The sequence below is a fragment of the Neoarius graeffei genome, chromosome 17 (genome assembly GCF_027579695.1).
Source record: "Neoarius graeffei isolate fNeoGra1 chromosome 17, fNeoGra1.pri, whole genome shotgun sequence".
Lineage (NCBI taxonomy): Eukaryota > Metazoa > Chordata > Actinopteri > Siluriformes > Ariidae > Neoarius > Neoarius graeffei.
This window is the reverse complement of record NC_083585.1, coordinates 66,235,745-66,362,750: the sequence shown is the minus strand read 5'-3', so window position 1 is coordinate 66,362,750 and position 127,006 is coordinate 66,235,745. Positions and strand designations below refer to the sequence as shown.

General features: G+C 44.3%; 2 protein-coding genes across 3 annotated transcripts; one reads left to right on the top strand and one right to left on the bottom strand.

Moving 5' to 3' along the window:
* The first annotated feature begins 12,255 nt into the window (after positions 1–12,255).
* Positions 12,256–27,987, top strand: gtf2b (general transcription factor IIB). The gene is made up of 7 exons (XM_060897866.1): positions 12,256–12,297; positions 17,626–17,732; positions 21,539–21,672; positions 21,774–21,920; positions 22,436–22,565; positions 26,996–27,277; positions 27,500–27,987. Exons 1-7 carry the CDS (start codon positions 12,281–12,283, stop codon positions 27,631–27,633), a joined length of 951 nt encoding a protein of 316 aa, XP_060753849.1. The 5' UTR covers positions 12,256–12,280; the 3' UTR covers positions 27,634–27,987.
* A 1,765-nt stretch (positions 27,988–29,752) lies between these two features.
* pkn2a (protein kinase N2a) lies at positions 29,753–101,381 on the bottom strand. 2 transcript variants are annotated; one of them, XM_060897865.1, is made up of 23 exons: positions 101,083–101,381; positions 88,042–88,108; positions 87,368–87,659; positions 82,649–82,782; positions 76,120–76,249; positions 73,710–73,855; positions 70,404–70,623; positions 64,425–64,595; positions 59,994–60,103; positions 58,242–58,385; positions 58,049–58,124; positions 54,342–54,507; positions 52,030–52,150; positions 51,371–51,513; positions 51,175–51,268; positions 48,384–48,475; positions 48,123–48,299; positions 44,550–44,612; positions 44,369–44,445; positions 44,075–44,217; positions 36,201–36,308; positions 36,025–36,105; positions 29,753–34,184 (listed from the first exon to the last, which is right to left on the bottom strand). In XM_060897865.1, exons 3-23 carry the CDS (start codon positions 87,651–87,653, stop codon positions 33,981–33,983), a joined length of 2,886 nt encoding a protein of 961 aa, XP_060753848.1. In that variant the 5' UTR covers positions 87,654–87,659; positions 88,042–88,108; positions 101,083–101,381; the 3' UTR covers positions 29,753–33,980. The 2 variants fall into 2 exon arrangements, with proteins under 2 accessions (XP_060753848.1, XP_060753847.1); XM_060897864.1 differs by lacking the exon at positions 88,042–88,108.
* Positions 101,382–127,006: the final 25,625 nt, after the last annotated feature.

Genomic DNA, 127,006 nt, shown 5'->3' with positions numbered 1-127,006 from the left:
AACCAATGATATTATAACGTAATTACATCTACTTAGTATCGTTGAGAGGATAACACCCTCTAACCATGGGTTTGGTACTTTCTACTGTGTTTACATGTGAGTAAATACACATACAACATTCAAATGTATCTTTCTTAATTGAAGGAACCAAAGTATGGTATCCTCTCGTCACTGAAAGACGAGAAGGCAGCAGCAATAGGGGTCAAGTCCATGGTGTCCACATTATCTTTATGTACATGTAGCAGTGTACAGTTTCCCTTAGTTTTCTCATTGATCCCCCCCCCCCCCCCACACACACACACACAAAAACAAAACGTGAGAAAATTTGTCCTCAATGTCCTTGTTGACTTAGGCTACATCCACACGACAACGGCAACGAGATTTTTTTTTTAGCGGGTAAAAAAAATATCGCATCCACATGGGCAACGGATCAGTAAAATATCAGGTACACATGGCAACGCAACGCTTGCTGAAAACAATGCAATACACATGCCACACCTCTATGTGCGCTGTAAGAAGGTCCCATCGGAGACACCAGAACAATAGAAGAAGTAGGATGCATGCGCATAAACCCCTTCTTCTACCCGGCGTGAATGAGTGAGTGCTGCTTGTTCTAGTCATGTGGTTGTGACGTCATCGTAAACAAATCTGTTCTATTCATCCAGACGACTTCGCAACGGCGCCGTTGCCAGATTTTTCCACTCTGGAAACCGTTCTCAAAAAATATCGTTTTGGGGCACCCAAAACGCCGGTGCCGTGTGGACGCCAGGCCGAAACGCTAAAAAATTTTATTGGATTCACCTGAATCCATTGCCGTGTGGACAGGGCCTTAAAGAGCTAATAGATTTATATACCTGCTCAGCTACGTGGTATAAAGCAAGAGCACGAATAACTGTCTTTCCTTTAGTCTTCAGTGTGAGTAAACAGTCATTCATTTCTTGGTTTGCGAAATTTGACTTGGGATGTTAAAAAAATTTATACTGAAAACTTACCTCATTATCATTAAGCAACTTGGGTGCCTTTGTTGAGCCCAAGAAGTTTGCAATGGATATTTGTCTAAAACTCCTCTTCATAGTGATTTTCAGTGAGTGTTCAGGGCAGCAAGCAAATTCATGTAGATCAGAGCAGCATCAAGTTTTTGGGTGCCCAAAACTGCTTGTATGCCTTGTGAACGCTATCTATCCATCCTGACAGGACACGAGTTATCAGTCAGATACAAATGTCGCGACACTGTCATAGCCGGGTGGCATGGTGGTGTCGTGGTTAGCGCTGTCGCCTCGCAGCAAGAAGGTCCGGGTTCGAGCCCCGTGGCCGGCGAGGGCCTTTCTGTGTGGAGTTTGCATGTTCTCCCCGTGTCCGCGTGGGTTTCCTCCGGGTGCTCCGGTTTCCCCCACAGTCCAAAGACATGCAGGTTAGGTTAACTGGTGACTCTAAATTGACCGTATGTGTGAATGTGAGTGTGAATGCTTGTCTGTGTCTATGTGTCAGCCCTGTGATGACCTGGCGACTTGTCCAGGGTGTACCCCGCCTTTCGCCCGTAGTCAGCTGGGATAGGCTCCAGCTTGCCTGCGACCCTGTAGAACAGGATAAAGCGGCTAGAGATAATGAGATGAGATGAGATGAGATGAGACTGTCATAGCCTTTCTGTCACAGGGTCCCCACTTTGGTGCGAGTATCCAAGGAGACCAGACCTGTCTAGACAGTTGCCACAGCAACGGGTTAATTAGTCCACATAATATTCATACATCAGCTTGTCTACTAAAAGTGATGGGTTTTGCAGTTCTGTGTAAGCCAAATAAGGAAAATCCCGGAAAGCGGAGGCAATCGGAGATGTGAGGGCCAGGCTAATTTGCATTGGTTTTGGTGCGAATGGGTGCTACCAACCCCTCCTAGAACTGCCACCTTTTTGTGGTGGAGGGGTTTGTGTGCTTGAATGATCCTAGGAGCTATGTTGTTGGGGGCATTACGCCCCTGTTAGGGTCTTCCAAGGCAGACAGGTCCTAGGTGACAGGCCAGACCAAAAGCAGTTCACCAAACCCCTTATGGATATTAAAAGAACAAGGACCGTGATGTCGCCTGGTATGGCGCAGCCGGGGGCCCACCCTGGAGCCAGGCCTGTGGTTGGGGCTTGTATGCGAGCGCTTGGTGGCCGGGCCTTTGCCCACGGGGCCCGGCCGGGCTCAGCCCGAAGCAGTGATGTGGGCCCGACCTCCTGTGGGTTCACCACCCACAGAGGTAGCCGTAGGGGGCCAGTGCAGTGTGGATTGGGTGGCAGTCGAAGGCAGGGGCCTCGACGACCTGATCCCCGAACACAGCGGCTAGCTGTTGGGATGTGGAATGTCACTTCACTGGGGGGGAAAGAGCCTGAGCTTGTGCGGGAGGTTGAGAGGTACCGGCTAGAGATAGTCGGGCTCACCTCCATGCACAGCTTGGGCTCCGGAACCCAGCTCCTTGAGAGGGGTTGGACTCTCCACTTCTCTGGAGTTGCCCACGGTGAATGGCGGCAGGCTGGTGTGGGCTTGCTTATAGCTCCCCAGCTCAGCCGCCATGTGTTGGAGTTTACCCCAGTGAATGAGAGGGTCACCTCTCTGTGCCTTCAGATCAGGGAGAGGGCTCATGCTGTTGTTTGTGCCTATGGGCCGAATAGCAGTATAGAGTATCCGGCCTTCTTGGAGTCCCTGGGAGAGGTACTGAGAGGTGCTCAGACTGGGGACTCCACTGTTCTACTGGGGGACTTCAACGCTCACATGGGCAATGACGGTGACACCTGGAGGGGTGTGATTGGGAGGAACGGCCTCCCCGATCTGAACCCGAGTGGTGTTTTGTTATTGGACTTCTGTGCTAGTCATGGTTTGTCCATAATGAACACCATGTTCGAGCACAGGGGTGTCCATAAGTGCACGTGGCACCAGGACACCTTAGGTCGGAGATCAATGATCGACTTTGTTGTTGTTTCATCTGATCTCCGGCCCTATGTCTTGGACACTCGGGTGAAGAGAGGGGCTGAGCTGTCAACTGATCACCACCTGGTGGTGAGTTGGATCCGCTGGCGGAGGAGGAAGCTGGACAGACCTGGCAGGCCCAAACATATGGTGAGGGTCTGCTGGGAACGTCTGGCCGAGCAGTCTGTCGGGGAGGTCTTTAACTCCCACCTCCGGGAGAGCTTCTCCCAGGTTCTGAGGGAGGTGGGGGACATTGAATCTGAGTGGACCATGTTCTCTACCTCCATTGCAGACGCGGCTGTTCGGAGCTGTGGCCGCAAGGTCTCCAGTGCCTGTCGTAGCGGCAATCCCTGAACCCAGTGGTGGACACCGGAAGTAAGGGAGGCCATCAAGCTGAAGAAGGAGTCCTATCAGACCATGCTGGCCTCCGGGACTCCTGAGGCAGCTGATGGGTATCAACAGGCCAGGCGTGCCGCAGCTCGGGCAGTTGCGGAGGCAAAAACTCGGAACTGGGAGGAGTTCGGTGAGGCCATGGAGGAGGACTATTGGTTGGCCTCGAAGAAATTCTGGCAAACCATCCGGCGCCTCAGGAGGGGGAAGCAGTACTCTGCCAACACTGTTTACAGTGCGGGTGGGGAGCTGTTGACCTCGACTGGGGACATTGTCGGGCGGTGGAAGGAATACTTCGAGGATCTCCTCAATCCCACCATCACATCTTCCATTGAGGAAGCAAAGGCTGATGACTTAGAGGTGGACTCATCCATTACCCAAGCTGAAGTCACTGAGGTGGTTTGCAAGCTCCTCGGTGGCAAGGCACCAGGGGTGGATGAGATCTGCCCTGAGTATCTCAAGTCTCTGGATATTGTGGGGCTGTCTTGGCTGACACGCCTCTGCAACATCGCGTGGCGGTCGGGGACAGTGCCTCTGGAGTGGCAGACCGGGGTGGTGGTCCCTCTTTTTAAGAAAGGGGACCAGAGAGTGTGCTCCAATTATAGGGGAATCACACTTCTCAGACTCTCCAGGAAGGTTTACTCCAGGGTACTGGAGAGGAGAATTCGGCCAATAGTCGAACCTTGGATCCAGGAGGAACAATGCGGTTTTCGTCCTGGTCGTGGAACACTGGACCAGCTCTATACCCTTCATAGGGTGCTCGAGGGTTCATGGGAGTTTGCCCAACCAGTCCACATGTGCTTTGTGGATCTGGAGAAGGCATTCGACCGTGTCCCTCATGGTATTCTGTGGGGTGTGCTTCGGGAGTATGGGGTTCGGGGCTCTTTGCTAAGGGCTGTCCAGTCCCTGTACGAACGGAGCAGGAGTCTGGTTCGCATTGCCGGCAGTAAGTCAGACCTGTTCCCAGTGCATGTTGGACTCCGGCAGGGCTGCCCTTTGTCACCAGTTCTGTTCATAATTTCTATGGACAGAATTTCTAGGCGCAGCCAGGGGCCGGAAGGAATCCTGTTTGGGAACCACAGGATTTCATCTCTGCTTTTTGTGGATGATGTTGTCCTGTTGGCTTCTTCAAACCAGGACCTTCAGCATGCACTGGGGCGGTTTGCAGCCGAGTGTGAAGCGGCTGGGATGAGAATCAGCACCTTCAAGTCCGAGGCCATGGTTCTCGACCAGAAAGGGTAGCTTGCCCTCTCCAGGTTGGTGGAGAAGTCCTGCCTCAAGTGGAGGAGTTTAAGTATCTCGGGAACTTGTTCATGAGTGAGGGAAGGATAGAGCGTGAGATTGACAGGCGGATCGGTGCAGCCTCCGCAGTGATGAGGTCGCTTTACAGGTCTGTCATGGTGAAGAAGGAGCTGAGCCAAAAGGCGAAGCTCTCGATTTACCGGTCGATCTACGTTCTGACTCTCACCTATGGTCATGAGCTTTGGGTAATGACCGAAAGAACAAGATTGTGGATACAAGCGGCTGAAATGAGTTTCCTTCACAGGGTGGCTGGGCGCTCGCTTAGAGATAGGGTGAGAAGCACAGTCACTCAGGAGGAGCTCGGAGTAGAGCCGCTGCTCCTCCACATCGAGAGGAATCAGCTGAGGTGGCTCGGGCATCTCTTTCGGATGCCTCCTGGACGCCTCCCTGGGGAGGTGTTCCAGGCATGTCCCCCTGGGAGGAGGCCCCGGGGAAGACCCAGGACACGCTGGAGGGACTATGTCTCTCGGCTGGCCTGGGAATGCCTTGGTGTTCTTCTCGAGGAGCTGGCCGAAGTGTCTGGGGAAAAAGAAGTTTGGGCTTCCATGCTCAGACTGCTGCCTCTGCGACCCAGCCCCAGATAAGCGGATGAAGATGAGATGGGTGCTACCAACCTACAGTACAAAGGAATGCTGCCAGGGTGCCGGGATCAAGGGACGCAGCAGGATTTAATAAGGGAAAACAAAGGCGCGCAGCAGGCTATTTATTCACCCTACTCTCTCCTTTTCTTCCTTGTAAATAGTCAAAGGACTCCCATCGTAACTTGGGGGGGTGCAGCCCCCCCAACATAATTTTAGGGGGGTGGTTGCCCCCCCTCTGCCACCGCCACCACCACTGGGAGGTTTCAGTTTCGAAAACTGTAAGAGGTAAGAGTAGAATAATATAAAGTACAGACACTTGATATATTTTACTTCTGTGATTTTTAAATTGTTAATTTTTGGATTACGCTTCATTTTTGTGGCTACTGCCTCATAAAGTAAATTTATATGCTATATTTACTGTATGGACATGGGATCAGAAAACAATTTAACTTATAAGCAGTAGCCATATGGACCCATAGGGTACCTATTTTTTTTTCACGATATCTTCCTTCATAGTCATCATAAATGCTACCGGGTGAGGTTTGTTTTAACTGACAACACTTGTTTCGTATATTTTTATATAAATTATTTTTATGGCGGCATGGTGGTGTCGTGGTGATCACTGTCACCTCACAGCAAGAAGGTCCTGGGTTCGAGCCCAGTGGCCGGCGAGGGCCTTTCTGTGCGGAGTTTGCATGTTCTCCCTGTGTCTGCATGGGTTTCCTCCGGGTGCTCCGGTTTACCCCACAGTCCAAAGACATGCAGGTTAGGTTAACTGGTGACTCTAAATTGACCGTACGTGTGAATGTGAGTGTGAATGGTTGTCTGTGTCTATGTGTCAGCCCTGTGATGACCTGGCAACTTGTCCAGGGTGTACCCCGCCTTTCGCCCGTAGTCAGCTGGGATAGGCTCCAGCTTGCCTGCAACCCTGTAGAACAGGATAAAGCGGCTAGAGATAATGAGATGAGATTTTTATTGGTCACAACCACGTGCTCATTGTTTACACTCCGGCTTCCCGGAGGGGTTGGATTTCAGTAAACCGAGGGATTTCCCCCACAGTCCAAAGACATGCAGGTTAGGTTAACTGGTGACTCTAAATTGACTGTAGGTGTGAATGGTGTAGTGGTTAGCACTGTCGTCTCACAGCAAGAAGGTCCAGGTTCGAGCCCCGTGGCTGGCGAGGGCCTTTCTGTGCGGAGTTTGCATGTTGTCCCCATGTCCGTGTGGGGGTGCTCCGGTTTCCCTCACAGTCCAAAGACATGCAGGTTAGGTTAACTGGTGTCTCTAAATTGACCATAGGTGTGAGTGTGAATGGTTGTTTGTCTCTATGTGTTAGCTCTGTGATGACCTTGTCTAGGGTGAACCCCGCCTCTCAGCCATAGTCAGCTGGGATAGGATCTAGCTTGCCTGCGACCCTGTAGAACAGGATAAGCAGCTACAGATGATGGATGGAAATTTTTTTGTTTCGTGGTGCGGGTTTCATCAAATCCTGCGCTCTGATTGGCTGGTGAGCGGGTTTGTATCCTACGGTACGGACCCCAGTTACAGACCTCTGGTGACTCGCTCGTTCACAACAACAACAAACATAGTAGCAACATTTATTTTCGCATTTCTCAGGAGAATAGCATTAATTTTACGGCATGGATAGCGATAACAACAGTCTTCATAGCGAAAGCAAGTTTTACTACCCTGAGGAAGAAGAAATAAAAGAAAACATTTCAGGAGAAAGCTAAAAACCTGTAACTGTTGCTAACGCCGATCAAAAACATGGCTGAATCCTGAATGACTCAATTTTGTATAAATAGAGGACTACATAGGCGGCAAAAAGTAGTTTTTTCCTGCCATGGAAGTGCACTTGTATACCGAGGAGGAAGCCATTTAGTGGGGCGGTTTAGCTCGAATATTCAAAAGGATTGTGCATTTTGTGATACAAGCATCAAATTTGGCACAAATGTACATTCATATATGGCGAACATTTTCAGATATTGAGCCACTCGGAATTCTCCCTTCATGTCCGCCATATTGGAATTCAAAATGGCCGCCATTTGAAATCTACATTTTCGATTATCTTTGGGTCTAATGCTGCTATTGACTCGATTCTGGTGTCTAAATGTATGTTTTGGGGGGCAAGGAATCCAATGGTAACAATCTGCATTGCATATTTTGTACCAATGAGCCACCATATTGGATTTCAAAATGGCCGTTGTTTGGTATCCATTTTTCAAAATGACATAATTTATTACAGTACTCCACTTAATTCATGAGAGATGAATATTCATCATCATGTATTTTTGACAAGACAACATTTTACTCAAAGTCTGTGAAGTAAAAATTGTTTTGACAAGTTTGAGTTATTGATTAGATTCTGTGTTGTTCTAGGTTTGATATGGAACCCGAAGGAGTTCCAACAGTTAAGCAATAGGCTAATTATCCTAAAGTAGGTGAAGGTGACGGGCAACACGGTGGTGTAGTGGTTAGCACTGTCGCCTCACAGCAAGAAGGTCCTGGGTTCGAGCCCAGCGGCCGACGAGGGCCTTTCTGTGTGGAGTTTGCATGTTCTCCTCATGTCTACATGGGTTTCCTCCAGGTGCTCCAGTTTCCCCCACAGTCCAAAGGTATGCAGGTTAGGCTAACTGGTGACTCTAAATTGACCGTAGGTGTGAATGTGAGTGTGAATGGTTGTCTGTGTCTATGTGTCAGCCCTGTGATGACCTGGCAACTTGTCCAGGGTGTACCCCGCCTTTCGCCCGTAGTCAGCTGGGATAGGCTCCAGCTTGCCTGTGACCCTGTTGGAGAGGATAAGTGGCTACAGATAATGGATGGATGGATGGATGGATGGAAGGGTGAAGGTGACTGCATTGTCAAGCAGGAGAAGGTGTGTGTTCCTGAAAGTTTAACTGGAACAACTAGATAATGCTGATGAACAAGAATGAGGATCTATTCCGTCCTCTGCCTCTTGGTTACTTATTCAGTCACTGACTTTTGGTGGATGACTTCCTCATGATTGTACCAAATTCTTTCCTTTTTTAAAATGATGGATTTAATATTGCTCTGTGGGTGCTCCAAGTTTGGGATATTTTTTTAATAACCAAACCCTAATTGACACTTTTTCAGAACCTTGTCCTGCATGTGTTTTCATAGGTTATTGGTTTTCATGATGCTGTTTGCTTAAGTATGCTCTCTAATAAACACTGGAGCTTTCTACAATCAAATCACTGTCTTTAGAATGGAAATCACCTCATAGTTTCTGGAAACTTTCAGCTGATTTAACCATAACTAATTTAGGGGTTTTACACCAATGGAGGGTGAATAGTTGACAAATTAATTTTTTTATTTGTAAATAATTTTGCAAACTATACTGATCAATCCATTTCTCAATAATATGGGCTATTTTTTGTAGAGACATGACATACAGCTCTGGAAAAAAAAAGAAATAAGAGACCACTTAAATCTTTTCTTAAATCAGCATCTCTGTGTACGGCAGCCATTTCATTCCAGTGTCTGTGCTGGGATTCCAACACATCTCATTTTACTTAATGAGGTATTGATTAGGTCATCACCTGCACCAAATATTATTTAATGAGGAAAAGTATAAAATCCACTGATGTGGTCATCACTATCCTCTTGCAATAGGACCAGTCTGGATGGCAAACACAGTGCTAGTATTACCTTAAATTTAATTGGAATATAAAAATATCTATTCTTCATGTAACAGTCCACAGAATGGAAACAACAGGGAAGTGAAGTTTAGGTCAGATAAGCGCAAATGTAGATTTCAAATGGCGGCCATTTTGAATTCCAATATGGCGGACATGAAGAGAGAATTCCGAGTGGCTCAATATCTGAAAATGTTCGCCATATGTCAATGTACATTTGTGCCAAATTTGGTGCTTGTATCACAAAATGCACAATAGGTTAGCTATGCTGCCCCACTAATTTGCATTACAGCCGTGAATGAGGATTCAAAATGGCGGCTCGGTTCGGGTTTCCCTTTTGCGCGCCCTCGCTTTCTGTTAGAATTTGGTAAAGAAAAAAATAAATATATTATTTACCAGCTTAAAGTCGGTCCGTATGGTGAAATACCATGACCTCGGCATTGAATACTGACCTCGACCCAGAGGGCCTCGCTCAGTACTTTCAAGACCTTACCTTGGTTACGGTATTTCACCATACGGACCTCCCAGCTGATAAATAACATATATATATATCAGGGCTCGAAATTCATTTCTTTTTTCACCAGCCAACCGGACTAGTTACCTTCCAAAGTAACTAGCCAAACAGAAAATCAACTCGCCAAAATTTGTTCATGTATGAATTTTACTTCTGTCAAAAATAATGCAAAAGAGAGTAGTTACCATTGTTCATGACTAACTTGCATTTATTTCAAGACCCGAGTATTTTGATCCTGTTGTTAAATACATAAATGAGAACAACACAGAGCACCATAATATAATATCAACAAATAATAATATATTGGAAAACTTGGTGTATGAGTATTGAAAGCAAATATACTTATTATCATGACTATAGCACCCAAAATATGTCCAACATGCTTTCTGTATTTAACCATTTATGAGAGAGAAAGCATTAGGAGCTTCATATTGACTAGGAATCAACTTGAAAAAAATTAATTATTCCATAAAAATAATATAGCAGCCAAGGCCTACCCTGCTCCCACGTTTGTTTATAAGTCCTTTGTCATTTCTCCTCTTCAGACCGAGGTCGCTTTGTCCCCGTCTCTGGCGGTTTCTGTACACCTTTCAGAAAATTCCACATCGCAACGTAGCTTTGGCAGATGTAGATGTAAACAACAACAAAAACACGTGTTTAAATGGGCGATAATGTGGCCACATCTATTGAATTTGATAACGTGATGTGGCAGCGGGGGTGTGGCCAAGCATCGGTCTGTGAATGGAGGGCAGAGTCAGGGAAGGTAAGTGGTGGAATCATTGCACATGATGGGGATTAACCTGTGTTTGTGTCTTCCCCAGTGACCGCGCCCTTTAAAAGGAGAGGAGAGCAGAGAAAGGGAGCTCTCTCTCCCCAACCAGAACACGTGTGTGCACGCGCGCGGCTGGGAAGTGATAAAAGACTGAAAAGCTAGCAATAAATAGTTCATTGAGAACTCAGTTCTGGCCTGCCATGCTTCTGTGCTCCACCCACCTGGTCCAATACTACACGTGATTACTGCGATATTCAACGAGATGCGTTATATGCATGCGCAGTGTTGAAAAAAACGACAGCCTGACTCGTACATGATATGATTCGGAATTCTTCGGTAGTTTCTGTCCTGCCGATAAACACATCGATTAACACAAACACGGCACACGCTTAATATGTGGCGGCTTTAGTTGACGGTGTGTCTGAATCTTCGCTTCATATATATTTTTTATTTTCAACTAGCCAGCCTGGCTGCCTAGTGACGGGAATTACCCACCAAATGAAAAATGAAGTTGCCTCGGGTGACCAGACCACCGTGAATTTCGAGCCCTGAATATCTCATCTCATTATCTGTAGCCACTTTATCCTGTTCTACAGGGTCGCAGGCAAGCTGGAGCGTATCCCAGCTGACTACGGGCAAAAGGCGGGGTACACACTGGACAAGTCGCCAGGTCATCACAGGGCTGACACATAGACACAGACAACCATTCACACTCACATTCACACCTACGCTCAATTTAGAGTCACCAGTTAACCTAACCTGCATGTCTTTGGACTGTGGGGGAAACCCGAGCACCCGGAGGAAACCCACGTGGACAACATGCAAACTCCGCACAGAAAGGCCCTCGCCGGCCACGGGGCTCGAACCCGGACCTTCTTGCTGTGAGGCGACAGTGATAACCACTACACCACCATGCTGCCCTTGCCCTGAATATCTCATCTCATCTCATTATCTGTAGCCGCTTTATCCTTCTACAGGGTCGCAGGCAAGCTGGAGCCTATCCCAGCTGACTACGGGCGAAAGGCGGGGTACACCCTGGACAAGTCGCCAGGTCATCACAGGGCCGACACATAGACACAGACAACCATTCACACTCACATTCACACCTACGCTCAATTTAGAGTCACCAGTTAACCTAACCTGCATGTCTTTGGACTGTGGGGGAAACCGGAGCACCCGGAGGAAACCCACGCGGACACGGGGAGAACATGCAAACTCCACACAGAAAGGCCCTCGCCGGCCCCGGGGCTCGAACCCAGGACCTTCTTGCTGTGAGGCGACAGCACTGCCCTGAATATATATATTTATATATGAGTGATTCCACGCTTATGGGTACTGAAATGGGGACATGAACTTATTTTTAAAAATTCACCTAAAACCATTTATTTTTTTTTTTACCATCAGGTCACAAAACATGTAATCTTTAATGAATGATATGTTAAAAGATAACTTTAATTTTCTGAGATGTAATAAAAACATATTTATATGCCAAAGTCAGAACGTAACAGTAGAATTACTTTTTGAAACATAGGAAGGTGATGTTTTAGCAAATATAATTAATAAACATGTGTAGTAGAATAAACATACACATTCTTTCAATAAGATTAACATGGTATAGAGCTAGATTGTAATTAATTTGTAACAGACGCGAGATGGACAATCGTAACAGAAGTAATGGAACAGACATCATTTTGGAACTCATAGGCTTGACTTTGGCATATAAATATGTTTTTATTACATCTCAGAAAATTAAAGTTATCTTTTAACATATCATTCATTAAAGATTACATGTTTTGTGACCTGATGGTAAAAAAAGAAATGGTTTTAGGTGAATAAGTTCATGTCCCCATAAGCGTGGAATCACTCATATATAAAATTACATATTTCATATGTTTTATATGTCTGTTTAATTTTGTAACTTCTAATTCTGATGCTCATGAATGTTTAATGCCTGTTCGACCCCCAGTCGAAGAGTTTCATCATCTGAAAAGAAATGGGGGCGGAATCGAACGCCGAACACCGCCCCCTTCTGACGTTCTGAACTCGATCACGTGACCTAGAAAAGCTATAAATAGCCGTGCAGCTGGAGCTGTCAGGAGTTGAGCGCTGGTGAGAGCGACAGCATGGCGTCTACGAGCCGGTGAGGCCATGTTTAAAGACTATTTTAATACCAAGGCTCGTACTAATAGCTTGTTTTTTCGGTCACGTGATGTTACTCAGAGCACACAGAGGTTTACTCCGGCTTCGTGGTGATTATGGAACTCCGTGTGGCTTGTATTGAAAATAAAGGGTGTTTTGTATGGAGGATGTCGTGGCGAACAACAGGACCGGCGCTGTGTCTCAAACGGCGTCCCTCGGCGCTGTGCTGGTGCACTATGTAGGGCGTGTCCGAATGACGTGTCCGGTTTATCTAGTGTGCTCGCGGGTGACAGCTGAGCTGTTTGGGACTGAGCCGTAGCCTCGGATTGCACTACATTTAAAATGGCAGTTTCTTCTTAAAAAAATGTTTTAAAAATACAAAATGGTATCGAACGGATTCAGAGGAAACTCTTGAGAGGAAGCTAAAATAAAAGCGAATAAAAGGCTAAAACCTGTCTACCTAGCCAGCTAACAAACTTTAGAAATATTCTGCAAATTTTATTCTATTTATTATTACTACCTTTGTCTTTCAGATAAAATAATCTTAACTGTTCAAACACCAGCCACTAAAGCAAACTGTCTGAAAACTCCATGCTAATTCTGATGCTGTTTGATTCCGAGCTAAGCGGCTAGCTAAACAAACATGCACGTGTAAGTTATGTGTAACTTATTTATGTTTATTTATTCAATCAAGGAAATGATCCGACTCTTTAATCAGAGCTGTTAATCAGAGCTGAAATCCGGTATTGGGGGTTTTGCTAGCTTGCTAACGTGGCTAATCAGAAATGGCTAAACCGGCTAATTTCCCCAATACAAACTTCAATATATAAATAAAACCCTTTAAAAAAAAAAGATTAATTCGTTTTTAAATGACACGCTGAGATGGTTATAAACGGTGTGTCGCTGACTTTGTGCTGTTCCCTCCCGTTATTTTTGGTGTTCTGTGATTACATTCTTCATGCGCAACTCCTGTGGCTGAGTCCCAAAATGTCCGCTTGCGCCCTGAGTAGTGCACTACAGTGAAGTAACATCGCGTGTTTAAGTGCACTGTGTGATTCAAAATCAGGCTTGTTGGAACACAGCCACTCGGGTCACTGCTGTCAATAGACAAGTGCAGTAGAGTGGAACTGTAGATCAGATTATTTTTTAAATAAACAAACATTTGTAAAATGCATCTAATTATAGCAATAAATTTTTTGCATAAGTGAAATTTGACTTACAAACTGCAAATGCAAAAAAAGTGATGGATGAATAAAAGTAAATAACCTGTGTTGTGCTTGGCACCAAAAATCCACACTGAGACAGAAAAGTAAAGAAATGGAGAGAATGAAAGAGGAATGTGCCTTGTGAAGCATGAATAAATATAAAATGTGCAAATAAAGGAAAATAAGCACCGGTTTTGTAATTTAAAAATAGGTATTCCTGTTACCCCCCCCACCTGTTACACTAGTTTGAGTTACTGAATAGAAAATGTGAAAACTTGTATTTAATAAGTGAAGCTGTAATAAAAATGCAGTACATTTTTGAAAAATTGTGCTGATTTGTATTAATCAAAACTCATTAACATTCCATGTCCCAACAGCTAGCCGCTGTGTTTGGGGATCAGGTCGTCGAGGCCCCTGCCTTCGACTGCCGCCCGATCCACATGTGGAGGAGTTTAAGTATCTCGAGATCTTGTTCACGAGTGAGGGAAGGATAGAGCGAGAGATCGACAGGAGGATCGGTGCAGCCTCTGCAGTGATGCGGTCGCTTTACCGGTCCGTCGTGAAGAAGGAGCTGAGCCAAAAGGCGAAGCTCTCGATTTACCGGTCGATCTACATTCCGACTCTCACCTATGGTCGTGAGCTTTGGGTAATGACCGGAAGAACAAGATCGCGGATACAAGCGGCCAAAATGAGTTTCCTTCGCAGGGTGGCTGGGCGCTCCTTTAGAGAGAGGGTGAGAAGCACATGCCCCTTTTCCACCAAAGCAGTTCCAGGGCTGGTTCAGGGCCAGTGCTTAGTTTGGAACCGGATTTTCTGTTTCCACTGACAAAACTGGCTCTGGGGCCAGAAAAACCGGTTCCAGGCTAGCACCAACTCTCTGCTGGGCCAGAGGAAAGAACCGCTTATGTCAGCGGGGGGGCGGAGTTGTTAAAACCAACAACAATAAGACCGCGGAAGATCGCCATTTTTAAGCGACGAGAAGCAGCAGCTGTACAAACGCGGTCATCCATTATTATTGCTGCTGCTTCTTCTGTGTTTTTGCTTCGATATTCGCGCCAAGGTTTATGCAAACGTAGCGACGTAACTGACGTATACAACGACATAATGACGTGGCTTCCCTTAGCACCGCGAGCTATGGAAAAGCAAACTGGTTCTCAGCTGGCTCGCAAGTTGAACGAGTTGTGAACCAGCACCAGCCCCGAACTAGCCCTGGAACTGATTTGGAAGAAAAGGGGTAACAGTCACTCGGGAGGAGCTCGGAGTAGAGCCGCTGCTCCTCCACATCGAGAGGAATCAGCTGAGGTGGCTCGGGCATCTCTTTCGGATGCCTCCTGGATGCCTCCCTGGGGAGGTGTTCCAGGCATGTCCCCCTGGGAGGAGGCCCTTGGGAAGACCCAGGACACGCTGGAGGGACTATGTCTCTCGGCTGGCCTGGGAACGCCTCGGTGTTCTTCCCGAAGAGCTGACCGAGGTGTCTGGGGAGAGGGAAGTTTGGGCTTCCATGCTCACTGCTGCCTCTGCGACCCGGTCCCGGATAAGCAGACAAAGACGAGATGAAAACTCATTAAACAGATGTGATTTGCTGAATACGTACAGTTTCAGTTTGATTTAATTTTATTTCCAAGAGCATCTCTGGTGATTATCACATGAGATATGAGAGCATAGAAAGCTTTTAAATGCTTACACAAAGATTGATTTTTTTATTCCATAAAATAATGCACAAAATACATGTATACATTAAGATAGTGCAACACATTTCCGTTGTGGTCTGGCAAGAAACAAATGGCAAAAATAGCAGCGAATACAGATTATGTAAACAATGTACTATAATTGTACTATAATATTTGGAGCTGCACACGCGCAAAACTGTGGAGATGACCGTGGACTTTAGGAGAAGCCCCCACCCCACCCCCCGCTGCCCATCACCAACAACATTGTGACTGCTGTTGAAACCTTCAGGTTTCTGGGTTCCACAATCTCTCGGGGCTTGACGTGGGAGACCAACACAGTCACCGTCGTCAGAAAGGCCCAGCAGAGGTTGTACTTTCTGCACCAGCTCAGGAAGCTCAACCTGCCTCAGGAGCTGCTGACACAATTCTACTCTGCCATCATTCAGTCTGGTCTCTGCTCTTCTGTCACTGGTTTGGATCGGTCCTGTTTGGTGACAAGAACAGACTGCAATGGACAATAAGGTCTGCAGAGAAAATATTGGTGTCTGCCTGCCCTCCATCCAAGACCTGTACCTGTCCAGAGTCAGGAAACGGGCAGGTAACATCTCTGCAGACCCATCACACCCTGGTCACAAACTGTTTAAACTTCTCCCCTTTGGGAGACGCTACGAAACACTGTACACAAAAACAACCAGACACGAGAACAGTTTTCCCTCAGGCTGTCTGTGATGAACAGAGCTAAACCCGGGCTCAAATATCAGTAACATCAACTGTGCAATGTTTGCACACTTGTAGTCATTCTGTGCACACTGTATATTTATAATTCATCTTTGCACTATGCTGTCTATACATATATTTACCCTTCATGTACATAGCTTTGCTTTTTGTCTACGCTTTTTATCTGTTTGTACTCGGAGCTAAGTGAAACCGGAGTCAAATTCCTCGTGTGTTCACATACCTGGCAAATAAAGTTTATTATTAATAAAATGAAATAATAAACCAATAGCATTAATATTGAATAAAAGGGGCAGCACGGTGGTGTAGTGGTTAGCGCTGTCGCCTCACAGCAAGAAGGTCCGGGTTCGAGCCTCGTGGCTGGCGAGGGCCTTTCTGTGCGGAGTTTGCATGTTCTCCCCGTGTCCGCGTGGGTTTCCTCCGGGTGCTCCGGTTTCCCCCACAGTCCAAAGACATGCAGGTTAGGTTAACTGGTGACTCTAAGGCCAAGTTTACATTAGATTGTATCTGTCTCGTTTTCTTCACGGATGCACTGTCCGTTTACATTAAAACGCCGGGAAACGGGAATCCGCCAGGGTCCACGTATTCAATCCAGATCGTATCTGGTCCGGTGCTGTGTAAACATTGAGGATACGCGGATACGCTGTGCTGAGCTCTAGCTGGCATCGTCATTGGACAACGTCACTGTGACGTCCACCTTCCTGATTCGCTGGCGTTGGTCATGTGACGCGACTGCTGAAAAACGGCGCGGACTTCCGCCTTGTATCACCTTTCATTAAAGAGTATAAAAGTATGAAAATACTGCAAATACTGATGCAAATACTGCCCATTGTGTAGTTATGATGGTCTTTAGGCTTGCCATCCTTCCACTTGCAAGTGGTAAGTGACTTGCGCACAGCGGCTCAGTCCCGAATCACTGCTCGTGCGCTTCACTCGCGCGCTCTGTGAGCTGCGCAGGGCCGGAGTGCGCACCCTCCAGAGGGCACTCGCTGTTCAGGGCGGAGTGATTTGGAGCGCAGCCGCTGAGGAGGAAGCGATGAGCCGCACTGACACATTTCTCAACTTGCGTGCCGAATTAGTCATGTGATTAGCGTATCCGTGTATTGGCGTTGCTGTGTGCACGCTAATCGTTTTTAAAAACGTTAATCTGATGATCCGCTGATACGGTCTAATGTAAACCCCACCTAAATTGAGCGTAGGTGTGAATGGTTGTCTGTGTGTCAGCCCTGTGATGACCTGGCGACTTGTCCAGGGTGTACCCCGCCTTTCGCCCATAGTCAGCTGGGATAGGCTCCAGCTCGCCTGCGACCCTGTAGAAGGATAAAGCGGCTAGAGATAATGAGATGAGAAGCACAAAATAGACCGACAAAATAAATACTAGATAAACTCAACCCTGTTTTTGAAAGCATCTTCAGACTCGACAGACTGAATGGAACTGGGTATACGTGTGAAATGTGAAACTTGTATTCAAATAAACTGTGCTCAAGGCAGTTGCACCATCTGTTACGATTCCACCAAACGGGTTAAATATCCTGTGAACAAGGTGTAAAAGGAATCCAAATCCTGCAAGTCAGATGTAAATAGAAATACGATATGGCTGTCCAGGGTCATGTGACCTCTACCTGACTGTATTATGACCTGAAGTGTCCTTGTGTTAAAGATCATGGTGTGTCGTATAAATAAATGACCAGCAGTGCTGTGTGTCTTCCTCTGTCACAGTGGAGATGCTTTTCCTAAGGTGCAGTGCCCTAATCACCCTGATGCCCTGTTGGTGGAGGACTACAGAGCTGGGGACATGATCTGCCCCGAGTGCGGCCTCGTTGTCGGTATGTACTTGGATGTCTGGAAAATGTCTCAAACCAAACAGTGTCTCATTTCCTAATCGTCTGCCTGCACCCTGACAGTGTGCTGTGATGAATTAACAGCTGCTGGCTCGTAAGGCTGATTTGTACTTCATGTTAAAGGTTCAGTTGTCCATTTTATTCCTTCCTTACTTGGACAGAGAACCTGGAAGATCTGTAGAACGGTCAAAAGCGGCTGAGGGGGGGGAAAAAAAGAAACCTGTTTGGAGAACTGATCTCTGGTCCTGAATGCTTGTGCGCTTCCTCAATCATTTTATAGACCGTGTTTCCAGGGTTTGGTGTTTGAATAGATCAGAGTCCAAAAATGCTAGATAGCTGCTCTAAAGGAAAGGTTTTAGTGCTTATAAAATGTAATGTGTCTAATAGGAGTTTAAAACGAAGAGGGGCGGGGCTTGGTAGTGGGGCAGGATTATGGTTGTCAGTGACTGGTCACGAACGTAAATCAGGTGTGACGCTGTGAATCGCACGAACCTGCTTTCTGAACTTTGTAACAGCAGCTGTGAGCTGGAGAACTGTCGAGTTCATGAGTCACTGTGTGCAAGTTGATAGATTTGTCATTTGACCTTTTGTAAAAAATGAGTTGCTAAAAGGGTCTAAAAATCGCCAGATCTAGCAACAAAATCTCTAGAAAAGTTCCTGGTGCTGGAAACAATTCATGATTTATTGGCTGCAGGCTTAACCTGAGATCCTGGGGGTTGAGTTTTGTGAACATTGGTGGGAACAGATCAAATGTCAAACCCTTAATCCATATTAATCCCTGAGTAAACGTCTCGCCCGATTCTAGATGCTTATCGAGTACTAACGCTAACGGTGTTCCTATTATAGTTAGTGTTTGAATTGTTAAAACCTTCTCAATCTACTTTGAGTTCCAGACTTCTGGATTTTCAAGACCCGTAAATACTTGAGTGTATGGTCAAGGTTTTTGATTTGATGCTCGGATGATGACCGCAATCACAAAGACTGTGTAAAGTTTTAGAGAAACAGTCTGTGTTGAACGCAGCTGTGCATTAAAATCACTAAGGCAGCTGGGCCATAGAAGGTTCACGCTGCACGCTACACGCGTGTAAAGAAAAGTGGACAAACGTAGCATGACTTGCTCTGGGCCATAGAACGGCATTCACGTTGCACGCTGCACACTTCACGCGTGAAGCGAGAAATGAACATGCACACTTTTTTCTAGGCGTGAAGATGGAAATTCCAGTTAATGCATGCACGACCCCAAGGTCACCGCCGCGCCAGCCAATCAGAACGGGTCTAGGGAGATAAAATGGACGACTACCGAGAAAAGTTGAAGTTTAATGGCCCAGGGTCCGGTTCTTCACGTGAGCGTGCAGCGTGAACCTTCTATGGCCCAGCTGCCTAAAGGTCCGACCTGGAAACCTGATGAACGGATGTTTTGGTGCTGTCTAGTGGACGCTGCTTTTAATCCTTTGGATTTACATGAGACACAAGCGAGTGTGTAAAGCGTGCTGTTTGCAAAGCGAGATTAAAAGCTTCCCAGCTCAGGAATGTCTTCAGGATGGAGGAGTTTATGCTTTCTGGTCTGTCTGTAAAAGGATGTGCTGGAGGGGGTTGAGTGAGGGAGTGACTATCACAGCTGTCACGGAAGTGAGAATAGAAACTAACTTCTCTCGCATGTTCCACAACATTAACTTTAAACCGTTAAAATGTGGTGGTTTTTTTTTAAATAAATTAAACTGTGTAATCATTGGCATTTCATTGTGGTGTTGGTGGAATAACATTTCAGACTGTAGCAGTGTTTTCCCCAGGAAAAAATGAAAGCCCTAAATTCTAGCATGATAAACCAGACAATTGAGCGCCAACAGCACGAAACGAAATTAGGGGGGTCCAGGGGCATTCCCCCACCCCGGAAAAATTTTTTGAAAATAGATGCTCTCAGGTGCGTTTTCAGGGTCTCTGAGAGGTTTTAGATCCATGATAAGAGAGATTTTAAGTGCTTCAATGATTTCTGACCTAAATAGTATTAATGTAAACACATTTGAAATTTCACCTTAAAGTTCAACATGCAAGTTAAACTGTTTTGTTATCGATTACTGAGGTCTACGATAGTTTTGAAAATCTACAGAGATACCTTGCGCTTAATTATCTATGATCAAGTCGTGTTCTAACAAAAATGTGCATGAAAATATGAACAGTGGTTTGCTCCATCTTATGCAATCCAATGAAGAGAATCGATCATCATGACCTCCTGTTGATCACAAAGGGATCTGAACCTAAGACCTGCCACCTGAAAATAAGTTGCTGTATAACTGTAATGATTTAGAATGTTTCTGATGCAATTACCGTAATGCATGTGTAACTAAGATGCACTGAAAAGAAAAGTCAGGCAACTGCATATTATAAAGTTTAAATTTTGGCACTTTATTAAATGGACTAGATTAAGATAAAAACATATATTTAAAGGAAAAGAAAACTTAATTCATACATTTAAGTTTTTTTTAAAGGTTTTTTTGGGCTTTTTTCACCTTTATTGGACAGGACAGTGTAGAGACAGGAAATGAGCGGGAGAGAGAGACGGGGAGAGATCGGGAAATTACCTCGGGTCAGAATCGAACCCGGGTCCCCGGATTTATGGTATGGCGCCTTAGCCACCTGAGCCACAACGCCCCCATACATTTAAGTTTGGAGAAAGATTATGTATTTATAAACACATTCATGAAGAGAATTTAAGTGTCAAATGTAGCATAATTGTGAATAATAACGATAAGCGTATTTGGCAGTGTGATGTCACTGAGTCTTTAACAAAAGAATAATCCAGAGCTGCCTTTTGTTAAATGGATCCCAGTGACATCACACTGCCAAGAATGCTTATTATTTGAAATTATGCTGTATTTGACACATTTGGACAACTTCACTTGGTGAGAGTGTTTATAAGCACATAATCTTTCTGCAAAGCCAAACTAATGAATTAAGTTTTCTACTCCTTTAAAGCAGATTAATTCTCCTTGGCTTTTGGCCCAATGTTGGGCAGCGCTCTCATAGTCCATCTCGCTGTCAGCCATGCTGATGTGGATCAAATTATCCAGCGAGTCTCCTTGCTTATTAAAGTCAGTCGGCTTTGTCCGTGTGGTGTGGGACCACATCGGCAGCCAATGAGATCGCTTATAATGAATTGGAAACTTCCAGGATGTCTGTTTTCTTTCAATATTTTTATTGGACGGTTTGAACAGGTGATCTTGACGTAGCCAACGGATTAGTTTGTTTACATCATACCACACAGACATATTACTTTGACAGAATCAACACAAACATTGGGGGCAAAAAGAGCGCTTGTTTAACACAAATATCAATCAGTATGTAAATGGATCTGTTATTTGCTCTCCTATGTATCGAGTTACTTGTCGGTAGGAAATTTTAACGTATCGGTATAAATCTAAGCGTATCGGATTTTAACTAAAGCGACTAAGCGTATCGGCAGGCAGAGCAAGCGTATCAGGCCCGATACGCTAAAACGCTTTGGGGAAAACCATGCTGTAGTGATGGGAAAATAATGCGACATCTACATTGCCCAAGCTTGCTTTATACACCATTTGTTACGATGCTGTCAAGACAACCAGTGAGGTGTTAAAACCAATAAAAGGATTCAGTGTGTTGGAAATGTGTAGATTTGCATGACGAGCGTAAAGGTTTCCCCACAGCAGTCAGTCGTGTTGAAGATCCTTCACACTTGGGTTTACAGCTGTGAACAAGGTGGATGTATGGGCGTTACCCCAGCATTGAATACTGAATGCGTTTCCTGTCCTCATCAGGTGATCGCGTGATTGATGTCGGCTCAGAGTGGAGGACGTTCACAAATGAAAAAGCTAACAAAGACCCGTCACGTGTCGGCGACGCCCAGAACCCGCTCCTGAACGGAGGAGACCTCACGACAATGATCGGAAAGGTATGAAGGGGTCTATTAACTGTAGTTGTTGCATCATTTAAATACTCATGGTGTAAAAATGCTGTCATATGAACATCTCCCCCTCCTCCCCCCCTTTCTAGGGTACAGGTGCTGCGAGTTTTGATGAATTTGGCAACTCGAAGTACCAGAACCGCAGGACGATGAGCAGCTCGGACAGAGCCATGCTCAACGCCTTTAAAGAGATCAGCACCATGGCAGACAGGATAAACCTGCCCCGGAACATCGTCGTAAGTGTGTTAATTTGCTCAGGGTGTGGCACTTGTGTTTGGAAAGTATTTAAATAACCGAGAAATATTGGGTGTGGAAGGCCATACAGGATACAAGATTGAGAGACTTGTTGGTTTAGAAATATTATATATATATATATATATATATATATATATATATATATATATATATATATATAAGGCTTAAATTAGTCTTTGATATAGTAATGTAGTAATACTTGTTATAGATCACTTCTCATGCACATGGTCGGTGGAAGTGCTGTACAGTTAAGCTGGGAAATTAAATTATAAAGAATTTTAAATTTTGAAAATGTCAAATTTATGAAAATGTAAATATTTCAAGGTTAGTTTATTTATATGTAACTTTTTTTATTTTAATGGTTAAAGAAATATTAGTTATTAAATATATTAATAAATATTTTTATGTTAATGTTTACAAAATTAAATTTTATTTAGTAAAGAACTGAAAATGGAATCTGTCTGTAAACCCCCCCCCCCCCGTGTCCTCTCCCCAGGATCGTACAAATAACCTGTTTAAGCAGGTTTACGAACAGAAGAGTCTGAAGGGCAGGAGTAATGATGCGATTGCTTCAGCATGCCTCTACATTGCGTGCAGACAGGAAGGAGTTCCCCGGACGTTTAAAGGTAAGAAACGATCCCATCTCTGTGGGATACTTTTTTTTTTAAAACCCTTTGGGGCCGAGAGCTTGTCTGGCAAAATTCTGCAGGTTTAGAATGAGTAAGTCATGTATTTAGATAAATCTTCAAGTTTTTTATGGAATCAATTTTGTGCCAAAATGTTCATACAATACTTTTGAAATATCAAACAAAAACGATAAATCAAAATTAAAAAAAAAATTAAGTCAATTTTTTTTTTTTAGACTGGCAAACAAATTATTCATGTAATCGTGTAAAATATCAGTCTGTTACTCTTCAGAAACCTTTTATTTTTGTTCCGCGTCTTTCTCAGTTTTGTTTGCCGTAACTTATTTTGGTTGCGATTCCAGCTTTCTCGTTTGCGCTCCCTGACTTTTTGCTTGCAGTTTTGGCACAAACTTCCCGTGTGGGCGGGCTGTCCAGGAATGCATTCCCATTGGCTAACTTGTGTTTGACTGACAGCTACGCTCAGCCATTCCCTTCTCGGATTCTGGCGGACTGTTTGACGAGTGACCGATCCATTGACGGTAAACAAGGATCGAGTGGACTTCAGTGGCGACTATGATACTGAATTAATTCAACAAAGTGTAAGTGCGGGACAGATGTGTTGCGGTAGTGCACAAGTTCACTCGATCCTTGTTTACCGTCAATGGATCGGTCACTCGTCAAACAGTCCGCCAGAATCCGAGTAGGGAATGGCTGAGCGTAGCTGTCAGTCAAACACAAGTTAGCCAATGGGAATGCATTCCTGGACAGCCCGCCCACACGGGAAGTTTGTGCCAAAACTGCAAGCAAAAAGTCAGGGAGCACAAACGAGAAGCTGGAATCGCAACCAAAATAAATTGCGTCAAACAAAACTGAGAAAGATGCGGAACAAAAATAAAAGGTTTCTGAAGAGTAATAGACTGATATTTTGCACGACTACATGAATAATTTCTTTGCCAGTCTAAAAAAAATTTGACAATATATATATTTTTAAATTTTGATTTATCGTTTTTTTGATATTTCAAAAGTATTGTATGAACATTTTGGCACAAAATTGATTCCATAGTTTTTTTTATCATACAAGCATAATGAACAAATTTTTTGATGGCCAGTTAATTGTCAAATTAATGGAGCAGATTTAAGTTTTTGTGCTTGATCCATTCCGAAGACTGAACAGAATCACCAAGTGATCAAAACGGTTCGACACAACGGGTAAGGTCATATTTTGTCACACATTCCAACACGGATCTAAAACTGCTTTTTACATCTTCATTTGTGTTTTTAAAAGTACAGTCACATGGACTACAGAGATTATTGTAGCTGAACTTGTGCTGAAGACAAAAGTTATGACTTTGAAAATGCTGCTTAGATTTTTTTTTTTTAAATCAACGACAAAATCAGCATAATATCATTAGAGTGCCAGAAAATACCCTCAGAACCCAGAGTTAAACAATTTATCGGACAAGTGATGAAGAAAAACATAATCCACGGTGTTGTATTTACGGTTATATTTGACTAGTCACTTGAATCTGTCGAATCCAAACTTGAAAAATGAGCAGCTTGTAAATCACATTGTGACCCGGATGTCTACAGTTTGGTGTTCCAAGAGGGCGGGGCACCAATGAGTATCACGGACAACTTTTCATGCATCACTATAGACATATGATCATGCAAAATTGGCCACACTGAGCAACTATTTTTAAGTCAGCAAATCTGAAACTTCTTAAGGGGTGTTCACACGGCACGTATTTGCATCGATGCTGCACCGATGTATTTTGTTGCGATATATCTTACACCGGTGTAAATTTTGTGGAGCGTTCACGCGTCACAAACCTGCTTACTAGAGAGAAGCGTGTTAGCACCGGTGCAGCCCCACTTGCGTTCACACGGCAGTTTTTGCGACCGTGCTATACGATAGTAATAATGCGGAAATGAAATATGCGCATATGTGAAAATGTACTTCCTTTTCCTGGTTGTCATGGCATCACCAAGCGCCGGGAAAACAACGTGGATGAAGACACCAGTGTTGCCAGATACTGCTGACGTTTTCCAGGCCAAAATATGTTCAAATCTGCCAAAATGCACTTAAACCGCCCAATCTGGCAACACTGGAAGACACGCAGTTCTGTTGTTGATATTCGCCATTTTGGAAGCGCAAAATACCAGGATGCAAATTATGGAATGCCTGTATGTAATCAACTCTCCTCACGCGTAGCGAGTCTACCCCTGTAGTGTTCAGACGTCCCATTTTATATCGGTGCTAGTCTGGCTAACGCAACTTCAAAGCTCTGCGAGCATTGGGTCTGGCATAGACATTAAGCCCAACCGTTTCCCAAACTGCGTGGTTGACCTGCCTCCCTGAAATGCCTGTTTGCTACTGGTCAAAGCCAGAAAAGGCTGTGACGAAGCTTAAACCAATCACATCACTCTTTCCTCTGACGTATGTGACGCGACGGAAACTGCTTGAGTAACAGGAAGAAGATAAATACCTCCAGGGCTGCTCTTTGCTCCGTTTTCAATGAGAACTTCCCGTTGAATGCTTTCAATACAGCATCTACCGCTGTGTCAAAGGCTTGCCGCTGCTCCATGTTCGTAATGTTTCTAGTGAATGAAGCGCTTCTGGCGTAGATTCTGTAAACAATCTATGGCTTCCGGTCGCAGTTCTACTACGTCACTGCCTTGAACACGCCTCTACCCAGGGCCGTTGGAGATGCTCAAAGTTGATTGGCTCCCGATTTTTCGGGAGCTTGGAAGAGCTGGAGATAGCTTGCCTTGCCAGACTAAGCTCGCAACAGGCCCTCGTGTTGCATCACACTTAGGATGGGCGGGCCCAGGCTATATCGGTGCTGCCCCGCAAACTAGCATTTACTCCGGAGTAAATTTCTTAAACCACCTCCCGAGCAGGGTTAGATTTGCACCGGTTTAAGCAGCTTTCAGGGGTGACACCGGTATAACTTTGTACCGTGTGAACGCTCTACCGGGGCAGCCCCGGTGCTACACCGGAGTAAAAGTTGCCATGTGAACACCCCTATAGTTAATCCATTTCATACAGCACTTTGTAATGTCACGTTTGCGTTTGGCACACCGCGAATGGTCACTCGTCCACATGTATTTGTGCTCTGAGTGAGCAGCGTACACCGCAGGGACATTTTAGATCTGTTTGCCAGTGTGCGTTTCATTCAATAAACTCTCAGCACTTAGATCTGTCTATCGCTCATTAACATGACAGTTGAACATTAGTTAATATTATTAATCGTAATTCTGATGGCATTAATTGATATTCGTCTGGGATATTGTTAGATTCGCTGTAGTCTCTCACTTCAACATTCGTGACTAGATTCTCTGTACAGTGGTGCTTGAAAGTTTGTGAACCCTTTAGAATTTTCTATATTTCTGCATAAATATGACCTAAAACATCAGATTTTCACACAAGTCCTAAAAGTAGATAAAGAGAACCCAGTTAAACAAATGAGACAAAAATATTATACTTGGCCATTTATTTATTGAGGAAAATGATCCAATATTACATATCTGAGTGGCAAAAGTATGTGAACCTCTAGGATAGCAGTTAATTTGAAGGTGAAATTCAAGTCAGGTGTTTTCAATCAATGGGATGACAATCAGGTGTGAGTGGGCACCCTGTTTTATTTAAAGAACAGGGATCTATCAAAGTCTGATCTTCACAACACGTTTGTGGAAGTGTATCATGGCACGAACAAAGGAGATTTCTGCGGACCTCAGGAAAAGTATTGTTGATGCTCATCAGGCTGGAAAAGGTTACAAAACCATCTCTAAAGAGTTTGGACTCCACAATCCACAGTCACAGATTGTGTACAAATGGAGGAAATTCCAGACCATTGTTACCCTCTCCAGGAGTGGTCGACCAACAAAGATCACTCCAAGAGCAAGGCGTGTAATAGTCAGCGAGGTCACAAAGGACCCCAGGGTAAATTCTAAGCAACTGAAGGCCTCTCTCACATTGGCTAATGTTCATGTTCATGAGTCCACCATCAGGAGAACACTGAACAACAATGGTGTGCATGGCAGGGTTGCAAGGAGAAAGCCACTGCTCTCCAAAAAGAACATTGCTGCTCGTCTGCAGTTTGCTAAAGATCACGTAGACAAGCATGAAGGCGATTGGAAAAATGTTTTGTGGATGGATGAGACCAAAATAGAACTTTTTGGTTTAAATGAGAAGTGTTGTGTTTGGAGAAAGAAACACTGCATTCCAGCCTAAGAACCTTATCCCATCTGTGAAACATGGTAGTAGTTTCATGGTTTGGGCCTGTTTTGCTGCATCTGAGAGATTGGTCCTCTCTCACGTTTTGGTCATCATGGTGGTTTTGATGGCAGGCCAGATGACCTACTACGGCCTTGATGTTCTGGTTTATAGCAGTGTTAATGTTTGATGCAATTCCTCCTTGTCCCTCCAGAGATCTGTGCTGTGTCTCGGATTTCCAAAAAGGAAATCGGGCGCTGCTTTAAGCTCATCCTGAAGGCTCTGGAGACGAGCGTGGATCTAATCACCACCGGAGACTTCATGTCCCGTTTCTGTTCCAACCTGGGCCTGCCGAAACACGTGCAGATGGCGGCCACCTTCATCGCCAGGAAGGCCGTGGAGCTTGACCTGGTCCCAGGCCGCAGCCCGATCAGCGTGGCTGCTGCTGCTATCTACATGGCCTCTCAAGCCTCAGCCGAAAAGAAAACTCAGAAAGGTGAGTCGATTTTTACATGTTCTCCTGGTATGGTTTAACATTTATGGAAGGAGTCTCCAGTGTTGGAGGTAAAGCTGCAAGTTGAAGTTTTCTGTTAAGAGGGGATGATGAACAGTAACTCTGCTTCATCATACCCCTCAGTCACATGACCTTTGCCTTGTGTTGTGTGAAAGCTGTTAACAGTACATGAATAAAGATGTCTTTATTTTCCCCCCTGTGCAGAGATTGGTGATATCGCCGGAGTAGCTGATGTCACCATCCGCCAGTCATACCGTCTCATCTACCCCCGAGCTGCCGATCTCTTTCCTCCAGACTTCAAATTTGACACACCTGTGGATAAACTGCCTCAGCTGTGAATGTTTTTTTTTTTTTTTCTTTTCTTTTCTCTGCTGTGGGTTTATATTTGATTGAGAAGGTTTTGCTCTTACCCATGTGGAGATTTTTTGAGATTTAACCCACAGTGCATCCAGGAGACACATTCCATGGTTTAACTCGACCCGAGCTCAGACCATACTGAACCACCACCTTTCATTTGCGTGTAAATATGACTGTACATAAAACCATGTGAGAATGGAATTGGTGGATGCATCGAAGCCGATTTCATACTGTAAACATTTTTCTTTTGTAGGAAACAAGTCAGTTATTTTGTTTAGTGTCTTTGCATTGTATTTAGTAATTTAAAACAATAATAAATGCTTTTCAGAAAAGCATGTCAAGTGTCTGAGTGTTTGGATACATGTCCCAGCCCCTGTGCATCATTTGTACCCCTTGTTTAGGTTTTTGGAAACATCTGTCCACACAAACACAATTTTCAAAAACTTCATGCACAGGAACAATAATGTCCCCACTTATTTTATTATAAATAAAATCTGCTCACAGGAAAGCAATTTGAAAATCTGCCAACGCACTAGGTGGTGGTCTGCTGCCAATAATGCCATCTGTCCATTAGCTGTAGCTGCTTATCCTGTACAGGGTCACAGGTGAGCTGGAGCCTATCCCAGCTTACTATGGGTGAGAGGTGGGGTACACCTTGGACAAGTTGCCAGATCATCACAGGGCTGATACACATTCACTCACACCTACGGTCAATTTAGAGCCACCAATTATCCTAACCTGCATGTCTTTGGACTGTGGGGGGGGAGAACTGGATCACCTGGAGGAAACCCACACAGACATGGGGAGAACATGCAAACTCCATACAGAAAGGCCACTGGGCTTGAACCCAGAACCTTCTTGCTGTGAGGCGACAGCACTAACCACTACACCACTGTGCTGCCTGTGTGCCAATAATGGCTACACCAAATACTAAAAAAAAAAAGAAACCCCACCTGTATATTGGTGGTTGAGGTGTTTATCTAGCAAATTATCTTTACAACATAACTCTACAATCTCCTGGAGAACCTTTAGGGCTGGGATATGACACTGTTACCCCTTTTCCACCAAATCAGTTCCGGTGCTGGTTCACAACTCGTTCAACTTGCGAGCCAGCTGAGGACCAGTTTGCTTTTCCATAGCTCACGGTGCTAAGGGAAGCCATGTCATTGTATACATCAGTTACGTTGCTACGTTTGCATAAACCTTGGCGTGAATATCGAAGCAAAAACAACACAAGAAGCAGCAATAATAATGGATGACTTCGCGTTTGTACAGCTGTGGCTTCTCGTTGCTTAAAAATGGCGATCTTTTGCGGTCTTGTTGTTGGTCTTAACAACGCCGCCCCCCGCTGACGTAAGCGGTTCTTTCCTCTGGCCCAGCAGAGAGTTGGTGCTGGCCTGGAACCGGTTTTTCTGGCCCAGAGCCAGTTCTTTGTCAGTGAAAACAGAAAACCGGGTTCCAAACTAAGCACTGGCCCCGAACCAGCCCTGGAACTGCTTTGGTGGAAAAGGGGCACCAGTGACTCGTATACTAGTGGCAGGGGTGCTACGCAAGCAGTGTACTGACTACTTCCATGCATACTTCATGTAAATGTGGAGGATTCGAACAGGTGGCAGTGTGAAATCCTTTGACTTTACTCCCATTTCATCGTGCATGTCTCCATGTACACTTTCAAAGACCTGGTGATTTAAGGCCAGTTATTAACGGGTGTGTTTTTCATGATGGAGAAATGTGGGTTGTTGCATTGTAAAGAGAATTTCTAACCTGCTCTTCCTTGAAGCGTTCAGCAATGTTGACTTTAGATGAGTAAACAATGCTGAGGTCACATACCAAAACATGAACGCACTGCCACCACAATTTTTGCTGGTACTGCAACTCGAGGACGCGTCAAAAGAGAGCTGGCAACATGCGTCAGCCGTGTGTGCATGGAGGTGTTCTGAGCATCAAGTATATTCCGGCCCAAACACAGCTGATGTTCAGGTTGTCTTAATTTGTACTCGAGAGTTCAAAACGCTTCGTTACCCAAAACAATAACTAACGGGGGAAAAATTAGAGTATACACGTCCACCATTTGGGATTAGTGAGCAGTCTCATGAGCAATTTCATGGAAGTACAATTTTATTAGGTTAACTCTTCTTGGAGCTATGTTTATTGACGATCTGTTGCTCTGTACAATGTTTTGCCCCTCCCCCTCCATCTACCCCATACATGATCACTCACTGACTTGTACATTCACAGTATAATCATCCAAAATCCTATGTTTTCTATATTTGCTTAGAACATGACATTAGCCAACAGCTGCTCAAACATACAATATCCTCTGCTAATCTTTACATTCTACCAGCTGGAATAAACTCTCCGCTTCATGCTGCGGTGAATTAACCCACAGCGGCGAGTTCTGTCCGTGACTTCAGAGCAAAATCGCTGGATCTGTCATCTACGTCCTGATTTCGCTAAGTGACTGGTGTCAACAAGAGCAAGGTTATGCTAACGTAAACCAAACACTTTGCGCTTATTTGGCTAGGTTGAGCCTATTTAGCATGAAAATCTTTCGATGTCTCGGCTGCTTCCTTGGTAGGACGGGTCTTTCAGAGGCTAGGCAGGTGTCCATCACTGAAAAGGTCCTGCGTTGTACATCTGTGTGCATAGGATTGTGGGTGATTTTAAGAACCATGAGGAGGAACACATGCGTCCTTGAAAATTCTCTGAGCAAAGGACTTGGCAAAATTTGAAGGATCCTGGATATCAGAAAAGTTGTTTGGTGGGATTCAGTGACGTGGGATCCTTGAAATGCAGCCCTTAAAAAGCCAAACAAATCCCAAAAAATAAACTCCTTTATATTGACATAATATCCATACAAGACATGTTCGAGTGTTCACTTGTCCGTATTTGTATCTGTATACTCTGTACAGATTGTTCTTTCAAAAATAAAACTTTCCTGGGCACTGACATTTATCTCTCCGTGGTTCAAACATTGCGCTCAGAGTACAAATTACGCAAGAGAATCCGAGATTGCGATGTCACTTACATGCGACATGATTTACCAAGGCTGAGATCTAATGGATCCATCACTTCTATATAGTTGTAAACGACCCTGAAGATGCCGAGTGTCAAGCATTCGGGTGTAAAAATAAGCCTGAAAGTCATAAAGGGAAATCGTTTTTTTGCCATCCTCAATCCTATAAAGAATATTCCTTTGACGGAGCAAGCAGCAAAATGGCTGCATTTCATCAACACACGTCACTGTGGACAAATTCCATTTCGACAAGTACAAGGTAGTTTGTGAAGACCACTTCACAGCAGGTCAGCACAGCAAAATACGCTGATTACTTAAGAAAACTGTACAATATACAAAGATACTGGTTCCTGGGGCCGTCTCAATCTTGTGTTACTCAGGCAAACGGTGTACCAGCATGTCAGCTACGTCACAAGTGGATATCTGGTTTAAGCGCAAATGGCTGCACCCAGGGAAGCCTATTCTTAGCAATATTACAACTTTTAAAATTGATAAATTATTATAAAGTTTTATTTTCAATGAAAACATACAGGGGGTTACATCAGGGCACTTGCCGTAATCGGCAAACACGTTTATTTTTTGGGTTTTGTTTGGCTTTAAGAATCCTTCCTTGACATTGAGAAACACCTGCTGTTTTTTTTTTCTTGCTGGTTGCAGCACTGGATCAACGTTAAAGCAGTTAACGTGTAACTCTAGCTATCTAAATTTACTACCCAGCATACTGCTGTATTAGCTTGGGTGCATTATAAGGTGCTTTTGGACCAAACGGTTCTAAGGACTCATTGAGAGGATCTACTCATTGGGCATCTCCCCAGAGAACTACATACCTTCAAGGGCTTTTTTGTATTTTCAGCAAGACCGCTGAAGTTACGTAACCCAGTTTGCTAGCGTGACATTAGCAGGAAATGGTAGCGAAGACTGTTATATTTTGTGTAGACGCATCAAAATCATGCTGTATTTCCTCCATCATGTATACGCGCAATAAAGACTGGATCCACTGTTGGGTTATTTGTCCATGTTTTCCTGCCCATTTTTTAACGCAAATGTTAAGAGCTGTTCTTCACACAGTGAACGTTTTACAGGGATTTTCAAAAATGGTGGTTGCCGGTGCTGCATTGGTTCATGTTCAATCAAAATACACTTGTGTCCAGACCAATCACTGTGGACTTGCGACCCACAGATCACCCTAACGACCCTCTAGGCTGCTAACACCATTCACACCCGGCCTCCAGGGACCCCAACAACCTACAGGATGACTGAGAGGGTCAACAACCCACGTGACCTCAACAACTCTCATTAGGGTTGCTTTTGGTCCACTAGAGGATAAATACCTATTACTCCCCACTAGTCAGACAGAACTGAAGAAGCCTTTGGGCTGAGAGGTGAAACATCTTCAAGGATTTCAAGTAAGGCCACTTGCCTTCTTTAGCACCTACGGTTTACGATGACCTGGATGACTGAGGCCAAGTTTACATTAGACCGTATCTGTCTCATTTTCTTCGCGGATGCACTGTCCGTTTACATTAAAACGCCTGGAAACGCCGGGAAACGGGAATCCGCCAGGGTCCACGTATTCAATCCAGATCGTGTCTGGTCCGGTGCTGTGTAAACATTGAGGATACGCGGATACGCTGTGCTGAGCTCCAGCTGGCGTCGTCATTGGACAACGTCACTGTGACATCCACCTTCCTGATTCGCTGGCGTTGGTCATGTGACGCGACTGCTGAAAAACGGCGTGGACTTCCGCCTTGTATCACCTTTCATTAAAGAGTATAAAAGTATGAAAATACTGCAAATACTGATGCAAATACTGCCCATTGTGTAGTTATGATTGTCTTTAGGCTTACCATCCTTCCACTTGCAAGTGGTAAGTGACTTGCGCACAGCGGCTCAGTCCCGAATCACTGCTCGTGCGCTTCACTCGCGCGCGCTTTGTGAGCTGCGCAGGGCCAGAGTGCGCACCCTCCAGAGGGCACTCGCTGTTCAGGGCGGAGTGATTTGGAGCGCAGCCGCTGAGGAGGAAGCGATGAGCCGCACTGACACATTTCAACTTACGTGCCGAATTAGTCATGTGATTAGCGTATCCGTGTATTGGCGTTGCTGTGTGCACGCGAATCGTGTATTGGCGTTGCTGTGTGCATGCTAATCGTTTTTAAAAACGTTAATCTGATGATCCGCTGATATGGTCTAATGTAAACCCCACCTGAGATCCTTCACAGAAACACACATGGTTCCTCTTGTGCTGGGAGAGAACCTTTGCTGAAGTAGGAGCTAAAACATTCCCTCAGAATGGCATTCTAAGAGCTACGATTGTCCTCAGTTCCTGAAATGTGGCACACAAAGAAAAAAGGAACTTCCTCCAACAGTTCTAAGAACTATGAAAAAATTCCTCTGGTCCGAAAGCACCTACTGATGCTCCAAGTTTACCAGGTTACATCAGTCAGATGCCAACCTGCTGCAGTGGGACATCTGGATACTTTCAGAAATTATTTGTATATATAAAACACACTAGTAAATATCTATTACATATTATTATGATACACAACTATTTTGTATGTAATTAAAACAAAACATTTCCAGCAAGCTAGTTAACACTGGGCTAACTATTAAAACATAAAACCAAATCTACTGGCAAAGTGTTAGCAAGATAGCTAGCCTAGCGATCTATTGAAGTAATGTTGGGTAAATTATTTTGACCACAAGTCAAAAGTTAAATGCACGGTAGCTAACATTAGCTTTGATTTCACTAAGTAATTATGAACCCAAGCCAGATTTACGAATGTTACGTAAACTATTGTGATTATCGTAAAATCAGCTTAGCGAATTTGGATGAAATTTCACGTAACATACCTAGTTGACCCCTGAACATGTCAATGTGTCGTGTCTTTTAGCGAAATCAGGATGTGCATAGTCTACGTAGCATGTTATCATGTAGTCAGACGGTCGTGTCCGTTAAGAACAAAGAGGCGGAGCCTGTAGTGGTAAATACACTCCTGTAAAACAGTGGCACATTTATCACGGTTTTCAATATTGTTACCACGGAAACGTTAAAATCTCAGTGTCCTTCCCTTCACGAAGAGGCAGTGTAGGTAGGCGGGGCTTGTACTCAGGAGATTAAACCTGGAGCGTCGCACTTGTCCTTCGTAAAGCGAGTGAGTTTCTATCAAACCTGGTCCACGCTGCTCTTCGCTGATGGTTCTAGTTTGAGTAAAAGCGTCCTGCGTGCGAGAGTGGAACAGGAAGTGGAAGCAGAGTGGTGTTCACAGTGGTTAATGAGGTCCAGGTGAGCTAGCATGTGCGCGTGTGCGGTTGCTAACACCAGTCAGCGATATAGTCGAAGTCAGCGAACATCTCCTGCTCGTCCCGGCTCAGTGGGCGTGGTTCTCGGGGAGGGGTGAGCACCGGCGCCTCCGATGTGAACTCGTCGTCAAAATTGCTCACGTCGCTCGCTCCGTGGATCATCGGCACAAACGGTGGCTTCACTTTCTTCGCCAGCAGTCCGTTCCAGTCGATGTTCTGGAGGAGTGAACAGGAAAGTAACGAGTGTCAGTGTTTATATCACACAGAGACGTTTCTCTGCTCAGCTCAAGTTCTTCAGCAGTTCTACTGAAGGCTCCTCATGGTTTAAACAGCGTTCTTCTGTAAACCAGGAGGAACGACTGCATGTCTTCAGAGAACATCTGACTTTCATTCCCGCAACTTCATTAACCAGCAGTTAGTAAAGTTTTTTAAAGTTAAAATTGTAGAATTCTGTACAAATTAGCAATCATTAAAGCATCTGTGAGGAAAACCGTAATCATCGAGAAAACTGAAACTGAACTCCATCTTCATTTGAACACCAGGAAAAAAAAAAAAATCCATAAAACTCCAACCTTGGACATTTACAATTTTCAGGTGACAAAAGTCTCTTGCCTTCTCTTTTCATCTGTGTTTCTGTTGCCCCTTCCTTTTTCATCTCATCCCTTTCCTTCCCTTTATTTCCCTCCTTTCACTTTCTTTTCATTCCTCCTCTTTCCCTCCCTCTTTCCTTTCATTTTTCCTTCCTTTACTTTTCCTTTTTCTTCCCTCATCCCTCCTCTTTCCTTTCTTTCCCTCATTCCTTCACTTTTTCATTTCTTTCTCATTCTTCTTTCTCCTTTCTGTCCCTTTTTTCCTTCCTTCCTCTTTTCTCCTCATTCCTTCACTTTCTTTTCATTTCTTCCTCACTCATTCTTCTTTCCTCTTCTCCTTCTCTCCCTTTTTTCCTTTCTTATTCTTTTCTCTACTTTCCTTTCTTTCCCTCTTTCCTTTACTTTTCCTTTCCTCATCCCTCCTCTTTCATTTCTTTCCCTCCCTTTCCCTTTGTCTCATTCCCCCTCCTTCCCTTCTTTCTCTCATCCCTCCCTTCTTTCTTTCTCTTTCTTTTATCCTTCTTCCCTTTCTTTTTCATTCATCCACTTTCTTTCTCTCCTTCCTTCTCTTCCCTTTCTTCCTCTCTCTTCCCTTTCTTCCTCTCTCTTTCCTTCCCTTCCTTTCTCTCCTTCTTTCACTTTCTCTTTCTTTCTCTATTTTCCTTCCTTCGTTTTCCTCTCTCTTCCATACTTTCCTTTCTTTCCCTCCTCCCTTCCCTTTCTTTCCCTTTGTCATTCCCCCTCCTCTTCTTCCCTCCTTCCTTCAGTCATTCCTTCTTTTATTTCTTTCTGTCCTTATCTTTATTTCCTTTCTGTCATTCCTTCTCTTCCCTTTCTTCCTCTTTCCTTTCCTTCCTTCACTTTCTCACTCATCTCATTCTTCTTATTTCCTCTCCTTGGTCTTTCTTTCTTTCTTTTGCTTTTTCTTGCTCTCTCTCCCCCTCTCTCTTTCTCATATCTATACTTTCCTTACTTTTCCTTTCTTTCTCTCTCATTCCCCCTCCTTCTCTTCTTTCTTTCATCCTGTTCCTTCTTTCTTTTTCATTCACTCATTTATTTCTTACTCTTCTTCCTTCACTTGCTCTCTTATTCCTCTTCACTTTCTTTCCTTCCCTCCATCTCTTCCCTAAATTGCCCCGATGTGTGACGGAGTGTGTGGGGTGTAGTGTGTGTCGTGTCTCATTCTGGTTCTCTTCCCCAGCACCAGGGTAAAGCAGCGGTAGTCGATGTAGAAGAGGATCCCGTTGTTGTACTCGTCACCTGTCCTTCACCTGAAACCCGACAACGTCACAGGTGCGAATCACGCGCTGTTTAACTCCAGGGAAATTTCCCTCCATTTGGTTTTGCGTGTCGAATCTAATTTGCACAGAAAGTCTAAATTCAAATGTCGCTCGTCTTTGGAACCTGATGCGCGCGTACACAGAAAACACACGAGTGTGAACGTAGGGTTCATGGTATTCACTCACTCGGAAGAACAGATGCTTCTTGACTTCCTCAGCGTCGCGCTCTCCTCCTCCCAGACGTCGCTCAGGATTCCTCCTCAACAGCTGCATGATATATTAACATTACAGCTAATCATGCTAATGTGCAGAGCATAAATTAAGTTGCTGTGATGAGCAGGGGTCATGTTCACAGCACTCACCCTCCTCATGATGGAGATGGCCTCAGTGGACAGGAACCTCGGGTAACGCACCTCATCGTTCACGATGCTGTCAAACACCTCCTCTTCATCATCACCAGGAAACGGAGACTGCAGAGAATCACACTCTTACAGGCGACCAATTGACCAATCAGAGAATGAATTTTATTATGCAATTCTTTTCACGCCATGAAAATTACTTCTTAAAATGGCCGCCATACAATGTTACAAATGAATTTTGGAAAAACACGAATTTACATATCTACATTTCCTAATACAATTTGAGGAACTCGCCTTTGAGTTACTTGGCTAACGTTAACAGTTTAGCAAGCTAGCACTGGTATGGTGCTAGCTAAACCGTAGCTAAAGCAGATTGCTCACAAATGATCTATTTTATGATCATGATTTCTACCACAGTGTTGTTGAATTCTGGATTCTGATTGGTCACAAGGAGATGGTGTTGATTAATCTTCTATAACAGTAGTGCAGCTATGACAAATATCACATCACAGGTTTAAATGAATAATAATGCACTTGTTTTAATAGGTTATCGTTTCTATAGCAACAAATCAGGACTTGTACGGCAGATCCTCTGTTGATTATAAACTGGAATAACTAAAGCTGTAACTTTGTTTTCGACATCTTTAGGATGATGGAGTTTACGCTTATTTGCAGTTTCTTGGCAACATGGTGCGAATGTTTATAGGTTCTGTAACACAAGTGAGATCAGGAAATAATTTGCATACTTGTCAACTCTCCTGATTCATGCGGTAGTCTACCAATTTTGACAGGTGAATCCCGCCTACTGATTTTAGCTCTAAAAATACCGCATTACAAAATAATCAGCAAACACTGCTGGATTCACTCTGCTGATCTCGCTTCAGCTGTTTTCAGCACACAGGACACAAGTATACAGCGTCATATTAAAGCTGTACTGCCTTTCAGATTTTTCAAGTGTAGGTCATAAAAATTATTTTCCCCGACACCCAATTATTTTTGTTTAGTGGACCGAAAGCTGCTGAATTCGAATCACAGACTTCCAATTTTATTTTTTTTAAATAGAACAATTAATGAATTTAGGGCCATGTGGCCCTAAATTCTCCACTATTTTTTCCTGCTTCACCATGACCCAATACAAGATACTACATCATGCATCACATCACGTGGTGGGCTTTCCCCGTTCACGCAAGGCATTGTGGGATATAAATTTGAAACAGGAGAGAAAAATGGAGGACACGAGTGTGTGAATGAAACGTGAAAGACCGACTACAGTAACGGAAAGAAAGCGAGAAGAAAAGACGTTATGTTCTATACGAAGGAAAGGAAACGCAGGACCAAACTAATAAATATGGGCGCTCATCGAGCACCTCGGTGTGATCAGCTGTTTGTTTAGTGACAGAATGATGGAACAGTCAGTGCACGCTCAAAGGGAAACCTGTAGATGGCAGTAATGCAACACTGTGGATGCCAGCTGCCGTAAAACCCAAAAGAAGAAGAAGAAGGTAAACCTGCGCATGCACACATGGACTTCCTCTGTCTGCTTGACTGCACCAAGCGAGCGATTTCATGCACATTATTTGCTTTAATCCCCTCAAATTAAATAACTTCCCAGCCACAGAATGGCCTGATATTTTGTGAGATATTACAGAAATAAACAGATATCACAATCACCACATTTCAGACGGAACTAAATTTCACTGAGTTTATGAAATCGAAAGGCCGACTAGCTTGAAGTGAAGCCGAGAGCGAATGGAACAGCGCAATAATGATAATGATGATGTTGAATCTAAATTGTATCACTCTATCCTATCGAGCCATTCCACTGGTTCTCGTGATGGTTCTAGCCAGTCAGCAATGCGCTCACATGTTTCAACAAGTCACACCAGTATGTGTAAAAACCAGACACACTCTGGTGATCGTGAACAATGAAAACTCTGAAGAAAAAAAAAAGATTCACAGTGACAAGTTCAAGGGGACTTGGTTGTTGGATCATCAGCATCAAAGCATCGAGGCGAGGCGAGAAACAGCGTTTTGTGAAGTACGGTATGTCAGTCCGATTCCTCATTACATTAAATTAATGGCATTTAGCAGATGCTCTTATCCAGAGTGACATACACCAAACCTAGAGCAGTTGGAGGTTAGGTGCCTTGCTCAAGGGCACTTCAGCTATTCCTGCTGGTCCAGGGAATTGAACCGGCTACCTTTTGGTCCCAAAGTTGCTTTCTAGCCATTAAGTCATGGCTTCTTGTTCAATTTTCTTCAAATATGGCACTCAGAATGCAGGAGAATGCACAGTTTTAGATCAACGGTGAAGCAAGATCAGAAGAGCAAAGAGCGAAGTGACGATGCCGCGGAACCCCGCTAGAAGGGTGCAACTGCATCGCACAACACAATCTGCTCTACCGTTTTACATTCTCAAGGGATTGGCAAACTTGTTCCACAGATGTTCCATAAACATAAATGTGACGAAAGCTGGATGAAAAGTAAGACTTATTTTTTATTTATTAAATGGACAGTGTATTTGTTGGCAACTTACTGACGTATAAGAGGAATAAAACACTTGGGGATGTGCTGGTATGGGATATACAGAGTGGTAACAGTGACTCGGCTTCTATACACCATCAAGTCAAGTCAAATCAACTTTATTGTCAAATATGCTACACATGCTCGACATACAGCACAAATGAAATTTCAGTCCTCTCTGACCCACGGTGCAAACAGGCAATGCAATAAATAAAAATAGAATAACTGAAATAAACAATATAAACAGTGTAAACACTCTAGATAAGAAAATAGACATAGACTAAACACTCACAGGTGTATATATATATATATATATATATATATATATATATATATATATATATACACCCACCCACATATATGTGTGTGTGTATACACACACACACACACACATACATATAAATTGGAGCAAAAGGACATAAAATAAACAGTTAAGGGCACTTGAGGTATAGCAGGTAAACATGAAATAAGCAGTATAAACAATAAACTAATAGCTGTTAAGGTGAGGTAGTGCGGAATAGTGCAAATGAGCGAGGTAAAGTGAAATGTGCAGTCCCTGAGTTCAGTGTGCGAATGAATGTTGAGAGTATGTGTGTGTGTGTGTTGGGGGGGTACTGTGAGGGTGACATGATGTCAGATGCTGAAGGGGGGGCAGGGGGGTGTGCGGGCAGAATCTGTGGCAGGGGGCAGAGGGGGGAGGAGGGGCAGAACAGGGAGGGAGTTGAGCCTCCTGACCGCCTGGTGAAAGAAACTGTCCTTGAGCCTGCTGGTTTTGGCCAGGAGACTCCGCAGTCTCCTCGCTGACGGCAGCAGGCTGAAGAGGCTGTGAGATGGGTGGGTGGGGTCACCTGCAATCCTGATGGCTTTGCGGGTGAGGCGGGAGTTATAGATATCCATAAGAGAAGGGAGAGAGACACCAATGATCCTCTCAGCTGCTCTCACGATGCGCTGCAGAGTCTTGCAGCAGGACACGGTGCAGGCACCGTGCCACACGGTGATGCAGCTGGTCAGGATGTTCTCGATGGTGCCTCTGTAGAAAGTGTGCATGATGGGGGCCGGGGCTCTTGCTCTCCTCAGTTTGTGGAGGAAGTACAGACACTGTTGGGCTTTTTTGGCCAGTGATGCGGTGTTGTTGCTCCAGGACAGGTCTTCAGAGATGTGCACACCCAGAAACTTGGTGCTGCTCACCCTCTCCACTGCAGCACCGTCGATAGTTAGTGGAGCATGCTGGGTGTGTGCTCTCCTGAAGTTCACAACAATCTCCTTCATCTTCTCCACGTTCAGGCGGAGATTGTTGTCCTTGCACCACATGGCCAAGCGGCTCACCTCACTCCTGTAGATTGTCTCATCGCCATTGTTGATGAGACCCACCACAGTCGTGTCATCCACAAACTTAATGAAGAGGTTGGAGCTGGATGTTGGTGTGCAGTCGTGGGTCAGCAGAGTGAAGAGGAGGGGGCTCAGCACACATCCTTGGGGGAGCCCCCGTGTTCAATGTGATGGTGCTGGAGGAGTTGCTGCCGATCCGTACAGCCTGTGGTCTCCCTGTCAGGAAGTCCAGCAGCCAGTTGCACAGGGAGGTGTTGAGTCCCAGCTGGTCCAGTTTATGAATGAGCTGCTGAGGAATGATTGTGTTGAATGCTGAGCTAAAGTCTATGAACAGCATTCTGACGTACGAGTCTTTTGTCTCCAGGTGGGTGAGGGCTAAGTGGAGGGCAGTGGAGATGGCGTCATCGGTCGAACGGTTGGACTGATATGCAAACTGGAAAGGGTCCAGGGCAGAGGGGAGGGCAGACTTGATATGCCGCATGACGCTCGAAGCACTTCATGAGGATGGGAGTGAGTGCGACCGGGCGGTAGTCATTGAAGCAGGAGGGAGACAGCTTCTTCACGACTGGGATGATGGTGGTGGCTTTGAGGCACATTTGGACAACAGCCTGGCTCAACGAGATGTTGAAGATGTCTGTAAAGGCATCTGCAAGCTCCTCGGCACAGTCTCTCAGGACACGACCAGGAATGTTATCAGGACCCGGGGCTTTCCGTGCATTTGTTGTCCTGAGAGCTCTCCTCATGCTGTCTGGGGACAGCGTCAACACCTGGTCGCTGGGAGGTGGTGGGGTCTTCTGTGCCGTGGTGCTGTTGTCTGCCTCAAAGCGAGCGAAGAAGTCATTCAACTGATTCAGCAGAGACGTGGAGTAATCACAAGTCTGCATCGAGGGCTTGTAGTCTGTGATGGTCTGAATCCCCCGCCACAGGTTCCTGGTGTCTCTGCTGTCGTTGAAGTAGTCAGCAATGTTCCTGGAATACTGTCTCTTGGCCACCCTGATGCCTCGTGACAGGTTGGCCCTAGCTGTCCTCAGGCCCATCTGGTCCTTAGCTCTGAAGGCGGCGTTCTGAGCCCTCAGGAGCCTGTGCACTTCCCCTGTCAGCCATGGCTTCCGATTTGCCCGAATGGAGATGGTTCTGGTGACTGTAATGTCATCCATGCACTTCCTCATGTAGGCAGTGACGGTCTCCGTGTACTCCTGGAGATCTGTAGTATTGTTGTAGGTGGCCGCCTGTCTGAACATGCTCCAGTCAGTGGTGGAAAAACAGTCCTGGAGTGTCTCTGAGGACCCCTCTGGCCACACACGTATCTGCTTTGTAGCTGGTTTGGTGACTTTAACCGGCAGCCTGTATGCTGGCATTAGCATAACAATGGAGTGATCTGAGGCCCCAAGGTGGGGGAGGGGGAGGGCTTTGTAGGCGCCTCTATGCATGGTGTAAACACTGTCCAGAGTATTGTTTCCACGTGTGGGAAAGTTGATATGTCCATAGAGTTTTGGAAACATGCTCTTGGGGTTTGCATGGTTGAAATCCCCAACCAGGATGAGGAAAGCATCTGGGTGGGCTGTCTGCTGCTCACTGATGTGCTGATAGAGTTCATTCAGTGCTTCACTCCTGTTGTTATATGCAATTGGCAATATGGCTGTAAATTGCCTCAGCAGGTAGAATGACCGGCACTTAATAATTATAAACTCCACCAGTGGTGAACAGTGTTTGCAGACCACGACAGCATCGCAGCACCAGGCATCACTGATGTAAACACATAGTCCTTCGCCACGAGTCTTCCCCCCTCGACTAGCGCTCTGTCTGACCGGTAGTATGTTAGCCGGGCTGGCTGAATGGCACAGTCCGGGACGCTGTTGTTAAGCCATGTTTCCACAAACACAAGGACACAACACTCACTCACAGACTTAGAAGATGAGCAGAGTAGGCGGACATAATCCAGCTTGTTGTCCAATGAACGTACATTGGCCAGAGTGATGGTAGGGATAGCCGGCCGGTGAGGGCTAGCTGCTAGCCTAGCCCGGATACCTCCACGCTTGCCCCTCTTCTGCTTCCGCATGTTCCGCCTGTGGCGCCTCCACTGTGGGCTGGATGCAGGAGTGGGGGTCGGTGGTTGAGCAGGCCTCTGGAGCAAAACGTAATCGCATAGCGCTTCCGCGTCCGCTGGATTTATATCCATGAATATAGTTCTGCGGATGTCGAGCAGAAACTCACGGGAGTATGTGCACCTTAAGACTGATGGACGCGACAAAGACGAACAGATACACACTGTTTTAAAACACAAAAAACACGAAAACACCGTTCTGTCGGGACGGAGAGGAGCCACTGCGTGTGTACGTGCCGCCATCTTTAACCATCCTGTCATTGATCATTTTACTGTAACAGCAATACATGGAGTGTACAGTGGTGCTTGAAAGTCTGTGAACCCTTTAGAATTTTCTATATTTCTGCATAAATATGACCTAAAACATCATCAGATTTTCACACAAGTCCTAAAAGTAGATAAAGAGAACCCAGTTAAACAAATGAGACAAAAATATTATACTTGGTCATTTATTTATTGAGGAAAATGATCCAATATTACATATCTGTGAGTGGCAAAAGTATGTGAACCTTTGCTTTCAGTATCTGGTGTGACCCCCTTGTGCAGCAATAACTGCAACTAAACGTTTGCGGTAACTGTTGATCAGTCCTGCACACCGGCTTGGAGGAATTTTAGCCCGTTCCTCCGTACAGAACAGCTTCAACTCTGGGATGTTGGTGGGTTTGCTCACATGAACTGCTCGCTTCAGGTCCTTCCACAACATTTCCATTGGATTAAGGTCAGGACTTTGACTTGGCCATTCCAAAACATTAACTTCATTCTTCTTTAACCATTCTTTGGTAGAACGACTTGTGTGCTTAGGGTCGTTGTCTTGCTGCATGACCCACCTTCTCTTGAGATTCAGTTCATGGACAGATGTCCTGATATTTTCCTTTAGAATTCGCTGGTATAATTCAGAATTCATTGTTCCATCAATGATGGCAAGCCGTCCTGGCCCAGATGCAGCAAAACAGGCCCAAACCATGATACTACCACCACCATGTTTCACAGATGGGATAAGGTTCTTATGCTGGAATGCAGTGGTTTCCTTTCTCCAAACATAACACTTCTCATTTAAACCAAAAAGTTCTATTTTGGTCTCATCCGTCCACAAAACATTTTTCCAATAGCCTTCTGGCTTGTCCACGTGATCTTTAGCAAACTGCAGATGAGCAGCAATGTTCTTTTTGGAGAGCAGTGGCTTTCTCCTTGCAACCCTGCCATGCACACCTTTGTTGTTCAGTGTTCTCCTGATGGTGGACTCATGAACATTAACATTAGCCAATGTGAGAGAGGCCCTCAGTTGCTTAGAAGTTACCCTGGGGTCCTTTGTGACCTTGCCGACTATTACATGCCTTGCTCTTGGAGTGATCTTTGTTGGTTGACCACTCCTGGGGAGGGTAACAATGGTCTTGAATTTCCTCCATTTGTACACAATCTGTCTGACTGTGGATTGGTGGAGTCCAAACCCTTTAGAGATGGTTTTGTCACCTTTTCCAGCCTGAACATCAACAACGCTTTTTCTGAGGTCCTCAGAAATCTCCTTTGCCATGATACACTTCCACAAACATGTGTTGTGAAGATCAGACTTTGATAGATCCCTGTTCTTTAAATAAAACAGGGTGCCCACTCACACCTGATTGTCATCCCATTGATTGAAAACACCTGACTCTAATTTCACCTTCAAATGAACTGCTAATCCTAGAGGTTCACATACTTTTGCCACTCACAGATATGTAATATTGGATCATTTTCCTCAATAAATAAATGACCAAGTATAATATTTTTGTCTCATTTGTTTAACTGGGTTCTCTTTATCTACTTTTAGGACTTGTGTGAAAATCTGATGATGTTTTAGGTCATATTTATGCAGATATATAGAAAATTCTAAAGGGTTCACAAACTTTCAAGCACCACTGTATTTGTGTGTGAAAAACCTGACCTCGCCAACCAGCATTTCGAAGATGAGCACTCCAAGCCCCCACCAGTCCACAGCACGGGTGTATGACGTCTCTGTTAGCACCTCGGGGGCCAGGAACTCTGGTGTACCACAGAAAGTACTCGTCCGATCCTGGAAGCCCATTCCTGACATGCGCGCGCACACACACACACACACACACACACACACACACACACACACACACACACACACACACACACAGCGTTGCTTGTGACTAGCTTGCCAAGTTTAAACTGAAACAATCTGCGCTGAGTGAAAAGGCACGGTCTCGCTCACCTTCTTTACAGAGCCCGAAGTCTGCGATTTTCACGTAACCCTCCGTGTCCAGCAGTAAATTATCCAGCTTCAGATCTCTGCAGGTTATATTTCACTGCAGTCATTTCCACGCTCACATCCTCCACAGGAAATGCACATTAAAAAGAGAAATGTGTGGATGTGGACGTGAATGTTTTTATACCTGTACACAATCCTGTGCTCGTGTAAGAACTGTAACCCCAAGACGACACACGCTGCATAAAACCTGCCACAGGAAAACAGTAACAAGTGAATTGAAGATGCTTCTTTGATGAGTTAACTTCAAGTGATCTCTAGTTAACATCTCTTGGCTTCATTAAGTCATGTGCATGAGTAAATGTCAGCAAGCGATCTAAAAAATAAAAAGCGTAATAATATGATGTGCTAGATCAAGTGCTATTCCATTCTTGGCTGAATAATGAGTGTGGAAACCATTTTGTTTGATTAAACCAGTGATTAACGCGATGTTGTAGTTGAGTCCGAGTCCAGTCTCGAGTCCCCAGTGTTCAAGTCCGACTCATTAAAAAAGAATTTGAGTCGAGTCTGAGAACAAGACTCCAACCATTTGCAGGCACCATTTGACGGTGTCTATTGCTGCCTTTATGTGAAAGTGTCTCTGTTACTGTGTTGGACTAACGTTACTGCTCAACTACGCCATCTTAGGCCCTGTCCACACGGCAACGGATTCAGGTGAATCCGATACAATTGTTTATCGTTTCGGCCTGGCGTCCACACGGCACCGGCGTTTTGGGTGCCCCAAAACGCAATCTTTTTGAGAACGGGTTCCAGAGTGGAAAGATCTGGCAACGTTGCCGTTGCGAAGTCGTCTGGATGAGTAGAACGGATTTGTTTACGATGACGTCACAACCACATGACTGTGAGTGCTTCACGCCGGGTAGAAGTGTAACGAACTCGATGCGAGTTGTCAACAAATCCTATAACTTGGTTCATGAAACGCGCTTACAAAATATTTTCACTGTGAATATTTATTGTGTAATGGTGCAAAGTGAGAGAGAGAGAGAGAGAGAGAGAGAGAGAGAGAGAGAATAGCCTTTAGGGCAGAGTCAATCCCGCCAGCAAAAATAGGGAAAAAAGGAGCGATCTCACCTCTTCAGATGTTGGTTTAAGTCCTACAATACATTCCTCAAAAAGGGCGTAGAAGAACAAATTAATCCATCAACGTGTAGCATTCAATTTATTCCGGACCATTAAAGACGCCGCCTTCCGCGTAGAATCATACGTCATCCTCGCCGCCATATTGGATGGGTCAAAGCGGAGAATAAAGATGCCTCATTCATGTGCTGCGTTTAACTGTACCAACAGGTTTACCGTCCAAACGAGATCACATGGGATTACCTTTCACAGGTGAGACTGGAAAAATACTTTTCATTGTATTTGGTCATTATAATGTAATTTTACGAATAGATTTTTCTGACTTTGTGGCTAATATGAAGTCTCGCGCATAATAGTTTATGTGCATGCGTCCTACTTCTATTGTTCTGGTGTCTCCGAAGGGACCGTCTTACAGCGCCCCTAGAGGTGTGGCATGTGTATTGCATCGTTTTCAGCGAGCGTTGCGTTGCCATATGGACCTGATATTTTACTGATCGTTGCCCATCTGGATGCGATATTTTTTTAAATAACATCTCGTTGCCATTGTCGTGTGGATGTAGCCTCAGTTAACAGGCTACTTGTTCATCACTCAGCAAGCTCCGCCCACTATCAACAGAGCAAATAACATGAGAGAGGGTTAACACTAGCTATGTAGTTCATCACTCAGAAAGCCCACTATCAACAGAGCAATGAACACAGCGTGTCACTTCCTTCTCTGGGTGGAGTCTTACCAAATGGCAATTGAAGTTCGAGGTTGTCCCCGTCGTCTCCTTGATAGTTCTTTTTTCCTCCGTGCTCTCACGGAAGGCGGTCGCATCTCTGCTCTCCTCTCCTTTTTTTTCCTGCTTGTGCTCTTTGTTTGTCTCGTCTGCTTTTTTTTTTTTTAAGAGACTCTCTCCACATTGAATTTCTAAACTAAAAAAGCATGGATTTGATAAACTGGTCTCCTAATGAAATTGACACAGTTTCTGGGTTCGGGGGAACCCACCTGTCCTGCCAGAACGTCTCTGGAGGACATTGAAGATATCTGCCTATTCGGAACCATGATTACAGGACTTTTGCTGATTGGATTAGGCATTGCCCTGGTATATTGAGGAAATCAGACAACGGTGACAGCTGTTCAAAGCCCCACAAAGCTGCCCGATATGACTGGAGTGGTGGGCAAAGCTGTTGGCACTTGGACCGTGGACATTCAGAACTTTAACCAAAAAATGGTTGTTATCTTGGAGCAGCTTTCAGCTTTGCAAGGAATACGTATTTCGGAGACCAAATGGAATTGAATTGAACAGAATGGACGAAATGGACAGATATGGACGAGTGGTGTGGACGTGTAAAGACTGCGTCTGTTTGAAAGACTAAACAATCTCTATCTTATCGACATTTGGCTCCCTGAACAGCACTGGCCTTGATCAAGGCCGTTGCTGGGGTAATATTTCCCCCAGAAGGTCACTGCTGGGAGACACTCTCGCCCTTCCCCAATTTTCCGCGGTCGCCGTTTTTCACCCCCAGTGTGACAAGCGGGTGTGTGACCAGCGCCGCTTGCATGGCTGCAGGAGCGGACGGCTGCTTGCTTGCGCTGGGTTACCTCTACCTCCTCCCCTCCCCTCCTACCCCACCCCCCCACCCCTGATTGCCCCCTCCTTCCCCCCTTTCCCCCCCTCAAGTCCCATGTTTCAAAGTGTACTTGTGTTATTGTGTGCTTTTGCGGAGGTTTTTAAATGCTCCCACACTGTACTCCTGATAGGAGCATAGTTGGGGGGGGAGTTCTTTTTTCCTCATCTTTCCTTTTTTTCTTTTCTTTTTATCCCTGTCTTCCTGTCCTGTTCCCCCTCTGTAAGGACAGGTTGATGGTCAATTTCACTGGTAACAGTGACAATAAAGGGTTCATTCATTCATTCAGTTCTTCTACATATGGAACACACAGCAGTGCATTTTTCCCACTGCACGAGAAGTCTGCATAAACAAAGCGGACAATCCTAGGGGCGTCTCTCCAGGCATTTTACCGCCATTAACGTTAGTTTGTTCCTGAACATGACATATGAACAGGTGAACGTGTATACTCTTGCACGGAATTAGCATAAAAATTAATGTAGATATAAATATCTTATGGCAAATTATTATGGCATGTTACAAAAAATAAAGAAAAAATCCGAGTCCTCGTCTCCAATTTACGAGTCCAAATGCAGTTAATGCACGAGTCCGAGTCATCAGTGCTCAAGTCCAAGTCAAGTCACGAGTCCTTAAAATCAGGGCACGAGTCGGACTACAAGCCTGGATTAATATGATAATTACAACTAGGATTATTCATACAGTAATATATTTGTGATATAGTCTGAGACATTTTAGTCTTTTCATTTTTTTCATGTTTAAATAGTCTTATTATTTTACATTGTTTTAACAGCAAAAGAAAAAAACAGTATTTCCTTCAAGTGCCTGATTTTTTCAGGTTTAAAGGTGAGTGTTTGTTTGTGTTTAAAGATGGTCGTCTAGACGTTATTGTCTCAGACGCTTGTATTTCAGGAAATCTGGCAAATTTGGAGGTGTGACCTACACGCAGGAGGTTTTAATAATCTGAATGCAGAGAACAGAAAACTGACTTCAGCAGCTGTGTATTCCGACTCACATGGCACGCGATTCTGAGAAGACGTCAGCGTGGATGTGCATCATGAGGTCTCCTCCTGCTGCGTACTCCATCACAAAACACACATGCTCTTTGGTCTGGAAGCAGGCGAACAGGTTGACGAGGAACGGGTGCCGAACGCTGTTCACAGTCTCAAAGATCCTCTTCTCACACATCAGGCTGCATGGAAAACACACTGCACTTCAGCATGGCCACCAATCACAAACGCTCATCGGACAAAAAAAATTCACGTTTATCTCGCACCTGTCGACTTCATCACGAGCAACGATGTCTCCTTTCTTTAGAGCCTTGATGGCGAACATTTCTCCTGTGATGCTGTACTCAGCTAATAAAACCTGTGGAACGAGACACAGCCGAGCAAGGAAGCCATCGTGAATTACTCAAACACGGTCTGAGGAGTGTGTAGAGCTGAAAACGTCCTCGCAAAACTCCTTCATTCATCAGGCAGAAATACAGCAACAGGAAAAAGGAAACAAACCTTTCACAAGTGTGTGTAGAAATCATAAAAATAGCCAGAGGATGCAGAACATGGAGCCGGAGCTCAGGAACGAACAAGAAAGAAAGAAAGAAAGAAAGAAAGAAAGAAAGAAAGAAAGAGAGAGAGAAAGAAAGAGAGAGAGAGAAAGAGAGAAAGAAAGAGAGAGAGAGAAAGAGAGAAAGAAAGAGAGAAAGAAAGAAAGAAAGAAAGAGAGAAAGAAAGAAAGAAAGAAAGAGAGAGAGAGAGAGAGAAAGAAAGAAAGAAAGAAAGAAAGAAAGAGAAAGAAAGAAAGAGAGATAGAGAAAGAAAGAGAGAGAGAGAGAAAGAAAGAGAGAGAGAGAAAGAAAGAAAGAAAGAAAGAAAGAAAGAAAGAGAGAAAGAAAGAAAGAAAGAAAGAGAGAGAGAAAGAAAGAAAGAAAGAAAGAAAGAAAGAAAGAGAGAGAAAGAAAGAAAGAAAGAAAGAAAGAAAGAAAGAAAGAAAGAAAGAAAGAAAGAAAGGACAGGAAATAAAGGAATGTGAAGCAAAGAAGAACAAAAAAGAAAAAACAGATACAGAAAGAAGGGGAAGAGAAAGAAAGAACATGCAGCAAAAGAAGGAACATGTGGAACAAAGAAAGAAAAAACAGAAAAAGGATCAACAACAGAAATAAAGAGACAGAAAAGGAGGAAGGAATGAACAAGTGGACGAAAGAATGAAAGGAAGAAAAACAGCTCATATTTAAAAAGAAAAAGCTGAAACCCAAAACACAAAGAATGTTGGATTCACTTCCTGCAGTGAGTCGACTCTGAGTCAAATCACTTGTTTTGCAAACATAGAGACAGTAAACACCGAGGGGGTGAGACATCGATAGGGGGGACATTAAGGGTGGGGGAGAACATTGAGGGGGAGAACACTGAGTGTGGGGGACAACAAGGGAGGGCAATTAAGGGTGGGGGGCATCGAGGGGGAGAACATTAAGGTTAGAGGGACATTAAGGGTGGGGGAGAACAAGGGAAGGACATTAAGGCCAAGTTTACATTAGACCGTATCTGTCTCGTTTTCTTCGCGGATGCACTGTCCGTTTACATTAAAACGCCTGGAAACGCCGGGAAACGGGAATCCGCCAGCGTCCACGTATTCAATCCAGATCGTGTCTGGTCCGGTGCTGTGTAAACATTGAGATACGCGGATACGCTGTGCTGAGCTCTAGCTGGCGTCTCATTGGACAACGTCACTGTGACATCCACCTTCCTGATTCGCTGGCGTTGGTCATGTGACGCGACTGCTGAAAAACGGCGCGGACTTCCGCCTTGTATCACCTTTCATTAAAGAGTATAAAAGTATGAAAATACTGCAAATACTGATGCAAATACTGCCCATTGTGTAGTTATGATTGTCTTTAGGCTTGCCATCCTTCCACTTGCAAGTGGTAAGTGATATGCGCTGGGATCACACACACAGCGGCTCAGCCCCGAATCACTGCTCGTGCGCTTCACTCGCGCGCTGTGTGAGCTGCGCAGGGCCGGAGTGCGCACCCTCCAGAGGGCACTCACTGTTCAGGGCGGAGTGATTTGGAGCGCAGGATGCCTGCGGAGCCGAGCGTATCCGTGTATTGGCGTTGCTGTGTGCACGCGAATCGTGTATTGGCGTTGCTGTGTGCATGCTAATCGTTTTAAAAACGTTAATCTGATGATCCGCTGATATGGTCTAATGTAAACCCCACCTAAGGGTGAAGGGGGACATTGAGGGGGAGAACAGTGAGTGTGGGAGGAGAACACTGAGGGGGTGAACGTCGAGAGTGGGAGGGGAACACTGAGGGGGAGAACATCGAGTGTGGAAGAGAACACTGAGGGGGAGAACATCAAGTGTGGAGGAGGACACTGAGGGGGAGAACATCAAGTGTGGAGGAGGACACTGAGGGGGAAACATCGAGTGTGGGGGAGAACACTGAGGGGGAGAACGCTGAGTGTGGGAGGAGAACACTGAGGGGGAGAACATCGAGTGTGGGAGGAGAACACTGAGGGGGAGAACATCGAGTGTGGGAGGAGAACACTGAGGGGGAGAACATCGAGTGTGGAAGAGAACACTGAGGGGGAGAACATCGAGTGTGGAAGAGAACACTGAGGGGGAGAACATCGAGTGTGGAAGAGAACACTGAGGGGGAGAACATCGAGTGTGGAAGAGAACACTGAGGGGGAGAACATCGAGTGTGGGAGGAGAACACTGAGGGGGAGAACATCGAGTGTGGGAGGAGAACACTGAGGGGGAGAACATCGAGTGTGGAGGAGGACACTGAGGGGGAGAACGTTGAGTGTGGGAGGAGAACACTGAGGGGGAGAACATCGAGTGTGGGGGAGAACACTGAGGGGGAAACATCGAGAGTGGGAGGGGAACACTGAGGGGGAGAACATCAAGTGTGGAGGAGGACACTGAGGGGGAGAACATCGAGTGTGGGGGAGAACACTGAGGGGGAAAACATCGAGTGTGGGAGGAGAACACTGAGGGGGAGAACATCGAGGGTGTGACCACACTGGGTTTCTATTCAAGCACACTAAACACTGAATTTCCAGAGGTACCTTTCCAAAATGGCCGCGTCCCAACACTGCGATACATTTAAAGTTTCTGAGACTGAAGTGGAACTGCTCCTCTTCATCCTCCTCTTCCTCATCCCTAAAAATCAACACATCAAGTGCGTGAATAATTTAATCCCATAAAAACACAGAGTGATGAACAGTGACAGTACGCACACAGTCATTGTTCGCGAGCCCTCACCTGATCTCCCTGCGCTTCCGGACAGCAATCAGCTCCAGTTGCGGTGTTTCAATCTGTATCTCGTCCTCCGCGGCGTGTTTGAGCTCCGATGTTCCCACTACACTGTTCCTGTTGTTCAGGAAGTCGAATGATCTCAGAGCGTCCTGTGGAGAGGGGTGTTTAAGATTTACACACGTGAGACGTGAGCTGGATGTAGAGAAGTGTTTATCTCCAAGCCTGCAGCTCCAGCTTCCTGTTCCTTTCGCACACATGATGGGTTCAATGCAGGCAGATTACCTTCACTGCTACAGAGCTCGAAAGTCTGCACTCTGATTGGTCAAAAGGTGTTGATTCATTTTCTATAACAGCAGGTCTGACAGTAGTGCAGTTTAAAATCACAGGTTTATATTAATGTTAACGTGAATATTAATGCGCTTGTTCTATGATGATCCAAATTGATGAAATAAAAAATGATTCAGTCGTGATGTAGCTGTGAGTTTATATCAGGATGTTATATGAATTGTCTCTCTCTTCTATGCTTTAATAAACACCTTTCTGATTGAGCTTTTCCACTCAGCATGTTCCTCTCCGCTCTTGTGTATGGCATGGGTTCGGTTATTTTATGACCTACTGATGTATTTTCCTCTCCTTCCTCCATGTTCCTGATGTTCTGACGTTACCTGCACTTGTTCTTTGTGGAGCTTCTCGTCCTGTAGTGGGTCTCTGGTTCGGCCCAACGAGTAACGCTTCGAGCCAGACGTGGCGTCTTTATTGAAATCCAGCTTAGTCACCGCTGAGTCACTGCGGAGATTTAATTTAATCACACTCATTAATCTCGCAGTAACGATGTCAACAACGATGTTCTCTGTAAAGGCTGTGGTTTTCCGTGTGTGTGTTATAGTGTAGTTTTCTGTTTTCTTGTGTCATCTTGTGTAAATAAAACTGGAAATAACAAGAGTGCTTGGAGAGCACAATATCCCCCGCTGGCAACTACGCCATAACTCTGTTAAAATGCGACTGAATTGAACGAAGTTGCAATATGTGTATTACCGAAATATAACAAAGAATCCTGCCAAGTTTCATGAAATTCCTCCAATAGTTGTGAGAGGAGTTGATTTCAGAAGGTGAGTACCCTTTCTGGGACGGACGGACATCGCCACGACATAATCCCCTTTCGGGCCTTTCGGCCAGCGGGGGATAAAAACAGAATGCAATAATTTGCAAATCATGGAAACCCTATCTTTCACTGAAAATGGTACAAAGACAACATATCAAATGTTGAAACTGAGAAATTTTAACGTTTTTTGAAAAATATATGCTCATTTTGAATGTGATGTCAGCAACACGTTTCACAAAAGTTGGGACGGGGTAACAAAAGACTGAAAAAATTGTGTAATGCTAAAAAAAAAAAAAAAAACCAAAAACTAATTTGGTTAATTGGCAACAGGTCAGTAAGATGATTGGGTATAAAAAGAGCATCCCAGAGAGGCGGAGTATCTCAGAAATAAAAATGGGGAGGGGTTCACTGCTCTGTGAAAGACTGCATGGGCAAACCGTGCAACAATTTAAGAATAACGAAACATTCTCAATGTAAAACTGCAAAGAATTTGGGAATCACATCATCTATGGTGCATAAAATCATTAAAAGACTCAGAGAATCTGGAGAAATCTCTGTATGCAAGAGACAAGGCTGAAAACTGATAGTGGATGCCTGTGATCTTCAGGCTCTCAGGAGACACTGCATTAAAAGCAGACACGTGTCTGTAGTGGAAATCACTGTATGGGCTCAGGAACACTTCAGAAAACCATCGTCTGTGAAAACACTTCATTACTGCATCCACAAACGCAAGTTAAAACCAGATATAAACAATATCCAGAAACCCCGCCACCTTCTCTGGGCCCGAGCTCTTTTACGATGGACTGAGGCAAAGTGGAAAATTGTCCCGAGGTCTGACAAATCAAAAATAGAAATTATTTTTAGAAATCATGGACACTGCGTCCTCCAGGTTAAAGAGGAGAGGGACCATCCGGCTTGTTATCAGTGCACAGCTCAAAAGCGGCGTCTGTGATGGTATGAGGGGGCGTTAGTGCACATGACATGGGGAGCTTGTACATCTGGGAAGGCATCATTAATGCTGAATGATATAAACACATTTCAGAGCAATATGCTGCCATCCAGACTAAATCTTTTTCAGAAAAGGCCTTCCTTCTTTCAGCAAGACAATGACAAACCGCATTCTGCACATATTACAACTGCATGGCTCCGTAGTAAAAGAGTCTGGGTGCTCAACTGGCCTGCCTGTAGTCCAGACCTGTCTCCCATTTAAAACATTTGGTGCATTATGAAGCACAAAATATAACAAAGGGACCCTGAACTGTTGAGCAACTGAAATTGTATATCAGGCAGGAATGGGACAACATTTCTCTTTCAAAACTACAGCAGTTGGTCTCCTCAGTTCCCAAATGTTTACAGAGTGTTGCTAAAAGTAGAGGTGATGCAACACAGTGGTAAACACACTCCTATCTCAACTTTTCCTGAAACATGTTTCTGAAATCAAATTCAAAATGAGCATATAGTTTTCAAAAAACAATAAAATTTCTCAGGTTTCAACATTTGATATGTTGTCTTTGTACTATTTTCAATTAAATATAGGGTTTCCAAGATTTGCAAATTTTCGCATTTTGGTTTATTTGCAGTTTACACAGTGTCCCAACCTTTTTGAATTGGGGTTGTAACACACACACACACACACACACACACAGACACAAGTGTAATAATACATACACAAACGCACTAACACACACACACACACGTTTTGTTTGTTTTACCCTTATTTTACCAGAAAGTCCCACTGAGATTTAAAAAAAAAAAAAAAAAGTCACTTTTCCTCTTCACAGTTAAGGGAAAAACATTCTGCTTGTATGAGACTTAAATTGTGTGTTTAGGTTCATATGACATTTTTGTAAACAGTGTGTGTGTGTGTGTGTGTACCTGATCGGAGTGTGTGTGTGTGGATGAACCCTGCGCCCCGGTTCTGTCCCCTGCTCCGCTCCGCTCTGTGGGCTCAATGAGTTGCTGATGGAGGGAATCGCTCTGCGCAGTCGCCCCCACGTCGCCATGTTCATGTTCACCTGTGGCGCCCTGACGAATGTCTTCCCTACACACACACACACACACACACACACACAGTTTTTAAAACGAATATATCCTACTGTGAGGTGGATTTGAGGTTAATATGGAGTTAAATTAGTGCCAAAAAGTATCAAATGTAACAGAACTGGAACTAAAGCACATTGTGAGAGTTTGTGTCTCCAAAATAAAGATCCTCTGCTTTGTTGCACTGATAGTAATAATAATTTATCACTGTCACTTTTAGTAAATTCTGCCAGTATCCCAAAGATCATGTCTGATTGGTTCTTGTTGCTCAGTTCTGCTCTTTGGATTGGATTTTGTCTCCTTGGATAAAACTCTGACCCTGTCACGCTGCCTCGTCACTGTTATCTACCCATTTACAGACCCCGAGGGTAACAGTGGTCCTGACTAACTGGGGCTTTCGGAAAAGTCTGGAAAATAAAGTTGATTCACTACTTTATTATTATTATTATAGCAGTACGATGTTTGATATGCATCTGTAATAAAACAAGATGGTGTGTTCTATGGTTAGCTCTGCTTATCTACCTGTCATTTCCTTTACTAGCTAGTGGCTAGCTGAGAGAGAGCGAGAGAGAAGAAAATACAGTTAGGTCCATATATATTTGGACACTGACACAAATTTTGTTTTTTTTACCTGTTTACTGAAACATATTCAAGTTATAGTTATATAATGGACATGGACATAAAGTCCAGACTTTCAGCTTTCATTTGAGGGTATCCACATTAAAATTGGATGAAGGGTTTAGGAGTTTCAGCTCCTTAACATGTGCCACCCTGTTTTTAAAGGGACCAAAAGTAATTGGACAATTGACTCAAAGGCTATTTTATGGGCAGGTGTGGGCAATTCCTTCGTTATGCCATTCTCAATTAAGCAGATAAAAGGCCTGGAGTTGATTTGAGGTGTGGTGCTTGCATTTGGTAGCCTAGTAAACTAGACCCACCCGCCTAGCGGCCAAAAATATTTTTGCCTACGAGTGGGTCTAGCCTTGGACCATATCAACAACACACCCCGGGCATCAAATCGTGCCCACCAATCACAACGCAAGGTTTTTGTTTGGATTCTTTGGGCGGGCTTTTGCAGGAGTGACGACAAGGCTGCGCGACGCTGGAGAAAGCACAACAGGAAAGATGGCTACGGCTAGTGAACAGCGCTCGTTTGACTCCGCTTTGGAATCAGTTTTAGAAGAATTAGACTTGGAGTTTTCGTTGAAACATGAGCAGGAAGAGGCTCTCCACTCATTCCTTTTCAAGAAGGACGTTTTCGCTGTTTTGCCAACCGGCTATGGCAAAAGTCTGATCTACCAGCTGGCTCCGCTCGTAGCCAAAAGGATGGGGCTTGTTTGTTTACCCTCCCCCACTGCTTTCTGTCGCTCTGACTACGTCACAGTCACTGTTGCGCTGATTGGTCAGAGCGTTGACCTATACGCACAGAGACAGTTTGAAAGACAACGGGTTGTTCCTACCCACACCCTTCGGAAATGTCTACGACCGAGACCAGACTAAATATTCACATTTAGTCTGGCTTGCCAGGCTATGCATTTGGAAGATTTTGCTGTGAAGAAAACATGCGGTCAAAGGAGCTCTCCATGCAGGTGAAACAAGCCATCCTTAAGCTGCGAAAACAGAAAAAAAAATCATCCGAGAAATTGCTACAATATTAGGAGTGGCAAAATCTACAATTTGGTACATCCTGAGAAAGAAAGAAAGCACTGGTGAACTCATCAATGCAAAAAGACCTGGACGCCCACAGAAGACAACAGTGGTGGATGATCGCAGAATAATTTCCACGGTGAAGAGAAACCCCTTCACAACAGCCAACCAAGTGAACAACACTCTCCAGGAGGTAGGCGTATCAATATCCAAATCTACCATAAAGAGAAGACTGCATGAAAGTAAATACAGAGGGTTCACTGCATGGTGCAAGCCACTCATAAGCCTCAAGAATAAAAAGGCTAGATTGGACTTTGCTAAAAAGCATCTAAAAAAGCCAGCACAGTTCTGGAAGAACATTCTTTGGACAGATGAAACCAAGATCAACCTCTACCAGAATGATGGAAAGAAAAAAGTATGGCGAAGGCGTGGTACAGATCATGATCCAATGCATACCACATCATGTGTAAAACACGGCAGAGGCAGTGTGATGGCTTGGGCATGCATGGCTGCCAGTGGCACTGGGTCACTAGTGTTTATTGATGATGTGACACAGGACAGAAGCAGCCGGATGAATTCTGAGGTATTCAGAGACATACTGTGTGCTCAAATCCAGCCAAATGCAGCCAAACTGATTGGTCTGCATTTCATAATACAGATGGACAATGACCCAAAACATAAAGCCAAAGCAACCCAGGAGTTTATGAAAGCAAAGAAGTGGAATATTCTTGAATGGCCAAGTCAGTCACCTGATCTCAACCCAATTGAGCAGCATTTCACTTGTTAAAGACTAAACTTCAGACAGAAAGACCCACAAACAAACAGCAACTGAAAACCGCTGCAGTAAAGGCCTGGCAGAGCATTAAAAAGGAGGAAACACAGCGTCTGGTGATGTCCATGAGTTCAAGACTTCAGGCAGTCATTGCCAACAAAGGGTTTTCAACCAAGTATTAGAAATGAACATTTTATTTACAATTATTTAATTAGTCCAATTACTTTTGAGCCCCTGAAATGAAGGGATTGTGTTTAAAAAATGCTTTAGTTCCTCACATTTTTATGCAATCATTTTGTTCAACCCACTGAATTAAAGCTGAAAGTCTGAACTTCAACTGCATCTGAATTGTTTTGTTCACAATTCATTGTGGTAATGTACAGAACCAAAATTAGAAAAATGTTGTCTCTGTCCAAATATTTATGGACCTAACTGTATATTAATATGCTAACATAAGCCAGATAACTAGCTAACTATTACTTTTGCAGTCATAGTAATGAAGAAGCACAAGATTTGATTTATTCAATGCAGTAAATTACCCTTTTGAGTTAGCTAACTGGGCCCAGGGTCTTAAATTTGGTGCTACGGCCTGGCTATGCTATCGTAAAACTGGGACGTTTATCTTGGCAGCAAATATTGCTAACATAATAAAAGTAAGCCAGTTAGCTGATATCGACTTCCTGTCCCTCTCCTCCTGATAAAACAAGCTTTATCCACTTTGACGCTGGCTCTGCTGTGGTCTGAAATACTTTGAGAACCTCTCCAGAACCCAAAGAGGGGTCGTGTGAGATAAACACTTTATTAGCAACATCTGTCCACCTGCTCATTCATGCAATTATCCAATCAGCCAATCAGAAGCAGAGCAACACCTCAAATCGCTGAGTGGGCTGAGCTGACAGGAAGGCGACGGTATCTCAAATAACCACTCTTTACAACCGTGCTGAGCAGAAAAGCATTTCCGAACACACACAAGAGGAAGAGCTACAGAGCAGAAGGCTACAGGAGGTTCTACTGGGTTTAACCGAGAACAGGAATTTGATGCAAGCTCACTGTAAACGAAGCCAACGTTCTGACCTACGTACGACCCGACGCACAATTTAAACTGACAGAAAAATATCTTTACCTTGCTGCTTTGAGAAAATCTTCTTTTGTCTCCGCAGTTTGGTTCTCCTCTCGATCACGGGATTAAAAAAAGTTACCTGTAAAAAAAAAACCCCAAAGCGATTTCAGAAAACACGGCTGTTTCATTCTGGATTCTGATTGGTCAGCAGGTGAGGATTCATTTTCTGTAACAGTAGGTGGTTTTGTCTCAGCACCTCAGCAAACAGTGTCCCCTGCGGCTCCAAGTACAGACACATCCCGTGACGCTGGTTATCCAGGAAGTCCTCCAGCCTGAGGAACTTCACAGCGCAGAGAGAACGCCAGTCCCTCCAGTACACTGAGATCTCCAGCTCACGAGACTAAAAAAAAAGGGACAAAGTCACAGAAATGAAGCCAGTCGCAGCACAAAATATTAAAGCCTCATCACTTCCTGAGTTTGGTGTCTCACGCACATTTGATTTCCATATTTAATTATTTTAGACTTTTTCTGCTATTTTGAGTCTTAAAGGAACAGTCCACCGTATTTCCATAATGAAATATGCTCTTATCTGAATTGAGACGAGCTGCTCCGTACCTATCCGAGCTTTGCGCGACGTCCCAGTCAGTCAGACGCAGTCAGACGCACTGTCACTCCTGTTAGCAATGTAGCTAGGCTCAGTATGGCCAATGGTATTTTTTGGGGCTGTAGTTAGATGCGACCAAACTCTTCCGCGTTTTTCCTGTTTACATAGATTTATATGACCAGTGATATGAAACAAGTTCAGTTACACAAATTGAAACGTAGCGATTTTCTATGCTATGGAAAGTCCGCACTATAATGACAGGCATACTAACACCTTCTGCGCACTTCGACAGCGCACTGATATCTGAGCTCCATATCAATGCGCTGCCGAAGCGCGCAGAAGGTGTTAGTACGCCTGTCATTATAGTGCGGACTTTCCATAGCATAGAAAATCGCTACGTTTCAATTTGTGTAACTGAACTTGTTTCATATCACTGGTCATATAAACCTATGTAAACAGGAAAAACGTGGAAGAGTTTGGTCGCATCTAACTACAGCCCCAAAAAATACCGTTGGCCATGCTGAGCCTAGCTACATTGCTAACAGGAGTGACAGCGCGTCTGACTGACTGGGACGTCGCGCAAAGCTCGGACAGGTACGGAGCATCTCTGTTCCTTTAAACAGTGTGCAGCGTGCACAATACTAAACTGGAGACCATAAGCTTCCATTAATTGTTAGCGACATACCAGTCAAAAGTTTGGACACACCTTCTAATTCAGTGTTTAGTCTTTATTTTTTAATTAAGTTAAAAGTTACTTCATGTCTTAAAGTAATGATGAATGTCGTTTCTCTTTACTTAGTTGTTCGGTTCTTGATATAATATGTGTGGATTACGACAGTTGTGGATGGAGTAGGGATATTTACTTTTATTCTATCCACATTCACTGGATATGAGCAATCACGTGCTCTGATCGGCTACTCTACTACTAGGATATCAGCTCATATACCGTGAGTAGAGAAAAACAAAATGGCAGAGCGTGTTGCTGAACCAACCGAGGACGAAATAAAAACTCTACTCGAAAACAAAACCCCTAATCATTTTTGTGGTTTTGTTTTCGAGTAGAGTTTTTATTTCGTCCTCGGTTGGTTCAGCAACACGCTCTGCCATTTTGTTTTTCTCTACTCACGGTATATGAGCTGATATCCTAGTAGTAGAGTAGCCGATCAGAACGTGTGACTGCTGATATCCAGTGAATGTGGATAGAATAAACTTAAATATTAATCTTTAAATCACAAAGTACTGATGTGCATTTATAACTCCAGGGTTTGCGGCTGTAAAACTGTTTACTGTTCAAAATCCAGTACTTTAATGATTAATGACTACAAAGTATACAGCTGTGTGAAAATTTTAATTTGAAGTGAAATATTCAGAAGTGTGTACAGATATGTTGTTGTTGTTGTTTACCCGATCGAGCTCGAGTGTAAACTTCTGATCCCACGACTGATTACTGACGGGTTTCCAGCTCGTCTGTCCCACTACGGTGTTATCAAGCTTCAATACAGCACTGATCTCATCTGTTCAACACACACACACACACATGCACGCTTTTACAGACAGGAAAAACAAACTACACTCACTGTCTCACAGTTACAATGACTATGTAGACTTTATTTCATAATTCCCTTTTTAGTAAACACTAATAAACTGCGGGCGGCACGGTGGTGTAGTGGTTAGCGCTGTCGCCTCACAGCAAGAAGGTCTGGGTTCGAGCCCCATGGTCGGCGAGGGCCTTTCTGTGCGGAGTTTGCATGTTCTCTCCGTGTCTGCGTGGGTTTCCTCCGGGTGCTCCGGTTTCCCCCACAGTCCAAAGACATGCAGGTTAGGTTAACTGGTGACTCTAAATTGAGCGTAGGTGTGAATGTGAGTGTGAATGGTTGTCTGTGTCTATGTGTCAGCCCTGTGATGACCTGGCGACTTGTCCAGGGTGAACCCCGCCTTTCGCCCGTAGTCAGCTGGGATAGGATCCAGCTTGCCTGCGACCCTGTAGAACAGGATAAAGCGGCTAGAGATGATGAGATGAGATGAGACTAATAAACTGCATTTCAACTATATTATGGTAGATATTTTTGTTATAAAACTTGTATAAACACTCCAGAATACATATAAACATTTTATTATTAGTTATATTAATAAATGAAGCGGTGTATGATCAGTGAGTGACTGTGTAACTAATCAGTCATGTGATATGTCGTGAATAAAACTCTCCGTGTGTTGTGCTGTTACAGGAAAACAATCAATCAATGGTGTGATGTGATAAAGCAGAGTTCCTGTTATCACCATAATGACCTTCCACTAACCCCATGCCCTGAAGTGTTTTTTTCCTCTTATACCACAGCAATTTTCCAATGATTACAACTTTTATTGCTTAAACAATGACAGGTCACTTTTTATCTGTTTATAGTTACATTTAATATTATGGAACGCCTGTGAAACAGGTTAGTTTCTGTTCTCCTGACGTTATAGCAGCTATAAATAGTCGTTCCCTCCCCAGCCTTTCTTTATTCTCTCTCTGGAAGTTAATAAAAAAAACAAAAAAACTTGCAGCTGATGCTGGAGACTCCTTCCATAAATATTACATAAACACCTCCATTCTTAAAACATCATTTTTAACCTGTTTATTATTAACGTAGCGTCCGCTGTACACGTCCCTGTGAATGATCTGTGGCTATAGAAATGATAACGTATCAATCAGAACGCATCAGTGTGTTAATATAAACCTGCACTTCTGTCAGAGCTGCTGTTATAGAGCATTAATCAACACCTTCTGACCAATCAGGATCTCAAATGCAACAGTGCTGTGGGACAACACATCAACCATTACAGTGTGTTAATAATAATTAAAAAATAATAATAACATTGAAAGGAGTAATCACTAAGATTGGGAAAAAGGGGGACTTCTCTTATGGCCCTTTTCCACTACCCTTTTTCAGCTCACTTCAGCCTGACACGGCTCGCGTTTCGACTACCAAAAACCAGCACGACTCAGCTCGTTTCAGCCCTGCTTAGCCCCTAAAACTCGCACCGTTTTGGAGTGGGGCTGAAGCGAGCCAAACCGAGCCGAGTGAGGCTGGGGGCGTGAGCAGACACTCCCCTGTGCACTGATTGGTGAGGAGGAGTGTCCTCACATGCCCACACACGCCCCGCGAGCGCGCTGGGATCTGTAAACACCGCAAACCCGGAAGAAGAATAATTACGAATTACGAGAATTATGAAGCCTTATGTGCCTCGCCTCATCTATACGCTCTTGCCAGTATCTGTCCGCGTTGTCGGTGACAACAAGCCACAGCACCAAGACCAACAACACTAACGACTCCATGTCCTCCATGTTTATTGTTTACTCTCTGGGTCGTGAGACTACCGCTTAAAAGCTCACTGATGTCACTGTTTGCGCTGCTTAACGACATCACCTGACGTCCACCCACTTTCGCTAACTCCACCCAATGTGTCCACCCACTTCCAGCCAGCACGGTTCAGCGCGGTTGTAGTCGAAATGCAACTCCAACAGCCCCGCTCAGCTCGACTCAGCCCAACTCAGCACGGCACGGCTCAGCCCGACTCAGCCGCGTTTGTAGTGGAAAAGCGGCATTACTGTGAGAACAACCGAGAAATCATCATCGCCTCTAAACTCTTTCAAATCATCATCATCATCATCATCATCATCATCATCTCAAGGCTATCTGAGGGCACTGAACGCATACTGCGTGAAAATCAATGTGGCTTTAGGAAAAAAAAAAAAATTCGCTCTTGCATGGACCAGCTCTTCTCGCCAAGAGTCGTCATCTGTGCCCTGGAATTCAATTATAAACTGTGAAAAGAAATGACGTATGGACTGTCCTGGAACACTACGGGATTCCTGACAAATACATCAACATCTTCAAAGCGTTTTATATCAATACAGTCAGCGCCATACATGTCGGAGATGAGCTAACAGACCGGTTTGAGGTAAAGGTCAGGACGAGACAAGGTGACATTCAAGCCCCACCAACCTCCAACATTATTCTGAACTGGGTAATGCAACAGGCCATTCAGGAGAAATCTGTTTCGAGAGGCTTTCTTCTCCAAAACCGTAGGAGTTCACGTTATCCGGCCGTTTACATTACCGACACCGACTATGCAGACGACACAGCCACTCTAGACCGCTCTGCTGCCAGATTTCAGGAAACCACCACTCATGAATTTTGGTGATATGCAAATCAGCGTAAACAAGACCAAGACCATGCTTATTGGAAAGTCCCATAACCAGCGCCCTTATCACTACTCCAAGATGCTGGACATAGAACTTGATGGAGAACACTTAGAGGCTGTCCACACGGCAACGGATTCAGGTGAATCTGATAAAATTGTTTATCGTCTCGGCCTGGTGTCCACACGGCACCGGCGTTTTGGGTGCCCCAAAACGAGAACGGGTTCCAGAGTGGAAAAATCTGGCAACGGCGCCGTTGCGAAGTCGTCTGGATGAGTAGAACGGATTTGTTTACGATGACGTCACAACCACATGACTAGAACAAGCAGCACTCTCGCTGTTTTGTATGAACCACTGCATTGCATTCACTTTTGTATACAGCTTTTCTTTTAAATAAACAAGTAACTGAACCATTTCTTGAATTTCTTTTTTTATTGGATAAGACTGCTTTTCAAAATGTTCACACCGGGTAGAAGAAGGGGTTTATGCACATGTGTCCTACTTCTTCTATTGTTCTGGTGTCTCTGATGGGACCGTCTTACAGCGCACGTAGAGGTGTGGCATGTTTATTGCATCGTTTTCAGCAAGCGTTGTGTTGCCATATGTACCTGATATTTTACTGAGCCGTTGCCCATGTGGACGTGATATTTTTTAAAATAAAATCTCATTGCCGTTGTTGTGTGGATGTAGCCTTAGAACAAGTCAGTTGTTTCCACTACCTACGTAGGATCCACTATTTCCAGTAACGGCTCCACTGATAAAGAACTTAATGTCAGGACCGGTCTAGCATTGAGTGCTTTCAACACACTCAATAATGTTTGGAAGAACAGTGGGATATCACTTGATACCAAGATCAAAATCTATGAGTGTGGAGTTACTAGAGCACTTCTCTATGGCTGCGTCACCTGGGCGCTTAAACAACAGCAGTTACAGTGACTGGATGCCTTCCATCAAAGCCATCTGTGCAGAATCCTAAAGGTACGGTTCTATGATTACATTCTGAACCTTGAGATAAGAAGAAGAACTGGTTGCTGTAGCCTGGGAATCAGTATAAGCTACTGCCATCTCCTTTCCTTTGGGCATGTGGCATGAATGTCAGATGGCAGGCTCCCTAAATTCCTGCTAGATTGGGTTCCCGCCCATGGCTCTAGAGATGTTGGACGCCCAAGACTAAACATCCTGAAGAAGCCGGGTCACGATCTTGAGCTGTATCTACACTCAAAAAAAAACCCCATTGGATTTACTTAACCGAGTTATGGCAACGGGTCCCACGAAACTGTGTTAATTTAGATGCATTGAATACAGTTATGTTGAGTTTTTCAACACATAACTGTATTCAATACATCTAAATTAACACAGTTTCGTTGGACCGGTTGCCATAACTCGGTTAAGTAAATCCAATGTTTTATTTTTTTGAGTGTAGGAGAGGATTACGACATTGCGATGTGGAAGCTTTGTGCTTAATGGCACTGAATACTACGTTCTGCCAAACAATGATTAAGAGATTGTGAGCAGGCAGATCTGTCACAAGATGGATGAAGACCTGACCAAAATACAAGGTAAGGTAATAATAATAATAATCTAGAACATTCCAGTGAGATACACAGACAGATCAGGAGTTTTGTGTGGTGAGGAACATGCGGTCACTGAACTGGAGAGCTCGTCGGTTTTGGAGAGGCTGCGGCTGCGACTGTGGCGGCTCATGAAGGACGACCGTGTGTCACTGGGGCTCCAGCTGGGCAGAGACGCCGTCACGGCCTTCGATCGACCTGGAACATTCTCCAACAAATCCTGACATCCCATCAGCCGCACATCTAACGTTCCTGCAGGGGAAAGTAATCACGATAGGTCAGTTTCATCATCATCATCATCATCATATCCATTGTTGATTAATTCTCTATAACAGCAGCTCTGACAGTAGTGCAGCTGCAAATCACAGGTTTATTCATAAGAAGAAGAAACTGTGGGTGGTAAAAGAGAGCAACTGGACTTGCTTGAAGATTCTTGAAGACGTTTCACCTCTCATCCGAAAGGCTTCTTCAGTTCTGTCTGACTAGTAGGGAGTATCAGGTATTTATCCTCTCATGGATGAAAAGCTCATCTAAGGTGTCGTTGAGTCATCCTGTTGGTGTGGGTCACTGGGGGCTGGATGTGAATGGCCTCGAGAGTCGTTAGGGTGATCAATGGATTGCCTGTTAACGGGTAATCCATTGATCACCCTAACGACTCTCGAGGCCATTAACGGGCAATCCATTGATCACCCTGACTCTCAAGGCCGTTAACGGGCAATCCATTGATCACCCTAACGACTCTCGAGGCCGTTCACATCCAGCCCCCAGTGACCCACACCAACAGGATGACTCAACGACACCTTAGATGAGCTTTTCATCCATGACAGGATAAATACCTGATACTCCCTACTAGTCAGACAGAACTGAAGAAGCCTTTCGGATGAGAGGTGAAACGTCTTCAAGAATCTTCAAGCAAGTCCAGTTGCTCTCTTTTACCACCCACAGTTACTATGACCTGGATGACTGAGACTCTTCACAGACAAGAAGAAGAAACCTTTATTTTTGTCACATGTACACTCAAGCACAGTGAAATTTCTCCTCTGAATTTAACCCATCTGAATAAGTGAGCAATGAGCACACACACATACCCAGAGCAGTGGGCAGCTATGCTACAGCACCCGGGGATTAGGTGCCTTGCTCAAGGGCACTTCAGCCATGACACAGACGGAGGGGTATTTTTTCTGCTGGTCCCAGGAAGCAAACCAGCAACTCTTTGGGCCCAAAACTGCTTCTCTAACCTTCAGGCCATGACTACAGTGGGGGCGGCCATTCTCATACGCTATTGGTTCTATAGTAACAGTTCATTCACAGGGACAGCATTGTACAACAGGCGCTCCACATACACTGATTAAAAAATGTAATCACTGATCTGGGGATGTTTCCTTTTTTTGTAGCAATTATAGAAGGAGTCTCCAGCGTCAGTCCACTGTAACAGTCAAAGGGACAGAAAACAGGGACTACCTTGTTTCACTGGACATTCCACAACATGAAATGTAACTATAAACAGATAAAAAGTGTGATGTCATTTTGTAATAAATAATTTGCAACTGTTGGCAAATTGCTGTGGTATAAATGGATATAAAAAGCCCTGGGAACATGGTGTTGTAGGAAAATGATTGACTTTTGAAGTCTTCAGTAACTCCGTCACTCATATAGCTGTTCCGCGGCAACAATAAAAGTGTTAAGATGAGAAAATCATAATCACACGAAAGGTGATATGGAATGTATCGTTCTAACGGTGAGGTAATATCGTAAAAAGTAGTTCCTGTTGATCAGCTATCATGCTACTGTAGCTAACAAGTACAAAAGGATTATCACCACCGGTTTAGCATTATCCAAACTGCAAAAGACTGTCACACATTCATCTAAAAAAACCTAAACCGAAACAAAAAACCCCAAACATCATCTCATCTCATTATCTCTAGCTGCTTTATCCTGTCCTACAGGGTCGCAGGCAAGCTGGAGCCTATCCCAGCTGACTACGGGTGAAAGGCGGGGTACACCCTGGACAAGTCGCCAGGTCATCACAGGGCTGACACATAGACACAGACAACCATTCACACTCACATTCACACCTACGGTCAATTTAGAGTCACCAGTTAACCTAACCTGCATGTCTTTGGACTGTGGGGGAAACCGGAGCACCCGGAGGAAACCCACGCGGACACGGGAAGAACATGCAAACTCCGCACAGAAAGGCCCTCGCCGGCCACGGGGCTCGAACCCGGACCTTCTTGCTGTGAGGCGACAGCGCTAACCACTACACTGCCATGCCACCCCCCACACTGCCATGCCACCCCACCCCCCCAATCACCATTTGTACATAAATACATGTTTTGTTAAAAAGCACAATATGATTCACTTCGGTGACAAATCTAGACCACGCCCCCTACTTGAGTCAGACTAGATAGATAGATAAACTTTATTTTAACAGGGGGCCCATTCAGCACAGCTGGTATCCATGGGGGCCCTGCAAAAACTGTACTAATTTACAATTTCAAAAATACATTACAATAATCTTTAAAAATCTCATTAATATGATTAATCTAAAAGTTTAATTACAACTTCCATTATAGTCTTAAGAGGGAAAAAATACAATGAAAAGTTTAAGAAAAAAAGTGAAACTAACAAAAATATCCTACAAGGTGTGTCAGAAAAGTAACAGGACTTAGCATGCTGTGTGAGCTATGAGTGGGGCAGGGGTTAGCGGGTTGCGTCACCGTGTGAAGTAATATCCGGAGAGTATATAACTGCGATCTCAGCTCTCTGCAGCCATTGTATATTTTTTCATGTGTTTTTGTTAACAGCTCCTCAATTTTAGGCCGTCAAGTGATGGGCACAGAGCAACGAACCAACCTGGAGTTTCTGGTCTGGCCGGGGAGAACTCCGTCAGAAGCACTTGGACTACTGCAGCAAGCGTACGGAAATGAGACGATGTCGCACTCACAGGTTTTTGAGTGGCACAAGAGGTTCAAAGAGGGACGTGAGGACGTGGAAGACGACCCCAGGAGCAGAAGGCCTTCAACGAGTAGGACTGAGACCAACGTTGAGCGCATGAGGCAGGTGGTGCGTGGCGATCGTCGGCTGACTGTTCAACTGACCGCAAGTGAGCTGGGCATGAACCGTGATAGAGAAGAGGCGAGAGTTGTGGCAGGACAACTCGTGGCTGCTTCCCCACGACAATGTGCCGGCTCACAACGCCTTGAGCATCTGGCAGTTCCTTGCTGAGAAGAACATCGCCGTGCTGGAGCAACCTCCCTACTCACCGGACCTGGCTCTGTGTGATTTTTTTTTCCTTTTCCCCAAACTCAAGGGGGTCATCAAGGGGACCCGTTTTCTGGACATGGAAGCCATCAAGAGGGCCGTGACGACAGAGCTGCAGAGAATCCCGGGAGAATCCTTCCAGGAGTGCATGGAGGCGTGGCGGAAAAGGATGGGAAAGTGCGTTAGAAATCGAGGGGGATTATTTCGAAGGGGAAAACTTGTAGTTTGTATTTGACATAAATTTTTTGTGACCCCAGTCCTGTTTCTTTTCTGACACACCTCGTAATAATTAATCTCATCTCATTATCTCTAGTCGCTTTATCCTGTTCTACAGGGTCGCAGGCAAGCTGGATCCTATCCCAGCTGACTACGGGCGAAAGGCGGGGTACACCCTGGACAAGTCGCCAGGTCATCACAGGGCTGACACATAGACACAGACAACCATTCACACTCACATTCACACCTACGCTCAATTTAGAGTCACCAGTTAACCTAACCTGCATGTCTTTGGACTGTGGGGGAAACCGGAGCACCCGGAGGAAACCCACGCGGACACGGGGAGAACATGCAAACTCCACACAGAAAGGCCCTCGCCGGCCACGGGGCTCGAACCCGGACCTTCTTGCTGTGAGGCGACAGCGCTAACCACTACACCACCATGCCGCCCCCTTGTAATAATTATATAATATAAATAAAAACTATGAAAAATATGACCTAATTAGCTTTTAAATTGATTTAGAGATGTAGTTGATTTAATATTTGCTGGCAGTGAATTAAAAAGTATTGAAGCTGAATGTCTAAAAGTTCGTTTACCGAGCGTAAGCTCAGGTTTTGGTAAACGCAGGTCAGATTTATGTTGAGTGTTATAACTCTGAGTGCTTGAGTTCTTAGTGAAATAATCGCTCAAATATTTAGGAACTAAATTATGAATGCATTTAAATACCAGCAAACACTTATGAATTTTTCTGTTTGTCTCTAAATCAGTCCAGTTTAAAACTTCTACAGCGTCTTTAGAGGTTCAGCGGTTTACTCTCTGTGACTTTGTCTTTTTACATTGCATTACTTTCGCCTTGTAGCTCCAGAGCAAAACAAAAGAAGCAAACTTCACACACCGAACATGTCTCAGGTGAGAGATTAGCTCTGGGTTAAAGAGGACGTACAGTGGTGCTTGAAAGTTTGTGAACCCTTTAGAATTTTCTATATTTCTGCATAAATATGACCTAAAACATCATCAGATTTTCACACAAGTCCTAAAAGTAGATAAAGAGAACCCAGTTAAACAAATGAGACAAACATATTATACTTGGTCATTTATTTATTGAGGAAAATGATCCAATATTGCATATCTGTGAGTGGCAAAAGTATGTGAACCTTTGCTTTCAGTATCTGGTGTGACCCCCTTGTGCAGCAATAACTGCAACTAAACGTTTGCGGTAACTGTTGATCAGTCCTGCACACTGGCTTGGAGGAATTTTAGCCCGTTCCTCCGTACAGAACAGCTTCAACTCTGGGATGTTGGTGGGTTTCCTCACATGAACTGCTTGGTTCAGGTCCTTCCACAACATTTCCATTGGATTAAGGTCAGGACTTTGACTTGGCCATTCCAAACCATTAACTTTATTCTTCTTTACCCATTCTTTGGTAGAATGACTTGTGTGCTTAGGATCGTTATCTTGCTGCACGACCCACCTTCTCTTGAGATTCAGTTCATGGACAGATGTCCTGACATTTTCCTTTAGAATTCGCTGGTATAATTCAGAATTCATTGTTCCATCAACAATGGCAAGCCGTCCTGGCCCAGATAAAGCAAAACGGGCCCAAACCATGATACTACCACCACCATGTTTCACAGATGGGATAAGGTTCTTATGCTGGAATGCAGTGTTTTCCTTTCTCCAAACATAATGCTTCTCATTTACACCAAAAAGTTCTATTTTGGTCTCATCCGTCCACAAAACATTTTTCCAATAGCCTTCTGGCTTGTCCACATGATCTTTAGCAAACTGCAGACGAGCAGCAACGTTCTTTTTGGAGAGCAGTGGCTTTCTCCTTGCAACCCTGCCATGCACACCATTGTTGTTCAGTGTTCTCCTGATGGTAGACTCATGATCATTAACATTAGCCAATGTGAGAGAGGCCTTCAGTTGCTTAGAAGTTACCCTGGGGTCCTTTGTGACCTCACCGACTATTACACGCCTTGCTCTTGGAGTGATCTTTGTTGGTCGACCACTCCTGGGGAGGGTAACAATGGTCTTGAATTTCCTCCATTTGTACACAGTCTGTCTGACTGTGGATTGGTGGAGTCCAAACTCTTTAGAGATGGTTTTGTAACCTTTTCCAGCCTGATGAGCATCAACAACGCTTTTTCTGAGCTCCTCAGAAATCTCCTTTGTTCGTGCCATGATATACGTCCACCAACATGTGCTGTAAAGATCAGACCTTGATAGATCCCTGTTCTTTAAATAAAACAGGGTGCCCACTCACACCTGATTGTCATCCCATTGATTGAAAACACCTGACTCTAATTTCACCTTCAAATTAACTGCTAATCCTAGAGGTTCACATACTTTTGCCACTCACAGATATGTAATATTGGATCATTTTCCTCAATAAATAAATGGCCAAGTATAATATTTTTGTCCCATTTGTTTAACTGGGTTCTTTTTATCTACTTTTAGGACTTGTGTGAAACTCTGATGATGTTTTAGGTCATATTTATGCAGAAATATAGAAAATTCTAAAGGGTTCACAAACTTTCAAGCACCACTGTATGCGCGTGTGTGTGTGCGTGCTCACCAGTGAGAGCGGCAGGTTTGGCCAGCGTGCCGTACGGTGACGGTGTGTGTGTGGAGACGAGGCTGTGTCTTGGGCTCAGAGCGGCCGAGCTCATGAACACCAGCTCCTCCATGATCACGCTGCTCTTGGGATGCTGAGGGGGGAGCTCGCTCAGACGCTGCTCCAACGACAACTTCAACAGGTCCAACTTCTGACTGGACTCATTAAAGCGGGCCTGAGCCTGTGTGACAAACAATTTCATACATCGATCAATAAAGTAAGAGGAAAAAAAAGTGAAAAAAAACCCCCAAGGAAATAAATAAATAGTGTAACAATAGTTCAGGTAGCAAAAACAGTGTAATAAATATGTAAACAAGAAAATAAATAAATAAATAAAACAACATTTCAAGGATTAAACAAGCAGCTTAATTAAATGTAATTAATAAATTTCATTAATTAATCATTTATTAATTAAAATTCAATTAAATTATTAAATTGACTTTAATTAAAAAATAAATACATTTTTAAATAATGAATGAATAAATGAATTAAACAGCTGAATTAAATGTGAGTAATTCTATAAATAAAATAAATAAATAAACAATGTAATAAATAAATAAGCAAGCAAAAAAATTAACAAAAAATATGTTTATGCTCATGCAGCCCGAACGTTCCAGGCATTAAAACAAGAATGAATATAATGCAAATTTTATAAAAACCATAACACATTGTGACCCGTCATTTCTCGTAAACTCCGTCTGCTACAACACTGACTTTTTTTTTGTTTTTTTTAACAAGACTGAGGCACTTTACTCCAGAGTCCTGGAAGGGACATAAAGAAAACTCTGGGAACTCGGAAACAGGACCGTGATGGAGGCTAAATGCACATAAACAGTGTTCATGCACCTCCTATGTTTGTGCAATAGCATGTACGCACCACTTCGTAGAGAGTTGACACAACTTTAAAATTTACTAGTATTAGAATTTCCTTCTGTTTTAACAGCACAAGCTGTAATATATTTTAAATCGTGCTCTATTATCAACATTTAGGGAATCTAGACTGTGTGACCAATCATATCGACTCTTGCACATGATGTCACACTATGTAGTTGTCACTACACTTACACCCACTGAGTGGCAGAATGCCTCAAATACTGAGTGGCAGTGTTAGCATTAAGCATCTGACAACATTGTGCGATGATACATTGTGATACAAATTTATGACGATCTGAATCGATGAAATAAAAATGAATTGTGATCATTACAGGCTGTGTCATCCCTTAGTTTTTCCTAGATGTAATTGCATTGTTTAGACAGCAGATGGCGCAATAACGGATCGTATCGGGCATGCACGTGACTTCACCGTAGGTGGAAGTAACACAGCTTTAATGCTGCAAAATCACAAAAAACAGATCTAAAATGTGAGAGCTGCTGCGTGACTGTGTACAAATAGATTTAATAAGAAATCAGAGTTCTCTTTACCTTTTCAGACTGCTGAAGATAAAGAAAAGAGAAGCAGATGGAGGGAGTACAAATGTTCATAAAAGTTGATGTTGGTTAAGAAAATGAAACAAAAGGGTTTTTTTATTTAAGAAAAGGAATATTTAAGTTGATGAATAGGAAAATAAAATGTTGCTTTTTTTGGTAATAAAAATTTCTTTTTTTTTTTTTTCAAATCTCATCTCATCTCATTATCTCTAGCCACTTTATCCTGTTCTACAGGGTCGCAGGCGAGCTGGAGCCTATCCCAGCTGACTACGGGCGAAAGGCGGGGTACACCCTGGACAAGTCGCCAGGTCATCACAGGGCTGACACATAGACACAGACAACCATTCACACCTACGCTCAATTTAGAGTCACCAATTAACCTAACCTGCATGTCTTTGGACTGTGGGGGAAACCGGAGCACCCGGAGGAAACCCATGCGGACACGGGGAGAACATGCAAACTCCACACAGAAAGGCCCTCACCAGCCACGGGGCTCAAACCCGGACCTTCTTGCTGTGAGGCGACAGCGCTAACCACTACACCACCGTGCCGCCCTTTATTCAAAACTATCGTGAGGAAATCAAATTGTGAATTAGGTCAATCACTGCATGCCTAGTTAGCGTTTAGCTCGATTTCCAGTGAAACCACACACAAAAGAACACATCAAAAAATGGATTTAATGTCCGTATATTTGAGGCCAATCTCAAAATTCTTTGAAATTCTCTTTTTTCCTCCCTGTCCCTTCTGGGGCTCTGTACTTTACAGAAGTCAGATAAATTATAAAAAGCTTAAAATTTGCAGAGACAACACGTGCATCTGTTATGTACTATAAAAACTCAATGTTAAATCTACATTAAAATCAGAGTCTTGCATGGGGAAAATTTCTTGTATTCAGAATTGAGTTGCTGCGTATGCGTTTATAGCAGCAATGTTGTTTGGTTAAAGGTAGACTGCCTTTCAGATTTTTCAAGTGTAGGTAATAAAAATTATTTTCCCCAACACCCAATTATTTTTGTTTAGTGACTGAAGGCTACTGAATTCGAATCACAGACTTCCAATTTTATTAGTTTTTTTTAAATAGAACAATTAATGAATTTATCTCCACGTGGTCCTAAATTCTCCGCTATTTTTTCCTTCTTCACCATGACCCAATTCCAAGATACTACGTCATGCATCACGTGGTGGGCTTTCCCCGTTCACGCAAGGCATTGTGGGATACAAATTTGAAACAGGAGAGAAAAATGGAGGACGTGAGTGTGTGAATGAAACGTGAAAGCGCGACTACAGTAACGGAAAGAAAGCGAAAAGAAAAGACGTTATGTTCTATACGAAGGAAAGGAAACGCAGGACCAAACTAATAAATATGGGCGCTCAGCGAGCACCTCGGTGTGATCAGCTGTTCGTTTAGCGACAGAATGATGGAACTGTCAGTGCACGCTCAAAGGGAAACCTGTAGATGGCAGTAATGCAACACTGTGGATGCCAGCTGCTGTAAAACCCAAAAGAAGAAGAAGAAGAAGAAGAAGGTAAACCTGCGCATGCGCACACGGACTTCCTCTGTCTGCTTGACTGCGCCAAGCGAGCGATTTCATGCACACTATTTGCTTTAATCTCCTCAAATTAAATAACTTCCCAGCCACAGAACGGCCTGATATTTTGTGAGATATTACAGAATGTTAATACTGAGTGGAGAAAAAACAAAAGATGGCAAAAATGTGACCTCACAATTTGGATCACTCATAAATCTGACATTATAATACCATCAAACTGAAGGTTTGGATACAAATATGCACTGATTGCCTCTGTGTTTGTGTGTGCGCGCGCATGCGATATCCGTGCCTCTGAATGAGTCTTCTTCTCAGCCAGTTTGCCCGAGCCGAGCAGTTTCATGACGTTCTTCGCTCCTTCAGCGACAGCGTGCTCGATGCGAGCATGATGACACAGTTCCTCCACCCGCAGGTCCAGAGGACTGATAATGGGCTTTTCTGGAAAACACACACACACACACACACACACACACACACTATTACTCCTGATCAAGCAAAATAATTCAACGCTTCATTACATTTCACACTTGGCAGATTTTTTTTTTTTATGTGAGCTGTTGGACTTGTTTCTAAGACAAACTTCTTACTAAGTAAGAAACTGTATTACTAAATCCACTGCATGATTCCTAACTCAAGGTCACATAACTGCTACCGTGAGTCTTTGACCTGATGTGGACACAGTGCTCAGTATAATCTGGACTTCTTTACTTTTAATTAAACGACATTTTTAATGAAAATCTCAGCAAGGGAATTTCACCACACTGCTGTTACCATCTGCAGCAAAATGTCAGCATTAGATACCTTAAATATTTGGTTTCTTTTTTACTTCTATATTGTTTTTTTTCCACCACAGAGATGAACTTACGCCTGCTTTTAATTAAGCACACATTCTCTTCAGACGATCAAAAATTAACCAAAATGTGGGCACAATTTTATGCATTTGAAAATGCACAAGATTTACACTTAGTAAATCTTATGAGCGTGTTATGACGTCACGTGAAACTGCACATGTATTACAATACACTGCACAAGAAAAAACATTAACGTCCTTTATCATATGGTACAAGCTACTGCCGGTAAAATTGTGCGCTCTGATTGGTTCCTTGATGGGCAGAATTTCCCTGTAATCCCCGTGGGCAATTACGGACTTTCTTTCCAAGCCACAGGCTTTCAATGTCGCAAAAAACAAACAAAAAACAACAAGAAAGGTTAATTGGAAATAAAAAATAAATTGCATCAATAAGGCTGTAGCTCATACTGGCCACTGTTGTGTGCGAGTTTGAAATCCGATCACTCCTGCAGGAGGAGTAGCGATTTTTGTGAAATTGCATGTGACCCCTGTGTAGCCGCAGCCATGGCAAGTGGCGCCACCTAGTGAACAATTCTTGTTGTAATATGTCTTTAGTGTCTTCTGGGTGAGTTTCAGTGAAAACGTCCTACCAGTTTACAAACAGTAGTGTTTGGTGTGACGAGTCACCTGCAATTGTCAAACGCCCAGAAAAATGTTAAATATGACGGGTCGCGCCACCATCTTGATAACTTCTATACGTACCAACCCGGGGAACATTCCATATGAGCTTGATCAAAATCTGATTACTCCTGTAGGAGGAGTAGCGATTTTCCTGAAATTGCACGTGACCCCTGTGCAGCCTCATCCGTGGCAGGTGGCGCCACCTGGTGAACAAAGCTTGTTGGAATACGTCTTTAGAGAGTCTTCTGGGTGAGTTTCGGTGAAAACGTCCCAGCAGTTTACGAAGGGAAGCATTTAATGTGACGAGTCCCCCAAAAATTTTAGGCACCCATAAAATCGTAAATATGACAGATGGCGCCACCATCTCGACAACTTTTATACATTGTATGTGAGTTTGATCGAAATCCGATCAATCCTGTCAGAGGAGTAGTGATTTTTGTAAATTGTGGACGATGGACGGACGATGCGTGATCACGTAAATTCATCCGGCCTGACCTACAGCCGGATGAGCTAAAAACGGCCGAAACACAAAAGACACCAAGTTATTTAAGACATGAGCAATGAAGAGCATTCAGAAAGTGAATTTTATTACCCCAAAGTTGCTGCTGTCATGTTTTACTCGAGTGGAGAAATAAATTCAGTTCTGAAATCGCTAGCCGTTTATTCTGCATGCGTGACTCAACTACATTACAAATATGACGTGACTGAAAGCAGCATCACACTTTGTTATAATGGCCGTCTATTTTAACCTTAGAAATAAAAAAAGCCATATAATAAACTCCTTATTAACCTCACTTGCTTGGTCTTTACGGGAAAATATCATACTGAGATCTTGACAGTATGGACCTCGGTCTGATATTTTCCCGTAAAGACCTCACGCTCAGTTAATAAGTAGTTATTAAATGTCCTCTTCCAGGCTAAACTGCATCGCTGATCAGGGTTCCAGTCTGGATATACAGTACCTGCTCATTTCAGGCCAAACATGAAAACACAGTTATCTCAAATAACTCCATCTGGCTAAATGAATCCATTTTGGTTTTATAAAGTGACTCTGAAATTGTTAACGAGGCAGTGGAGTGTATAAAGTTCAACTCGCCAGCTAAACACTTAGCTTAGCATTTTAGTTTTCTGGAACACTCTGAAGGAAACACAGTACTGTTATAAAATCGTAAACTGTGATGAACACGGCTGCAGTAATCAGATCTCGTGATGTTAAACGCAGTGATGCTACCAATGAGGTGATGAGTGTCGAAGCTGAGCTCGTGACTCTGGCTGGCTTTCAGAATCTGCATCCTGATGAACTCGATCTTCATCTTACTGTCCTGAAGCATCTGCTGTGCGGCAGCCAGGAGCTTCCGATCCTACACACACACACACACACACACACAATACAGAAGCAACAAGCAAAAATATGGACTATAAAGAACATTCTGGGGTCACAGTTTTCAGTACATCATTATACCTGCTTACAATTTCATATTTACAGTGCTGATGGGGAAACCACGGCCTAAAAGTTAGACAAACAGCTTTGGGATCAAAAGGCTGCTGGTTCAATTCCCTCAATAGCAGAATACCTTACCCACTGAGTGGCAGCATTAGCATTAAGCATATAAAGATATATCGTAAAGTGTCCTTGGGTTGGTGAAAGGTGCTATACAAATTAAACTTGTTGTTGTTGATATATTGCGCAATTCTAAGTCGTGGTCCAAATTTATGATGAATTTAATCAAAGAAATAAAAAAAGAATTGTGATTATTATCAGACTGCATAATCTCTTAGTTATTCCTTGCTGCAATTTCATTGTTTAGACAGCAGAGGGCGCTATACAATGTACACTATTGGGAATGCACATGACTTCACCGCAGGTGGAAGTAACACAGCTCTAATGCTGCAAAAACACACAAAAACAGACCTAAACTGTGAAAGAGCTGCTGCGTGATTGTGTACAAATAGATTTAACAAGAAATCAGAGCTCTCCATTTATAGACTGCTGAAAGAGAAAGAAAAGTACAAAAGTACAAGAGGAAGTACAAATGTTCATAAAAGTTTATTAAGAAAAGAAATATTCCTTATTAACTAAAAGGAATACTTTAGTTAACAGGCTATTATATTTTACTCCAGCCTTTACAAATGTAAATGTAAATAATAATTATTGTACTACTCAGCTCCTGGTCCAACCACTGATCGTCTCCCGCTTGAACTACTGCAACTCTCTCCTTGCTGGCTTTCCAGCTTCTGCCATCAGACCCCTGCAGCTCATCCAGAACACCACAGCCCACCTGGTCTACAACCTCCATCATTCCTCCCATGTCACCCCTTTGCTTGCCGACCTATCACAGCTCGCATCAAATTTAAGACATTGATGCTAGCTTACCAGGCTGTAAAGGGGTTAGGGCCAGCATACCTCCAGAGTCTGATCTGCCCCTACACGCCAGTCAGTTCCCTACACCCTGTTACTACTGGTTGCCTGGCCCCTCCTCCTCTCCACTCCTGCCCAGCCTTCTCAAGACTGCTGTCTATCCTGGCTCCCCGTTGGTGGAATGACCTTCCCATTGAGGTCAGAATTGCCGACTCCCTGACCACCTTCAAGTGTAGACTGAAGACCCAACTCTTCAGGCTGCACCTCTCCCCTTCTTCCCTGCCCCCTGTGTAACTACGTTTCTGTCTAGACCCACCCAGGCTGTGTACGGTCTAGCCTGGGGTTAGCCATTTTGAGTTCTCTATTTAGTTGTACTTTATATGGTTGATTTGTTTCCTTGGCTGTTTGAGGATTGATACTTCAACAGAATATTACACTAAGTGTTATTCTGTCACTTGTTCAGTTGGCACTAGAACTTTCTTGTCTAGAAGTTCAGCACTTCGTGTACCTGACTTTTGCACTAGTTGTACATTGCTCGGGATAAGAGCGTCTGCTAAATGCCATGTAATGTAATGTAATATTGTTTGTTAAGAAAATGAAATAAAAGGTTTTTTTTAATTTAACAAAAAATATTTAAGTTGGCGGCACGGTGGTGTAGTGGTTAGCGCTGTCGCCTCACAGCAAGAAGGTCCGGGTTCGAGCCCCGTGGCCGGCGAGGGCCTTTCTGTGTGGAGTTTGCATGTTCTCCCCGTGTCCGCGTGGGTTTCCTCCGGGTGCTCCGGTTTCCCCCACAGTCCAAAGACATGCAGGTTAGGTTAACCGGTGACTCTAAATTGACCGTAGGTGTGAATGTGAGTGTGAATGGTTGTCTGTGTCTATGTGTCAGCCCTGTGATGACCTGGCGACTTGTCCAGGGTGTACCCTGCCTTTCGCCTGTAGTCAGCTGGGATAGGCTCCAGCTCGCCTGCGACCTTGTAGAACAGGATAAAGCAGCTACAGGAGATGAGATGAGAATATTTAAGTTGATAAAGAATAGGAAAATAAATGTTGCATTTTTTGGTAATAAAATGATCTGGACAAGCAGGAAAATGCGTGGGTGGGTGGGAGTTGATGAATGGCACTTTCACCTCCCTCTGTATCAGGGCTGAAGTGCCCTTGAGCAAAGGAACTAACCCTCTGGGTATATCTGTGTGTGTGAGTTCACTGCTTCAGATGGGTTAAATGCAGAGAAAGAATTTCACTGTACTCTAATGTACATGTGACAAATAAAGGGAAAATATTAAAAATGCCAAGAGAAGATCAGGATAAGCAACTAACATGACCTTTCAATAATTGACCACTTGATTAACTGGGGGAAGCCATGGTCTAATGGTTAGAGAAGCAGATTTGGGACCGAAAGGTCGTCGGTTTGATTCCCTGGACTGGCAGAATGGCTGAAGTGCACTTGAGTAAGGCACTGCCTGCCAGGCTGCTCTGGGTACACTGGATGCTGCTCTGGATAGGAATGTCTGCTAAATGCCTGTAATGAAATGTAACCATTAGTGTATGGCTATGAATAAAACAATTCTGGAATCAACATATACGTCTTGATTCTTCCTTAAACATCATCATTCTCATCATCAATTTTTTTCTCCCTTTCAGATCAAGAGGTATGTAAAATAATGAATCGATGATATCTTGTGAAAATCCTCTCGTTTCTGACTGAATGTCTCTCACCCTGGGCTGATGAGCCGAGCTGCCTTCAGCTAAATTATTTACATACAGTGGACATAAAAAGTCAACACGCCCAGGTTTTAGAAACATTTTAGGGGAAAAACAAGTTGCATAAGTTTGCACACCCCTTAACTAAGCACCTTTGGAAGAAGAAGAGGAAGAAGAAGCCTTTATTTTTGTCACATGCATACTCAAACACAGTGAAATTCCTTCTCTGCATTTAATCCATCTGAAGCAGTGAACACATATACGTGAGCAATGAGCACACACACATACCCAGAGCAGTAGGCAGCTATGCTACAGCACCCAAGGAGCAGTTGGGGGTTAGGTGCCTTGCTCAAGGGCACTTCAGCCAGGATATTTTGCTTGAAATACAGCACTTGGTGTTTTTGGGTAAGAGTCTACCAACTTGCAACATCTTAATCTGGCAATTTCTGGGCCACTTTGAGCATAACACTGCTACTATTATACACACTGAGGTCAACGGATTATTGGCCTCACTGATAATTCGAGATTTTTCCAATTATCGGAATCAGCGCTTGCCAATAAAAGTGTTTCTTTTTTTAATGTATGTGCACATCTTATGCGAAAAATGCCACACTTCTGTAACCTGTCTCTATGTCCTGCCCACAGCGTTATTGGATTGGTGTTGAGTAAATCCAATCGTGCGTTTCAGTGTTTGTGAGAAACGCGGGAATGAAGCAATACCTGCAATCACTTCCACAGTGAGAGGAAAGATAAAATATAGTGACGTTGAACAACACAATGCACCATGTTAAATAAACTTCATTAGTATGCCTTTTCAACCAACAGGGAATGGGTTCTTGACCCGGTTCCATTCAGGATTCTTTGAACCTTGGTGCCAGCTAGCAAGCAAGCCCACGTTTTGATCAGTTTTGAGCAGAACTGTTGTAATCAAGGATGTGTCATGAACAGAGGGTGTGGCACGATTCACAAAAGGAGTAAAGAGTAGGAGCAAGATGGCGGAGCACACTGATTACCTCCGACCTTTTGCTTTGTTTTTGCAGATGTTTGGTTTTGGTCCATTTTTTTCCCTGAGGATGTATCCTTTTCGGTTGCTGCACTCCTCTTCCTCTCCAAACTAATAACACCCCCATTGATGTCATCACGGTTCACTCTGGAAAAACCAGCTATATTTTGGTTCCAGCTGTGAACCAAATTTTCAGGTTCTGAACCAATTTATTTTTGGTCGAAATGCTCCAAACGGCTCAAAATTTGGTTCGCAAACTAGAAAGGAACCCGTTCATTGTTGGTTGAAAAGAGGCATCATTCACTCACTCACACACACACACACACACACACACACACTTCAAGATAATGAACAAACATCAAATATTGTTATCGGTGTTCTTGATTACTAATAATACACTCTAGTTTCTGTTTCTTCTGAAGCCCCATTTCCTAATCAGAATTGAGTCGTTTTTTTTTAAATCACAGGTCTATCAACAGAGGATCTTCATCATACTACATGACACAGAGGACGCACTAAAGGCCAATTTATGCTGACAACGCAGTCCTCGCAGATGGCGTCGCAGATGGCGTCTGCGAAGCCCCCCCCCTTCGCAGACGCTCTGCGCGCACCTCCCAAAAATTGTGACCACCGCAGACAGCGTCGCAGACAAGAGGGCTCTGATTGGTCCACTCTACATCCGCTGTACACGCACTTCCGCTTCCCTACTTTCCCGGTTTGTTTTGTTTTCACGACCGGCATTTTTAAAAACACGAGCGAAGATTGAGCAGCACGAAGAGCGGTTGATCGAGGAAGTGAGGAAGTACGTACATCTATACGACTCCAGTTCTAGTCATTATAAGGACATCTAGGTAAACACTCTATCTATCATAGATAAACACTCCACTAACCACACCCACCAACTACTCCTAGCGATTTTGCGACTTCGTGCCCCCTTGCGTTGTGGCGGTGAATAACATCGCGCACGCCTATTACTCCCCGCTCAACGATAAATTACAACTGTCTGCGAAAAGCTATCTGCGAAAGCCTTGTCGCAAGAGCATGCAGAGGCCTTTACACTCCGACTGTTATTCAGCTCTTGTAGTGTGATGAGTGATGATCTTAAAACAGCGCTGGAATCACAGCGTAAAACTGGCTTCAACCTCTAACTGGTAACCCTGGTGTCTGTTTATCTTGTGGTTGAGTGTGTGTGTGTGTGCGTGCGCATGTGTGTGTTTATATATATATATATATATACACACCAGCATGAAGTTCACAAATCCATCAAGTTTATCATTAAGACAACACATTGTTCAGAGCGACCCAAACTGCAAAAACACCCACACACCAACGGCCCGAGGAGGAGTCAACTACATTCCACCCAGATTCCTCAGGCTGTGTGTGTGTGTGTGTGTGTGTGTGTGTGTGTGTGGAGAATGGCTTCTGTTTATCAGTAACCTCCTGCCTGACATCATCCTCTATTTGAGGCAGTGTTATTATGCCGAGTGATGTAATGATCCAAAGTTTTCTATCTTCGCAGGTCAGAGTGAGTCTGTTTATCCTGCTATCTGGGAGGGAAGATTCCCATCGGAATTCCCGTCTCCATGACATCAAAGCACTACTGACCCATCACGGCTGTGTGTGTGTGTGTGTTTGTGTGTGTGTGCGTGCGTTAGTTATATGGAACAGAACACTTAATTCCAGAGAACGGTGACGGGAATTCCAGCCCCTGGAGCAATCGGATCGACTCAGCAATGAGACTCGGATCTTTGGGCTCCAAAGCAAAAGTTCTTTACTTTTTGATGAATTAAACGGCATCACATCCAGTCTAGTACTTGTTCTAATCTTTATTTCAATAAACGTAAAAATTAGGGTGCTGAGTTCAGATGGAGGGAAACACAAGCCATTCTAAATTCCAGAATTATTAAATTCTTGAATTTTACCGAAGTTTCACACCATTAAAGCTAACAAGAAAAAAAAAACAGTTTTAAAATGCGTGCAATTCTTTAATAAATAAACAGTAAAAGAGGCATAAAGCGCTTCAGGATATGATTTTTTATAAACATCATCTAATAAACAACAGCAACAGGAACTGAGAAGTAGCAGGCCTCGTTCTTTATTTCCATCTTTTCCTCTGTCCATCTCTCTTTCTTTCCTTTCCATCTATCTTTCTGTCCCGGTTCCCATCTTTCATCCTTTCTTTATTCCTTTTTAAATTTTATTTGGTCTTTCCATCTCTCTGTCTCACTCTCATTATTTCTATCTTTCTTTCTGTCTCACTCTTTCTTTCTGTCTTTCTTTCCGTCTTTCTCACTCTCATTCTTTCCATTTTTTGTCTCTTTCTTTCCATCTCACTCTCTTTCTTTTTATCACTTTCATTCTTTCCATCTTTCTTTCTGTCTCACTTTTTATTTCTCTCTCTCACTTTTCCATCTTTCTTTCTTGCTCTCATTCTTTTTTCTCTTTGTCTCTCTCTCTCTTTCTTTCTCACTGTCTTTTTCTCTCATTTTCTTTTTCTTTCATTCTTTCACTCATTCTTCCCATCTCACTTTTTTTCTCACTCTCGTTCTGTCACACTCTCATTCTTTCCATCTTTTTTCACAATTTCAAACTTTTAATTTTCTTTCCTTCCTTCTATCTGTCCAGAGTGAAAATAAATCCTGTAGTTTTTGGAGTTTTTTGTTTGCGGTGTAATAATTGTGTTGTTTTTGTCGGTACCTTGGACGAGCCGTTGGAGTACATCTGGATCATGTTCTCTGCTCCCTGTTTCACTTTGAGTTCGATGTGGATTTGTTTCTTCAGCGCTGCCAGGCGGCTCTCGCTGTTCGGCGTGTCCGGTGTCAGAGGGCATTCTGGGAAAATCAACGGCAAGAAATCAGAAGAAGAAGATCGCCCGAGTGAAGAGATCCTACCCGAGAGGTGCATCACAGTTTGTGAACTTTATTTTGCACCACAATGCTGCTGAATTCTGGATTCTGTTCCACGACATTAAAAGTAAATATAAACAGAAGAAAGTAGAAAGTCTTGGTCTTTAAATAAATTAAAGTTATAACTGCTGGCAATATGCTGAGGTACAAGAGGAATAAAACTCAAACAAGAAACACAAGAACTGAGATGGACACCATCTCACATCACCGCTGGTGCGTGCTGGGAAGGTCACGGTTGTGTTGGGTGTTTCCATGGTGATGAATTTGGGGTCAGTTTGATTCAGAAATTGGTCTCAATCGTCACTTTGATAAGTGTTTTATATACTCGATTACAGATATGTTTAATAGAACGAATACAAAACACACACACACACACACACACACACACACACACATTAGGAGTGAGTTTGAAGGTAACGTGAGCTGGAGGAGCTCTGTGTTTTGCTCCACTGCCTCTGGGCAAAACAGGTTGATGAACTTGACAAACTGTAAGACAAAAGCATAAACTATCGCAACGGCAAAGCCACAGCACTGACGGGTGACTTTACCAAGTCATGTTCAGACTGGAATTGCATGCAAATGCAGTGAACACACACACACACACACACACACACACACACACACACACACACACACACACAGGAAACCTGTTCAACTTCTTCAATAGAACCTTAAAGACTCGTCTCTCACAAAAGCAATTAAAGCAACAACAACAATCACAAATCGCAATCTTCCTTTTCCAGCCGGTTTTCCAGACAAAAAGCATCACTCACACCAACGAGCTCCACTCAACCCACGAGGCATGTGCTGATCACAACAATTACCCTTACAATGCTCATACTGTAGCTACATGCCGTGTTATTGATAGCATCCTGAAGTTGATAATTTTCCTAGAACAGCATATCCACAGAGGTTTTACTCCTCAAAAACAGAGACAAACAGACTGACAGTGAATCCAGGCTTCATCAATGCTTCAAAGCGAAATATAAAAATCTTCACGAGCATTTCCTGCTAACATCACGCTAGCAGGCGTTCGTTACTTCAACGATCCGACTGGCAATGTGAGTGCAATCAGCAAAAGAGCCCTTGAAGGGATGCACCTCACGGGGTAGTTCTTCTCAACGTGTCCTTAGGACTGTTTAGACCAAAAGCACGTAAAGGTTCATGGCCAAATCAGTGATGAGCACGTTTCAGAAATACAGACCCATTTCATTTTTTTTTAATTTTCAAAAAAGCAAAACAAAAATCACTTTAAAAGCCATTTACACTCACTAGCCATTTTATGAGGAATACCCATCCACCCATCTGCTGTTTGTTGCAGTTCTCTAATCAGCCGATCCGTTGATGCATAAAATCACGCAGATACAAATCAAGAGCTTCAGGCCCTGTCCACACGGCAACGGATTCAGGTGACTCCGATACAATTGCTTATCGTTTCGGCCTGGCGTCCACACGGCACCGGCGTTTTGGGTGCCCAAAACGCAATCTTTTGAGAACGGGTTCCAGAGTGGAAAGATCTGGCAACGTTGCCATTGCAAAGTCGTCTGGATGAGTAGAACGGATTTGTTTACGATGACGTCACAACCACATGACTGTGAGTGCTTCACGCCGGGTAGAAGTGTAACGAACTCGATGCGAGTTGTCAACAAATCCTATAACTTGGTTCATAAAACACGCTTACAAAATATTTTCACTGTGAATATTTATTGTGTAATGGTGCAAAGTGAGAGAGAGAGAGAGAGAGAGACTCTGCCCTTAGAGCAGAGTCAATCCCGCCAGCAAAAATAGGGAAAAAAGGAGCGATCTCACCTCTTCAGATGTTGGTTTAAGTCCTACAATACATTCCTCAAAAAGGGTGTAGAAGAGCAAATTAATCCATCAAAGTGTAGCATTCAATTTATTCCGGACCATTAAAGACGACGCCTTCCGCGTAGAATCATACGTCATCCTCGCCGCCATATTGGATAGGTCAAAGCGGAGAATAAAGATTAGCTGCGTTTAACTGTACCAACAGGTTTACCGTCCAAACAAGATCACATGGGATTACCTTTCACAGGCGAGACTGGAAAAATACTTTTCATTGTATTTGGTCATTATAATGTAATTTTACGAACAGATTTTCCTGACTTTGTGGCTAATATGAAGTCTTGCGCATAATAGTTTATGCGCATGCGTCCTTACTTCTTCTATTGTTCTGGTGTCTCCGAAGGGACCGTCTTACAGTGCCCCTAGAGGTGTGGCATGTGTATTGCATCGTTTTCAGCAAGCGTTGCGTTGCCATATGGACCTGATATTTTACTGATCGTTGCCCATTTGGACGCGATATATTTTTAAATAACATCTCGTTGCCGTTGTCGTGTGGATGTAGCCTCAGTTAACGTTCACAATGTTCAAACATCAGAACAGGAAAACTTGTGATCTCAAAGCGTGACTTTCTTTCGCTGTGGTATGGGTGTTGGTTTGAGCCAGATGGACTGGTCTGAGTATTTCAGAAGCTGCTGATCTCCTGGGGTTTTCACACACAACAGTCTCTAGAGTTTACACAGAATGGTGAAGAAAACAAAAAACACTGAGTGAGCAATGACAGTTCTGTGGGTGGAAACAAACGCCTTGTTGATAAGGGAGGTCAGAGATCAGAAAATGACCAGATTGGTTTGAGTTTTTTAGCCAGGAAGGATATAGTAACTCATATAATCACTCTTTACAACCGTGGTGAGCAGAAAAGCGTCTCAGCAACAGAAAAGCAACAGCAGAAGAACACACTGGGTTCCACTCCTGCAGCCAAGAACAGCGATCTTAGAATCAACAACAAGTTCCTATTAAAGTGGCCGGTGAGTGTAAATATGCTATTCCTGACAAGGAAAAACATGCAAAAAAATTTTTATTGCACAATAATCATATTTTTATTTCAGTTATTGACATAAAAATATGATGAGACTGTCAATGACAGCGCAGCTCACTCTGGTCCCGTCTAGTCCAGAAGGAACGATCTAAAGTGGGCCACCTTGCGCAATAAATGTTGAAGCTATATATAGAAGCGATATCCACCCCAGGAATACCGACCTATTTCCCAGAAAGAATCCAAAACGACGAGGAATTGACCGAGAGGAATCGATTTTTGTTGAAATGCTCATTAAGGCTTAATTAATTCATAGCTTCATTAATAATTGTAATGAAGCAAATCTGCGTAGAAGTTATATGCACCCTAGGTTCCCCTACCTTCATGCCAGAAAGAATCAAAATCAGTGAAGAATTGAGGCTACGTTTACATTACGTCGAATCAGCGGATCATCAGATTAACGCTCTTAAAACGATTCGTGTTTACACTAAAACCGTTAGCCATGCACACAGCAACGCCAATACACGGATACGCTCGGCTCCGCAGGCATCCTGCGCTCCAAATCACTCCGCCCTGAACAGCGAGTGCCCTCTGGAGGGTGCGCACTCCGGCCCTGCGCAGCTCACACAGCGCGCGAGTGAAGCGCACGAGCAGTGATTCGGGACTGAGCCGCTGTGTGTGTGATCCCAGCGCAGATCACTTACCACTTGCAAGTGGAAGGATGGCAAGCCTAAAGACAATCATAACTACACAATGGGCAGTATTTGCATCAGTATTTGCAGTATTTTCATACTTTTATACTCTTTAATGAAAGGTGATACAAGGCGGAAGTCCGCGCCGTTTTTCAGCAGTCGCGTCACATGACCAACGCCAGCGAATCAGGAAGGTGGATGTCACAGTGACGTTGTCCAATGAGACGCCAGCTAGAGCTCAGCACAGCGTATCCGCGTATTCTCAATGTTTACACAGCACCGGAGCTGACACGATCTGGATTGAATACGTGGACCCTGGCGGATTCCCGTTTCCAGGCGTTTCCAGGCAGCTTAATGTAAACGGACAGTGCATCCGCGAAGAAAACGAGACAGATACGGGCTAGTGTAAACATAGCCTGAGGGAGAAGAAGTGATTTGTGTGGAAACTGCTCGTTAGGGATTGATTAATTACTCCATATCTTCATTATTAATTGCAATTATGCAAATTTGGGTAGAAGCTATCTATGTACACCCCAGACAGACCTACCTTCCTGCCAAAAAGAATAAAAATCAGTGAAGAATTCAGAGAGAAGAAGCAATTTTCGTGAAATGTGGACAATGCTGGACAAACAACACATGATGGCATAACCTCATCACCTGCTGGCCGGATGAGCTAATAACCAAAAAGTACACGGACTTGAAATGTTCTTGATTTTTGCTGATAACATAAAAGATAGAACACTCTCAAAAAAAGGCGGTTTCTGCGGAAGAAAATAAACCTTCTGCACTGAGAAGAATCGTTACGTTATGAACGCTCCTTTCAGCTTTACTTGTGTGAAACCTCCTCCATGCTTCTCAGAATCTGTGTCTCGGATTAAAAAGCTACTAAACATCCTTGACCTCGATGAAAAGCTTTATTATTAGTTTCATTATCTACATGTTGAGTGAGATCAGAACCCCCAGTGTACTGAGACGTTACCTAACAGGAGCTCTTCTGGATCTTTGACCACGATGTGAGCATTGAGCTCCTGGAGTTCCTGGTGCAGCTCCTCCACCTTCTTGTTGCTCTTCTTCAGCATCGTGTCCACATACGCCAGCCTCTTCTTATCCGTAGTGACGCGCCGCAGGTTCTCCGCCCCCTCCTTGATCTTCAGCTCTTTTCGGATCTCGCGTTTGATCTGCTCGCGGATCTCATCCAGCTTCTGCTGCACCATGGTGTCTGACAGGTCCAGGTGATGACCCAGGCCCAGCCGATCTGACGCCATGTGACCCTGGAGATGAGAAAAGTTTGATGTGAAGGCAGAGTTTCAGAAGCTCATTCTGGAACAATTTCAACATTATAGTTACACACGTGAACAATTAGTCGTAGACATATAAGGAATAAACCTTGAAAAGCACAACTTCCTTAAAAAAAAGAAAAAAAGTGTTTTAGTCTTTGAAACCACAGCAATTTATAAACGAGACATCAGAAAACGTGAGGTTTTACCTCTGACTGTTACAAAGCACTGATGCTGGAAATGTCTCTTTACTTTATGAAAGTTTCACCATATCAATAATTACACACATTTTTAATCCATTTATGTGTAAAGCCCCCATGAGTGAGCTGTTACTATAGAAACGGTAATGTATTTGAACGAGTGCATTAATATAAACCTGCTTTGAGCAGCTACACTGCTGTCAGAGCTGCTCATTATCCAAAATCCAGCTCCTCTGAAGCCTCCTTTAACAAACAGAGAAAACCCTCATTATCTCCAGTAGGATGAGTCACAGACTTATAAGCTTATACTCACTTCCTAAACACACACACACACACACACACACAGAGGAAATGTCTGGATGAGGTGAAAGTTTCATAACACAGTGTTGGGAAATCTGATTATATAATATTGATACTGATATTGTGATAAATTAAAGGAGACCGTCACTGACGGCGTAGTCACTCCGGTCCTGTCTAGTCCAGAAGGAACGATCTAAAGTGGGCCACCTAGCGCAATAAATGTTGCAAGCTATACCGGTATACACTACATACAAGCTATATATAGAAGAGATATCCACCCTAGGAATACCAACCTATTTACCAGAAAGAATCCAAAATGGCGAGGAACTGACCGAGAAGAAGCGATTTTTGTTGAACTGCTCATTAAGGCTTAAAGCTGTACTGCCTTTCAGATTTTTCAAGTGTAGGTCATAAAAAGAATTTTCCCCGACACCCAATTATTTTCGTTTAGTGGATTGAAAGCTACTGAAATCGAATCACAGACTTCCAATTTTATTAGGTTTTTTAAAAACAGAACAATTAATGAATTTAAGGCCACATGTCCCTAAATTCTCTGCTATTTTTTCCTGCTTCACCATGACCCAATACAAGATACTACGTCATGCATCACGTGGTGGGCTATCCCCGTTCACGCAAGGCATTGTGGGATACAAATTTGAAACAGGAGAGAAAAATGGAGGACGTGAGTGTGCAAATGAAACGTGAAAGACCGACTACAGTAACGGAAAGAAAGTGAGAAGAAAAGGCGTTATGTTATATACGAAGGAAAGGAAACACAGGACCAAACTAATAAATATGGGCGCTCAGCGAGCACCTCGGTGTGATCAGCTGTTCGTTTAGTGACAGAATGATGGAACTGTCAGTGCACGCTCAAAGGGAAACCTGTAGATGGCAGTAATGCAACACTGTGGATGCCAGCTGCCGTAAAACCCAAAAGAAGAAGAAGAAGGTAAACCTGCGCATGCGCACACGGACTTCCTCTGTCTGCTTGACTGCACCAAGCGAGCGATTTCATGCACATTATTTGCTTTAATCCCCTCAAATTAAATAACTTCCCAGCCACAGAATGGCCTGATATTTTGTGAGATATTACAGAAATAAACAGATATCACAATCACCACATTTCAGACGGAACTAAATTTCACCGATTTTATGAAATCAAAAGGCCGTCTAGCTTTAAAAATGAATGTTGTAAAATCATTCAGCTAGAGAAAAAGAACAGTTCAAAGAAATAATCAAAAAACACAAAACTGCTATAACATTCATGTCCCTGTATGTAAACTTCTGACCTAAACTAAATAAGCGTCTTTATTTGTTCAGAAGTTTACAAGCTAGCATGTATGGTTAATATCAGAACAGTGTGAAAGATGGACCATGGTAAACGGTCAAAAGTTATGTTTTGTTATCTGAACATTTTACTTTTTTTTTGTATCAATTTGTAATTGAAATGGAGAATCAATAAGAACCGGAAATCAATAATTAGAATCGGAATCGATAAAATTCAAATGATACGCAACTCTACTCAACGCCCTTCGTCAAAGCCGCTCTCTCTTTCACTTTATACTGACAACCTGATCACTACTGACAGCGGACGAGGTTTGATGGAAAAGCCGATCTCAAAAATATCTTTCTAAAAATAATTTGATCTTTTTTGTTTCGGATGGGTGGATATACAACAATGTTTATGTAACCATGCATATTTAACGTTCACCACCAACTCATGTGTCTGTAAACAATCAGTTAATACCGTGAACACTGTGAACACTTGACTTAACAGTCCAAAATGCGAAAGTATTGGCACATGTAAAGATATTCTGTAACTTATAATAAACTGAAACATTTCTATAAATCAGACTATAAACATTAGTAAACAGTAAACCCTTTGCTTTTTCACAAAGATGTCTCAGAGTTTACTGTCATGCAGTTTTATAAGGAAATCAGCTGGTAAGCTTTTCCTGGATCTCAGAGAACCTGACGCAGCTTCTACACACTTTAGTTCTCACTTCTGTTTCTGCAGTAATGCCTAAACTGTCTGCATTAAGGTTTCATCTGAAAAATGCTCGATTCCTGAATATCTTTATTTTCTTTAACCAAAATGTCTCTCTAGAATATTTCTTTCTTCTGTGTTTTTTTTTGGAGAGAGAGAGAGAGAGAGAGAGAGGGAGAGAGAGAAAAGGAGTGTATTCCTGCCTCACATCGCATGTTCCCAGGACAGACTCTGGATCCACCATGACCTTGATCAGGACAAAACATTTACTGATAAAAGATAATTTATGTTGTTTGGAAACTTAATTTTTCTTTCTACTGACACAGTAACCCAGAAGAAAAAAATGCATATACATATATATATATATATATATATATATATATATATATATATATATATATGAGGGTGCCAAGACTTTTGCAAAAGTACATTTATATGCATGACACTACAAGTGCTAACCCCGCCCCTCACCCTGACATTACCTAATCAGGGATGGGTTTCCCAACAGCCTCTTAACGCTAAAGGCCAATTTATGCTGACAACCCAGTCCTCGCAAACGGTGTCGCAGATAGTGTCTGCGTAGCCCCCCCACCTTCGCAGACGCTCTGCGCGCACCTCCCAAAAATTGTGACCACCGCAGAAGCCTCGCAGACAGCGTCGCAGACAAGAGGGCTCTGATTGGTCCACTCTACATCCGCTGTACACGCACTTCCGCTTCCCTACTTTCCCGGTTTGTTTTGTTTTCACGACTGGCATTTTTAAAAACACGAGCGAAGATGGAGCAGCACGAAGAGCGGTTGATTGAGGAAGTGAGGAAGTACGTACATCTATACGACTCCAGTTCTAGTCATTATAAAAAAAAAAGTTCTAGTCATTATAAGTAACCGGAGGATAAACACTCCACTAACCACACCCACCAACTACTCCTAGCGACTTCGCGCCCCCTTGCGTTGTGGCGGTGAATAACATCGCTCACGCCTATTACTCCCCGCTCAACGATAAATTACAACTGTCTGCGAAAAGCTATCTGCGAAAGCCTTGTCGCAAGAGCATGCAGAGGCCTTAAGAGCATCTTAACTAGGAGAGAGAGAGAGAGTGTTCATTGTGCTGCTCGCTCTACCATTTAACGATGACCTTTATGTTACGATGCTTTTAGGAAACTCGGCACAGAAGAGTTGATCCGAACAGGAGAGCAAGTCAGGATCAAAGGAAATTAACTTTAATGTTATATTCAACAATTATTCCACGAAATCAAGGCGCATAGCACGAGTTGTCTATAAGCCGTGTACGACAAGACTGAGTGGAATAACTGTTTTATTCTATCCACATTCACTGGATTTTGAGAAACAGCATTTTTTTATTTTTATTTTTTGCGAATTTGATAAATAAAAACTTCATACAAAACGTCCGACAAAATCATTTCTGCTTAGAATGTAAACAAACTGGCAAACTGACAGGAGCAATTTGTGAAAAAGGCTATAATAATAATAATTCCTGAAAAACAAAAAAAAGATACCGTTCTTACCATCAAATACTTTCATTCCATATTTCATTGCCTTTTTTTTGTATTTTTTGGGGTTTTGTTTTCGATTAGAGGTTTTATTTCGTCTTCGGTTGCTTCAGCAACACGCTCCGCCATTTTGTTTTTCTCTACTCATGGTATACGAGCTAATATCCTAGTAATAGAGCGGCCAATCAGAGTGTGTGACTGCTCATATCCAGTGAATGTGGATAGAATATCATCGATTATCTCATGACAATGGCACCTGTGGAGGGGTGGGGTATATTAAGCAGCAAGAGAACAGTGAGTTCTTGAAGTTGATGCGCTGGAAGCAGGAAAAATGGGCGAGAGTAAGGATCCGAGCGATTTCGACAAATTGTGATGGCGAGATCACTGGGTCTGATCATCTCCAAAATGCCACGTCTTGTGGGGTGTTTCCGGTATGCAGTGGTTAGTACCAAACAAAAGTGGACCAAGGAAGGACAACCGGTGAACTGGCGACACGGTCATGGGTGTCGAAGGCTCATTGATTCGCATGGGGCATGAAGGCTAGTGCATATGGTCCAATCCCATAGAAGAGCTAGTGGAGCACAAACTGCTGAAAAAGTTAATGCTGGCTAGAACAGAAAGGTGTCAGCTTTAGCTTTTTTAGCAGTTTGTGCTACAATACTCCCATGACACCCGGTTCACCGATTGTCCTTCAGGTCCTTGGACTACTTTTGTTCGTTACTAACCCCTGCATACCAGGAACACCCCACAGGATGTGCCATTTTGGAGAGCTCAGACCCAGTCATCTCACCATTTTGTCAATTTGTCGAAATCACTCAGATCCTTACGCTCGCCCATTTTTCCTGCTTCCAATAGATCAACTTCAAGAACTCACTCACTACGTTTACATGCACATAGAGAGAATCGAATTTCTGCCGTTGCTCGACTGAAATCGAAGTTCAAAATGCCATGTATACACCTTAATTCGGCTGAAATTGAACCGAACTTGATTTCTCGGAATCGAGCTACATGACCTAGTTTATGCGATTTCTGCCGAGCTACTTTGTGCATGTATACCCTATCGAGCTAGTTGTCGAGCTACTTCCGGAAGTGACGAGTGACGAGACCACAAGCGGGAAACACAACAGCCTCGGTCGGCATGACAACGAAATGAATCTTTTCTTTTTGTGGCATTGTTTGCACTGTTAAACTTTAGCTCACTTACTGTATCACCAAATACATCTGTACAGCTGTTGCATAGCTGTGAATTGTGTACATAAACAAGTCACTGTATTTGTGTGTGTGTGTGTATATATATGTCCAACATCTGAAGAATGTCAATAAAAACAAAACAATTGAACTTTTTGTGTGTTTATTAAGACATAAGTTAAATTGTAAGCAAAAAAAAAATTTTTTGTAAGCAAAAAATGGACTTTAGAAAAATATTATTGTGCAAAATAAGTTGTCTTACAAAACAGTGGTCTGCGCCGGACAGTTTGTAGCCATAGTCTGTTAGAGCAAGCCTAACAGCTTGAACACGGAACTCTAGTGTTGCCAGATTGGGGGTTTTAAGTGCATTTTAGCGGATTTGAACATGTTTTGGGCTGGAAAACGTCAGCAGTATCTGGCAACACTATAGCTCTTCTTCATGACGACAACCGGAAGTGTACCAACACGATGGGGCGTGTAGCGCCACGTGTGGCTCGGGTGCACAATGCACCTTGCACAATAGCCCGATTTCACTTGTGCATGTAGGATTGGATTTCTCTGGCACCCCTGCTGGGACCCTTTGCTCGATTACCGACAGCAGCTCGATTTGGACGTGCATGTAAACGTAGTCACTGTTCTCTTTCTGCCTAATATATCCCACCCCTTGACAGATGCCATTGTCATGAAATAATCAATGTTATTCTATCCACATTCATTGGATATGAGCAATCGCATGCTCTGATTGGCTACTCTACTACTAGACTATCAGGTAATATACTGAGAGTAGAGAAAAACAAAATGGCGGAGTGCGTTGCTGAACGAACTGAGGATGAAATTAAAAAAAAAAAATTCTACTCGAAAACAAAACCCCCAAAAATACAACAAAAAAAGCAACACAACATGGAATAAAAGTATTTGATGGTAAGAACATATCTTTTTTTTAATTCAAAAATTATTACTATTACTATTATCGCATTTTTCACAAATTGCTCCTGTCATTTCGGCGGTTTGTTTGCATTCTAAGTGGAAATGATTTTGTCGGACATTTTGTATAAAGTTTTTATTTATCAAATTTGCAAAAAATAAAAATGCTCTGTTTCTCAAAATCCAGTGAATGTGGATAGAATAAAACAGTTATTCCACTCAATCTCGTCATACATGGCTTATAGCCAACTCAGTGCTACGCGCATTGTCAGCTATCAGCTCATGTACGACTCGATTTTGTGGAATAACTGTTAATTATTTGCTTTACCTGTCAGCGGTTTTAATTTTATGGCAGATCAGTGTATAATAGGATAAATAAACTCATAATTACGGAAGCTGAGAGAGGCCCTTCATATAAGCCTTTTTTTTTATTCACCTTGTTATCCTGAGATAACGACATAATTAATTCAGGATCTCGAGAAAACAACACAACTAATTCGAGATCTCGAGAAAACAAAACCGTTATTTCGAGATCTCGAGAAAACAAAACAATTATTTCATGATCTCGAGTAAACAGCTGAGAAATGGTTCATTCAGGTGCGCCAAGAGACTTGTGATATGCTGACTTTGGGGCTATTTCTCATTCTGTATAGACGCAACTTTGGTCATTAGAATGTCTGGAATAATCGATCACCTAATAAGGCAGTGATCCAGCTGAGATCAAGAAATAATTGTTTTGTTTTCTCGAGATCACAGAATAACGGTGTTGTTTTCTCGAGATCCTGAATTAATTATGTCGTTATCTCAGGATAACAAGGTGAATAAAAAAAGATTATATGAAGGGCCTCTCGCGGCTGCCGTACATAATAGTGCAAGTATGGATACGTAAAAATATCTCTCAGGCAACTCATGAGACAAAATCTGTGCTAGTCACAAAAGGATTGCATCTTCTAATGCGCCACAACAAGACAGTGCCATAATTATAGCAGCGATGCCATATCTTTACTGTAATACTGTAACACGATCATAAAGCATGATAACAGGATATAAAACTTTGCTATTAGTACGTACCCAAAGTGTTTATTACGATTTTAAAGCTCGGGCAGATTGTGTGTTGTTCATCCAGCAAACACTTTTACACACAAACGCAAGATTAAGGAATCCTGACAGAAGTGACGACTGCTGCTTTAGCATCGCAAACAGAGACACGTGCGGCAAATGAGAAACTAATGAAACTGGAGAATAAAGGAGAGAGAAACGTAGAAACATGCGGTGATACTGATTCATCAGCAGTCTCACGGATCTCCAAGTTCCTGATTTGTGCTCAAAATTATAAAAAATGTTGTTTTGGCAAGTGAAAATATTTTGAAATTGGTAAATATGTCTACACCATAAGACATCCTGTTATGAGATTATTATACAGTCAAGCCGGAAAGTCTGCACACCCCTTTCCCCTTCTCCACGTTTTATTACATTACAGACTTATTCTACAACAGATTGAGTTCTTTTTTTTTTTGCCTCAAACATCTACACACAATTGCCAATAATTACGAAGTGAAAACAGGTTTTTAGAAAATATGCAATTTTATTTTACTGACAAAAATTGGTTATTCAGGGATTACATATCTGTACACACCCTTAGCCTAATACTTAGTTGGTGCACCTTTGGCAGCAATTACAGCTTCAAGGCGTCTTGGGAAAGAAGCTACAAGCTTGGCACACTTGTTTCTGGACATTTTTGCCCATTCCTCTTGGCATATCCTTGCCAGCTCTATCAGGTTGGATGGGGAGCATCAGTACACAGCCATTTTCAGCTCCTTCCACAGATGTTCCGTTGGATTCAGGCCTGGGCTCTGGCCGGGCCACTCAAGGACATTCACAGACTTTCTCTGAAGCCACTCCTTTGTTCTCTTGGCTGTTGTGCTTTGGGTTGTTGTCATGTTGGAAGGTAAACCTTCATCCCAGTCTGAGGTCCAGAGTGCTCTGGAGCAGGTTTTCTTCAAGGATCTTGGGGGCGTCATGGCTCAGGTGGATAAGGCGCCATACCATAAATCCGGGGACCCGGGTTCGATTCCGGCCCGAGGTCATTTCCCGATCCCTCCCCGTCTCTCTGTCCCGCTCATTTCCTGTCTCTACACTGTCCTATCCAATAATAAAGGTGAAAAAAGCCCCAAAAAAATCTTTAAAAAAAAAAAAAAGGATCTTGGTCTACTTAGCTGCACTCATCTTTCCCTCTATCATGACTAGTTGCCATGTTCCTGCTGCTGAAAAACATCCCCACATCATGATGCTGCCAGCGCCATGCTTCAATGTAGGGATGGCATTAGCCAGGTGATGAGCGATGCCTGGTTTCCTTCAGATGTGGCGCTTGATATTCAGGCCAAAAAGTTCAATTTTGGTTTCATCAGACCAGAGATTCTTGTTTCTCATGGTTTGAGTGTCCTCTAGGTGCCCTTTGGCAAACTCCAAGCAGGCGGTCATGTGCCTTTTACTAAGGAGCGGCTTCTGTCTGGCCACTCTGTCATAAAGGCCCGGTTTGTGGAGTGCTGCCTGGATGGTTGATCTTCTGAAAGGTTCTTCCATCTCCACAAGGATACGCTGGAGCTCTGTCAGAGTGACCCTCAGGTTCCTGTTCACCTCCCTGGCCAAGGCCTGTCTTCCCCGATCGCTCAGTTTGGCCGGGCGGCCAGGTCTAGGAATATCTTTGCAAGGTCTTAGTGGTTCCAAACGTCTTCCATTTACGAATGATGGTGGCCAGTCACTGTGCTCTTTGGGACCTGTAAAATTGCAGCAATTTTTTTGTACCCTTCTCCAGATCTATGCCTTGACACAATCCTGTTTCTGAGGTCTGCAGATAATTCCTTTGACCCCATGGCTTGGAGTTTGCTCTGATATGCACTGTCAACTGTGGGACGTTATATAGGCAGGTGTTGGCAATCCCCAATCATGTCCAATCAATTGAATTTACCACAGGTGGACTTCAGTTAAGTTGTAGAAACATCTCAAGCAGTATGAGTGGAAAAAAAATGCACCTCAGCTCACTTTTGGGTGTCATATCAAAGGGTGTGCACACTTGTGTACATATGATATTTTACATTTTGATTTTTAATAAATGAGCACAAATGTCTAAAAATCTGCTTTCACTTTGTCATTATGGGCTATTTTGTGTAGAATTTTGTGACAAAAAATGAACTCAATCTATTGTAGAATAAGTCTGTAACGTAATAAAACATGGAGAAGAAAGGGGTGTGCAGATTTTCCGGCTTGACTGTAAATAAAGATTACTCAGCCTGTTTTGAGATGCTTTTTACATTTTTAATTAAGCTTTAAATTTTCTTGTTCTTTTGGTAAATTATTGTGATCGTTTGGATACATAAATGCATAAAATGACAAAAACTAACTGCCTGAAAATGAACAAGCCTGAAGTTAGTAAAAATGGTTTCATAAATCAGGGACTTGGTTTATTATTGTCTTAACAGGAAATGCTAAATACACCATGATATTCAAGATATTTCCACCTGCTACGATGTACTTAATGTATCTTTGACCTGGAAATGTGAATCATAGTATACCGTTAAATATCACTGGTGGGTTTCCCAAAAGCCTCTTAACACTAAGGCTACATCCACACGACAATGGCAACGAGATGTTATTTAAAAATATATCGCGTCCAAATGGGCAACGATCAGTAAAATATCAGGTCCATATGGCAACGCAACGCTTGCTGAAAACGATGCAATACACATGCCACACCTCTAGGGGCGCTGTAAGACGGTCCCTTCGGAGACACCAGAAGAATAGAAGAAGTAAGGACGCATGCGCATAAACTATTATGCGCGAGACTTCATATTAGCCACAAAGTCAGGAAAATCTGTTCGTAAAATTACATTATAATGACCAAATGCAATGAAAAGTATTTTTCCAGTCTCACCTGTGAAAGGTAATCCCATGTGATCTCGTTTGGACGGTAAACCTGTTGGTACAGTTAAACGCAGCTAATCTTTATTCTCTGCTTTGACCAATCCAATATGGCGGCGAGGATGACGTATGATTCTATGCGGAAGGCGGCGTCTTTAATTGTCCGGAATAAATTGAATGCTACACGTTGATGGATTAATTTGTTGTTTCTCACCTGTGAAAGGTAATCCCATGTGATCTCGTTTGGACGGTAAACCTGTTGGTACAGTTAAACGCAGCACATGAATCTTTATTCTCCACTTTGACCTATCCAATATGGCGGCGAGGATGACGTATGATTCTACGCGGAAGGCGGCATCTTTAATGGTCCGGAATAAATTGAATGCTACACGTTGATGGATTAATTTGCTCCTCTACGCCCTTTTTGAGGAATGTATTGTAGGAAGAAAACCAACATCTGAAGAGGTGAGATCGCTCCTTTTTTTCCCTATTTTTGCTGGCGGGATTGACTCTGCCCTAAGGGCAGAGTCTCTCTCTCTCTCTCTCTCTCTCTCACTTTGCACCATTACACAATAAATATTCACAGTGAAAATATTTTGTAAGCGCGTTTCATGAACCAAGTTATAGGATTTGTTGACAACTCGCATCGAGTTCGTTACACTTCTACCCGGCGTGAAGCACTCACAGTCATGTGGTTGTGACATCATCGTAAACAAATGTGTTCTACTCATCCAGACGACTTCGCAACGGCAACGTTGCCAGATCTTTCCACTCTGGAACCCGTTCTCAAAAAGATTGCGTTTTGGGCACCCAAAACGCCGGTGCCGTGTGGACGCCAGGCCTAAACGATAAGCAATTGTATCGGAGTCACCTGAATCCGTTGCCGTGTGGACAGGGCCTAAGAGCATCTTAACTAGGAGAGGGAGTGTTCACTGTGCTGCTCTCGCTACCATTTAACAATGATCTTTGTGCTACAATGCTTTTGGGAAACTCAGCACATTTCTGTACTTTAAAACTGAGTTAAAGTGACACTACATGCACCTTGTCAGGTCAGGTATAAAACATTTTAAACACATTTCTAAGCAAACTCATAAAACACACAGCTACTGTATATCCCTGTCACTAACAGGAACAGAAACATTAACAGGAACAGTAAAAAAAAACAGCATAATGTCCAGTGAAAAGAAGGAAAAAGCAACACAAAAACAAAAGGCTGTGAGTCAATTGGAATCGAGTCCAAGTTCAAACACACAACGTAAAGCAAGAACACTCACACTTCAGAGTTAGAATGTTACAAAAAAAAAATGAAATTGCAGCTCAAACATTGGAAATGTTCATGTGTTGATTAATTTTCTGTGACAGCAGTGTACCAGTGATGATCGTTTTCTCATCTGAGGAGATGTTTACTCAACGTTTTTATGGAAGGAGTCTCCAGTCTCAGCACTCTGGGACAGTCTGAGGGAAAGCTGCTGGAACTTTACGATTGCCAACATCTTCAGTACAGAGGAGTTGTTCAGGGAAACATGATCAACTTTGATTTTTTTTGGTTTTATTAAAGGTAGACTGCCTTTTAGATTTTTCAAGTGTAGGTCATAAAAAGAATTTTCCCCGACACCCAATTATTTTTGTTTAGTGACCGAAAGCTACTGAATTCGAATCACAGACTTCCAATTTTATTAGTTTTTTAAAAAAATAGAACAATTAATGAATTTATGACCACGTGGCCCTAAATTCTCTGCTATTTTTTCCTGCTTCACCATGACCCAATACAAGATACTACGTCATGCATCATGTGGTGGGCTTTCCCCGTTCACGCAAGGCATTGTGGGATACAAATTTGAAACAGGAGAGAAAAATGGAGGACGTGAGTGTGCGAATGAAACGTGAAAGAGCGACTACAGTAACGGAAAGAAAGCGAGAAGAAAAGACGTTATGTTATATACGAAGGAAAGGAAACGCGGGACCAAACTAATAAATATGGGCGCTCAGCGAGCACCTCGGTGTGATCAGCTGTTCGTTTAGCGACAGAATGATGGAACTGTCAGTGCACGCTCAAAGGTAAACCAGTAGTAGTAGATGGCAGTAATGCGACACTGTGGATGCCAGCTGCCGTAAAACCCAAAAGAAGAAGAAGAAGAAGAAGAAGGAGGTAAACCTGCGCATGCGCACACGGACTTCCTCTGTCTGCTTGACTGCGCCAAGCGAGCGATTTCATGCACATTATTTGCTTTAATCCCCTCAAATTAAATAACTTCCCAGCCACAGAATGGCCTGATAGTTTGACAGATATTACAGAAATAAACAGATATCACAATCACCACATTTCAGACGGAACTAAATTTCACCGATTTTATGAAATCGAAAAGACGTCTCGCTTTAACTTCAGAAAAGAGACGCTGTGAGTTGATAAGGGTAGTTCTTCGGTAACGGAATTACATTCACAGCAAAATGTGGTAACTTTTTTAGTTGCATATGTTTAACTCTGAACATAAAATCTTTTATGAGGAAAGAAAAAAGTCAGAAACGGAATTATGTCAGAAAGGAAACCGAACTTTCATTTCTTAAAATTCAAACCAAGATTTATCTTAAGCGACATTGCTATAATTGAGGTTGTGATGAGTTTTAAAGATGGTGTTCGGTCCATTTTGCCTCGGAGTCCATACTTGAGCAATATCACTGAGCTGACAAGTTAAAGCAATCTTAATAATTTCATAATTTTGGCCTCTCTGCTGAAGAACGGCCCACAATAAGTAGACTATTTAATCAGAAACATGATCATAGTCTATAGTGTAGCTTTAAAAAAAAAATATTTAAGGTAGATGGTAAGAACCAGGGATGAAAAGCTGCCAAATCTGATCCGGTACCAGTACAGCATTTCAGTCCAATGTGTACACCAGGACTGATATTCAGTATCATGTTGTTACATTGAAAAGAAAAAACATTAACAACAACAACAACAAAAAACAACCAAAAACCCAGTTACAGGAACAGAAACAGAAACATTAACATTTAACAGGAACAACACAAATACAGCGTGATGTTCAGTGAAAAGAAAAACCACCACAAAAGGCTGTGAGTCAGTTGGAAGCAGCTCCATGTTTACTGCAGTCAGAACACAACCACAACTTCAAAGGGAAAAGTAACGGAGCAATGTAACAGTGTAACACTTTAAACTCCCAACATCCTCAAAACATCAAAGGACAACATCTGGAACACTGGAATCACGGCGTTGTGTCACTTTTAGGACGTAACGGAGTGAACAATCACTGCACACACACACACACACACACACTAAAGAGGAATTAGGAGTGTACACGGTCCCGACAACTTTCAAAACAGCACCACATGAGCTATAAAGTGTTTGTAAACAACATGCAAAACTTTTCCTACCTGCATGGGATCAGCGGCCATCTTGGCCCTCCAACTCCAAAACTGTGTGCTGAGGGGAGAGGAGGTGAGGGGGTGAAGAAAGGAAAAAAAAAAAACCACCACCAGCACACCACCAACACCCTGTTTCACTCTTAAACCCCCGACACTAGCCGATATTCTGTAAGAAAAGCACACAAAGGCCCGGATATAAACAGGGTCCCATTGCGTAAGCGTGAAAGTCCTGCAGTAAGAGGGTTCTGCTGGACAGGAACGTGGAGAACCCGCACACAAACTTCTCAGGAGAAGCTGTTGTCCCGTACATGTGAACGGACAGGGTTGCCAGATTGAATCTTCTGGTACTTCAAGGGTTGCCAGATGGAGGTCCTTAGATCTTTTCAAAAGTCCAAATAAAAAAACAAATAAAAAGAAATCATCATCATCAACAACGACAACACCTACTACTACTAACATGTCAGAAAACTTAAACTTGCAGTATTTCCTCTGACAATCAGTCATGGCTTTATTTATCTTTGATATGTACAATAAGGGCGGCACGGTGGTGTAGTGGTTAGCGCTGTCGCCTCACAGCAAGAAGGTCCTGGGTTTGAGCGCAGCAGCCAACAGGGACCTTTCTGTGCGGAGTTTGCATGTTCTCCCCGTGTCCGCGTGGGTTTCCTCCGGGTGCTCCGGTTTCCCCCACAGTCCAAAGACATGCAGGTTAGGTTAACTGGTGACTCTAAATTGAGCGTAGGTGTGAATGTGAGTGTGAATGGTTGTCTGTGTCTATGTGTCAGCCCTGTGATGACCTGGCGACTTGTCCAGGGTGAACCCCGCCTTTCACCTGTAGACAGCTGGGATAGGCTCCAGCTCGCCTGCGACCCTGTAAAAGGATAAAGCGGCTAGAGATAATGAGATGAGATGAGATGTACAATAAGGGCGGCACGGTGGTGTAGTGGTTAGCGCTGTCGCCTCACAGCAAGAAGGTCCTGGGTTTGAGCGCAGCAGCCAACAGGGACCTTTCTGTGTGGAGTTTGCATGTTCTCTCCGTGTCCGCGTGGGTTTCCTCCGGGTGCTCCGGTTTCCCCCACAGTCCAAAGACATGCAGGTTAGGTTAACTGGTGACTCTAAATTGAGCGTAGGTGTGAATGTGAGTGTGAATGGTTGTCTGTGTCTATGTGTCAGCCCTGTGATGACCTGGCGACTTGTCCAGGGTGAACCCCGCCTTTCACCCGTAGTCAGCTGGGATAGGCTCCAGCTCGCCTGCGACCCTGTAGAACAGGATAAAGCGGCTACAGATAATGAATGGATGTACAATGAGTCAAAGACTCGTAACAAATACATTCAAACTAACAAAAGATCTAAATAAAAAAATGAGCAAGCAAGCATCAAACTACTATTATAAGTAAATATGAAATATATATATATCATTTTTCTATCCACATTGTGCGCTCTGATTGGCTACTCTACTACTAGGATATCAGCTCATATACCATGATGATTAAAATGGCAGAGTGTGTTGCTGAACCAATCGAGGATGAAATAAAAACTACTTGAAAGCAAAATGGCAAAAAATAAAAAAAGCAACAAAATATGGAATAAAAGTGTTTGATGATAAGAACATATCTTTTTTTTCAAGAATTATTATAATTATCACATTTTTCACAAAATCGTTCCTGTCATTTTGCCGGTTTGTTTACATTCTAAGCAGAAATGATTTTGTTGATTGTTTTGTATAAAGTTTTTATTTATCAAAGTTAAAATAAATAATGAATAAAAATGCTCTGTTTCTCAAGATGCAGTGAATGTGGATAGAATAAAACAGTTATTCCACTCAATCTTGTCATACATGGATTATAACCAACTCAGTGCTACGCGCCTCATCGGCTATCAGCTCATGGACGACTCGATTTCGTGGAATAACTTAATTATTCACTTTTAAAAAACTTAAATATCATTCAGTCAAGAATATAACTAAATGCAATTTAACCCTATTGATCACAAATATTACATTTGTACAATGTGCCACTTGTAAGATTCGTTTTCTTTATGGCACTTTTAACTCAATTAGAGAGTTCAGATGTTTCAGTTCTGCGGGGAGATCGTTCCACATAGAAGCCAGCAGATAGGTAAATGATCTATGAGTCCATTTGCTGTTTGATGTTGGTTGTGCTAGACTGAGGTTACCCCCTCTTTTTGTTGTAAAAGCTGTTATAATTTAACAACTGTTATGAAGCGCTGACACTGGAGACTCCTTCCATAAATCTCAGAAAACCATGTCCTTAGAAGAACCTTCACTTCTCCATAGCAACGATCACATGCAACTTTTATTCTGTTTATTATCAGTAGCGTGTCCACCATATACAACCATGTGAATGATCTGTTACTACAGTACAATGTAATAATGTAATAACATATTACTAATATAGATATTTAGTCACTGTCTAAAAGCAGAGCTCCTGATGAGTTTATCTCATCTCATCTCATTATCTGTAGCCGCTTTATCCTGTTCTACAGGGTCGCAGGCGAGCTGGAGCCTATCCCAGCTGACTATGGGTGAAAGGCGGGGTACACCCTGGACAAGTCGCCAGGTCATCACAGGGCTGACACATAGACACAGACAACCATTCACACTCACATTCACACCTACGCTCAATTTAGAGTCACCAGTTAACCTAACCTGCATGTCTTTGGACTGTGGGGGAAACCGGAGCACCCGGAGGAAACCCACGCGGACACGGGGAGAACATGCAAACTCCGCACAGAAAGGCCCTCGCCGGCCCCGGGGCTCGAACCCAGGACCTTCTTGCTGTGAGGCGACAGCGCTAACCACTACACCACCGTGCCACCCCTGATGAGTTTATGAGCAAAATATTTGCAAGGACACAAAATCAACCTGAATAGAATAATATTATAGAATAGAATAGAATAGAATAGAATAGAACCATGAATTGTGTCATGTCGTGTTTTTCACCACAATAAGTCACTGTGACAGTGAGACCAATAATGAGATACACATCACAGTTACGATACATGTTTATTCTACTCTTTGACGCTGCATTCCATGCGCCAGAAACAGCACCACTGCATTTATTATGGTGTGACTCTGCTGGGTGCCTGGGGGACAGCAGTGAACCAGCACTTTCACTTTACAGCACTACTGTAGAGTTACCATCCAATATTATCGCACATAAGAAATAATGGATATCGAGCTGTGGTACAGTAGGTTTAGATTATCTACAACTAAGGAAAGATGCTCATCCTTGCTATTGAACTGTAGAATAATTATGTTTACACAAATTGCAGAGAAAGAAATCGTTCAGGTAAAAAAGCAATGTAAAGATACTGTACATTCCCCGCTGTGAAAAACCTGAAGGATAAAAACCTTCAGGGGAAAAAAAACCTACTGGAAAACATCCTCCTCCACTGAATGCAGCGTCTGAGCTCCAAGGATTTGAGCTGCGATCTTTATATTTCAAACTTGATGTCAAAAAGTCGTCTGGGTCCAACGATCAACTGTCCAACAAGCGAGTGGACTAATAAAACAGTTTTAACTTGTTTTATATGAAATTGCCATTAATATTTTCCATAAAATGTGTAAATAATCAAACATTTTTTTTACAAGCAAATTAGAAATAAGCACTGGATAAAAACCCATCTATCTTATGAAAATAAACATACAAATTTTGTTCTCTGGTGGTCAAGTGTTTATGACATACGCTTCCTTGCACTTATGATCAGGTTCCCTGTGGTGGGACTTGGATGTAGTTCATATGTACGGCTGTCATACGGTCTCAAAAGCCATCATACAGCAAGTCGATGCTTTACCATATTCTCTTAATTCTGGAGCTCTGCTATAATGACACCATATTAGAAAGAGGTAATTAATATCAATATAAACCAGCGATTTGCAGCTGTGCGACTATCAGAGATGCTGTTACAGAAATTAATCCACATGTTCTGACCAATCGGGATCCAGAATCCAGCCGTTCAGTGATGTACAGTAATAAACTTTATTTATATAAAGCACCAGTTTATACCTGCTGTAACATAAATGATAGGAACAGGAACTATCTTGTTTGGCAGGTGTTCCAAAACATTAAATGTAGCAATAAACAGATAAAAAGTGAAGTAAAAGTCAAGATGCTGTGTTCTTTAAGAAGTCAAACTGTAATCATTGGTAAATTTGTGTGGTATAAGGGGATTAAAACACCCCAGGACATGCTGTTACAGCCAAAGTCACACTTTGGATCACAATTTTTCCCATTCTGATGTTTGAACATTGTAAATATTAACTGAAGCTTTTGATTTGTATCTGCATGATTTTATGCATCGTGCTGCTGTCAAGGGATCGGCTGATTAGAAAACTGCAGGTGGGTGTATGGGTGTTCCTAATAAAGTGGCCAGTTAGTGTCTCATCTCATCATCTCTAGCCACTTTATCCTGTTCTACAGGGTCGCAGGCAAGCTGGAGCCTATCCCAGCTGATTACGGGTGAAAGGCGGGGTACACCCTGGACAAGTCGCCAGGTCATCACAGGGCTGACACATAGACACAGACAACCATTCACACTCACATTCACACCTACGCTCAATTTAGAGTCCCCAGTTAACCTAACCTGCATGTCTTTGGACTGTGGGGGAAACCAGAGCACCTGGAGGAAACCCACGCGGGCAACATGCAAACTCCACACAGAAAGGCCCTCGCCGGCCACGGGGCTCGAACCCGGACCTTCTTGCTGTAAGGCGACAGCGCTAACCACTACACCACCGTGCCGCCCCGCCAGTGAGTGTATGTCTGTGAATTACATTTTAAAGACTTGATGTCGAAGTCAGGTGGCATGGTGGTGCAGCAGTAGGGTTGCTGTCGCACACCTCCAGGATTTCTGATTTTAAGATCGGGTTACTGTCTGTGCACAGTTTGGCATGTTCTCCAAATGTCCATGTGGGTTTCTCCCCACCTCCCAAAAACATGTCTGTCAGTGGATTAGAAAGTGTAAATTGCCCCTGTGTGTGAATGAGTGTTTGCATCCAGGGTGTGTGCTCACTTCACACCTAGAATTCCTGGGAAAGGCTGATAAATGTACCACTGTGATATTAAAACAAGTGTATTTATGTTATCCGTCTGCCCCCTAGTGGTCAGTGCTAGTACCAAAAATCTTAAAAAAAATTAAGACATATTTTTAACTGTGATGTAAGCTATGCTCACCTCTCTTTTTTACAGGCTGTAGTGTGAAGGTTTCTGCTATAGAGGACAAAATGTTTGAGTTTAGCAAAAGAAAAAAAATAAGAAGGGTTACCATACCAGGTCAGAGGTCAACTGAGGAAGCTTCACCCCAGGAAAGCAGCAACCCCAGACAAGGTGTGTCCACGACTACTGAAGACCTGCACTGCTGAACTGGGTGAACCACTCCAACGCATCTTCAACCTCAGCCTGCAGCTGGGGAGAGTGCCAACCCTCTGGAAGACATCATGTATCGTTCCAGTTCCCAAAAAGAATCGGCCCAGTGAGCTGAACAACTTCCAACCGGTGGCACTCACTTCACATCTGATGAAGACATCGGAGCAGCTCTTCCTCAGCCTCCTCAGACCCCAGGTACAACATGCCCAGGACTGTCTGCAGTTTGCGTACCGGGCAGGTGTTGGTGTGGAAGACACCATCCTCTACCTGCTACACAATGGTTGGAACACAAAGAAGGACATTTATGAGATGCAGAAAAAAATGAAAAGTTGCCAGAGGAGTGCTTGATGTCATCTGTCAAGCATGGTAGAGGAAAAGTAATGGGCTGGGGTGCTTTGACGGTGTTAAACTGGGTGATCTATATGTGATAAAAAGTAAAAGGAAGCCTATCAGTCCATTTTGCCATGCTGTACCATACCCTGTGGATGGTGCTTGATTGGAGCCAAGTTCCTCCTATAACAGGATAATAATTCAAAGCACAGCTCCAAACTATGCAAGAAATATTTAGAGAAGATGGAGTCAACTGGTCTTATATCTGTAAAGGAGTAGCCTGTGCTGTCACCAGATCTCAGCTCTTTTGAGCTGTTGTTTAAGCAGCTTGACCACAACTCTTCAAACAGAAAATACCAGAAGCAATTGAGCCTCTTCTAAAAGAAATCAGTTCTTCTCATAGCACTGGTTATGTACCCAAATCATTTAAACTAGCAGTTATCAAACCCCTAATTAAAAAACCTAACCTGGACCACTCTCAGCTGTCCAACTACAGACCAATATCAAGTCCCCCCTTTATCTTCAAGATATCTAAGATCCTAGAAAAAGCTGTGGCACAGCAGTTATGGTCATATCTACATAGGAATAATATCCATGAAATGCATCAATCAGGATTTAGACCTCATCATGGCACAGAGACAGCATTAGTTAAAGTAGTAAATGACCTGCATCTGATAAGAGCTGTGTCTCCCTGCTTGTATTGCTTGACCTTAGTGCAGCCATTGACACCATTGATAATTCCATTCTCCTGGATAAACTAATAATAATAATAATAATAATAATAATAATAATAATAATAATAATAATAATTTCAATTTATGTAGTGCCTTTCTCACACCCAAGGACGCTTTACAATTCAGGAAAAAGAAAAAAAAAAGTCCACCAAAAGAGGATCAGGATGTAATTCCAATGGAGTAGCTACCACAGTCCCACCAGGCACACGAAGATAAATCCCACATCACCTGCACAGCCGCCGTGATGCTGCCAGGCAACATCACTCAGAACACCACACCATGGATCCACAAAGCAAGCACAGAAGCACCGCTGCACAGAGCACTGGTATGTCCCAAACCACCTGCACAGCCAATGCGATGCCACCAGGCAACATTGCTCGGAACACCACTCCAAGCACAAAAGCACTGCCGCACGGTGCACTGGACAACCCCAATGTTAAAAGAGCAAGAAACTGTGGCAGCGGGGGCGTGGCCAAGCGTCAGTTTGTGGAAGGAGGGTGGGGTCAGGGAAGGTGAGTGGCCAAGTCGCTACACCTGTCATCAATTAATGTGTGTGTGTGTTTCTTGCAGTGATGATGGAGCATAAGAGGAGTAGGACAGCAGAGGAGTGCTGGTTGGGACCAGAATATGACTCTGTGTGTGTGTGTGTGTGTGTGTCCGTCCTAGAGTGCCTGTTACAAAGCTGAAAAGCTACTATAATCAACATGTCTTTGAACACTAGCAACTGTCTGCTGTAATTCTGTACTCCACCCACATTAGGGAAACTTTCACACAAGCTCACTGCAGTCCACAGTGATGAGCCCAGGCATCACCTACGGCAGACCAAGGCCTGAAGGAAACTGACACCAAAACTGGGTCCAGAACTATGCCATAACCAACAGAAAAAAACACTCACACAAAAAACAAACATCAAACTACACAAACGCAAAAAAGAAAAACAAAAGGAAAAAAAAGAAAAAAGAAAAAGTCTGGTGAGAAGCAGCAGCCAAACGTGCATGGTGTACTCTCAACCAGAAACAATACTGGAGACTAGAAAAGGTTGTGAGAGTGAAGGGAATGGCCATGTTCAGGTCTTCCCCCTTTATTTTATGTAATTTTATTTGCTATTGTTTACTGTTTTGCTTTTACCTCTGTAAAGCACATTGAACTGCCACTGTGTATGAAATGCGCTATATAAATAAACTTGCCTTGCCTTGCCTTCTTTAACTGACTATCGGTTTATTGATGTAAATGGTGATTTTTCTATACATATTGAGGTAAATTTTGGTGTTCCACAAGATTCTGTCTTAGGCTCACTGATTTTTCTTAATATATGTCACCTCTGGGTGATATTATTCGTAAGCATGGTATTACCTTCGACTGTTATGCTGATGACACACAGGTGTATGTTTCTGCAAAGCCAGATGAGAGACACCAGCTTAATAAAATTGAGGAATGTGTAAAGCACATTAGACACTAGATGCTTATTAACTACCTTCTGCTTAACTCTGACAAGACTGAAGTACTTGTACGAGGACCACATGCAGCTAGAAGTAGGTTTTCTGATTACACAGTAACTCTGGATGGCCTTTCTGTTTCTTCACATGCAACAGTAAAAGACCTCAGTGTGATTATTAATTCCAATCTTTCATTTGAAACTCATATCGATAGCATTACCCAGATAGCTTTATTTCTTCTCAGAAATATTGCTAAGATAAGAAACATAATGCCACTACATGATACAGAAAAACTAGTTCATGCTTTTGTTACCTCTAGGTTGGATTACTACAACCCCGATTCCAAAAAAGTTGGGACAAAGTACAAATTGTAAATAAAAATGGAATGCAATGATGTGGAAGTTTCAAAATTCCATATTTTATTCAGAATAGAACATAGATGACATATCAAATGTTTAAACTGAGAAAATGTATCATTTAAAGAGAAAAATTAGGTGATTTTAAATTTCATGACAACAACACATCTCAAAAAAGTTGGGACAAGGCCATGTTTCCCACTGTGAGACATCCCCTTTTCTCTTTACAACAGTCTGTAAACGTCTGGGAACTGAGGAGACAAGTTGCTCAAGTTTAGGGATAGGAATGTTAACCCATTCTTGTATAATGTAGGATTCTAGTTGCTCAACTGTCTTAGGTCTTTTTTGTCGTATCTTCCGTTTTATCATGCGGCAAATGTTTTCTATGGGTGAAAGATCTGGACTGCAGGCTGGCCAGTTCAGTACCCGGACCCTTCTTCTACACAGCCATGATGCTGTAATTGATGCAGTATGTGGTTTGGCATTGTCATGTTGGAAAATGCAAGGTCTTCCCTGAAAGAGACGTCGTCTGGATGGGAGCATATGTTGCTCTAGAACCTGGATATACCTTTCAGCATTGATGGTGTCTTTCCAGATGTGTAAGCTGTCCATGCCACACGCACTAATGCAACCCCATACCATCAGAGATGCAGGCTTCTGAACCGAGCACTGATAACAACTTGGGTCGTCCTTCTCCTCTTTAGTCCGAATGACACGGCGTCCCTGATTTCCATAAAGAACTTTAAATTTTGATTCGTCTGACCACAGAACAGTTTTCCACTTTGCCACAGTCCATTTTAAATGAGCCTTGGCCCAGAGAAGACGCCTGCGCTTCTGGATCATGTTTAGATACGGCTTCTTCTTTGAACTATCAAGTTTTAGCTGGCAACGGCGGATGGCACGGTGAATTGTGTTCAAAGATAATGTTCTCTGGAAATACTCCTGAGCCCATTTTGTGATTTCCAATACAGAAGCATGCCTGTATGTGATGCAGTGCTGTCTAAGGGCCCGAAGATCACGGGCACCCAGTATGGTTTTCCGGCCTTGACCCTTACGCACAGAGATTCTTCCAGCTTCTCTGAATCTTTTGATGATATTATGCATTGTAGATGATGATATGTTCAAACTCTTTGCAATTTTACACTGTCGAACTCCTTTCTGATATTGCTCCACTATTTGTCGGCACAGAATTAGGGGGATTGGTGATCCTCTTCCCATCTTTACTTCTGAGAGCCGCTGCCACTCCAAGATGCTCTTTTTATACCCAGTCATGTTAATGACCTATTGCCAATTGACCTAATGAGTTGCAATTTGGTCCTCCAGCTGTTCCTTTTTTGTCCCTTTAACTTTTCCAGCCTCATATTGCCCCTGTCCCAACTTTTTTGAGATGTGTTGCTGTCATGAAATTTCAAATGAGCCAATATTTGGCATGAAATTTCAAAAAGTCTCACTTTCGACATTTGATATGTTGTCTATGTTCTATTGTGAATACAATATCAGTTTTTGAGATTTGTAAATTATTGCATTCCGTTTTTATTTACAATTTGTACTTTGTCCCAACTTTTTTGGAATCGGGGTTGTATTATGATGCCTTTGTGGCAGTGGGGACACAGTCAAGTGCCAGTTTGTGAATGGAGTGCAAAGCCAGGGAAGATGAATGGCAAAGTGATCGCACCTGTGGGTAATTAATGTGCTGAGTGTGTTTTCCCAGTGAAGGGGAGCTGATGAAAGGGTGGAGAGGAGAGAACAAGGGGAGTGCTTCCCTGCATGCCGTGTTTGTGTGTGCACTGTGAGACAATTGTGAATCTTTGAAAGCTGAATAACTTAAATAAAAGGTGCCATAGTACTGAACCCACCTGTTCCAGCGCTTCAGTATCCCACCACTCCCAAAAGAGTACTACACTGGTGCCATTACCCGGATATGCCAAAGTGACCTGCCATCATGGAGTCCTCCCCGTTCAAGGAGCTTGTCCATGCCCTCATTGCCACCAAGCAGAACCAGCACCAGGTGCGGGTTATGATGTGCAATGAGCAGGAGTAGCACTTCAAGGCCCTGCTGCAGGCCCAGCAAGAGGACTGCCAGGCAATCCTGCATCTCATCACATGCGACAGCCACAGAGTCAGTGGGCTTCCCCCACATCACTCTTGTGAAAATGGGGCCGCACGATGACCTCAAGGCCTTCAGAGCACTCTTCGAGCAAGCCGCAGAGGTGTGGGGATAGCCAGACAAGCAGCAAGTGGCTTGCCTATTGCTGCTCATCACCGGTGAAGTCCAGCTTAAGGCCCAGCAACTGCCTGCTGACAACAGGTTGGACTATGGGGACTTGAAGTGTGCTGTCCTGCAGCAAATTGGCCACACCCTCAAGCAACACCATTAGCCCTTCCATGCTTTGACACTGGAGGAAGTTGGCTAGCTGTTTGCCTACAACCAGCAGCTGCAAGATGCCCGCTGGCAGTGGTTGGGGACAGAGGACCACAACATTGAGGGGGCCATCAATGCGATGGCACTGGAGCAGTTCATTGCTCAGCTGCCAAGGGGGACCATGGAGAGGGTCCAGTGCCACCAACTGACATCCCTGGATCCAATCCAATCCAGCTTTATTTATAAAGCAGTTTAAAAACAACCAGAAGGTACCAAAGTGCTGATCGAGCAATTGAGTTGGCAGAGGACCATCTGGCAGTAGTTCCAGTGGCAGGCAGACATCCTACCTCTTCTCTCTCTCTCTCTCTCTCTCTCTTTCTCTCTCATTCTCATCCTGCCCCTCCTCCTGTTCATTCCATCCCTCCCATCCCCTCTAGATACCATGGAAGTGGGGACCAATTCCCCTACAGCCAGCTACCTGAGCCCGTCGTTCCCCTTCCCCCTCTTCCCTTATGCTTTTGTGTTTTCCCTTCAGGTGAGCGATCCTCACCCAAGCAGTGCAGAGGTGAGGCCTGGGCTGGTGTGCTGGTGTTGTGAGGAACCTAGACACTTCCAGGACCAGTTCCATGCAATGGGGTGGGGGCAGTGGTCCTGAACCCCAACATGCCAGAAACCACCCCGATCACGCTGGAACATACCTCATACTAGTGAGCATCCAAGGGGTTACACATCATGCTTTGGTGGATTCAGGCTGCAATCATTACATTACATTACATTACATTATGGACATTTAGCAGATGCTCTTAGCCAGAGCAACATACAACATACCCAGAGCAGCCTGCAGTTGGGGGTTAGGTGTCTTGCTCAAGGGCACTTCAGCCATTCCTGCTGGTCTAGGTAATCAAACCAGTGACCTTTTGGTCCCAAAGTTGCTTCTCTAACCATTAGGCCATGGCTTCCCCAATTAAATGTTGATTCAACAAAGCTTGGTTCAAGGCAAGGCATTGGGTACAGCACATCTAGTGAAGGTTCAGTGTGTGCACAGGGATGTTCATGATTACCCACAGATACTGGTAAAAATCCTATTTCAGGGAACAAATTATAGTGTTGAGGCAGCAGTTAGCCCACGCTTCACCCACCCAGTAATTCTGGGGACAGATTGGCTGGGGTTTAAGAGCCTAATAGAGCAAGTGCTGGTGGGTGGGTCCTGCCATAGCAAATCAAGGGGAGATCTCGGTGTGATGTTGTTGGGGGAAGCCATCCCAAAACTGTCTACATCAGCTCCGCATCATAATGACACGGAGAGTGGGGAGTGCACTGGCCCTTCCCATTCTCTCAGGGATTCCCTAATGGATTTCCCTTTGCAGCAGGTACGAGGCAAATCTCTGTGGCACATGTTCAACCAAGTGGGAGTAATCGATGGTCAGAACTTCCAGCCAAATGTTGCACTCTCCCACCCATACTTTTCTATAATTAAAGGTAGGTTGTATCAAGTGATGCAGGACACTCAAACCAGAGAGTGAATAACACAGTTATTGATTCCTAAAAGTGGGAAGGAACTCCTTTTTGATGTGGCTCATTATAACCCAATGGCCAGTCACCTGGGGCAAGACAAAACACTAACCTGACTCATGGACTGGTTCTACTGGCCAGGGATTCATGGGGATTTCCACAGGTGGTGTGTGGCATGCTGCGAGTGCCAACCGGTAAATATACCGGTCACTCCAAAAGCACCATTGTGCCCTCTTCCCCTAATTGAAACCCCCTTCGAAAGAATCGCTATGGATCTTGTCAGGCCATTAGGTTGGACTGCATGAAGGCATCGCTTTATTTTAGTCCTGGTGGACTATGCAATGCGATATCTGGAAGCAGTGCCGCTGCATAACATTTCCACATGCAGCATCATAGAAGCATCGTTTAAAGTTATCTCCCGAGTCAGGATTCTGAAAGAAATCTTGACTGATCAGGGCACAACATTTATGTCATGCACACTTCACAAAATCTATGATTTATTGCACTTGTGTACTTGTGCAATCTGCACAAGTGTTTATCATCCACAAACAGATGGCTTGGTTGAGTGATTTATCCACACACTTAAGAACTTAATTCATAAGTTTGTGCACAAAAACACTCGCAATTTGGATAAATGGCTTGAACCCTTGTTGTGGTACAAGAAGTCCCACAAGTCTCCATGGGGTTTTCCTCATTTGAATTACTATATGGGCACAAGCCTCAGGGCGTCCTAGATGTCATCCATAAAAATTGTGAGGAAAGGCCTTCTGACAGTAAGAATGAAATTCAATATGTTCTCAACCTGTGTGCAAAACTCCACACACTCAGCCAATTTGTAGCAGACTCAATAATGTCAGTCCCAGCTGTACAACAGGGGGACATGCCTTAGAGAATTCACACCTGGGGATAAGGTTCTTGTATTATTGCCCACGTCGAGTGCTAAATTGTTCACCAAGTGGCAAGGCCTCTTTGAGGTCACATGGTGGGTTGGGGACGTCAACTATGAAGTGAAGTGAATGGATAGAGGTGGGGCATGGCAGATATACCGCCTAAATCTGCTCAAACCATGGAATAAGGGGGCCCCTATGGCATTAGCAGTGGTAGTTTTATAGAGTGAGGAGCTGGGGCCAGAAGTAAAAACAAAATCCGCCGCACGATCCACCCCAGTCCCCTTTGGAGACCACTGCTCGCTGGTCCAAGTCACTGAGGTTGCCAGATTGCAAATGGAGTTTTCAGACATGTTCTTGCCTCTCCGCAGTTGCACTCACCTCATAGAACACCACATCAAGACTCTCATAGGGTTGGTGGTGCGTAGCTGCCCCTACCACTTATCCAAACACAAAAAAAATGATAGTTCATGATGAACTAAAGGCCATGCTCAAGATGGGGATAATTAAGGAGTTGCACAGTGACTGGAGCAGCCCGGTAGTTCTGATTTAGTTTGGTTCAGTTCTGTGTGGACTATTGCAAGGTCAATATGGTGTCTAAATTTGATGCATATGCAATACCTCACATTGATGAACTGCTCAATCAGTTAGGCACGGCTTGTTTTTATTTGAAACTGGATCTGACAAAGAGACATCGGCAGATCCCCTTGATTCCCCTATCCTGAGAAAGAACAAACTTTTGGCTTACACCAATTCATCACTCTTCCATTTGGATTATTCAGGGCTTCCAGAACATTTCAACAGCTCATGGACAAAATCTTCTGCCCACATGCCACCTATGCCGTGGCCTACCTCAATGACATTATTATATACAGTAATCATTGGCCATGGCAAATCAAACACCTCAAGGCCCTGCTAGGGTTGCTGAGGCACACAAGACTCATGGCTAATCCAAAGAAGTGTGCGATTGGATGGGTGGAAGTATGGTATCTGGACTTCCACTTGCAGCATGGACAGTTGCATCCCCAAATTGACAAGACAGCAGCAATTGCAACCTACCTGAGGCCCAAGACCAAAAAGGGGGTGAGACAGTTCCTGAGGTTGGCTGGCTACTATCGTAGATTTATGCCTAATTACTCGGATGTCACCAGCCCACTGACTGATCTCACTAAAAAGGGAGCACCAGATCTGGTCCAGTGGATGGAGTCATGCCAACAGGTCTTCACCCAGGTAAAAGCTGCACTGTGTGGTGGGCCACTTTTACACTCCCCTGACTTCTCTCTCCCTTTTATTTTGCAGACAGTTGCATTGGACAGAGGGCTGGCGGCTGTTTTGTCCCAGATGGTGGAGGGGGTGGAATGCCTGGTGCTGTACACAAGCTGCAAGCTCTCTGTGTCGGAGACTAAGTACAGCACCATTGAGAAAGTGTGCTTGGCCATCAAGTGGGTGGTCCTCATCCTTTGGTACTACCTGAGGGGATGCCCTTTCACCCTCTGCTTGGCTCATGCTCCCCTCCAGTGGCTCCACCGTATGAAGGATGCCAATGTGTGGCTCACCTGTTGGTATCTCGCTCTGCAGCCCTTTGAGTTCAAGGTGGTCCACAGGCTGGGGACACAGATGGTGGTGGACTACCTCTCCTGTTGGGGGAGGTTTTTTTCTCAGCTGCAGGCAGGGCAGCTTCCCGGCCTGAGTTGGGCAGTGGAGGTATGTGGCAGTAGGGGTGCGATCGAGCACTGGTTTGTGAATGGAAAGCAAAGCCAAGGAAGGTAAGTGGCAAAGTGATCACACCTGTGGGTAATTAATGTGCTGTGTGTGTTTGTTTCCCCAATGATGGGGAGCAGGTAAAAGGGTGGAGAGGAGAGAACAAAGGGAGAGCTTCTCTGCATACCATGTTTGTGTGTGTGCGCACGTGTGTGTGTCAGACTGAGACAATTGTGAAGCTTTGAAAGCTGAAAAGCTTAAATCAAAGGTACCATAGTATTGAAGCCGCCTGTTCCAGCGCTTCAGTATCCCACCACTCTCAACACAGTATTACAGCCTTAATGTCTGGATGGTCCAATAAGTGCATAAACAAGCGTCAGTTAGTTCAAAATGCAGCAGCAAGAATCTGTACTAGAACTAGAACCGAGCCACCTGCTTGACGTCTTGAGTATTTTCTTTTGTTTTCTGGTTAGTTTCCTGTAGTCAGAGCTCCAGTCAGAGTTTTGTTTTTTTTTGGTTTTGCTTTTTTTGCCTGGTATTCCCAAGTTTACAATTCATTTAAGATTTAAGAAACCTTCCTGATTATACTTTTAGTTCCTCTATGGCTTTTGTTTTTATGAGCCCATCTCTTTTTTTGTTTATGTGTTTGCTGAAGGATGAGTGTCAGGCCACAGATCTTTTATGCTGAGTTCCTGTTTCAGTTTTAGCCTCTCTTGGGAATGTGTTTCTTTTCCAATATAGGCCTGGGTTTGACTCCAGCACAGGGTGAGTCACCGCATTACACATGCTTCAGTCTGAGTGGACAAGTGTAGGCAGCAACATAGAATTATTATTGCATGTAATGGTCAAAAGTGAGAACTGCAACCAGTGCTAACAGGGGTCCACTTAGGAATCACAGTGCCCCATACTCACTCTTTAAACATTTTCAGTGGATGTGGAGCAGTGGACAGGACAGTTAATCACAAGGTTTCCACGTTTGCATTTCTTTACTCCAATTGGGATAGTTTAAAAGTACTCTCTGCAGTGTGTATATTATGTACAGAACCATTTTTATTGTAAGGTATATTGGAAAGACCAAAGAAGGGGGATTTTTGAGTGGGTGGTGTCCATATATTGGAAATGTGTACGCACCTTGACCTTGTTTTATATAAAAAGGCTCAAAATAAAATAGAAAATATTTCTCTCTTTTTCCAATCTCACATATTTTGTGTGTGTGTGTGTGTGTGTGTGTGTGTGTGTGTGTGTGTGTTTGGACTGGAAAGTTGCTGAAACCTGGCAACCCTGGTTAATAATGTGTGTGCACCTTACTGGAAACAGGTAACACACCTGGGAGTTATTTCAATTATCCTCACTCTTGTAATCACAGAGAAGTTCCTTTACACAAAACTATCTTGTGCAGCTTCACTTTTTCTTAAAGTCTGAACTCACTCTCTCACACCCACTCTCTCTTACACATTATAAAATGCAAAGAATCAGGACGTTCACTCAGGAAAGCTCTGTCTGTCTCTCTCTCTCTCTCTCTCTCTCTCTCTCTCTCTCTGTGTGTGTGTGTGTGTTTGAGAGACACATGCATTCATTGTTCACTTCAACTACCACTGGCAAATTGTTCAAGTCTATACTTCCTGTAGGAAATACACACTCACACACTGTTTCAAATCTCATTACAATGAATAGCAATTTGCTGACATACACCAGGTCACATTACAAATTATAGTTACACATTACAAAAAAACCACATCCACTCTCTCTGTGACACACAACATGCAGAACCAGCAAGTTCATTTCAGAGTAAACGAAACTTAGAAATCTCAGAGATATGCAGACTTCTCTCTCTCCCTCTACTATAGAAAAATGGCAGAGGCCAGTATTTCAGTACATCAAGAACAGTTCAGTTGTCCAGTGTGTCTGGCTCTCCTGAAGGATCCTGTGACTATTCCCTGTGGACACAATTTCTGTAAGGTGTGTATTAATGGCTGCTGGGATCAGGAGGATGTGAAGGGTGTCTACAGCTGCCCCCAGTGCAGAGTGACTTTCACTCCAAGGTCTGTTCTACGCAGAAACAACACTCTGGCTGAAGTGGTGGAGAAACTGAAGAAGACTGAACTCTAAGCTGCTTCTCCTGCTCACTGTTACGCTGGACCTCGAGATGTGGAGTGTGATTCCTGCACTGGGAGAAAATACAAAGCTGTCAAGTCTTGTCTGGTGTGTACCGACACCAATGCCACGGGGACCTCCTCATTCCAGAGTTTAAGCAGATTGAGGTGGTAGATCTGTAGCGCCCCCCCCCCCCCCGTCCGTTCACCTCACCTCATAGTCGATGTCCCCGACTCGCCGTGTGACCTCAAAGGGTCCTTGCCACTTGGCGATTAATTTGGAGCTCGACGTGGGCAACAGTACGAGTACCTTATCTCCTGGAGTGAACTCTCTAAGGCGCGTGCCCTTGTTGTACAGGCGGGCTTGCCGTTCCTGGGCCTGCCGCAAATTCTCCTGAGTTAGGTGGGTGAGCGTGTGGAGTTTTGCGCGCAGGTCCATAATGTACTGAATTTCGTTTTTACTCTGTGAAGGTCCCTCCTCCCAATTTTCTCGCAGCACATCTAAAATGCCGCGTGGCTTACGCCCGTATAACAATTCAAATGGGGAGAACCCCGTGGAGGCTTGGGGGACCTCTCGCACTGCAAATAACAAGGGTTCGAGCCATTTATCCCAGTTACGTGCGTCCTCACTTACGAATTTTTTAATTATATTCTTGAGGGTGTGATTGAACCATTCAACTAAACCATCCATTTGTGGGTGATAAACGCTGGTGCAGATCGGCTTAATACCTAATAGCCCATACAGTTCGCTCAGTGTTCGTGACATAAACGAGGTGCCTTGGTCAGTCAGAATCTCTTTCGGGATTCCAACTCGTGAGATGACGTGGAAGAAGGCCTCCGCAATACTGCGTGCTGAGATATTGCGAAGAGGCACCGCTTCCGGGTATCGCGTTGCATAGTCCACCAGAACTAATATAAAGCGGTACCCTCGTGCTGACCGATCTAATGGCCCGACGAGATCCATTTCTTTCGAACGGGGTCTCGATTAATGGTAGGGGGTGCAAAGGCGCCTTTGGAATGGCCGCTGGATTTACTAACTGGCATTCGCGGCACGCCGTACACCACCTACGGACATCACCGCGAATCCCCGGCCAATAGAATCGGGCCATTATTCGGGCTAGTGTCTTATCCTGCCCTAGGTGTCCAGCCATGGGATTAAAGTGAGCCGCCTGAAATACCAATTCCCGGCGGCTCTTTGGAATTAAAGGCTGTGTGACTCGCTCTTTCGTCTGAGTGTCCTGCGTCACTCGGTATAATCTATCCTTCATAATAGAAAAATAGGGGAAGGACGGGGTGGCGTTCGGCTGGAGCGTTTGACCATCGATTACTCTCACTTGGTCAAACGCATGTCGCAGAGTCTCGTCTCGCGATTGTTCTAATGGGAAATCCGCGAGGGATTCCCCAACAGAAAGAGGAGGAGCCGGCGGCTCCTCACTCTGACGCGGAGATGACGTAGATGGCTCTGCGACAGCAGCTCTAGCTAAAGCGACACCGGGACCTCCCCCTGTCAAATGGCAGGACCCACTCTTTACTAGGTGCGTCATTAAACCCCGAAATCCCGGCCAATCAGTCCCCAAAATTAAAGAGTGGGTAAGGCGAGGATTAACCGCCGCCTTCACTATAGATTTTTCCCCTCTGAAAAATATGTGGACCGACACCAAAGGGTAGCTGTGAACATCCCCGTGCACACACAACACCTTCACCCCCTGTGCTCCCCCCAATGCCTCGTCTTGCACCAGGCTTTGGCGGATCGAGGTCTGATTGCAACCCGAATCCACCAACGCCTGATATGTAGCCCCTTGGACACTCACCGGTATGCGATACGCTCCAGCCCGATCGAGGGCAGCCTCTGGCGCGTCGGGGATCCGTACCACTGCGCCCACCTCCATTGCTGCGCACTGTTGTTGCAGGTGGCCTGGCTCCCCGCAGTGCCAGCAAACCAGCCCGGGCTTTCCCTCTGCACTGGTGCTCTGGGGCTCACTCACCTGAGGGGGGGAGAGACAGACACAGAAGGGAGAAACGAGAGGGCACCACAGGTGCGGCGGGCCGGCTGGGGTGGAGCCGGCCCCCATCTCCGTGGTGGGGGAATGGGGTGAGGACGGGACACAGAAGGGAGGTGAGAAAGAGAGAGAGAAGAGGAGAGAAGAGAAGACGTCGTCGGCTGTCCTGCCGCCGGAACAGCCGCCAAATGATCCTCTGCCAGTCTTACTGCCTGATCCAGCGACGCCGGGCGGTGGGACTGGACCCATTCCACGGTTCTGGCTGGTAAGCGGGCGATGAACTGCTCCAGCACCACCTGATCGATGATTCCCTTGGTGTCACGATCATCGGCCCTCAGCCACCGCCAGCAGGCATCCCGGAGCTGCTGGCCAAATGCGAACGGCCGGCTGACTTCCTCCAACCGCAGCACGCGGAAACGCTGGCGCTGTTGTTCTGGTGTGCGCCCCACGCGCTGGAGGACGGCCCGGCGAAGGTCCACGTAGGCCAGCTGGTGGTCGGCGGGGAGCTGTAGCGCGGCCAGCTGCACCTCTCCCATCAGGAGGGGGAGGAGGCGCGCCGCGCGCTGCTCCATCGGCCACCCCGAGGCTTCGGCGACCTGTTCGAACAATGCGAGGAACGCCTCGGGGTCGTCCTGCGGGCCCATCTTGGTCACGGTGAGGGGAGACGGGCCCGCGGCCGGGATGTTGGTGGACCCCGCCGATGCGAGGAGATGCCGGAATGCCTCGCGATCTTCCTGCTGGGCCAGCACCAGGGCTTCGAAGCGTCACTCTTGTTCCTTTCGGAGCGTGATGAGCACCTGGTGCTGGCTTTGCTGAGCCGTGGCGAGGGCGTGGACCAGGTCCGCGAACGGGGAGGATTCCATGGGGCTGCTGTGTTGGTGCTCCACCTTTTTCCCGGGTTTCGGCACCACTGTAGAGCTCTGTTAGGTGTGGGTGGAGCACAGAGGACGGCAGGACAAAGCTTCAGGGAACAACAGGCTTTTATTGCCAGACTTTTCAGTATAACAATCGTTCCTATTTGGTAAATACACACACACACATGCTGTGTTCTTGTCCCGGGAAGAGCTCTCCTCTGCTCTCCCTCTGCCTCCTTAAATAGGGCACGGTTACTGGGAAGACACACAAACACAGGTTAATTACCGTCAGGTGTAGTGATTCTGCCACTCACCTTCCCTGGCTCCGCCCTCCTGTCACAGACCGGCGCTTGACCACGCCCCCGCTGCCACACAAGATAAACACTATAACACAAGAGACCAACGTTAGCAACTTACACAAAGTAATATACAAGTCTCTGTCTAGCGTTTTACCGTGTTTCACACAACAACGACCAGAGTGACGACCAAGTCTTACCTCTCCTCAGCAGCGCCTTCAGCCGACTGAGGAAAGAGGCGCGAATAACAGTAACACAGCGTCACACATAGTGTCAAAATAAAAGACGACTACCAAAATAAAAGCTCCCTAAAAAGATGAACTCATTCAAACCTGAATATACAATGAAAATACAATAAAACAAAGGGATTTTGTCTCGTCTCGTCTCGTCTTCTTCCGCTTATCCAGGACCGGGTCGCGGAGGCAGCAGTCTAAGCATGGAAGCCCAAACTTCCCTTTCCCCAGACACCTCGGCCAGCTCCTCGGGAAGAACACCGAGGCGTTCCCAGGCCAGCCGAGAGACATAGTCCCTCCAGCGTGTCCTGGGTCTTCCCCGGGGCCTCCTCCCGGGGGGACATGCCTGGAACACCTCCCCAGGGAGGCGTCCAGGAGGCATCCGAAAAAGATGCCCGAGCCACCTCAGCTGGTTCCTCTCGATGTGGAGGAGCAGCGGCTCTACTCCGAGCTCCTCCCAAGTGACTGTGCTTCTCACCCTATCTCTAAGGGAGCACCCAGCCACCCTGTGAAGGAAACTCATTTCAGCCGCTTGTATCCGCGATCTTGTTCTTTCTGTCATTACCCAAAGCTCATGACCATAGGTGAGAGTCGGAACGTAGATCGACCGGTAAATTGAGAGCTTCGCCTTTTGGCTCAGCTCCTTCTTCACCACGACGGACCGGTAAAGCGACCGCATCACTGCGGAGGCTGCACCGATCCGCCTGTCGATCTCACGCTCCATCCTTCCCTCACTCGTGAACAAGATCCCGAGATACTTAAACTCCTCCACTTGAGGCAGGACTTCTCCACCAACCTGGAGAGGGCAAGCCACCCTTTTCCGGTCGAGAACCATGGCCTCGGACTTGGAGGTGCTGATTCTCATCCCAGCCGCTTCACACTCGACTGCAAACCGCCCCAGTGCATGCTGAAGGTCCTGGTTTGAAGAAGCCAACAGGACAACATCATCCGCAAAAAGCAGAGATGAAATCCTGTGGTTCCCAAACAGGATTCCTTCCGGCCCCTGGCTGCGCCTAGAAATTCTGTCCATAAAAATTATGAACAGAACCGGTGACAAAGGGCAGCCCTAACGGAGTCCAACATGCACTGGGAACAGGTCTGACTTACTGCCGGCAATGCGAACCAGACTCCTGCTCCGTTCGTACAGGGACCGGACAGCCCTTAGCAAAGAGCCCCGAACCCCATACTCCCGAAGCACCCCCCACAGAATACCACGGGGGACACGGTCGAATGCCTTCTCCAGATCCACAAAGCACATGTGGACTGGTTGGGCAAACTCCCATGAACCCTCGAGCACCCTATGAAGGGTATAGAGCTGGTCCAGTGTTCCGCGACCAGGACGAAAACCGCATTGTTCCTCCTGGATCCGAGGCTCGACTATCGGTCGAATTCTCCTCTCCAGTACCCTGGAGTAAACTTTCCCTGGGAGGCTGAGAAGTGTGATTCCCCTATAATTGGAGCACACTCTCCGGTCCCCTTTCTTAAAAAGAGGGACCACCACCCCAGTCTGCCACTCCAGAGGCACTGTCCCCGACCGCCACGCGATGTTGCAGAGGCGTGTCAACCAAGACAGCCCCACAACATCCAGAGACTTGAGATACTCAGGGCGGATCTCATCCACCCCCGGTGCCTTGCCACCGAGGAGCTTGCAAACCACCTCAGTGACTTCGGCTTGGGTAATGGACGAGTCCACCTCTGAGTCATCAGCCTCAGTCTCCTCAGTGGAAGACATGACGGTGGGATTGAGGAGATCCTCAAAGTATTCCTTCCACCGCCCGACAATGTCCCCAGTCGAGGTCAACAGCTCCCCACCCGCACTGTAAACAGTGTTGGCAGAGTACTGCTTCCCCCTCCTGAGGCGCCGGACGGTTTGCCAGAATTTCTTCGAGGCCGACCGGTAGTCCTTCTCCATGGCCTCCCCGAACTCCTCCCAGTTCCGAGTTTTTGCCTCTGCAACTGCCCGAGCTGCAGCACGCCTGGCCTGCCGATACCCGTCGGCTGCCGATATCCGTCGGCTGCCGATACCCGTCGGCTGCCTCAGGAGTCCCGGAGGTCAACATGGCCCGATAGGACTCCTTCTTCAGCTTGACGGCATCCCTTACTTCCGGTGTCCACCACCGGGTTCAGGGATTGCCGCCACGACAGGCACCGGAGACCTTGCGGCCACAGCTCCGAACAGCTGCGTCCACAATGGAGGTAGAGAACATGGTCCACTCAGACTCAATGTCCCCCGCCTCCCTCGGAAGCTGGGAAAAGCTCTCCCGGAGGTGGGAGTTAAAGACCCCCTCAACAGAGTGCTCGGCCAGACGTTCCCAGCAGACCCTCACCATACGTTTGGGCCTGCCAGGTCTGTCCAGCTTCCTCCTCCGCCAGCGGATCCAACTCACCACCAGGTGGTGATCAGTTGACAACTCAGCCCCTCTCTTCACCCGAGTATCCAAGACATAGGGTCGGAGATCAGATGACACGACTACAAAGTCGATCATCGACCTCCGACCTAAGGTGTCCTGGTGCCACGTGCACTTATGGACACCCCTATGCTCGAACATGGTGTTCGTTATGGACAAACTGTGACTAGCACAGAAGTCCAATAACAAAACACCACTCGGGTTCAGATCGGGGAGGCCGTTCCTCCCAACCACGCCCCTCCAGGTGTCACTGTCATCGCCCACGTGAGCATTGAAGTCCCCCAGTAGCACAATGGAGTCCCCAGTCTGAGCACCCCTCAGTACCTCTCCCAGGGACTCCAAGAAGGCCGGATACTCTATACTGCTATTTGGCCCGTAGGCACAAACAACAGCAAGGGCCCTCTCCCCAATCTGAAGGCGCAGAGAGGCGACCCTCTCGTTGACTGGGGTAAACTCCAACACATGGCGGCTGAGCTGGGGAGCTATAAGGAAGCCCACACCAGCCCGCCGCCGCTCACCACGGGCGACTCCAGAGAAGTGGAAAGTCCAGCCCCTCTCGAGGAGCTGGGTTCCAGAGCCCAAGCTGTGCATGGAGGTGAGCCTGACTATCTCTAGCCGGTACCTCTCAACCTCCCGCACAAGCTCAGGCTCCTTCCCCCCCAGCGAAGTGACATTCCATGTCCCAACAGCCAGCCGCTGTGTCCGGGGATCAGGTCGTCGAGGCCCCTGCCTTCGACTGCCACCCAATCCACACTGCACCAAACCCCTACTGCTACCTCTGTGGGTGGTGAACCCACAGGAGGTCGGGCCCACGTCACCTCTTCGGGCTGAGCCCGGCCGGGCCCCATGGGCAAAGGCCCGGCCACCAAGCGCTCGCATACGAGCCCCAACCCCGGGCCTGGCTCCAGGGTGGGGCCCCGGCTGCGTCCTACCGGGCGACGTCACGGTCCTGGATTTTTTCTCCATAGGGGTTTTTGGTGAACTGCTCTTGGTCTGGCCTGTCACCCAGGACCTGTCTGCCTTGGGAAACCCTAACAGGGGCATAATGCCCCCGACAACATAGCTCCTAGGATCATTCAAGCACACAAACCCCTCCACCACAATAAGGTGGCAGTTCTAGGAGGGGAAAGGGATTTTGGTGGAATATAAATCTCACACGCTCACATGGGCTATACACGGACAGGGAGAAGTATGCCTTCAAGCCGGCAGAAGGCACAGCACCCCGCCAAAGGGATTTTCACAGGTAAATACACATGCTTGAAACATTCTTTTCAGTATCTATATGCTTATGTAATTAATATTATATATATATATATATATATATATATATATATATATATATATATATATATATATGCTGATTTTCATGTACAGTATATTTCAGCTAATGATGCTCAGAAGTGAGGATATTGCAATCCCATCATCACTGTGAGGCCATTGTGCCATGCTCAGTGATGAGGACAAGGACATCTCGACACCCCGTCCCACCACTCAGCAGTAGTAGGAGCAGGACAGCAGCTCGGAGTCAAAGTGTGTTTCAGTGCTCAAACTGTCGGGTTATTTAGTTAGGATTTTTTACAGTGTAATAAAATGCGTTATTCCCTTCATTATTATTTGATGTTTGCATAGTAAATTAAACATATACTCAAATAAAAACGGCAAATGAGGTGGTCTTCTTCCTTCTATAATGTTACATGATCGGTTCCTTTGTTCCTCCCCAATATTTATACCCAGAGTCTTGCCCCTCGTATCGCATGCAGATCACATGTGCTGTGTGCAGGTCACGTGCGCTGCGTGCAGGTCATGTGCGCTGTGTGCACACCACACATGGAGTAGAAAGTGAGATGCACTTCTGTCTTGCGTGCCGCACAAATAGCAAGTGTGGAATATTTGTGTAGTACTTCTGAGGCATGTCACTCATACAATGACCGCGCATCACTCATGAATCTTACTGTCATCGCAAAAAGCCCCTACTAGCTGCGCTGCTGACTTGGTTCAAGTGTACAAAGGGAGTATGGGTCCCGTACGTAGTGTATGAGTTCTTGATTTGCATGTGCAGGACCAAAAGTCTCCATGAGCAGTCTGTGACCTTCTATGGCACTGAATCAGGGGCGTATCACTCGTGGGGGATGCGTACATTTCATCTCCCCCACTTTTGTTGAAACACAATTTCATCCCCCGCACTTTTGTCAGATTAAAATGACATCATTATGAAAATTATACAGCTACTATAAAATGTGTAACAAGGAAGTAAACTATTGCCATAACGCATAGACCGCGGAACCGCCCGGGCCAGGGGGGCCGTGACCCGGGTAACTTTTTGAAAATTATTTTAAAAATAGGCTAAACCAATATTTTTTGACGTTGAGCGGACTCGAGCCTGGCATGAACCGCTCCGACACGCTATAATGACACCAATCTATCACCAGCCAATCAGGAGACTTAATCAAATGCATCCCCCGCCCACTTGTGTCCGCGTCTGAGACGTTGAATTTTCACAGAAGGAGGGAAGAAGTTGACTGAGGTAAGACTGTGTGATAAATTAACGAGCGAATAAGAGAGGAATTTCAACATATAGGGCTTAAGTTTGTTCCCGTTAAATAAGCATTGCTTGTACAGTAGCGTTATGTCGTTACAACGTTGACCCACTTTTAACGTGCCGAGTACCGACTGTAGTCACTAACATGCTAATTAGCTTGCTGTCAAAAGTGCAAAGACCTTAAATTGCTCTGTGTAAATTAGAAAATGGCGCAACTTCCTCTGTAGCCGTCAACTCAACTTGTCTTGAGTTTTGAGCCAATCACAGCAGGGCAGCACTGTGGCCTGAGGTAAAACAGGATAGTTTAAGTTTGATTAAATTACAAAAATGAGTAACCCAATGACTGTCTCATATACTCTTCATATACTCCTACTGTTTAAGTAATGCAATAAAACTAATCTTTAAAAGTGGAATTTACTCAAACTGTTTGCATAGAATGAACTTTGGGGTTAACAGTGTAATAGTGTTGCAGTGTTCTGCAAATTTGCAATTTAATATTTCAGATCTTGAGACATGAAAGTGCTATTTAAAAAAATAAAAGGTCAGAGATGTTTTCTTTGTCGTCTATTTAGTTCATTTTATTTCCTCAATAATTTTCCTTGATTGAGAAGTTGGTCTGGGTTCTTATGGGTTAATCAGTAGCCTGCATGCTAGTATATGTTCCATTTACAGTCAAACATTTTGATGAACTCCAGGCTCAATTTTGATTAATCAAAAATCTGCGTAGTAGTACAGTCTGAAGATGCTCTTGCACATTTGGTGTCAATTGAACAAAAATTATGGGAGGATATAGGTTTAATAAGTTTTA

Coding starts and splice junctions, on each gene's coding strand:
- pkn2a (XM_060897864.1), bottom strand. CDS start 101,103: ATGGCCGCTGATCCCATGCAG. Junction 54,508..58,048: donor GATTTTCTCAAAGCAGCAAG/GTAAAGATATTT, acceptor GTGTGTGTGTAG/GGAAGACATTCGTCAGGGCG. Junction 44,218..44,368: donor CTTCGGGCTCTGTAAAGAAG/GTGAGCGAGACC, acceptor CGCGCATGTCAG/GAATGGGCTTCCAGGATCGG.
- gtf2b (XM_060897866.1), top strand. Junction 21,673..21,773: donor TCACGACAATGATCGGAAAG/GTATGAAGGGGT, acceptor CCCCCTTTCTAG/GGTACAGGTGCTGCGAGTTT. Junction 27,278..27,499: donor CGAAAAGAAAACTCAGAAAG/GTGAGTCGATTT, acceptor CCCCCTGTGCAG/AGATTGGTGATATCGCCGGA.